This window comes from Theobroma cacao, chromosome 3 (assembly GCF_053813885.1).
Source record: "Theobroma cacao isolate CCN51 chromosome 3, ASM5381388v1, whole genome shotgun sequence".
NCBI classification, from domain to species: domain Eukaryota; kingdom Viridiplantae; phylum Streptophyta; class Magnoliopsida; order Malvales; family Malvaceae; genus Theobroma; species Theobroma cacao.
In genome coordinates, this window is record NC_142641.1 from 38,995,521 (window position 1) to 39,117,416 (window position 121,896).

The following is a 121,896-nucleotide window of genomic DNA, read 5'->3' on the forward strand; positions in this document are numbered from 1 at the left end:
TCACCCTCCGCCTTTCCTCTTTTTTTTTATATCTTTTGTATTTTTTGTTTTTTTGTTGTTGATTGTGGTTAGGTAGTTGGTTGCTAGATCTTAGGATTTCGGATTTGATTTGGGGTTTTTTTTTTGTTGTTGTTGCTATTTGAAAAATAAAAAATTTCTAGTTGGATCTAGACTTTTTTTTTTGAAACGTTTTCTCTCTGATTTTTTTTTTGGTTTGAAACTCTTTTTTTTTTTTTTGAATCTCGATTTTCTTGCCCCTCAAAATCCTCCCCCCTAATCGGTTTGAAACCCCCATTTTTAAGAACTAGATTGTCCAAAATTTTGGACAATCCAGAGGTAAAAACATGCTCTTCTGAGCATCATTTCACAAGACTCTGGCAAACAGGAAGGGTTGGTAGCCGGAGGTGACCACTCCTCCCCAAATCCAGCTACCTTTTAGGGGCATTAATGCCTTGTAATGATGAACTAGAGGAGGGGCTGAGCACACGCTCAGTCCCTTTCTATTCATTCATCATTATTTTTTTATTTTTTTATTATTTTATTATTTTTATCTATTTTTTATTAATTTTTTAATTTTTTTTAATTTTTGAGCTTTTTTTCTTTTTTCTTTTTTCTTTTTATTCTTTGGAAGTAGGTGTCTACAATTACAATCTCCTACTAAGATATATATCTAAATTACATTATCTTTTTAATAAATCTTACATTATTATTTAAAAAATATTCACATATAGATGAATCTTAAAATATCTAAAATGTGGATAATATATCTATCATTTATCAAATTTACTTTAATTTGAATTGATTTAATGTAGTGTGATATGTCTACATTTCACACCAATTTGATATTTTATTTTACTTGGAAATATGGATATTTTTGTTTAAAATAGTCAATTATACTTTTGTTTGAAGTATAGAAGAGGAGAATTTTTTTTTTACGTAGAGTATTAGCTAGAGTAGAAGAATTTGCTAGCCTAGAATCCTAGATACGCTCGGGCTAGGAACGATGTACAGAAAATCCATAATTCTAGTATTTTACTCAATTATGAGCTTAATATTTAAAATTAATGGAGTTTTTATTTTAAAAAAAGTATAAGAAAAAGAACAATAATGTCAATTAAAAAATTTAATTTATCAAATAAATGAATATTAGAAAAAAAGAAAAAAAAAACCAAAACATTTCATAAATGATTGCAGAAGAAAACAAAAATATTTAATAATTTATTTTGCAATATCATTTCAAATAATTTAGCATTGTTCTTTCCTTACATCCACACTTGTGTCAATGATTCATCCTTTGTAATGCTTTAAAATTAAATAGTTCTAATCAAAAACAGTCTCTTACCTACGGCTCCCATCTGCATTAGAAATGTTCTAGATGCTCAGAGCACATTCCTTTGCATTAGGAAAAGAAGTAGTGATTATTATAATTGCCTTTTTAGTTGCATCGGAAATGTCGTATATGCGAAGAGATAAGATGAATATCCTCTCAGCAATGTTATTATCTGTAGGCTGAATCGAAAGCATGACAATATAAGATACACTATCATATTTATCAGCCTTAATTTGTATCTAACCACATACTGACTTGCTGCTGATAATAAATGGTTTATCAAAAGCACCAAATTTGAAGCCTAAACTGAAACGCACCTTACACTAGACAACTTTATCAAATAAAAGATTCTCAATTAAACAGTAAAAGTTAATTATGGAGAGACAATTAATTAATCATCACATATTATTTGTCTGAAATTTTTGGTTACTTACATTTTAATTTGCCTTTTTACATTTATTATTTTTCATGCTTATTGCAGCGGGCACTGGGCAGGCTAATTAGCCAAGAAAAAGAATGAAGGATGGCACCATATTGTCAATCGCAATGTATATAGTATTTCTTTTGGGGACTAATTAAATTACTCACTAACTTACCAATTTTATGAAAAAGGTTTGTGGGGATCAGAGGCCTGCCGCCAGCCACCATCCTCCCTCGCTTGGCCCCTCCTATCCTATGTTTAACCTTTTTGATAGACATGGAAGGTCTTCATGGAGGGAGTAGAATTTACAGTTACACCAAAAAAATAGTATCAAGTATTTTCTATGTGAGCTAGAAATAAAGGAGAATGTGCACTGGGAGAAGGTTCGCTAAAGATTTGATAATTGCTTCATATAGCATGAGATTGTGATCAAAGATGGGATATGGTCTTAGCTCTTGATGAGGTGATATAGTCTAAAAAGGAATATATCTTTTAGGTGGTTTAACCCAATGTAGATTTATAAATTAAATAAGGCTAATAAAAATCTACAGACAAAATATTAATATTAATTAAGTTCTTAATTAATTTTTTTATAATTTTTTAAAGAATCTTACTAAATGTACTTTTGTTTTGAAAATTTTAAAATAAGTATAATTATAGAATAACAGTCAAAACAGAAAACAATTAGTGATCAAGACCACATCACACCAACATGACGTATATGAAAAAAAAATTATATTTATTTTATCATAAAATCAAGCCATAAAACATACAAACAATAGAATCATCAGGCATACCTAACAAATAATTTTTTTTAAAAAAAGATTAAAAATAATATGAAAAATAAGCAATAAAGATATTATTAATAATAAAAGAAAAGAGTATTCTATACTTCAATGAAGTCTTCTCAGCCTAAAGATAACAATAGGTTAGGCCATTCAATCTGGTGTTCATCAATAATCTACGTCCCACAAGCTCTACCAAACAAAATAAGATTTTACAAAAGAATTTCTGATTGCCGAGTTGCTCCTCGGATGTAAGCTTCTACACATATCACATCTTTAAACACGGGCGGGGAGTATCGCATCACTATGGGCCGTGGTTCTCCAAAAATTTTAAATTTTTTATATATTATATATCTTTTAATGAGTTTTTAATATAATTTATATTAAATAATTAATATAAATAAAAAATAATAAAATGATTTCACAAACTCATTTAACTTTACTCTGATTTTTAGACTTTTCCCCCAACTCTTTTAAATTTCTCCACAGCTTTTTTCCTCTCTTTATTATTCTCTTTCTCTTCTTTTTCGTTATTTCATTGTGAAATTACAAAAATATAAATTTTTTTTATCTTTTTTTAATTTATATTATTATTCTTATTTATATTTATTTATTTTTTTCAAGTTTATTATATTTGGTCATATGTTCTAAGTTTTTATAAATTTTTTTCTTTAAATGTCTACAAATCATAAATCATATTTTTTTTTGTTATGTAGATTTTATATTCAATGATTTGTCTTTAAAAAATAAAAAAATATTATATAATTTTCAAATATAAGTTGTAGCATTGCATTATTGGTTGTTATTTGAAATTTCATCATAAAATAATTTTTTATTAATCTTAATTATATAAGATATTTTTTATATATTTTACGTTTTATATTTAATTGAAAAAAAATTATCTTTGAGTATTTAGTTTTTAAATAATCTTAATTATATAAAAAAAATTATTAATATTTTATATCATATTTAATTATTTATATTTTATGCGTTATTCATCTTCTTTTATGATTTCTCAACAAAAATTAGTTAACTCCATATTTTCTTTAGAGATGTTTATGATACGAATATTGCTTATATAAAAGTGTCTTTTCACTTGAAAAAATTAGCTGACATGTTATGTTTCAATTAATTGATAATAAAAAGCAATAAAAATTATTAATTTATTATATTATTAAAAGAATTTGGATTTACCGCTTTTAATTAATAATTTTAGAGTTGACATTTGACTATCAGTGGATTGAAGTTTTTCTGATCCGAAAGGCAGATGAGGAACAACAAACTCATGTGCTTGGTATCCTACTCCCATGGTCATAGCCCATAGGCTAATTGATTCATTTCTAGGCTTAATGGGCTCTGTGATATGGGTGGGCAGTCTGCTGCATAAAGCATGTTACTACAGTCAAGCTTACTACAACTTAACCAGTTTAAACCGGGCTGAAGGCAACAATCTCTGTGAGCTGGTTTTAAAATGTTAAATAATTAATCGTACAGTATCCCTAAATCCAATTAATTTGCAACTTGAATGGACTTGGAATTTAGATTAATTTAAACTTAGAACTATTTAGACGATCTACGATAACCTAAGCAAAATCCACTTAAAATCTGAATTAACCTCATGAACTTCAAATCTCTAGCAAAATCAATCTTAAAAAATCCGAACAATTTGCTCAAATCTCACTTAAACTTCAAACAATTTCTTTTCTGATCACTTTCAGAACATTATGCTTTCCAATCATATGCGTTTCACATAGTAGCAAACACTTGATTGCCAACAAAGAAAATGAGAAGTGATTAGGAGACTTAAGGGTTAATGGCTCACAAAATATTGTTCAATGGAAGATTTGGTCAATAAATAGCATATATAATTTATATAAAATTTTTAATAGATACAAGCCTTAATTAATAGGTTTATATTTAATACACTGACAACGTATAATTTCTATACACAAGGCATAAGATCATACCATCTCATTAAAAAATAAATTCAAAATTTTAAAAAATTTAAAAATGAATATTATTAAAATTTTAAAAAAAATAGAAAAAGATATATAATTTTTTTTATCTCTCTAACTCTCTCTTATTCAATCTCTTCCTCTTCTTCCCTCAACAACAATAGATTCAAAATCGTAATTTTTTTTTTGAAAAGTAAAATTCTAAATTCTTAATTTTGATTCTTCAAAGTAATATTTATTATGTCTTCTTCTTAATTTAATTTTTAATATTTATTTCACTTTTTTATTGGAAATTACTTTCAAAAAATGATAACATAATAAGGTAAAATCTTTGATTTGTTCAGCAATGGCTGATTTGCCTTGGAGTAAGTAGAATGAAATGAATAAAGCAATTGGAAAAGGTGGAAAGCAAAACATCAACTCTAAAGGAATATAAATACAGCAGGTCTCAATCTGCATAGCAACGTGCAATCACAAAAAATCTATAGAAGCCAGGCTTTCCTCAATACCTAGTAAGTCCATATATTCTAGGTTCGTTGGAAATTAAACTGGACGAAACAAAAATCTACCAAGTACAACCTCTTTTAGATCTATGAACAGATAAATCCAAAAAACAACCCTAAACAAAAATTTGTAAACAAAAATCTTTTTTTTTCTTTGCCGCGTGAGTCCCACAACATTATCACGTTGAAACTTCAAAATGATATCTTCACAGCGTGAGTTTCAAAGGTGTTCGAGAAAAGTCTTTTTGTTCATCAAATTAAAGTGATAAATAAATGTTCACAATATATAGAAAATGGTAGACTTAGAAGATGATTGAAATAAATATTATCTTTAAAAATTAAAATTAAGATTTTAGAGTTTTGAAATTATAACAGGAGAAGAAGAACAAGAGAAGAAGAGATTGGGTGAAATGGAGTTGAATAAAAAAATTATTTTAAATTTTTTAAAAAAAATAATATTTATTTTTAAACCTCTTAAAATTTTAAATTTATTTTTTAGTGAAATGGCACCATTTGATGTTTTAATAATGTATAAAAGTTATGTACTATCAATGCATTAAATATAAATTTTAATATAATTCTTGTTGATTGTCAGCAGAAAAAGCTGTCATGAAAGTCGAGTTTTATAATTTTTTTTTCAAATTTATATTAAGAATTAGCTTCAGGTCAAAAAGGCTCGATTAAGTCTTCACCTAATCCTTCAAAAGAAAAAAACAAAATAAAGTCATTCCCAAAGGTTCACGTCTCTTTTCACCTCCCATGCAAGCAATCTCTTTGCAGTACAAATAAAGGATAGGCTTGATTAAGTCGTCACCTAATCCTTCAAAAGAAAAATATAAAAGGTCAACCCCAAAGGTTCACGTCTCTTTTCACCTCCTATGCAAGCAATCTCTTTGCAGTATAAATAAAGGAACTCAATAAACTCATATGCACAAAATTAGCTTTAGAAAAATGAAGTCTCCCCACCTTTTAGTATATCTATTTCTTTTCGCTGCTCTCTTCTCATTGTCATGGGCAACTTCGGCTCATACTCATGAGCGTTTTCTTCATTGTCTTTCCCTTCGTTCCGAGGACTCCTCTTTCATTTCTAAAATCATCTATACACAACATAATTCTTCCTATTCCTCTATTTTGGAGTTTTCTATGCATAATCTCAGGTTCTCCACGCCATCTACCGCCAAACCTCAAGTCATTATAACACCATTTCATACATCCCATATTCAAGCAACAATTTACTGTTCAAAAAAACATGAACTCCAAATTAGAACTCGAAGTGGTGGTCATGATTTTGAAGGCCTTTCTTATGTCTCTGAAGTTCCATTTGTCATAATTGATCTGATTAATTTTCGATCAGTTGACATTGATGTGGAAAACAAAATTGCATGGGTTCAATCTGGTGCAGTTCTTGGTGAGCTATATTACAGAATTGCTGAAAAAAGTAAAACTCTTGCCTTCCCAGCTGGTATTTGTCACACTGTAGGTGTTGGTGGATATTTTAGTGGAGGAGGTTATGGCTTATTATTTCGAAAATACGGTCTTGCCGTTGATAACATAATTGATGCTCAATTCATTGACGTTAATGGGCGAATTCTTGACAGAAAAGCCATGGGAGAAGATTTGTTTTGGGCCATTCGAGGAGGTGGAGGGGGTAGCTTTGGCATTGTCATCGCATGGAAATTAAAGCTGGTTCCTGTTCCAGCAACTGTGACTGTTTTCACCATTAGCAGAACATCAGAACAAAATGCGATCAAACTTGTCCACCGTTGGCAATATGTTGCACACAAGCTTCCCGACGGAACATTCTCCTTGGTTGGCTTAAGTAGTGTGAATTCTAGTCAAGATGGGAAAAAGACGATTCTAGCTTCCTTTAGGTTATTCTTTCTCGGTGGCGTTGATGAGCTTGTTCCATTGATGCAAGAGAGATTTCCAGAGCTTGGACTAGTAAAGGAAGATTGCACTGAAATGAGTTGGATTGAATCTATTCTCTACTTCGGTCGAATTCAAAATAAATCCTTGGATATTTTGCTTGATAGGACTTTCCAAAGTCCTCTCATTAGTCCAGCCTTCAAAGCAAAATCTGACTATGTAAAGGAACCTGTTCCTGAAATTGCATTAGAAGGGCTATGGTCAAAGCTTTTTGAGGAAGAAGCAAAATCTGCCGGTATAGTTTTTGTGGCTTATGGGGGGATAATGGATGAGATTCCAGAGACTGCAACTCCATTTCCGCATAGAGCTGGCAACTTATACAAAATCTTATATACCGTAGGTTGGCAAAAAGAAGACAACAAAAATTCCCAGAAGTACATAAGTTGGATTAGGAGAGTTTACAGCTATGCGAGCTCCTTTGTTTCACAATCACCACGAGAGGCATACATCAATTATAGAGATCTTGACATTGGAATTAACAGTAAAGGCAACACCAGTTATGCACAAGCAAGTATTTGGGGTTATAAATATTTTAGGAATAACTTTGATAAGTTATTGCGGGTGAAGACAATGATTGATCCAGAAAATTTCTTTAGACACGAACAAAGTATCCCTCCTCTTTTGTCCGTGCGGAAGAAGAGAGGAAATTAGAGTATATATAACCTTGGTGGACACTGTTACTCATAAAGCACACAATAAATGATTTTGATGGAAATTATAGTGCTAGACAAAATGTTTGATTAGTTCTTTGTTACCGTTTCTGGCTGGCATAATGCATGGGTGGTATGCATAGCCTAATAAATAACAGACAATTAATTACCTTTGGTTGAAACAAGGTAATGTGTGTTGACAATAATAAATTTTAGCCTTCTTTCTCCAGATTTCATTGTTGGATACAATAATTTTTAGCTTCTAACCCTTGTCTGTTCTAAAAGATTCAGAATAGTGTAATGCAGAATATTTTTTCTAATTTGTTGTGCCAAAAAATTCTCTGGCTTTTTCAAAGACTTCACGGAAAAGTTATCTAATGTTGAATCAATATCTTCCAAAGAACAGAAAGGGACATGTCTCCTCTTGTGTTCATATAGGCTATTCAATGTTCCTACACATCAAAGACCGTTGATATAGGAATTTAGAATATCCTCTTACTCACTATTCGTTTGTGCTAGAGTTCAAAATTTTAGACACAAAGCTATTTAGTCATTGAAATTAACATCAAGTTTACGAAATTAATTAATATATTTAGTTAATATATAATAAAAGTTTATACATACATTTTTGAAGCTTTTTAATGTAGCAATAGTCTTTATGTCAAATATAGTTTTTATGTCAAATACCCACATCAACAGTGCCTTGTCAATATGTCATGTACCCATGTTATTATGTCAGCAAAAATGTGCCACCTCAACGCTAACATCACCTGATTTAAGGGTTAAATTAAAATGCGGTTAAGGAAGGTATTAAATTGGAGTAATTTTCAAAATCGATGAATTAAATTACTTTAAATTAAAGTATAAATACTAAATTGAAAAAAATATATGAATACAAAAACCTTTTGGATATTTTGACCATTAATTAATCATCACATATTATTTGTCTGAAATTGTTAGTTACTTACATTTTAATTTGACTTTTTGCATTTATTATTTTGAATACTTATTGCAGTGGGCAGGCTAATTAACCAAGAAAAAAAATGGAGGCACCACATTGCCTTTCGCAATGTATTTAATATTTGTTTTGGGGAATTAAAGTACTCACTAACATACCAATTTTATGAAAAAAGTTTGTGGGGATCAGGGGCCCTTACGGCAGCCGCCATCCTCTTTGGCCTCGCCCCTCCTATCCTACGTTTAACCCTTTTGATAGACATGGAAGGTCTTCATGGAGACTGGAGGGAGTAGTATTTACAGTTACACCAAAAAAATAGTACCAAGTATTTTCTATGTGAGCTGGAAATAAAAGAGAATGTGCGCTGGAAGAAGGTTCGCTAAAGATTTGATAATTGATTCGTATAACATGAGATTGTGATCAAAGATGGGATATAATGTTAGTATTATATACTTGAAAGGAAGTGTCATCATTTTGTCACGTCTCAACTTAAATAGTGGCCACGTTTGAAGTGGCCTTTTGCAGGTTTTGCTTCTCCATGTTTTGACAGGTGGAGTCTTGAGAAAGGAGTTGGGGATTAAGTTGGGGGCTCACATGTGATGGGTTGCGATTAGAGGAGTTTTATAGTTGAGGTGTAGAGGTTAGAAAAGAGTAGGGATAAAGTGGAAAGAAAAAGAAAGATAAGATAAAAAATTTTGAAAAAAAAATTGGGTGAAAAATTCAGATTTGATAAAAAAAGGGAATGGGTAAAAAAAAAGAGATGGAGATCTATATGAGAGAAAGGTAAGTCTGGGTTGAGAGGAAGATGTGGGAGGAAAAAATAGAAAAAAAAAAGCAAAAATTGAGAAAAACGAATGGGTGGTTTTTTAATTGAGATTCAATTTTTTGTAGTTTTTCTTTCTTTTTTATTTTTTGTTATTATTTTTTTAATATTTAATTTTTTTATTGATTGCATTTATAATTTTATCTTTTTTTATAATATTTTTTCTTACAATGCAGGAAATAACAAAAAAATCCTAATAATGCATTATCTAGATCTGTTAGTAATAGTATTACTTATACATGATAGCATTGTGAAAGATCAAATAAGTTCAAATTTGATGAACAAGTTCATTTTAAATAAGTTTAATACGTCATCACAATATCTTTTAATTTTTAAAAATTTATCTTTACACATTACAATGTAATTTGTAAATGATATTTTGATTATCTTTTGTTTTTAACGATTATCCTTATTAATGTAAATTAATTTCATATCTTATTTATATATAAAAAAATTGTACCCAACGTGTAGCATGGGCTACACTCTAGTAGTCTAAAAAGGAATATATCTTTTAGGTGGTTTAACCCAATGTAAATTTATAAATTAAATAAAGCTGATAAAAATCTACACTTATTTTTAAAGACAAAATATTAGTATTAATTAAGTTTTTAATTAATTTTCTTTGATTATTGGTTCTTTTCTTTTAGAAATCCTGCTAAATATACATTTTTTTCAAAAAAATTTAAAGTAAGTAGAATCAAAGAATAATAGTCAAAACAAAAAACAACTAGTAATCGAGACAACATCACATCCAATTGATGTGTATGAAAAAAAAAATTATATTTATATTGTCATAAAATCAAGCCATAAAACATACAAGCAATAGAATCATCACCCATAAAAAGTTTAGCACCAAACTGGTGGAAGACTTCTCTTGGCATAGAAAGTTAGTTTTGGAAAAGGCATTGCCCTTGACAACAAGCAAAAGAATGTTGGGAAAAAAGCCTTTGGCAGCAATGACGAAAGAAAATATCCCCTGATAAAAATACGGGCTACAAAAGATCCTAAAAAAGTTACAAAAAACCTAATTTTAACAACTAAAACACATAAGTAATTTTGAAAGTAAAAACCCCAAAGTCGCAACATGTAGTTAGTCCCAAGCAGTCCAACCTTAACCTCATTAACTACTAAGGATCACAAGAAGCTTCACAACCCTTCTCGAACCTTCAACGTTCCACTGTATTAAAAAGAATAGAGCCTTACCAATTCCTACAAATTAGCTCAACAACAAACCAAAGCCACGATCAGGGTTTAATTGAAAAAATTGCAAAGTTGACAACAAGGAGAAAAATCCCCATTGACCTCGATAACTAATCACAAATATGAATGGAAAAGAAATCCCCCATCAACTTATCATGATTGTAGCACTCAAGGTTCATCAATTAAACACCAAGGTGCCATCGTAGCCTTGTCACCCACACCACACCTCAAAACTAGTGAAAACCCTTTCTTTACCCACCCACAAAGTCTTTCAAACAAGAGATCAAGAACGAAAACAATCCCACACCACATAAAAATTTTACAAGCAAAGTCCCTTTTCTTGAAAACCCCCACGACAATGACCCACAAACATCCAAAGTCTCAAAACCTTTTTCACTTGAAACTATCTCCACCCTCAAAAAAAGAGACAAGAAAAAAAAAACATCAACCTTATGCAAATATGTCCTAGCCACCCACCTCCCCTTTCCCTTATTAATTTATGAACCCAAAACAAAAGCATGAAAATTCCATACACAAATCAATGAAACCGGAAGATCCATCACATAGGAAAAAAAGCACACCTATATATTGATGCCTCCGAAAAAAGCAAACTTTCTAATGGAGTAATGTTTTTTCTTTTTTCGTTTCTTTCCTCTTTTTTTTTCTTTTTTTCCTTTCTCTCTCTTTTTTTAATAAAATTATTCCATTATCCTTATTTTCTAATCCAACACAAATACTCAAAGGGCTTTTATATGAAACTAGCTTTATTAAAATCCTCCACCTATCTCTAAGTACATCTTAACCCTATGAACAAGTAATGAATCAAGCTCAAAACCCTTGGTGGCTCCGTACCAAACTCAACAAGATCAGAGAGAAACAAAATACATTATGGCTAAAAGACTAAGAAAGAAAGAGCTTCCCCTATTCCTTTTCCTCCCCTCTCCCATAGTCAAGAGAACATAACAAACAAAAGGTCATTACCCTAGCAGCAAAAAGACCTTTATTTTATGCTCAATCCCTCTACATTTCAAAGCAATCCTTTCTAAGACAACCCACAAAATCATGTAGTCTCATAAACAATAAAAGCATAAATCAGTAATTTAAAAGATGAAAAACCAACCCTCTTTAAAAAAATCAAATAAGAATAAAGGTGAAGGAGAAGCAAAAAGCACAATTCTCTCACACAAGGCAAAAAACCTATCCTTCCTAAGAAAAATAAGTGAAAGAGAAAAGTACTACTCCTATGCCTCATGCGTTTCAAAATTTCTTCAATCAGGTAAAATTTTTCTAATCTTTTTTCTTTTTTTTTTCATTTTTCCTCTTTTTTTTCTCTTTTTCTCTTTTTAGTTTTCCTACTTTCCTTCATGCCTTCAACTCTTCCTGCATCTAAGATGAAAAATTATTAAAAAAGAAAGAAAAGGCATGCCATTTTTAAGACCTACACAACACTAATGGTAGGAAAGAGTTAGAACATCATTCATGAAAAACATTACTGCTAAGTTACTAAAAAGGAAAGCTCCCCCTTTTTGTCACCATTCACTCGGTACCACCCTCAAATTAGTCCAACACTAGTACCAAATCTCCCTCACTCTGAAGGCTTGACTTTGTCAAGTCATTTTCCATCTCATTTGCTCCTCTAACGATTTTTCTAACCTGCCACTCATCTAAGCTTATCTGTAAGCCCACTAGACCTAGCTAGTGCTTTACTCGAATCTAGTACACATCCAACATTTATCAAGTCACTCTTAATTATCAATGATTGGTTCTCCACCCACTTCGAGACACCAAACAATTTAAAGCATCCTTAATCGCTAGTACTTCAGCCGTGTTGACCATTATGACCCCTAATAGTTTTGAAAACATTAATTTTACTGCTCTTTTCTCATCTTTCAACACTCCACCAATGGCTATTAGGCTTGGGCTCTCCCTCACAGCCCCATCAACATTAAACTTAAGCCAACCTCTAGAGGGTGACTCCCAATTTGTAACCCTTCTTTTTTTGTTTCAGGGGCTTTGTGGTTTGTTTATTTTTGGGCATTTCATAGTCTCCGTCACTTTTTCTAAGTTTCTCGACCATCGTGCCTTCGCCTATCGTGCAACTTTTATCCTAGCGATATCTAAACATTGCTCACTATCCCACACATTGCCTTGAAAAACCACCTCATTCCTCATTAAACAAATGCACTAGGTAATGATGAAGAACGTCAGTCGCCACAATCTTCTATCTCCTTTGTGTAATAATTCATTCCAATCAAGGAAAAATTGAACTACCTTATCTTGCGCCACTCAACTAAAACCCCATTGCCTAATCCACCTCATCCAAATCTTCCAACTCTTGTACATCCAAAAAATTGATTATCACCTACTCCTTACTATCCCTACACAAAACGCACACTATTGAGTTAGTCCAGAGTAACCCCCTCTTAGCCAACTTTGCCTTAACTACAATTTTACCCCTAAAAATCCTCCAACAAAATATCTTAACCTTCATCAAAGTTATTCCTTACCACAACTTTTTTTAATGATCCCTTACACTCTTATTCCTTGCTACCATCGATCTGCAATAAGAGCTCATTAAATACACTACACTAAATCTGTATTTCTAGATAATTGTATCCTCATATTCCTCCACCATTGGGTTCTCACTTATAGCCTTTATGAAACTGTCCCACTATTCCACTTCCCATTCAAACAAGTTGCGTCTTGGCTTCACTTGCCATTTCCATTCCCCTTCTACCCACTGATAATACTCTTTAACTTTACCTGTCTTGTTCTCTACTAATGCATATATCCTAGGAAAAGCTTGCCTCAGAGTTAGTCTTTTTGACCATTCATCATTCCAAAAATCAAGCCATTCCTCTTTCCCTAAAATGAAACTAAGGCTTCCCTATAAGATTGAGCTACTTTCTCAACCCTTTCTAATAGGTTTGACTATGTTCTTCCAAATGAAAAATTGCTTATTCAACCTTCATGACCGTGGAAGCAAAGCTCGTGGGTCACTATCATTTTTATCAACAATAACCTTTCTCTATAAAATGTCCTTTTCATTCCGCGTATCTCCATATCCACTTATTGAGCAGAGTTGAATTTCTTGTTTGTAAGTCAACCTAACCTAACACTCTAAACTCGTTATACATACAAATAGACCCTTAATCCACATAATGGATTTTTCTCTCATCCGTCGTCCCATTCCACATAAATTTTTACTGATTCTGTTTTAACTCCTGGCTTACCGTTATCGACATCCTAAATAATGACATATAAAAAGTAGGCAAACTCATTATAATCGATCTAATAAGGGTAACTCTACCTCTTAATGACAGCATTATACTTTTCCACCATTTTAACCTACTCTCAAACCTTTTCACTACTGGTCTCCACATCTCTTTGAACTAGTTTTAACTCTTAATGGCAAACCTAGGTACCTAAAAGGGAACTTTTCCATCTTATAATCGATCTTGCCTACCCACTCTGCAATATCTCTTCTTCCTGGCGTATCTTAAAAAGGCTACTCTTTTGAAAATTAATCCTAAGACCTAAAATCAATTAGAAACACCTCGGTATCCTTCTCACATTCTTAATTGATTCCCACTCTAGCTTGCATATTATTGTTTTATCATCAGCGAATTGCAAAAGTGACATAATTAGCCCTCTATTGGTTATGTCAATTCCTCTGTATACTCCTAACTTAACTGCCTCACTCATTAAGACATTGAAAGTTTTCGTGGCACAATTGAATAGGAAAAGAGATAATGGACAGCCTTGTCATAATCCCTTCCTTATCCTAAACTGTCTGGTGGGAACTCCATTAACCAACACTAATATCCTAGCTGTCAATATACAAGCTCTAATCTAACTCTTTCATTTCCTTCCAAATCCCATTTTTCCATACAAAAAATCTAAAAACTCCCAACTAATTGTGTCATTGTCTTTTTTCAAATCTACTTTGAAAAATAGCCCCCCATCCTTATCCCTCCTCATGTCATCCACAACTTCATTAACTATAAAAGCACAATCCACAAGTTCTTTCTTTCATGAAAGTGAAGTGTTTGTTGCCTACCACCTCCTCTGTAACCGACCTTAACCTATTAGCTAGTATCTTAGCAATGATCTTGTAGATACTTTCTACTAGGCTTATAGGTCGGTAGTCCTTAATGCTTTTTGAGATTTTGCACTTAAGTATAAGTGTAATGAAAATGGCATACCTAACAAATAATTAAACATAAAAAGACTAAAATGAATATTAAAAAAAAGTAAGAAAGATATTATTAGTGATAAAAGAAAAGTGTATAATATACTTTAATGAATTCCTATCATCTTAAAGATAACAATAGGTTATGCCATTAAATCTAGTGTTCATCAATAATTTACGTTCCACAACCTCGACCAATCAAAATTTGATTTTATAAAAGAATTTCTGATTGCCAAGTCGCTCCTCTATTGTAAGCTTCTATACATATCACATCTTTAAAAGTGTTTCTGACACGATGATTACTTATATAAAAATGTCTTTTTACTTGAAAAATTAGCTGACATAGTTATATTTTAATACTTATCTAACAAAAAATATAATTTAATTGATAATAAAAAAGTAATAAAATTATTAATTTGTTATATTATTAAAAGTATATGGATTTATCACTTTTAATTAACAGTTTTAGACTTGACACTTGTATATAAATGGATTGAAGTTTTAGTGATCCGAAAAGCAGATGAGGGATAACTCACTCTTGTGCTTGGTATGTTTAACAAAGTAGTGTTGCCTCCTACTCCTATGGCCATAGCCCATAAGCAAATTGAATCATTTCTAGGCTTAATGGGCTCTGTGAAATGGGTGGGGAGTTTGCTGCATGAAGCCCGCTACAAAGTCATGCCTACTCAAAGTCAACCAGTTTAAACCTCGCTAAAAGTCAACAAGCTCTGTTAGCTGGTTTTAAAATGTTAATTAATTAATTATATAGTATCCCTAAATCCAATTAATTAGCAACTTGAATTGACTTGGAATTTAGATTAATTTAAACTTAGAACTATTTAGACGATCTATGATAACCCAAGCAACATCCACTTAAAATCTGAATTAGCCTTATGAACTTGAGATCTCTAGCAAAGTAAATCTTAAAAAATCTGAACAATTTGTTTAAATCACATTTGAACTTCAAACAATTTCTTTGCTGATCACTTTTAAAGCATTGTGCTTTCCAATTATATGCGTTTCACCTTGATTTGACAACGAAGAAAATAAGAAGTGGTTAAGAGAGTTTAGGGTCAATGCCTCACAAAATGATGTTCAATAGAAGATTTAGTAAATAAATAGCATAACTAATTTATATAAAACTTTAAATAAGCTCTAACAGATACAAGGCTTTGATTGATTAGCATAAACCAAAAAGAAAATGACACCCCAACACAGAAAATAAGACAATAGGAATTGGTTAAGAGAGTTTAGGGTCAATAGCTCACAAAATAATGTTCAATCGAAGAATTGGTAAATAAATAGCAAATGTATAACTTTTTTTTTTAGGGAGGTGTATGATAGTTTGTTGGTGCATGTCCTGTATCTCTCTCACTTGAGAGCTAATTGTTACAATAATTTAATTTTAATTGTAGGTAGGCCAAATGTGAAAAATATAGTTGGGAAATCGTCTTAAACATAATTAATTAAAATAACACTTATTTCAGATATTAATTAGAATATAATTAACATTGTGAAAAGAAAATCATCATTTTTTTAAAGATAAATTTTACATAAATCTTTTGTAAAATTATTTTTTTTTCAAGTAACAAATTTTACATTTTAAAGTTTAGCACCAAACTGGTGGACGACTTCTCTTGGCATAGAACGCTAGTTTTGGAGAAGGCATTGCCCTTGACAATAAGCAAAAGAATGTTGGGCAAAAAGCCTTTGGTAGCAATGACAAAAGAAAATATCCCCTGATAACAATACGAGCTACAAAAGATCATAAAAGAGTTACAAAAAACCCAATTTTAACAACTAAAACACGTAAGCAATTCTGAAAGTAAAAACCCCAAAGTCGCAACATGCAATTAGTCCCAAACTGTCCAACCTTAACCTCATTAACTACTAAGGATCACAATAAGCTTCACAACCCTTCTCGATCCTTCAACGTTCCACTGTATTAGAAAGAATAGAGCCCTACCATCTCCTACAAACTAGCTCAACAACAAACCAAAGCCACGATCAAGGTTTAATTGAAAAAATTGAAAAGTTGATAGCAAGGAGAAAAAAACCCCATTGACCTTGACAACTAATCACAAATATGAATGAAAAAGAAATCCCCCATCAACTTATCATGATTGTAGCGCTCAAGGTTCATCAGTCAAACACCAAGGTGCCATCGTAGCCTTGTCACCCACACCATACCTCAAAACTAGTGAAAACCCTTCCTTTACCCCACCCACAAAGTCCTTCAAGCAAGAGATTAAGAACGGAAACAATCCCAGACCACATGAAAATTTTACAAGCAAAGTCCTTCCTTTTGAAAACCCCCACCACAATGACCCACAAACATCCTGTTGTGGAAATTGCTCAAGAATCAACAAAGATAAAATCCAGAGAAAATAAACAAACAGAAAAACACAAAAATTTACGTGGTTCGACCTCTTGCCTACGTCCACGGAGTGAAACTGTTCTTCTATTATTGAAAATTTAAAGTACAATAAATTGACCTTTATGGTTCCCCAAAACAACCCAAGATCCCTTGCACACTCTTCCTCAATAACCTCCCAAGAACATTCACTCAAACCACTCTAGCTCCACCTAGAGCAAAAGATAGAGTTACAAGATGTTCTCTCTCTAGAGCTCTCAAAGCACTACTTGCAATTCTAAAGCCTAAAAATTCACTTTTATAGTATAAAAATCCAAAGTAGAATGTGATTAGGATTCGATGTGGAATAAGAAGTTTAAAACCATACAACTACTTAATATTGTATACAAACAAAAATCCTAATCAAATAAGATCTAGAATTCTAGTCAACCTAAAACTCAACAAATCTCCACCTTTGACTTGAATTCAAACTCCTTAAACCTCTTTCACTAGTCGCACCTAATTGCAACTTCCTAACTCCACTTACTTTCCAACACCTTGAACAACTCTCCAAGCACAAGACTTTCTAAATCATTGGCATTTATAATTACCACGACTACACATACCGAATCAAGCATGGTCCAACACTCGATTCTACAAAACGACCAATGCATCTGTGTAGCCGTCAAGTCAATGGCACTAATTGACTTCGAAAGGGGACCTTGACGACCCTTCCAATTCACTACTGGCAAGATTTTTCGTCCTTTCACCATCGTCTACACCATGGGAACCTTTCATCACCTCCTCGGCAAATGAAATCTCACTTTGGTAGCTACCATCCCCTGTGCACTGTTCCCATCCTTTCGAGGCCTCACATTCTAGACGATACAAGCCATTATGCAAATTCTCCCTCATCAGGACATGTCGCCTTGTGTGACTTTTACTACTCCATCACAAGAAGAATATCCAAACTCTTTGGAGTCTAACAGGCTCAATGATATTAGATTCTTACGCATCTTTGGGACATAGGTCACACCACCCAAAGAGCGCACAACCCCATCAAACATTTTGATTTTCACCACTCCAATACCCATGACCTTCACTATTGACTTATTACCCAAAGTCAAATTCCCAGCCACCCCTTCTTGAAGTAAATCAAAACAATCCTTTTGATAACATATGTGAGTAGCAGAAGCATAATCTAAATACCAATTAGAATTTACATCCATATTTTCTGAAATTGTAAGAACATCACAATCATCACCTTCAGCAACGAAAGCACACTCACCTTTGTTCTCGTTACTTTCATCCCCTTTTGTAGGACAATCCCTTCTAATATGCCCATACCCTTTGCATTTAAAGCATTGAACATTGTTGGATCTAGACTTGCCACCCTTAAATCCCTTACTAGTTGACTTCCTCCTATTAGTCTCAATTACTAATGCCAAGCCATTTGGATCTCTATCCCCTTCTTTACTTTTCTTTCGGGCTTCACGAGACATTAACGTTGCTTGTGCTTATTCTAACGTTATTGTATCCATCCCACATATAAGAGATTCCACAAATACCTCATAGGAGTCTGGAAGCGAAGCCAAGAACAATAGTGCCTTTTCCTCTTCCTCCACCTTGACATCAACCTTCTTCAACTGATCAATGATTCCATCGAATTCATTCATATGCTTCATGAGGTCTCCATTCTCCTCCATCTTTAAGCGATACAACTTTCGCCTAAGCTGCAACTTGTTAGAAAGACTTTTCGCCAAGTAAATTTTCTCTAACTTTGCCCATAATCTTAGAGCAGAATCCTCATCAATAACATGATTAAACACATTATCTCTAATGCAAAGTCGAATAGTGCTCACACACCTTTGCTCTAACTCTGCCCATTCAACATCCTTCATGTCATCTGGTTGCCCTTCCTCCTTTCCTAGCAAGGGGCGCATTAAACCTTGCTGCACAAGGAGATCTTTCATCCTTCTCTGCCACTGCGTGAAACTAGTCTTCCCATCAAACTTCTCAATTGAAAAATTCGTAGAACTAGTAACTTTCGACATCCTTGTTGAATCTTGAATTTACTGAACCCGAAGCTCTGATACCAGTTTGTTGTGGAAATTGCTCAAGAATCAACAAAGATAAAATTCAGAGAAAATAAGCAAACAGAAAAACACAAGAATTTACGTGGTTCGACCTCTTGCCTACGTCCACGGAGTGAAACTGTTCTTCTATTATTGAGAATTTAAAGTACAATAAATTGACCTTTATGGTTCCTCAAAACAACCCAAGATCCCTTGCACACTCTTCCTCAATAACCTCCCAAGAACATTCACTCAAACCACTCTAGCTCCACCTAGAGCAAAAGATAGAGTTACAAGATGTTCTCTCTCTAGAGCTCTCAAAGCACTACTTGCAATTCTAAAGCCTAGAAATTCACTTTTATAGTATAAAAGTCCAAAGTATAATGTGATTAGGATTCGATGTGGAATAAGAAGTTTAAAACCATACAACTACTTAATATTGTATACAAACAAAAATCCTAATCAAATAAGATCTAGAATTCTAGTCAACCTAAAACTCAACACATCCCAAGTCTCAAAACCCTTTTCACTTGAAACTATCTCCACCCTCAAAAAAAATAGACAAGAAAAAAAAATATCAACCTCATGCAACTATGTCCTAAACATTTACCTCCCTTTTTCCCTTATTAATCTATGAACCCAAAACAAAAGCATGAAAATTCCATACACAAATCAATGAAACCGCAAGATCCATCACATAGGAAAAAAAGCACACTTATATATTGATGCCTCCCAAGAAAGCAAACTTTTTAGATGGAGCAATGTTTTTTCTTTTTTCTTTTCTTCTTTTTTTTTTCTTTTTTTCCTTTCTCTCTCTTTTTTTAATAAAATTATTCCATTATCCTTATTTTCTAATACAACACAAATACTCAACGGGCTTTCATATGAAACTCGCCTTATTAAAATCCTACACCTATCTCTACGTACAACTTAACTCTATGAACAAGTCATGAATAAAGCTCAAAACCCTTGGTGGCTCCGTACCAAACTCGACAACATAAAAAAAAAAAATACATTATGGCTAAAAGACTAAGAAAGAAAAAGCTTCCCCCCCTCCCCTCTCCTCCCCTTTCCTTTAGTCAAGAGAACACAACAAGCAAAAAGTCCTTACCCTCGCAACAAAAAAACCTTTATTTTATGCACAATCCCTCTACATTCCAAAGCAATCCCTTCCAAGACAATCCACAAAATCATGCAGTCTCATAAACAATAAAATCATAAATCACTAATTTAAAAGATAAAAAACAAACCATTTTGAAAAGAATCAAATAAGAACAAAGGTGAAGAAGAAGCAAAAAGCACAATTCTCTCACCCAAGGCAAAAAACCTATCCTCTTTAAGAAAAATAGGTGAAAGAGAAAAGTGTTACTCCTATGCCTCATGCGTTTCAAAATTTCTTCAATCAGGTAAAATTTTTTTAATCTTTTTTCTTTTATTTTTCATTTTTCCCTTCTTTTTTCTCTTTCTCTCTTTTTAGTTTTCCTTCTTTCCTTCATGCCTTCAACTTTTCCTGCATCTAAAATGAAAAATTATTAAGAAAGAAAGAGAAGGCATGCCATTTTTAAGACCTACACAACACTAATGGTAGGAAAGAGTTAAAACATCATCCATGAAAAACATCACTATTAAGTTACTAAAAAGAAAAACTCCCCCTTTCTGTCACCATTCACTCGGTATCACCCTCCAATTAGTCCAACATTAGTACCAAATCTCCCTCACTATAAAGGCTTGACTTTGTTAGATCATTTGCCATCTCATTTGTTCCCCTAGGGATTTTTCTAACTTGCTGCTCACCTAACCTTATCTGTACGCCCACTAGACTTAGAAGCTCTTTCCTCAACCTCCATGGTGCTTGACTTGAATCTAGTACACATCTCACATTTATCGAGTCACTCTCAATTATCAATGACTGGTTCTCCACCCATTTCGAGACACCAAACAATTTAAAAGACTCCTTAATCACCAGTACTTCAGTCGTGTTGACCTCAATGACCCCTACTAGTTTTGAAAACATTAATTTTACTACTCTTTTCTTATCCTTCAACACTCCACCAATTGTTGCTAGGCCTAGGCTCTCCTTCACAGCCCTATCAACAATAAACTTAAGCCAACCTCTAGAAGGTGACTTCCAATTTGTAACCCTTCTTTCTTTGTTTCAGAGGCTTTGTGGTTTGTTTATTTCTGGGCATCTCATAATCTTCGTCACTTTTCCTAAGTTTCTTGACCATCGTGCCTTTGCACATTATGCAACTTTTATCCTAACGATATCTAAACATTGCTCATTATCCCACACTTTGCCTTGAAAAACCGCCTCATTCCTCATTAACCAAATGCACTAGGTAATGACGAAGAACACCAGTCGCCACAATCTTTTATCACCTTTGTGCAATAGTTCATTCCAATCAAGGAAAAATTGAACTACCTTGTCTTGCGCCGCCCAACTAATACCCCATTGCCTACTCCACCTCATCCAAATCTTCCAACTCTCTGTACATCCAAAAAATTGATGATCACCTACTCCTTACTATCCCTACACAAAACGCACACTATTGAGTTAGTCTAGAGTAACCCTTTCTTGGCCAACTTTGCCTTAACTACAATTTTACCCCTAAAAATCCTCCAACAAATTATCTCAATCTTCATCGAAGCTATTCTTTACCACAACTTCTTTTAATTATCCCTTACATTCTTGTTTCTTGCTACCATCGATCTGCAGTAAGAGCTCATTAAATACTCTACACTCAATCTCCATTTCTAGATAACTATATCCTCATATTCCTCCACCATTAGGTTCTCACTTATAACCTTTATGAAACTGTCCCATTGTTCCACTTCCCATTCAAACAAGTAGTGTTTTAGCTCTATTTGCCATTTCCATTCCCCTTCTACCCACTAACAATACTCCGTAACTTTACTTGTCTTATTCTCTATTAATGCATATATCCTAGGAAAAGCTTGCCTCAGAGTTAGTCTTTTTAACCATTCGTCATCTAAAAATCAAGCCATTCCTCTTTCCCCAAAATGAAACCAAGCCCTTCCCATAAGATTGAGCTACCTTTTCCATCCTCTCTGATAGGTTTGACTATGTTCTTCCAAATGAAAGATTGCTTATTCAACCTTCATGACCGTGGAAGCAAAGCTCGTGGGTCATTATCATTTTTATCAATAATAACCTTTCTCTATAGAATGTCCCTTTCATTCTCGTATTTCCATATCCACTTATTGAGCAAAGTTGAATTTCTTGTTTAGAAGTCAACCCAACCTAACGCTCTAAACTCTTTATACATACAAATCGACCCTTAATCCACAAAATGGATTTTTCTCTCATCCGTCGCCCTATTCCACAAAAATTTTTACTGCTTTTATTTTAACTCCTGGTTTACCGTTATCGGCTTCCTAAATAATGACATATAAAAGGTAGGCAAACTCATTATAACCGATCTTATGAGAGTAACTCTACCTCTTAATGACAGCAATCTACATTTCCACCATGTTAACCTACTTTCAAACCTTTCCACTACTGGTCTTCACATCTTTTTGAACTAGTTTTAACTCTTAATGGCAAACCCAGGTACCTAGAAGGGAACTTTTCCATCTTACAGTCGATCTTGCCTGCCCACTCTACAATATCTCCTCTTCCAGGCCTATCTTAAAAAGGCTACTCTTTTGAAAATTAATCCTAAAACCTAAAATCAATTAGAAACACCTCAGTATCTTTCTCACGTTCCTAATTGATTCCCACTTTACCTTGAATATTATTATTCTATCATAAGCAAATTGCAAAAGTGACATAACTAGCCCTCTATTGCTTCTGTCAATTCTTTTGCATACTCCCAACTTAATTACCTCACTCATTAGGACATTGAAAGTTTTCGTGGCACAATTTAAAAGGAAAAGAGATAGTGGATAGCCTTGTCGTTACCCCTTCGTTATCCTAAACTGTTTGGTGGGAACTCTATTAACCAACACTAATATCCTAGCCGTCAATATACAAGCTCTAATCCCACACCTCCATTTCCTTCCAAATCCCATTTTTCCATACACAAAATCTAAAAACTCCTAGCTAACTGTGTCATAGGTTTTCTTAAAATCTACTTTGAAAAATGGCCTCCCATTCTTATCCCTCCTCATGTCATCCACAACTTCATTAATTATAAAAGCATAGTCCACAAGTTGTCTCTTTTTTGTGAAAGTGAAGTGTTGGTTACCTACCACCTCCCCTGTAGCCAACCTTAACCTATTAGGTAACACCTTAGTAATGATCTTGTAGATACTTTCTACTAGGCTTATAGGTCGGTAGTCCTTAATGCTTTTTGAGGTTTTACACTTAAATATAAGGGTAATGAAAATGACATACTGAACAAATAATTAAAAATAAAAAGACTAAAATAAATAAGAAAGATATTATTAGTTATAAAAGAAAAGTATATAATATTCTTTAATGAATTCCTGTCATCTTAAAGATAACAATAGGTTAGGCCATTCAATCTAGTGTTCATCAATAATCTATGTTCCACAACCTCTACCCAACAAAATTTGATTTTATAAAAGAATTTCTGACTGCCAAGTCGCTCCTCTATTGTAAGCTTCTATACATATCGCATCTTTAAAAGTGTTTCTGATACGAAGATTACTTATATAAAAGTATCTTTTCACTTGAAAAATTAGCTGACGTGTTATATTTTAATACTTATCTAACAAAAAATATAATTTAATTGATAATAAAAAAGTAATAAAATTATTAATTTATTATATTATTAAAAGTATATGGATTTATCACTTTTAATTAACAATTTTAGACTGGACACTTGTATATAAATGGATTGAAGTTTTAGTGATCCGAAAGGCAGATGAGGGATAACTCACTCTTGTTCTTGGTATGTTAAACAAAGTAGTGTTGCCTCCTACTCCTGTGGCCATAGCCCATAAGCAAATTGATTCATTTCTAGGCTTAATGGGCTCTGTAAAATGGGTGGGGAGTTTGCTGCATAAAGCCCGCTACAAAAGTCATGCCTAGTAAAAGTCAACCAGTTTAAACCTGGCTAAAAGTCAACAAGCTCTGTGAGCTGGTTTTAAAATGTTAATTAATTAATTCTATAGTATCCCTAAATCCAATTAATTAGCAACTTGAATTGACTTGGAATTTAGATTAATTTAAACTTAGAACTATTTAGACGATCTACAATAACCCAAGCAATATCCACTTAAAATTTGAATTAGCCTCATGAACTTGAAATCTTTAACAAAGTAAATTTTAAAAAATCAGAACAATTTGCTCAAATCGCACTTGAACTTCAAACAATTTCTTTGCTGATCACTTTCAGAGCATTGTGCTTTCCAATTATATGCGTTTCACCTTGATTTGACAATGAAGAAAATAAGAAGTGGTTAGGAGAGTTTAGGGTCAATGCCTCACAAATGATGTTTAATAGAAGATTTAGTAAATAAATAGCATAACTAATTTGTATAAAACTTTTAAATAAGCTCTAACAGATACAAGGCTTTGATTGATTAGTATAAACCGAAAAGAAAATGACACCCCAACACAGAAAGTAAGACATGAGGAATTGGTTAAGAGAGTTTAGGGTCAATGGCTCACAAAATAATGTTCAATTGAAGAATTGGTAAATAAATAGCATATGTATAATTTTTTTTTAGGGAGGTGTATGATAGTTTGTTGCTGCAGGTCACGTATCTCTCACTTGCGAGCTAATTGTTACAATAATTCAATTTTAATTGCAGGTAGGCCAAATGTGAAAAATATAGTTGGGAAACCGTCTTATACATAAGTAGTTAAAATAAAACTTATTTCAGATATTAATTAGAATATAATTAACATTGTGAAAAGAAAATCATCATTTTTTTAAAAATAAATTTTACATAAATCTTTTGTAAAATGACATTTTCTCATGTAATATTTTAAAGATATAATTCTTTTTTTTTTTTGAGTTTTTTTAATGATAATAAAATAATGAATAACCAAGTTTTGAATTTCTGAAACAAGTTGAAGTAAGTTACGATAAGTAAAATGGAGAGGAGAGCAATATCCTGGTTTGAGAGATATAGATAATTTACTCCGGGGTGATTGAGTTACGTGTTTAGGTTGGTGGCATTGAGTGAAAACTCCGCTCAACATGGCTTTCCAAACCATAATTATTTTGGAAAGCTCTTATCCCTGACACGAATTTCCCACTCCTTCCATTTTGCCTCAATGCCACCATAAAAACTGACACAAGCATTCCCATCGGACTCTTGTGAGAAACACAATAATTGAATGGATTTTCAAAGGCAGCAAAATGGTTTGGGAATTAGAAGGCTGTTGGCTACTGGTACTGGGTGGTTAAAACTTTGTATTTGACAATAAGAAAGTGAGGAGATCTATAGAAAGTGAGAAAAATCATAAAAGAAACTCAAAAGATGTTTAGTTTTTTTTTTTTAATTAAATAAACAACTAAAAAATATTAAAAAAAGTTTTTTATTATTTTTTATAAAAAAATTAATTAAAAATTTAACGCAATTACTTTTTAAGAATTGAAGTAAAACTCAAAATTTGATGCAAAAATAAAATAATCTCAAGATATTATGTGAAAAATGTTATATTTATGTGAGAGATAAGTAAAAAGAAATAAGAAGAACACGTAACTCGTACACGAATAAAGATCATAATCACTCTCAAAAGAGAAACTACCCTTTAAACAATTATTTAAATCTAACAAAAAAAGAAAAAAAAAACTACCCTTTAAGCAATTAAGCAGCATCTTATAATTTATGATTGTTAATCTAAAATGATTTCACTGTATATGTATCTTACAATTTACACACCTCCTTTTTTTTCCTAAATAAAATCAAGCTTGTTCCTTCATTGGCAATCTAGCTATATCGTTTTTACTAGTGAACCGCAAATTATACTATGGGAATGGTTATTCCTGAGTTAATTTTTTTCTGAACGTTAATTACTTAGTTAAAGACTCTAAATTAAAATAATTTTAAAATTAAAGAACAATATATGCCATTCGATAGTATTACGATATGTGTAGAATTCAGATTACTAGGGTCCATTAAGACAGGTCAGTAGAATGCGACCTTTCTTCCAAACCAACCAATCAACCAGGTGGCATACGGAAGATTTAAAAAACCTTTTTTATCATTAAAAACATATATTAATCGACGTTTGGTGAAGGATAAATCCACAAAGATATAGTTATGCAAATAAAAACAAATAACGTAGCATTACCTTCACTGGATGACAACAATTTAATTAATTTATGATTCTGCTCCATTTTTTGAGTGCTAAATGGTCAAAGAAGAGGCTGCTAAGCAAATTGCTATTCATTAGACCTTTAAGTTTCACACATTTTTGTGTCTTGACCCGACCAAGGTTTCCCATGGATGCTATAAATAAAGGTTACTCTTAACACATTCCTATGCAAACAACCAGCTCAAGAAATGGGGGCTCCTCGCATCTCAATGCTTCCAGTTCTTTTAGTTGTTCTCTTCTCATTGTCTGGGGCAACTTTAGCTGATTCTCATGACGATTTCCTTCATTGCCTTTCTCTTCATTCAGCAGACTCTGCTTCTATTTCTAAGGTCATTTTCACACAAAGTAATTCCTCATATTTACCTATTTTAGATGTTTCTATTCAAAATCTTAGGGTCTCCACATCGGCTACCCCTAAACCCTTTGTCATTGTAACCCCACTGCAAACATCCCATATCCAAACAACAATTTATTGTTCAAAAACACACAAGCTCGAAATTAGAATTCGAAGTGGTGGTCATGATTTTGAAGGTCTTTCTTATGTTTCTGAAGTTCCATTTATCATTCTTGATCTGGTTAATTTTAGATCGATTGAGGTTGACACCAAAAATAAAGTTGCATGGGTTGAATCTGGTGCGACTATTGGTGAATTATATTACAGAATTGTTGAAAAAAGTAAAACTCTTGCCTTCCCAGCCGGTGTTTGTCACACTATCGGTGTTGGTGGGCATTTTAGTGGGGGAGGTTATGGCATATTGATGCGGAAATATGGACTTGCTGCTGATCATGTAATTGATGCTCACTTAATTGATGTTAATGGAAGAATTCTGGACCGAAAATCCATGGGTGAGGATTTATTTTGGGCCATTCGAGGAGGTGGAGGAAATACCTTCGGAGTTGTTCTCGCTTGGAAGGTAAAGTTAGTTCCCGTCCCACAAGTTGTGACTGTTTTCACAGTCAACAAGACCTTAGAACAAAACGCAACCAAAATTCTTCATCGTTGGCAACACATTGGTCACAAGCTTCCTGATGATCTATTCACGGATGTCACGATAACGAAGGTAAATTCCAGTCAAGTAGGGAAGAAAACAATTCAAGCTGCTTTCAAAGCCTTGTATCTTGGTGGGATTGATGAGCTAATTCCATTGATACAAGACAGGTTTCCTGAGCTCGGATTAGTAAAACAAGACTGCATTGAAATGAGTTGGGTTGAGTCAGTTCTCTACTTTGGTGGAGTTTCAAGAGAACGTCTGGATATTTTGCTTGACAGGAATGCTCTCCCAAAACAAACTTTCAAAGCAAAATCTGACTACGTGAAGGAACCAATTCCTGAAAGTGGATTGGAGGGGATATGGGAAAAGTTTTTTGAGAAAGAGGCAGAAATCGCTTTTATGATGATGGTAGCTTTTGGAGGGAAAATGGATGAAATTCCAGAGGCTGCACTTCCATATCCGCATAGAGCTGGCAACTTGTACCAAGCCTCGTACCTTGTGGCATGGTCAAAAGAAGAAAATGCAGAATCTCAAAAGTACATAAGTTGGATCAGGAGACTTTACAGTTATATGACCACTTATGTTTCAAAATCTCCGCGAGAAGCATATTTTAATTACAGAGATCTAGATATTGGAACCAATAACGTCGGCTACACAAGTTATGCGCAAGCTAGCATTTGGGGTTTGAAATATTTTAAGAATAACTTCAACAGATTGGTACATGTAAAGACCATGGTTGATCCTGAAAATTTCTTTAAGAATGAACAAAGTATCCCTCCTCTTTCATCTTCGCCGAAGAACAAGGGTCCCTAGAGTAAAAGCGTTCAGATTTCTGTTAAGCATGAATAAAGATGTCAATGAAAAGTATATTGCAAATAAAGAGTTTCTCTGTTCCTATTTCTTCCATGACGAGATACATGCCAAGTCTAATAAATTATAACCTTACCTTTGTTTTGCAGCAAACTTGGAGTAGTTTTTGTTTATCTTTTTTTTGGCTTTAAGTTTGACAGTATCAAACTGCCTCAGAATGTGTTAACAGAAGGCAGGGGCACAAGACCCCTGCATAATCAACAAACAGATTAAGTTTAACACAATACGCATACAACAGGCTCTGATGCATTTGGTATTTTTGGTATCTCTATCGGATAGCTTGAGGGAAAGCTTAGGAATAACAGATGATTGTGCTCAAGGGATAAAACCACACCCTTTCCTCGTAGAGTCACCACAACCTCAGAGTCCAAGTTCCTCGGTGAAATTGGCAAAGTATAATGTTTCTTTCTAATAAGGCTAAATTTAGAGCTTCAGAATCCCCAAAGCTCAGCACAAGTACTCCGAATAATCTCTGCTTTCCCAGGTTTTCATGAGGATGAGACACCTACGAATGTCTTAACCAGAAAAAGAAAATGCTCTTAGGACAGCACCAACCAATATGTTTACTAAGCTTTTTGTTAGACTCAGGATTGTTGATGATAGCATGAATTTCAGTAGCTTCAGAAACATTGATATCTAATTCTACTGTTAACAACTACTATAAATGTTCATGGCCTTGAGAAGAGATATAATATTGGGGGTTAAGAATTTGAGATGTGTGATGAAGGGTCAAGAAGTTTGCTGGTAGGCATATCTTACTCTTGCCACCTACTATAGAATTTCCAGACATGACCTAGTTGTCAGAGGCTTTTTTTTCTCCTCCCTAGAATGAGTTTGTTTGAAGAATCAAAGAAAAACATAGTAGACTTTTTTATTAAAAAAAGATCAAGATAAGATACTAGACTTAAATATCCAAAAACCTCACATGAAACAGAAATTGTTGAGTGGGGACAGACTTCCTTGGTATGATTGTGGACGGTCAGAAAGCTGAGACATCATCCAAATACAGAGTTCCACTACCAACCATACCCATAAAGAGTAGACAATTCGCTTATTAAAATTTTATAACAACAAAACTATTAACTTGAGATAATATTCAATATTCATTGACGACCTTAGTTTTATTCATTAATGGATGGTATACCGGCAGATTTTTTCTATTATAATTAACGGACGTTATGTTATAACTACTAAGTTGGACTCCACAACAATGCACGAAAGCAAGTTGGAATAATCTTGATTGACTAGGCAAGGTGTAAAACTATTAATTAATATGGTCATTCTTTCAATGGATTTATCCTTAAAAAAAAACAAAAGAAAATGAAAAACAACAACATGGACATATAACAAAAATCCATCAACAAGGACATGGACTTAAAAAAGAACTATAGCTACCCACCACAACCATTTTTCAATTTTTTAGACTTAAGCATACAAACGCGGAAAAGGTTGGAAATACAGATAAGGTACCTCCCTACCAGACTTTGAGTCACTCAAGATTGGTATGACGACCTCGGATGGCTTCAGGACTCTCTCCCAAAGCCTCACCCAACTTGTACACCACCATCTCAAACAACACGAACATGGCCCCCTCGTAAACACTCCCCATAGGCAGCAACGTCCTTGATTTCTCCCCACGCCCATCCTCCTTATCATCGGCCATTGTCTGTGCTGGTACATAAGCCACTACGTTAGCATGCTTCACACTGGATCCTGTCTCAGGCTGGGCAGTCAGCAGCAACACTCTACCACCATGGGATCGTGCCACCGAGCATATGGCATCGACGGTGGAGAATCCTCCAGGGCCAGCTGAGGCTATGAGAAGGTCTTTGGAGGTGATGGGGGGAGTGGTCATGTCGAAGACCGAGTGGGCAGACAGACCCAGATGAGCCAGGCGCATGCACAGGGCCTTTAGCATTAGACCTTCTCGGCCTACTCCATAGAGAAAGACGCGACCCTTTTGGGACGCTATGGAGGTCAACTCTGCTACCATTAGGTCTAAGACAGCTGGGTGGGCAGTGGGTTTGGAGAAGATGGAGGCAATATGATCGCATATTTGTGAGGCTAGGCTTGCCATTGGAGTGTTACCGGTGTCCATTGGAAGCACAGTTTCTGCGTTCTTCAGTGCTAAGGTTTAGACCCTCACTGGATATGTTGCCGCTTGGCCCATGACCCGTTTAATTTGTAGTACCCCATAGAAGAGACAGGACACGTGGAGCGAAGATGCTTTGGATAAGCGTCCGGTTGCAACGAATTGAGAGACAGCAAGGACTGCCCAAGTTTTAACCATACAAACTTTCGTTACCTCAGATGGAAATTTTCTTCGTCAATCCAATTTCACGTAAAATATGATAATACTCAAATTTCACGTTGAGTTGGCCCCGTCTTAATTGAAACTTATGTGCAGAATAAATCATCAAACAGATTGCTTGTCCTTCATCAGCATAATGGCAAATTCCTATTTCGAACAGTTTTTAAAGCCCTGGCAAGGTGTTTAGTAGCGACAACATAACTCGAAGTATGTGAATCAGGGTGCACAACAAAGTCGCAGTACCTTGCCATTTTGCTTATTTGTTAAAGACCAAACGTTGAGGTGCCGCGAGATTCACACAAACATGTCAAATTCGGGAAACTCTTATGTACGTGTGAACTCAAATATGGAAAAATACAGAAACTAAAGTATTGTTCTTTTCTTGCACCAAATTACCACAAATGAAAGTCAAAAGAGTCAGCTTTAGGTCTCAGATTGGTCTGATGACTTCTACACTCCGTTTGCTGGACGTGCAGAAGACTTTTGAGGCAAAGTTGAAGTACCCTCCTCTATGTCTATATCTTTGACACCAGAGCTTAATGATGAAGATGAATCACCCTCCACATCATCATCTTCATCGTCAAGGAAAGAGCCCTTACGTCGGAGTTCCTTTACCTTCAAAAACTCATCATAGTGTGCTTTTCTGTGTTCCTTAAAACTCATACCACTCCGGTCTGTTTCAGAATCTGACAAAAGTGGAATAGACTAGAACCATCAACCACAGTTTGAACACAACACAGTAAATTGTAAACAAGTGATGACCTAAAAGAGGTAAGATAGTATGGGAAGGTGGAGGCTAATGAGAGGTGTTCAACCTTCATCACTGTTTTAGAATAGGGTCATGTATGATTTTTAAGACATGTCACTACTATTTCTGATTACTTTCTCAATAATATAAAAAGCATTAGAGAACACCAAGAGAATCATACAGATGATTGGAACCAAGAGAAAATGGCACAAGAAAATGATGGAAAATTCCTAGCTCTTAGTGAAAGCAGAAGTTTAGAAGCTATAACGTTGTAATGACACAACAACAGGTAAATCATGACTGTTCAACAATCAACCTCCCACCCTTCCTCCCAAAAAGAAAAAATTAATATGTTCTTGTGATGATAAATTTCACTAGAAAAAGCAAGGGTTTTAACCATCAAAAGGCTGTCTACAAGCAAACCTTATCCATTCACATCTAAGTCTGTTCTCAAGCAACTAACAATATTTTTTGTCCTCACTTTAATTCGCATGAAAGATAAAGCAGACATTAGAAATGCTGAAAGTAAAACATTTTTCAAATATGGGTTGTGAAAAGGACAACTTAAAAGCAAGTAAAAAAAACCACCTTCTTCCTGATCCATGGGATCAGCCTCATCCTCAGAAGATGTCCAGCCACCAGATCTCCCAGTTGTTTTTCTACTCGAGGAAGCCACATCATTCAAAGCAGAGCGTAATTTCTCTGCATCCATAGCATCACCTATGCAATCGTTGAAACTACGTCTCACAGGGGACAAAGACCCTACAACCAAGATCCAGACTATAAGGTGAGAAATGTTATCCAATTTTCAAAATAAAGCTCTTACCAAAAGAAGAAATTAAGTGAAAAGGCTGTAACCAACCTTTAAGGATGAGAAACCACTAAAGCAAATGTAATTTCAGAATGTTGCAAAGCAAAAATAGAGCAACGCCATTCTCTAATATGCACACATATATTCACACATAAAACAATAGGCTTCTGCAAAAGGAAAAACACTATGTGAATGAACATACCATCATCTTCAATCATGGGGTGGTATGGCGTCTTGGGTTCAGTTATCTTCTGCCTTACAGGTTTATTTGCTTCAATTTCCCCCAGATTTGCCTCATCCCATCTTACACGCCTACTGTTACCCCAACAAAGAATTATTAGATCCAAAGCACAACAAAAGAAGGTAACTATATAAAACTAAAATTCTTTCGTCAGTAGCAAACTATATTAAAATAAAAATGGAAGCCGAAAAAAGAACAAATATAATGCAAAATGAGAATATACTATAAAAAAGCTAATACTTGACTACTTGAGTCAAGAACCTGGATTCAAACTCCAGCCATAGCCTAAATCAATACATTGATAAAAAATATTGAGGCTGATTTCTAGATGAGTTCACTATGTCCTTCCCCATTAAAGTGTTAAATCTACATAAGGCATTGTCACTTGGCACAACATATAAATAACTCAAACATGCACATTTGCCCTCATTTTTTCTGGCACAAAAGGCTCACCTACGGTTGTATCAAACCATTAACAGATACTTTTAAGTCCTTTCTAAAATGTAGAAGTACCTTATGAAATATTTAGTAATTTGAGCAATCCGTTCTTTGTTGGTCAATATACTAAAGAAAGCCACATCTAGAACTACTTCACTGAAACCTAAATAGGGAGAATGCAGGCTCAGAATTGCAGCTGAAGACATTGAGGTTGTTTAGAAATGCAAGAAATGCTTCAAATATAGCAATAACTTCTTATTGCATGCTATCATGAATAATAAAAAAAACATTATACATGCATACAGGTTGACCACCAAACAACCCTACATCCCATCTCATCTACTTCCAAAAGAAAAAGAAAAAGGAAAGAAAAGAAAAGAATATGGAAGACATTAGGAATTACTTCATCTGGAAAAACTCGCTTTCTCCTGAGTGCCAACAGCAAGCTTCAAATCAATTTGATGCACTGAAACATTATTATAATCAGTTGTTTAAACTTTAATATATGGAAAATGAAGAATATAAACTGTAACACAGATAATCAATACAGGGTCATACAACTGATTTATGCTATAAGCAGGCTTGCCTTGGCTGTTATTTATGTAAAGCCTAACAGGCCAAGGACAAATCCTGCCATAATGAGTTGAAAGGAAAACAATGATTCAGAGTAGATAACAATACAAATTGAGAAATTAAGTACTAGCAAAGAGCAGAGGCTATAAAACCAAATTGTTACAAAAGCATAAATAGTCAAACTGCTTAGAAGAACTTGTCAAACCTAATATTAGAAAAAGCTGATAGTGGCCATGACATGAAGAAATTATAGAGATTTATCCTGAAATAAACTAAAAAATCTCCAACAGCTGCTTCATCAGGAGAACTACTTGCAGCAAAAAATTTCATTATCCTAGGGCTACATTCTTCAGCAACTCTACCTAGCTTCATTGAGTCACAGAAAATTCTTAATTCCTGAATGTAAACCCTAATAAGTTCATTGATTAGAGGTCTACCGCTCTTACAATCCAACATGATAATAACAAGAACAGACAGAATATATCAACATGCAAAATGGAACACTTCTAAGCCAGTTAAGTATTCAATGAGTCAAGGGAAAAAAGGGACCAATAAGAGCATATGACACAACTAACAAACTGAAAAACCCTTATCACAACAAAATTATAGCTATAAAGTACAATTACATGCAAGTAATTAAACCTAAAATCAGACAGGGCGAAATCCCAGAATAAAAAGAACACAACAATCCACTGAATCAAATATGTAGAACTAACTAAATCAATCCATTAATTCAAGCGAAGGATCAGCCTATGAAGCTCAGATTGGTTGTTGAGAAAATGCATAAATAAGTACACAAAAAGTTTGAACTTTGGAACGTCCAAATTAACTCCAACAATCATTAATAATCCAAAAACAAAGCTTTTCCATTTCTTTCGCTTTTCATTGAACGAATTATAAGCACATGGAAAACAGAAGGAGGAATTCGTGAGAGATTTGTACCTTTCGATCGCTCCTCTTGACTTACCAAAGTTCCGCGAAAACGTTCCTTTCTATCTTCGGGGGAAGGGGCTTTTATTTTTCTCATTTTTAAGTGTAATTCCTTGACTTTTTATTATTTCTTTTTTCCAATTGTGCCCTTGTCTATTTCCAATTACCGGTTGAATCCTGCTGCAATGTAGTTACCGCCACCTTCCGATTATTTTTACTTTTACGTTGTCGTCAGTGTCTTTAAGTTTTAACGATTCTCGTAAATCTTGCCACGTAAGCGATTTGGGCCCAAGGGCAACGCTGGAATATGAATGTTGAGGAACCGAGGGACAAAAAAAGAATTGGAAGAAAACAGAGAGAAAATTTCGTTGCAAAATTATAAGCGGCAGCTCTTGTTCTTTACACGGCTTAACGGCAGGAGTAGCCAAAATCCTGCAATTAATTCTATCAAAAGTAAGGTTCATTTCTCATAATTCGAGCAAATTTTATTTGTTTACTGTGTCTTTTGTTGGATCTAAGCTTTTCGTTCTTCTTTGTTTTTGCCCAAATATGTGACAACTCTTTTCACTCTTGATCTGGCTGTTCTTGTTATGGATTTTTATCACGCTTTTTTAGTTTTGAGAAACTGCTAATTTTCCCCTATTTTTTAATGCTTCTTCTGTACTGAATTCATTAGTTTTTTTTTTTTTTTTTTGTGTTTTTGTTATTTGAGATGAGATCTCAGCCTTATCTTTTTGACTGCTCAATTGGATCTAGTCGTTCATCGTTATTGTCAATTTTCATTTTGATTTCCTTTCAAAATTAAAGTCTAAATCTTTGAAGAGATTAATTCATAGTTTATGATGCATCTTAATTGATAATTAGATTAGATTTGGCACCTTAATTTTTTGGGAGGAAACAGTGAATGTTTAATGTTAGTCGAATCTCAGAAAGTAGTAGGAGCTGTAAAAGAAGTAAATGTTGTTTTATTGCAGATAATTTGCTGAATAATGCGCTTCTGAAATGTTTTGGAGGCTTATTACTAACTTAGATTATGAGAGATGTTGCTATGACTATGAACAATTATTAGAGAACTTGACTGGACTGAATTATTTGTATTTGATTCAGCTCTCTTTGATCTTTAAATTAGTGTTTCTTGTTTGCCTTGTAGTGCTGACTCACTTCTATTGTCAGGAGTCGGGACTGTAAATGATGACAATAAGAGAGAGTTATTTTTAAATTTGAAGGCTAGAAGAAACAGATAATTGATAACAGTAAACTAGACAGAGATGTTCTCACTCTTTTATGGACTTTGGAAGTACCTATTTAGTCAGACAGAGTTTCATGTACTCATTCTTGGAATCGACAAGGCTGGAAAAACAGTAGTCTCTAAACTTATTTCTTGGGTTTCAAAATTAATCTTCTATTCATCCCCCGCAGATAATTAATAACTGTTGAAAGTTTCAGCACTGATCAATTTTGTTATTTGTGAATCAGACTTTGTTGGAGAAGTTGAAGTCTGTATACTCAAACTTGGAAGGCCTACCACCTGATCGAATTGTTCCAACTGTGGGGCTTAATATTGGTCGGATTGAAGTGTCAAATACAAAACTTGTGTTCTGGGACCTGGGTGGCCAGGTAAGTGGAATGAACATACAACACAATAGATATTTCATTAATTATTTACTATGATGATTTGAATGCAAATATAACTCATGCTTTTTGAATGCTACTTCTGAGTTTTGTCCAATCCAAAGCTTTCAGTTTATTCACTAATGTGGCTGCAATGTATTTTTAATAGAAATTCTCAAAGCACTTTGGTCCACTAATATTGGAATGTACATAAGGGAGATAAATTGTTAATATGCGGTTGCAATGTTTGTTGCTAATAGTTTATGTCATGCACAAAACATACATTCAAAGCAAGTTCAACATGTGATGCAAATATTTTTTTTTCCTATCTTTCCCAGCCTGGTCTTCGCTCAATTTGGGAGAAATACTATGAAGAGGCACATGCTGTGATATTCGTAATTGATGCTGCTTGCCCTTCACGTTTTGAAGACTCAAAATCTGCACTTGGTAAGTAATGTCAAATTGCTTAATGATATGGAGCTTATGCCATTATAGTGCCAGGGTATAGTTTTATAACTTGTGAGGTTTTGTGATGGCAATGCAATGACTTACTAATTCCTTCTATTTTATATCCAGAGAAAGTTCTTAGACATGAGGATCTGAAGGGAGCCCCTCTCCTGATATTAGCAAACAAGCAGGTACCCTTAGTCCTAATCCCAAATCCCCAAAAGTTTAGTTATTTATATTAAAAGTTGACAATGGAAATTCTTCCCTTTTTCTTTAAAGCTTTTGTGAGAAATCCCTACTGCATATCATATATCTCTCCTTATATCATTCTTTTTTATTTCTGCATTTAGCACCTTATTTGTGGCATTTTTATGCTTTTTGGACTTTGAAACATCTGGATTCATGGCAGCCTGAATGAATTTTATTCAGCATTTAGAATAGAGGGGGTAGACGAAAAGGTGTTCCACAAAATGGAAAATTCTTGACCTTAGTAACTGTTATATCTGCTTTCCTTTTATTCTTATGAGAAACAGTCAAGATTTTCTTCCATCTCTTTTGAATTTGAGTGGTCTGTTGTCACTATTTTAACACTTGTGCTATGCAGGATCTCTCTGAAGCTGTATCAGCTGAAGAACTTGCCCGATATCTAGATCTAAAAAAATTGGATGAAAGGGTTTACATGTTTGAGGCTGTTTCTGCTTTTGATGGGTAAGTTTATTCATTAAAATTGTTTCTTGAAGTTTGAGCTCCATTTGTATGCATGGATGCAGTAGGAACTTTACGATCAATATGTATCTTTGACCCTCAGTTTGTATATGGAGTCTTGAACGGTCATCATAACTATCCAATTCACCTTAAATTTAGAAAAGATATAAACATTACAGTGTTTTTTACTGCAGGATGGGGATTAAAGAAGGTGTGGAGTGGTTGGTGGAGGTAATGGAGAGAAGCAAGCGAACTGAAACGTTGAGAATTCGAGCAGGTGTAACTGGTCCTACCTAGAGATTAGAGGGAATGATACCAAGTTTCAGTTGCTTTGCCCTGCTTTTGTAGTTTCTGTAAAAAAATCAGGGCTCACAAGAGATTTTATATTGATTAAAAGGTTAATCAATTTTTTCCACCACCTGCCAAGTATGCTTTTTTTATTGTTTTGATGTGTGAAATTCAGATAAGTACTAATGCGCTGCAAGCTGTCGCCATTGAAATGGCTTCTCATTCATACCAATTGTAAAAGACGCAATTTTGTATGAGAAAAAAGTTCAATTGGAAAGGAGTTCTTATAAATTACAGACCAGCGTTCCTTCTTGGTATCCAGCTATCCAAATGGCTTCCTGTTCAAGTGGTTTTGCATGCAGTAGGGAGTGAATAGAGAGCACGTTGTGGAGAGAAGAAAGTTGTTGAGATGCCAAAGCACAAAGATATCGAGTACGAACCTAGAAAATCATGGAGCAACACTAAGGAACTAATCAATGATGAGGCCTACGCTAATTGTTAACCAACTCCGAAGAACAAACTATTCTCCTGGCAATAGCACTGTCCTTTCTCTCTCACAAAACTCTTGGGAGAATAAATTGGAACAATTTCCATTTTAAGCTTCATTTAGATTTGGAAACACCTTATTTTGCCTTTGTCGAACCAAACTCCAAACAAGAAAATCACATCCAACAAGACAAGGGGCAAAAGACAGCATTGCAGAACATAGAAGCAAGCAGCAAGGACATAATTTGACTCGAATAACCAGACACTCTGATTGTCCAAAAAACCGTCCATGGATTTCATATGGATGGCTTTTGCACAGCAGCACCTGCAGCATTAGCCTTTTCCTTAACAATGGGCTGTGGTCCTGTTAAAAAAAACAGCAAACAAAGGGAAGGGAGGGGAGGAGATGTTAGACTTCTGTCGAGGGAATTTCCCTGCGTAAGGTACAGCAAAGTTATCAGGAGTAAGGACATGTATACTAAAGACCAGCAGAAGAATACAGTACACACACAAGCACCAAAAACTGTCTTAAAACAATTTTTCTTTTTTTTCTTTTTTTTGTATCCGAAAGATCAAAACTTATCCTCCTAAGATGAATGAATAGATGTCTTCTTAAAGCTTTAAATGTTAAGCTAGGGAGAAAAAACAAGCATAATTGATGATTGATTAATATTATATTCGAGATTACAGAGCTTCACCATTCCTTAAAAATACATCATTCAATCAAGGAGGGCATTTCTCCAACTTTCTTTACACTGCAAAGCAGAAGAAGCTGCCATCAAATGTTGAAAGGAAACCCGATGTGTAAAAAAGTCCATGCTTGATTAAGTTATCTATGATCTTTCTTGGTTTTTGGTTTCCACCTATCAATTACAAAGAGTGAAAAGCTAAATACATTTCGAAATGTTTAGACAAAGTTTAAAATGAAAGCGTTCAAATAGCATACCGGAAATCAGGGCCTTAGGCCTGTTCTTGAACAAAATCTTGTGGCGAATAACTCCAACAACATCGAGCTCCACCCTAGACGAAGTAGCCTCATCACTTTGGTCCCCATCCATGCACTTGATTTTCTTGAGCACCAACATGGGCTTCTTGAGGGCCACTTTTGACCCTGTTAACTCATGGTACCCAACCGTGAAAGTGTAACTCTCCTGCAGGTTTATTTAACATGAAGGAATTTCCGATCTTGTTAATGGGATTTTTAATTATCAGTATTGCTGCGATAATCTGAAGTAAAAACAGAAAAGAACCTGGGAAGAAGGACGGCAAAGCTGTCCGATTGTGAGGTTTTGGAGAGAATCCTGGAAGGAAGGCTGCACTTCAACCACGCCTTGCAATTCGATTATTGCCCATTCAGGGCAGTTCTCTGCTCCGCAGCTACACTTTACCTGGATCTGCATTCTCGTTTCACTTTTATCTGCAACACGGCGGCGATGAGTTAATGGAACAAACTACTAGCAGTAAAAATGATCTGGAATCATCGGATTTCTCACTGTACAAGAAAAATGGGGAACATTTACTTGGACGAGTTTCAATTTGATATTTGGGGTTGGGGAATTGGCGGCAAGCAGTCGCGGGTTTTTATGGAAGTTGGTAGATGCAAAAACATGAAAAAGGAACCTGTTTTGTCTGCTGTCGGCACCGATTCTACTACTAAACGGCGTCGTTTAATTTTTCATAAATGTCGGGCCCCAAGAAGCATCTGACAAGCCGATTAAGGTGGCAAAGGAAGGATATATATTAGTGTGAGGATCACATTACATTAGGTTGTTTCAAGTCAAGTTTTAACTTATTGTTTGTTTTCTTCTAATGATTTTGGTTTGTTTACTGTGGATTTAAAAAGGTTTCTAACATATGCACTCAAACAATAAACACAGTCGGGTTCAAATCGAATCAAGATTGATTGCTGCCTAAGCATCCAAACAACACGTAGTGAAGATTAGTCATTGGCTACGTTCCCTTTTCTCTTGCTGATATACGCCTGGATTCAGCAAGATTAGCCACCTAAACCAATAGAATTGAATGACAGATCATTAATCTACCAAAAAGGACAAATGAATGATCAAGAAAGCATAGCAGCACATTGGAAACGATGCCGGCACTACAATTAGCAGTTATGTGATTACAAATTCCACAGAGTGTCACACTGCCAAGCTAACTAGTGGGCTTAATGAGGCAAACCTCATTCTAAAATTATGTGTACCCAAACAATGAACCATAGAGAGAAGGGTTACAAGGTTAGTAGTCTTTTCTAATTTCTAGCAAGTTTCCTGAACTATACAAAAATGGTGATAGCCTTCAGCATTCATGGCCTCTCTCCACTGCGATGGTGAGAATAATTAAATATAGGATTTATAAAAGCATGTTCTTTAGACATAGCCTTCTCTGTAACATCGTATTGCTGGCATATGAAATCAGTTTGGGAGAAGTTATCTATACCAACATCTGGCAGGGTCAAGTGATTACTGGATTGGGTCAGTGAAGAGCTCGGTTGCCGCCGAAAGTAATCCTGATTCTCCAGATCGTACTCAACTGGAATTGCCCCCGTGAGAGTTTTTATTGCAAACTCAATGCAAGGGTCTGCCCAGATATCTGCCAAAGGCGTATCAAGGGATGACCCAGGCTTGTCATCAGTCTTGTGGCCCATTTCAACCTTTCCAGCATGTTCTTTTGGAATAGCTGGGTCTGCCAGAGGCAGATCCATACCACATCCTTGTCTTTCAACACTGCCATTTCCATTTACTTTCCTCTCAGCATGAACTTCTGGAGTAGCCAGAATACCTGGACCTTTACTACTGTTCAACTCAGAGATCTTTGGATTATCACAGGGTATTCCAGTGAGAGTTTGAATGGCAAATGCAATGCATGGATCTGTCCATAAATCTGCAAGAGGCATATCAACAAGGGATCCTGGCACCTCACTAGCTTTAACATCACTTTCAACCTTTCCAGAATGTACTCCTGGAATAGCTGCATTCCCCAGAGGCAAAACACCATTATCTGCATCAGCCTCAGTTTCTAAATTTCCAACATGACCATTCATTGTCAACATTTCCCCAGAAGAAAGCATGTTATTCGGTGCCAGTATCAGCTCTTTACTCTTAGGAGAGTCCAGGTCACAGCTTGTTTCCAGAGCAGACTCGGGTTGATCAGGCTGTTTGGAGGCCCCATGGATACACCTACCAGGGGAAGAACTCTCAGCTGCATCTGGTATTACTTCACTTAATTGCTTAAATGAAGATCGGCGAGCTCTAGCAGTTTTTAGTTCTGGTGTTGGATCAAGTGCAACTCCAGCAAGTCGCTTTGAAGCTCGTCGAGGAATATTAAATGCCTTTTTAAGCTTGGTCTTGCCCCTTCCCTGTTGGGTTTTTTCAGTTTCATCCTTTATCATCCCATTTTCACTAGACTGTTTATCTAAAAGGACTCCAACTACGTTGCCTGAGGCATGTACACCTTCAGAATCTTTTCCTCCTATTTGTTCAGAGCCTTTAGCTTCTGACAGTTTCAAACTGCTCAATTCAGCACCTACTCCAGCTGATGCATGCAAGAGAAATTGGATTAGATGCATTGCCCTATCCAATATCATCAATATAAGCATCAGTGTAACCCAACGCCCCAACTTTTTCAGCATCAAAAAGTCCATTACCAAACATTAAACATATATCTTGTTCAGTTATATGTTCACCAAATGTTCTTTATCAATTTGTTCGGAGTCATATCTCATTAGAAAAATACCAAAGAACTCTGGATCCCCCTCCCTAAAAATGATAAGATAAAAGGTAAAGCAAAACGAAGAAAGAAGAGAAAAGATGAATTAATAGGAAAGAACAAAAATAACATTAATCATAGTTTCAAGGGACTGCAAATTTAAACCTTTATGCTGATTAGTAGCATGTTTAGAAAGGGATGTCTGTTCTCCAGTACTGGCAGAAGCAAGCATCTCTTCTTCCTTTGTTATCCCGCTCAAATTTGAGACCTGTTCTGCACTCTGTCTCTCTGTTTCATCAGTTATTCCGTTCACATCTATCTTCTGTCTCTCAACATGGGCAGGTTCCTAAGGGACAGAGGAATAAAATAACAAGAAAAGGTCAAAGTTTTGAATAATATAGTTCAACCCGAGAAGAATTTCTTGAGAATGAAAGAGATACAAATGCTGCCTCAAGGACTAATCTAGGGATAACTCCGTTCAATAAATAAGGCAAGTCTTTGAAGTGCTTGCTTATTTCAGTCTTTGAAGTACTTATATATATCTACATTAAATGTCAACTCTGGAGGTTGATCATTGCATCATGTGATGGTACCAAGAATTTGGATACATGGACTTCTGCAGAACCCTAAAAATAAAGATTAACCAGATGCATTTAATCTGATGAAAAACTTTAGTCCATTCCGTTGTAACGTGTCAGCCATTTGGATATTGTTTGATGTATCGGCCATTTGGATATTGTTTGATGTATCGGCCATTTGGAAATTGTTTGAAGTATTAGCCCCACTACTTCAACAGAAATGTTTGACAAGAAGGAGAAGCAAATGCAAATAGGCAGTCTAAGAGGCAAAAAAAAAAAAAAAAAAAACCCTTCAATTGTGAAAAACTTGTGATTTGGAATCACATCTGGTGTAGTTGCGGACCAACTTGGAGTCTAGGTGATTTCAAGATTTAGAAACCTTGCTGAATCATAACTTCTCAGAATCATATAACTTAGACTCTAAATATGTACAAGCATATTCATCCAAAGATGTACAAAAATCAAAAAGAAAAATCAACAAAAATGTATCTAAATTACACACACACACACACACACACACACACATACATATAAATCCAGACAAACAAACTGATAGAATAATCTGATCATCAACAGAAAGACAAAGGCAATGGTTCCGGAACAAGAGAATTTCAAAAGGAAAGCCTGTAATAAGATTGATCTCTACATAGTCTATGAATGGAATGCTAGTACTTGTCTCACAAATTTTTAACTGCAATTCTCCTCAGCAGGGTGTGACCGACAACATGTAAATCATTAACTGTTCACAGGAGGTAGCATCAATTACACATATACTAATTTTTTTAAAGCCAGAGTGTGCATTTCAATACCATTGTCCATCATCCAAAGACTTGGAGCGAAAGTATAGTTAAAATGACCAAAGGCAAGACAGTTCTGCTGATAAACAAATCCAATTGACTGATAAATCTAACCAGGGTGATTAAAAAGATAGATAACTTAATGATAAGTAAAGTTCGATATAGAATTAACTGAGAAATGAAAATATAGAAACTTGGAGAATCCAAACATGATTATACATACACAGATATTATCTTCTTCCAAGTCCTCATCATTGCTGCCTTTGTCCTTAGGCTTGAAAGCAAGCTTTCCAAGCTCCCCAGTTTCAACATAGCGAAGTGCATCCTTCATGGAACGAAATACATATCCACTGACAGGATCAGTGTAAAACTGCAGAAATTAAATATCAATTAAAGTAGCAGTGACCAGCAGCTAATAGCCATGGCAACAATCAACTTTAAAAAGAGAAAAAAAAAAAACCATAAGATCACAGATCAGGACTAATCAACATCCATGAACATGACTGAACAAGGATGGTCATAATAAAATACTGGTCAATATTCTTTAGAAAGCTTGTAGACAACTGTATGAAAAAAGTTTTATTACAGGATCTTTTCTGACTCTATGTGCCCTCTTTGTTATCCTGATTTCCTTAATCCATCCTGGAGGTAACCCTTCTGCCGCAGCCTTCTCAACTGTAACCTAGATTGCTTGAACAATTAAAAATTTTCTTCTTTAGTAAACAAATCTTGGAGAAATCAACATACATATAACGTTATAAACAAAAGGCAATAAGTAGATTTCATCAGCAGACATTTTTTGAAGATTGCTTGCCAGAGCCATTTTCCTTCTCTTCTGTTTTACAACCACACTTGTCTAGATAGCGAGACACCTCCGCCCTGGAAATGAATCTAAGTTCACCACAGGGTGCATAGTAACACTGCAATAAGCCCAAATGTCATGTAAGCTTTGTATGAATCATCTTGCATTCAGAGTTGTTGCCAATAAGACGTTTTATTTGTTTGATGCATCCACCATAACTCTCAACTAGTATTCAGAAATCAAAAAGAGATTCAGAAGTACTGCTATGCCAAAACAAATAAACAGCTACAAGTGATTGGAATACATAGAAGAGTATTGATGTGTGCTAGCGGATGCAATGTGTCATACTGAAGAAACCACCAATAAATGAAGATCAGTGAAAAAAAAAAAAAGCATAACAACTACAAGTGCTTCCCCCTCACTTGCATATGATATTATTTGATTTCCTTTTATTTTCCAAGAAGTAAGACAAAGGAAGAAGGTAGAAAAGCAACCTCTTCATTTGCAAATTGCATCCACTTCAGATAAAGACAAAGATAAATGGCACAAAGGGCAGTTAAATGCATTTTTGAACTCTAATAAGAATGTTCCTCACAAGACGATGCAGTCCTAATCCATTTGTTTAAGGCCCCGCCAAGAAAATAAGAAAATATATTGCTAGAATTGTCAATGGAGATCTACCATCAAGCATGCGTAATGCATAAGGGTGCTAGACCCATTTTATAGATGACCTCCGTATCTCCAAGATCTTGAATTACGGCTTTTTCCTTCTCAAAAGCTCTTGCAATTCAATTTGGCTCTAGCTACTATTTCAGCATATCAATTTAACAACCAGTATATTATGTGACTGATATGACAATGTTGAACACATTTTCTTTCAAATAATTTCATTTTCTAACAAAACAACCACAGCTTCATTTCCCACAAATTTGATTTTCAATAATTTCAAGAAGTTCACAGTCCACCTACAGCTTTAGGAAAGTTATCCAGGACCATTTGTTTCCTTAAAAAATGAACCAAGTTAACATCCACTAAACATCTACACTAACCAATGATTACTGCATCATCAACCCTCCAAAACCAAAAGCATAATGTAGCTGTTACTGTCTCCAAGCACTCAAGCAGGATGGGAAATCACCTCTTTAGCTAACCTAGGGACATAAAAAGGGGGGAAAACTGAAAAACCGCAACAAAGATTGGAGGAGCTAAATACAACAGTTACAATAGTAAAATCAGGAAGAAATTTACAGATACTTATCTTTCTCATGAAATAACCTCATAACACAAAAGATACTAGTAACTACTAACAGCGATGCAAGAAGCTCAAAATTTAAGTCCAAGAAATAAAATTAGGTATAACAAACCAAAGATCTTGCAATCCTAAAGCTAAAACCTTGATATAAAACAAGACAGCTGCAAAAAAGCAGAATACTGAAACTGGGTTTTGCTTTTGATAACTGATTTAACCAATTTACTTACCTTATCCTTTTTACCATTCCTCCTCTGTCTCACCTCCACTTTCCAGCCAGGGGGTAGCCAGTCATCAGTTGTCTGGTCCTCCATTTTTCCCAAATCTCAAGCTCACAGGTAACAACTCGCCAGCTACCAGGGGAAGAAGAAGAAGGGAAATAAAAAAAGAAAAAAAATGGGTGTTTCTCTTTTATGTTTGTGTGCCTGTGAAGGAGAGTCAAAAGCCTCAAAAATGGACGGAGTGAGTGTTTCAGACAAAAGGGATTCCTCAGAAACCACGTGTTGCCAAACTTGCTGTGCTTCAATTTGAGATACATAAACTTAAACGTGTCCCCCCTTCTACACTGGGTTTGTACAGTAACAAGCAAGTAACAGCATATTCCCCACTTCTCTTTTACTTTTGAAATGCAGTCAATGTGAACCGGTGAAGTGTAAAAATTACGTGACATGCGCTTCGTTTGGGTTGTAATTTTCGGACCCAAACTGGTCCCTTTTGTCGTCAAATACAACTTATTTATAATTATTTCCTTTTTCCTATTCTCTCTGGTAATGCACTGAATGGAGTGTCCACAATTGCAGGCATGTGATCAGGTGAACAAAATAGTATGGGATTGGTCAACTTGTGTCCAATCAGGACTGAAAAGGCTGCTGAAAAGGCACTTTGATCTATTTTTATCGTGTGGTTTGGGAGTATGGGATGATCTCTCCGCGATTTGCCACATAGATTTGGGAGCGTGGTATTTTCCCAATTCCCACTCTTATCACTTTATCTAGGGGAGTAACGTCTCCGTACTTCAGCTAGCATAAATTATTACTTTGTCTTTGGAGATGGGCCTCGTCGGCCCAATGGACTCCTTTCATTGCGGAGCAGTAAAGACTGTGGGCCAACCCGATGAGATCTTACCAATGCTTACCTATCAATGTCCTAGTTACTGACGGTATATTACTCGATTGCCCCCACACAATCCAATTGAGATTTAGTAAGATTCAACCTGAATTTATTACATTAAAAAAATATATATATCAACAATTGGAAACTCAAGAATGTCTAAAGACTTGTGGACTAAGTTTCACACTGAAAATGTAAATAAAAGCGACAAATGATCAAAAAATTGAATTCTCAATCAGATTTTAACTCACTTATATGGAATGATAACGAAAAAATAATTATTTTTAAATTTGATAAATTAAATATTTGACTTTTTTCGAATTAACATAGGATTGAATCTGTTTTATTATTAAACCCAATTTTATAAGTATGAAATTATTAAAAAAAAGTCAAAATTTTATATTTTGCTGTCTCGAATTTAGACTCATTGTTGATAAGGTTTTTTTTTTTTTTTGTAACCATTTGATACTTGTGAACAGTAATTAGATTTTACGTGAAAAGACTTTTGTTTTTAAAATGTATGAAAGCTTGAATCCAAATTAAGAAGTTGAAAGATTGATACAGCTTCAGAAACTGCCAAGATAAGAGATTTATGCTTAGTGCCATACAACTTGTTTCCATTTAGTTATGTTTCAGCGGTCTTCTAAGTTCCAACTAACAACATTTCCCGCAATGGCTCAGAATCATAGATGTGCTTTCGAGTCAACTGCACTGTCTGCGAAAGCACCTAAGCTGCTTTCTTCAAAGGATCAAGCCATGGTGACAAATTCGTTGAATGCAAGGAAACGTGTTAGGCACCCAGGAATTGAAAGGAAAATTAATCTAAAAAGAGTCAAGAAAGTTGGCGCCCAGAGAAGATTGAATTTGTTTTTATCTGTGCGTTATTGGGTGACATGACGTCCATAACTTTAGTGAATCAGATTGAGGAATTGTTCAAAAGGCCTAGAGAAACTTGCAGCAGTTCTCCATAAACTCAAGACTCCTTTATCTTTCCTGGTTCAAAAGAATAATTAACAACTCTAATCAACAAAAAACCTATACTGGTTCCTAAAAATTGTTCAGTACATGTAAGTACAAGAAGGAAGAAAGCCCCCACATAACCATACAGCTTAATGAGACCACTTAATATATGCTCTTCGACTCAATTGAAGTATACTAAATCATAATTAAAGAAACGTCTTGTTCTGTATCTCTATTATCCTGGAGCAGAAACGAAATTTTGTTACAGCCGGAGCCAATCAATTATGAAGTGGGTTTGGTCCATCAGGGACAAGTCGATGTGAAACGGCGTGCACTGAGCTGAATTTTTTGGTGCCAGCAGGCTTCCCAAGGATATGGATGGCAGAGAAGCTACTATAGAACATAGGAGAATACTTGTCTCTCAATCTTTGATCTGTTTCTTTACTGGTTGCTTGGCTGATATATCGGCAACTGGTGACTCGAATCAAGCCTAGGATGATGAAAAAGGTTAGAAACAAGAATAGAGAGTTTTGAGTTCTCATAGTGGGGGAAAGAGCTAGGAAGAAGAAGAGGATTGTATGGCAGAAAAGCAAAGGTGTTTTCTTTTGCTTGTGTATGTTGGCAGCTACCAGTCTATATATAAAGGGTTAAGCTGACTATGATGAGCAAAACATTATTAACATTCAGACCAACAATTCAGAATTATATAATACCTTTGATGCACTCACATCATCTGTATATATCTTGAAAATGTCAAAGGTTGACTTCTGGATGGAGTCGTTATCAGCAAAGAGGCTTGTTGTAGCACGCTGAGGATGAAATCTTTCCAAACAGTTATGCAAAACATATACTAAAACTTCACAATTTCCAACAAAAGAAAATTATATACCATGTGATCCTTGACATGGTTGAACAATTTCTGTTAAGCAAAGAAGACATTTTCAGGGCAGATCTCCGTATTATTCAACCAACCATTTTCATGTTGTTTCCAAAAATACAATGGTGACCACACCATCTAATATCAGAAAAATCTTTACAGGCAAATTTAAATTACTTGCAATCTTGTGCTACTACCTTATAAGATAAAACTTCTAGTAGAATTAGAGTTCAAGCCAAAAATTAAACCCAAAAGGTACATGCAGGTTATCCAAATTAGTTCCTTTCTTGTGCCAGGCTAAACTGTTGGTTGCCTGACCTACAAGCTACAACTTGTGTATTGTTTATGCTGACGAGCGGCTAAATTATATGTTGACAATAAAGCCATTTGGAGCTTTGTCATTAGATACATACATTGGCCTATGTTCATGCATCTCCAGGTACCGTTTTATGTTCTTGTTGAGAAAAACCAAGTAAGATATTATATGCCTGTATCGTTTTCTGTCAGAAGTGCCTAACCCAGTGAGGCACCATGGTCCATGGAGAATAAAATAGATGAAGACCAAAGTAAAGAAAGAGAAATTATGCGTCTAACAGTTTTCTCCATTAAAAAATGTGTTTATTGCCAAAATGATGTTTTTAGCGTGCAGACTTCTCTGTTAATAAACAATATGGAAATGACATCAGGGAAGAAAAACTAGTTCCCAGTACTAGTTTCTTGTCAAATTTTGTAGATTTGACCAGTTCCAATTGTTGTATAAACTTACTTCGTCTTGATCAGTTGATCACTTTTAAGCCACCCCGGTTACCTATGTTATCCTCTAGTAGCATGGGTTGAAGTCTAAACAAAGTATGAAGAGGACTACCTTTCCCATACTCCCGTACTTTGACTCGCTAAAGTGTCTCGAGAATTTGGAAGTATTGAGCTTGGGGTTACTCTGGAATCTTGAACAACCAAAGTGAAAGCAGGAAGTTGGTAGATGCTACCTCTTGTTAAGGACATTTATCTTTTGGTTATAAATTGCTTGAAGCAGCTCTTTTTGTTTTTTTATGCTTATCCGAAGGAAGAAAATACCTGAAGTTGACTTATTAGTTTGTGCTCTATAGTAATTCGTGGGGATCTGTTATCAACTTCCAATTGTTCATCGGTGTGAAGAAGATATGCTGATAGATCGGCAATAACTTTTCAGTCAACACTGCTGTTCTTGCCGATACAATTCAGAAACCGTACTGCTTAACATGATTTACGAAAAAGATTAATGGAATTCATGAATACATGATAAAATTCTTCAAATACATTATTCCAGGTGCAAAGTCTCTACAGACAAAAGAAACTGCTGCTGATAATGCACAGGTACAAATGATTTTATACACTTGAACATGGTGAATAGCCAATTGTAAATGCAATCTTATCATGGCAAATTCAACAGTTATTTACCTACGCTTATTGCATTTCATCAACACTGAAACATGCTTTTGATCAATACACTAACTAAAACGATAATTTGGTTCCAGGAAAGAAAGAATCTGCTTCCAGATCTAAGTGGGGAAGATACTATCTGAAAGTGTCTTCCCTCACTTTCATTCTTTCTTTCCAAGAACCAACTTTATCTCTCTCCCTTTCAAAGGGGAAGAGAATATACATTCCTGGAAAGATTGCATATGAACATAAACAGAATTCTGATCAGTTGTGCAGTGGGTTTGGTCCTCCGGGGACAAGTTGATGCGAAACACCGCGAATTGCCCCGTACTTCTGGTTTCCAGACACAGGAGGAGAGCTAGCAGAAAAATGCTCTGGAAATGAAAAAGGAAACTTGGTTCTTAACTTTTGTTGTGTTTCCTGGTAGGAAGCCCAGGTGACTTGCCGACAACTAGAAAGATGGACTGTTGCTAGCATAATTGCGAATATCAGAAGTGGAAGAAAAGGACTAAGAGTTCTCATGGTCTGAAATGACTGGAAAAGGGGTCTCAGGAAAACAGGACCTTCTGAGTTGGATTTCTAGGTTTGAAGTCTATATATAACGGTAGCAGGGTAGCAGGTTCCAATAATCACTCCTAGTCTTTAGAATGACATGAATGCCCATATTCTAATCATTGTTAGGCCTACCTTTCATAATGGATTATCAATCTCGCTTCAAATGGGATCAATTTAAAACAAAGAGCCAAGAATTTGGTGGAGTTTGATATCAGATATGAACTTCAGCTACAGATAAGTTTAAGTCGGCATGTGTAATGAATCCAGCAAGACTTCATAAGTTTCTTAGATAATTTGTTGTAAAATGCTGGAAGGCAAATAAGGATTCTTGGCATAGATGATTAAACGTGTTTCCTATCATTTTCGAAAGTGGTAATGAAAGGACAGGTTTGATAACATTTGGCTTCAACGAGAGGTTAGTCGTCTTTAAGGGACCAGGCATTGAATAAATTGTACATTTGATTGGATATGTCAATGCTCATCTCAACTGCCAGCCTCAGAAAGTGAAACTTATAGCTTAATCACCTGTCTTTTCACCTTGCTCTCCAATGAAACCACGCTGTTCCTTTGCTAGATGTACCTGAGTAACTGGAGCTTTTGAGCAGCAGATTCAGAATTTTAGATGAACTACCAAGGAGCCTATCATATAAAGCATCATATCTCGTGGGGGTTACGATCTCTATCATCAGCAGGCAGTCTTGCTGAGGTTCCAGGAGCTTTGATCCCTTCTCCAATTTGGTGATGGGGTGTGGTCCTGTTTTTAATGACCTGTTGTGATCCAAAGGCTTGAGAGACAGGTTTGGAATGTGAAAATGGTTACCACCAAGGTACCTACCATAGTGGAAGCTGCACTAAGGGAACTAGCTGGAACAGTGTGAGCCTCTTTTCGCAGCATCAGTTAACATTTGAAACATTTGCAAAATTTTCTGCGGATTGCATGAGTAGCTTGCAAATTTTCTGAGCATCCATATGCTTTGCTGTTTACGGTCCATGCCAGCTTTGGCATACGTGCTAGCATGATTGACAACTAAAACCTAATCCGTCCGTAAACGTCTACAGTCAACTCAGCCTCTACCTATCAAACTCCAGAGCAAGCTAAACGTTATAAAGAATAAAAGCATCAGTAAATCGTAGCTTTGTTCCCGATTCATTGGATTGAAAGCCAACCTATACCTACCCACTTAGGAGAAAAGTATATTGAAAATGCATCAGATCCAGTAAAGTCTACTTAAATTAATACTGGAAAATGACGGTTTAAAGGCTGATGAGATCCCATTGTTCAACATCTATAATTGGGAAAAGTAGTATTATCAAGATTTGGCATGTCTTTTTAAGACAAACAAATTCATTTTGTTTACCAGCTCTCAAGCAGTTAAATAAATGAATTGGCGGACGGTTGGCAGGTTTTCTTTCTTATCTCTCATATTCTCCACAATAGCCCACTAGGCCTGGTTGGAGCTGAGTTCGTTTGAAATTCGAAAATCTAACACTTCAACCCTTCAAGTTTAATTCGGCCCGAAGTTGTAAACAGCAGTAACATGACCGTCTCGAGCATCTTTGGAATATGGGTGATTGAATGGCTTCTCACTCTGTCAGGAGTTCTTTGCTGTCATGCTTTCCTATACATCGCGCTATCTATTTTCCACATGCCTTTATGCAATTCGTCATCAATGCCTAATCAAAAACCGCTTTTGGCCTCCTTTGTTTAAGCTAAACTCTTGATCTACCATATGAAATGCATAAACAATACGTGCAAGAAATTGGCCCCGCATGACTTACTTGACAAACTTCGAACTCAAAACACTCACCATTTATATATCGGAAAGCACTTCAAGGAAAGATTGTAAAACCTAATTTGAACAATTCAGCATGCATTGAGATTCGAGAGAAAGGGAGGACCTGTTTTAATATCTTACAATGCACCCACAGCACCTACTGATTTAGTGAACAAAGTAAGTCCGGGCCACACATCAACCAGCTCAACATCACAATTATTTGCCTGGATCCCCAAAGATTTAACATCTTGATTTATTTTTGATGAACTAAGCCAGTTCACTAAAACAGTATTCTGCACTAAGTATTAACTGTAAACAACATTACTCCATCTCTTGCAGCATCTTCGATAGAAAGAGTGATCACCCGTTAAAAACGGCAACAACTAAGCCCAAACATATCACTCCTCCTTAGCATCAGCACCAGAAGATTTTTCCCCAGTTCCAGGAACTGCGCTATCTGATGGACCATCCTCAGCAGGCTTAGCATCACTTTCTGTAGCTGCTGAGCCTTCACCACTGCCAGCCTCTTCAGTTATCGGAACAGTCTTCTTGATGGTTCCAACCTTAACATACTTGCTCATGAACTTGTACTCCCAATCCTGCAAAGCCTCCAATTCGAATGGACCAAGGCCTGAGATATCCCCAGTTAAATCCTTTTCTTCAAAAGACATCTTTGCAAGAGCTCTGCTAGCATCCTTTCCAGCAAACAGTGCATAAGGTCCACCGGGTCCGTAAAACATTCTGCAAGAGAGATTACGATCAGGTAACAGCCATGAACTTTCTAATTCAAATATGCATAATTCTTGCATATATATGATTAACCGTGCCTCTTGCAAATTTTACAATCAGACAGAATTTCTGCACAAATTATGTGCAAAGTGATACTCAAGTATTCCTGACACATTATGCATAGATCATGTGCAACAAAATAGCATCAAACCAGTATGGTATTACAATATGAAGTCTCAAGCCAGAAAATAAAGTATTACCAGTTGTACTGAACTTAGCCAGTTACAATGCAAATTACTCCAAAAATATGCTAGTTGATGACATTTTTGACATTGTAACTTAAATTTAAACAAACTATTTGACAAGAGAAGCATAAATAAGTTAATGAAATTAATGCAAATCACATCAAATAGGAATAAATGGAGAGAACTTAAGCGGCAGAAATTATTTTAGCTTTAGAAACATAAATTATTTCAGTTAAAAATGAACCAAAGCAAATTGTGCAGGAATAAAGTTCGTTGACATAATATTGACAGATAAAGCACAACCAAGTTTGAGGCTTACCTCAAACTCTCTTTATCAACTGTGTGCATATGGTGCACATGTGTGTGTGTTACTGTGTTAGAGGGAGAAGGAGGCGACAAGGAAAACGCAGGACAGGGGAGTGATCCATTAAGTACTGAAATTAATTTTCCAGCTTTTGGTTGGAGGGATACACAGTTCACAAAACAGACATATCTATCTCAACTTTTAGCTTAATTGAAATAGTGTTATATCAATTAAGGTACAAAAACATGTTCATATCTGTGACCATAGAAACAGGTTAAATCTCCGGATGACAGCAAAGGGCACCATATTATTGAAATTTCATTTTTCACTCAGTCAAAACATGTGATTTAGGGTCAAAGTCCGGAAATTTAATTTCACAAGCATTTCTTATATTCATCTCAAAACTTTAGGCACCGATCATCCATTATTAAGAAATCCAATGCAACCCATCACTGGAATTACGTAGACCAATATAGCTATTTATAATTTTATCACATGGTAGCAATATCATATCCTGCTCAATTATAACCAAAGAAAAATGAAAAGGGAAGCGTCAAATTGGATAGTCATATCCATCAACTGAAAGTTCAAAGAAACCAGGAGAGCAGCAAAAAGCTGCAACCAAGAAAGCTTACAAGTTCAACCTTTAATTAAAGCAAGTTAAAGGTATATAAAATAGAAGAAAATATAAAATTAATTCTAGATAACCTCAAAAGCAGTTCCTCATAGAAATAAATAAAAGCCCCAAAATTTCCATACCCAAAAAGCTAGTGCCATAACAAAGCTGATTTCCCAACAAAACCGTTGACCCAAAAAATTGAGAATAGGAGAAACCCAATATCTTATCCAAGAAGAAAATCCAAAAGAAAAGAAAAAGTAGCAGCGTTATACCTGCTTTGAGAAACATCATAGATCTGGCCCTTGATGGCCATGAGGAGTGGCTTCTTGGAATCCGAACCATCATACTGCTTAAGTTCCTCCTCGGTAATCTCGCCGAGCTGGACCGGAGGAGGGAGTGGCTCCATCTGCTCCTCGAAAGCCCTATTCCGTAGATGTTGATCCCCGGACGACCCAAACAGACCCGTTACGACATAGTAAATGGCCCACAACAGAGCAAGAACCGTGAAGAAAGTGGCCGGAGATAGACCAGTATACGCCGTTATGGCCTCCTTCAAAGTCTCCCATAGCTGCAAAGCCATCGCTAAGATCTTTTTTCTTTTTGTCGCCGTTTAGAGTCTTCAGCAGTTTTGGTCTCAAATTGGACTGGATGGCTTTGATGGTCCCCACCCCCAAGGAGTTTTCCGTCTACATCTTATACTCCTTTTCTCCCGCAAATACTCTTAATTTATAGTCCTAATTTAGTTTTTTTTTTAAAGAACTCCACTTTTAAAAACTTATTTCTCTTTTTATTATTATATTTCTCTTTGTTGGTATCAATAGTTTATTAAATTGATTATAGATTTATGATTATTTTAAAAAACATTTATAATGTTAAGATTAAAAGAATAATAATTATGTTTGATTTCTTTTTATTTGTTTGTATCGATTTGGAGGCCACGGATTCCACGCCAAGAGTAGATTAAATGCATTTTTCTTGAACTTTTTGTCTTTTTTAATCAATTAAATTACCTAATAGTCCTTAGAAATGGTGGGTCGTCCACATCTATCCTTAATTTATTTACTAGTATTTCTTTTATCAATTCGTATATTATATTATTATTAATTATTATCTTATGTTGAATTTACTCAGTTATCCATTTCCTTTTGGGTGAGACGATTTCGGTCACCTACATTTTACTCTATTTTATTAGTGATAATTCTTTTTCCTAAGTTGTTTCACCGTTGAATCTAAGAGGGAGGGTAATTAAGTCATTCGCGTTAGACAAGTTGGTGGATGGCAGGTCAAAAACAACGAGCGTGGTTATGTCCATGCCAAAAAACGTGCGCTCTACCAACTTCTTTCAAAGATTTTTCTTGGCATAAGTATTGAGATTTCTAACTCAATTATTTGAATAAAAATTGCGTATTTCTATCGTTAAATTAAATATTTAGATCCGTATACATATATTTTGGTCATTGCCAACTGAAACTACATCCTTTTATTACCTGTTTATTTAGTAATGAAACTGACGAAAGCCGAAAAGGTTAGGATCAAGAAGCATCTAAATTGTACCATCGGGAACGGGGGGCTGTGTAGAGCGGCCTTCAATAAATGCGTGAATGAAACTTAGGATGCTAGCTTGACAGCGCCCACGAGCCTCGACGTACTTCCTACTTCCGTTATTGGTTTGAGCTCGGAGCTACTTCTTACTTTCATGATTTCAATCATATATATGAATTTTACGTGATTGTAAAATTAAATAGTTAAATTTTATATTATCATCAATTTATAAGATATTTTTTTTTAGATAACATCATAAAATAACTTATAAATTAATATGAATTGTGACAATTGATATTAGATAAATTCTTTGAGTATTAATAATGTATCACTAAAGACAATTTATTATTGATTTGAGCCAAAAGGTACTTCTTACTTTCATGATTTCAACGAGATGTACGAACCTCTTATGATTGTGAGATTAAATATTTAAATTTAACATCATTTTTAATTTATGAAATGTTTTTTATGAGATTAAATCGTGAAATTAACTAGTCAAAGTAAATAATAACTTGTAAGTTTATATGGATATTGACAATTGATATTAGATGAATTCTATGAATATTAGTAGTGTACCACTAAGAATAGTAAATCCTTATTGGAGCGGAGACTATGTTTATGGGAAGATTTCATGATTCCAACGAAAAAGAATGAATCTCACTTTAATTGTATATTAGAATGAGATTGAATATTTAAAGTTCATACCATTTTTAACATGAAATTCTTTTTGTGAGATAAAATCGTAAAATGATCAAATCAAAACAAATGATTCCGATCAAAACAAACAATACTATACGCTTTTAGCTTTTATGCTTTTATGGATTGTGGTTTCTCTTTGGAAGAACAGAAGTGGAAAACGAGATCAGAGCTCAACCGAAAACATATGCATGCAAGGGAGGTACAAGTGGTGGAGACCGCCTCCGGATTAATTGTGCTAATCAGGGTTAGGCATAAGCTAGGGACAGGCCATTTAAGAAGCTTGGAAAGGCATGTGGCTTCCTTATCGGCCCTAGTCTGTCTTTGTAATTGTATTTATAACCCCAATAGTAATTTTGTTGTATGGATTCTGAGTTAAAGCTTAGAAAGAAAGAAGCATGAAAAGGCAAAGCAAAATTCTCTGCTGTCATATGTTGCAAATATTAGATGCTATTTCCAGGCGTGAATGTGATGTTCTCAGCACTGACTTAACAGCTTCGAAATTTGATGTTTAGCAAAGTTATGAGACATGATAAGTCAAGATTCAAAAGTTTCAAAGCTGAAAACAAATCTTAGGTTCAAATTCAAAGGATGAAAACAGCAGGATGCTATATTATCAAGATGCTAAACGACACGATCCTGGTTAGAAGGTTGAATTCATTCCCTCCCACCATTTTGTACCAGGTTCATGTTGTGTGAAATCAGCTATAGGAATGCCTTTCTACTATTTTACAATTATTTTAAGAAGATCGAGTGTTTAGATTTGAGACAGCTGATCCAGGAATGACCATCATCTTTTGTTTTTCCTGTTTCAACAGTTCAAACATTAACTACAGCACACAAATGACACAAAGTTGCCACAGAAACCCGTGAAATGTTGCGTATCAGCAGACACAGCAAGCATTGACAAAAGCCACTTGCTTGGGGATTTACATTAAGTTACCAACATGTGATTATGTTAGAAATTTGCTATTTCTATCTTCATGCACCTTTGTGGCGTCTATGGAGATTTCAAATCTTAAAACAGTAGATGCAATTCCTCAAATCTTTTGTGTCTGAACTCAACACTGAGAAAAACCATTGATGCAAGCATCATATATCACAAAGGTCCAAAAATGTTTAAGCGTATTGCAAGAACTTCCAGGTTCAAACTAGGAAATAAGAATCATACAAACCAAGGTTCTAAAAAAGATCAGTCAGCTTGCGCCGCTTAGGATAAAAATCCATGATATAAGAATGTTCATTAATGTTTTCCATGCACATTAGCTGTAGTACTCAAGTCATTTCTGAATCCACCTAAACAAGATTCTATCACCTGTAAATTAAAAAAAATGAAAAAATAAAAAATAAAAAAGAAAGAAACAAGGACAATTGACCATATATACAGTAATAATACAGATGCCTCTGCCAAAGGGGCGCAGATCATCAGAGAGACCTAAGACCTTCGTAACAAACATAATACACAATTAAGACAGTTCTCATCTATCTTCATTCAACCTCCTCTTATTTTGTTTATAGCATAAAAGGAATACATCAACCAAATAAAAAAGGGGGGAAAAAGGGTACATAAGCTAAGGTTCTAAACCAACCACAACAAGATTATGATCTTGGTGCTCTAACTAATGAGCACAAGGACTATCCATTAAGAATACTGAGAATGGCCTTATCAAGTTGTAGAGATCTCACCTCTAAAGAGCAAACTCAGAAGGCTTAAATCAAAGGGAAAGTGAGCTAACCTCGTCAGTTTTCCATAGCCCTTCTTCATACTTGTACCACCTCATAAGCCCTTCATCATTTCTTGTCCGCTGACACATGATGCATGAGTCTTTCATGCATGTGATAAATTGACGTAACTGAGATGCCTTCTCAAGGATAGACTGATCAAGCTCCTCCATAATTCTTCTTGGGGCAGGAGGAGGTGGTATTTCTATCAGAAGGCAATGAGATATGTTAAGCACTTCTAGGTTTTGTAAATTATCCAAGATGGAGATCAGGGCATCCTTCACAAGCATTGAGCAGCGGAGGCTCAAAACCTTTATCTTTGGTAGACGAGTTATTATCGTAGTGGCAAACAAAATGTCAAAAGGTCCCATCACCTTGAGTTCACTAAAATTCTTGCAATTATTGGCAATTTCTTCCATGAGATATGGAGGGTTTGCTATGCTAGGCATTGTCAGGGATTCAAGATCCCGCCAGATGCGAATAGCTTTGCATATTCCAGTTTTCTTTATTCTGTTCCAAGCTGGCATAACAAGCCGTCTCAGGCGTGGGCACCTGCAGTAAAGAAAGAAGATCACTTTCCAATGCATTCACCAAAATAGCAATAATTATGAGGAGCATTGCACCGACACATTCTTCAACACCCCTCCCCCTCCCCCAAGAAGAAAAAAAAAAGAGCAATAGTTTGATCAGCGTAATGGCAGAAAAGGACACTCATATATGCACTAGTTTCAATACCATTAGCAAATGCATTTTTAAACAAACACGATGTTAATTGACTGTTGAAACTCAAAGAAAATCATTAGATGTGCTCATTCGTAGGTAACAAATAATCCTTGTTAGCATCATCCTTCAAAGATTAATATGATATATCATAATATGTTTTTATTTCAAAGAGATAATCAAAAACTCTAAACAAGAAAAGATGTTTCACTGACAAGATTGGTAATACCATCAGAAACCTTGAGAAGATTCTAAATAAGTAAAATTCACTAAAATTACCTTTCAGCAGTATAGGTCAATTGATCGTCACTCACATATAGATTGAAGTGAAAAATCAAGGTCATTATGTTTCCCCGGCTGAGACTCAAAGATATCTTCAAGATACGGGTCAATGTCTTGTCAGAACGAGCATCAACATATACATAAGGCTCCAATGGAATTTTAATAAAATTTGACCTCATCACTGATAAATCAAGTGTTTTCCATAGCATAGGATCACAACAAGCCATACGCCATGAACTGCAGACACTAGCAATGCCTGAAGTTAACTGAACGATGTCAAAAGACTGTAAGATCTTCACCAAGACATCAGCGTCCAAGTCCTCCCATCTCCAAGCAACAGAGTCACTTTCTTCCATTCCACAAGTTTCCAATATCTCCAGGGAGTTTCACAGCATCATCAAGCCTACATAGACATGCACTATAGAAGGTTATTCTATTATATATAACTCATATTGAGGATGATATGAAACAATCAGCGCATAGAAATCTAAATCTGGTCCTCAGAAAAAAATCAAGGTAGATACATCACCTATTGTAGGCCAAGGATTATAAAAACTGTGTTCAGAAGCATTATAAACCGATTGTCTTGATGTTTTCCAAAATGAAGTCAAAGTCCAAAAAATGGAAAGATACTCCCAGCTGATTCCAGGCAATAAATTTCAAAATCATATGGAGAAGATAAAAAGGAAGCAAATATCCCAGGTCCAAAATTTCCATTTAAAGATGCCTAGCTATATAAGATAAGAAGAATCAAAATGTGATTAAACAAGTATGCACATGTGACCAACCACGAATCAAAATGTGGTCCAAGCCGCTTCCTACCATGTCAGAAAGCAGAATACATACATAAGAGAATGCATTTTATTCACACAAGTACAAGCACACATGTATAGGACAACACCAGTAAGTGAGGCCCTGACCATAATGTGCTTCAAAAACTTCATGTCCCTTGTCTTTCATCCACACTCAGGAGATTATCAATCAATTGGACTCATGTGGAAATATGGACAATAAGTTGGCAGTGTCTAAAAATTTTAAAATTACCATTTCATCCAAAAAAATCTTAAATGTCCAAATTTGGCGACACATTTGAAGGTGTTCATGAATTGATACCACATATTGGCCTTCTATAAAAGCATAAATAGATCAACTGTCATGTTAATGATAAATGTCATTTCTTAACATAAATTCAAAACAGAAGTAAAACCTCCAGGGTTATCTACATTCAATCGCCATTGTAACACCAAGAAATCCTACATAACCAAACAGCTAATATCACATCATCCCCCATGATCTCACCCAAATAATGGATCTTGGCTCTTGAGCTAAGGAATCAGGATTCTATATCCTACAAATGTCTCCCTATTATCTGTTCACATCCTAGCCCCACTCCCAACAATTAAGCACAGTACCACTTGTAAATTTACATTTTATCCCTTTTTTGCCTTTTTCTCCCACCTCTCAACTTCAACCTACATATCAGAGGCATTCCAAGATTCAAGTCTTCCAGTCTCCCACCAGCATCATATTGTATTTCCTCCAACATAATCCAGATACTCTTTAATTATAACCAACTACGACATTACCAAGAAGCCATTCCATGGAAAGTAAGACTCTGGCTACAAGGGAAACACCTAGCACACCAAATAACTCTCAATTGGTCGAAATCATGCACCAAAGATTACGCATTGAATGACATATGAATTGACTTAAAAGAATGAAATTTCCATCATCTTGCATTTCCTCTGACATAATCAAGATACTCTTCAAATTATAAAAGACTACGACATTACCAAGAAGCCATTCCATGGAAGTTAAGACTGAAAACAAGGGAAATACCTAGCACACCAAATATCTGTCAATTGGTTGACAGCATTGGCCAAAGATTACGCATTGAACTATCTTGTTCACTCTACGCAAGACAGAAAATTCCTTCCCAATAATAAAACTTTCAACTACAAGATCTAAATTCAACAATTTCAGTTCATAAGGACAGAAGCACATAAAATAGAACCAGCCTATGCAATTAAAAGGGACAACAATCGACAACATAATCAAGCTTTCATGCTTCAAGAAATCAATGTTCTCTCAATTTTAACGAGATCTTCCATCCTCTTAAAAGAAAAGATCCACGTTGATCTGACTTTCACCCCACACTCTCACAAACAACTATAATTATAAAAAAGAAAAACAAACATAGAACCAATTACCTTAAGACAAAGATAACCTTGGCGTGGGGTGGGGGGTTCGGAATAGGAAGCTTGGTTCTCTTCTGGCCCCGAAAGTGGAAAGAGAAACGTTTTATCTGAATTTCTCCGAAAGAAATGAAAGGGGTGCACTACCAGTCTAAACAGAGGATGAGAGAGAATCAGCTGCCAAAAACCCGACCAAGTGTTAAAATTACCCAAAGAGGCTTTCCCTTTGTTTTTTTGTAAGTAGTTACCATAAAAGCATCCTAAAATTCCTTTCTTTTAACCTTTTGATTGTTTGGGGTACAATCTCGTACATGTGCGCTCGGTTTTGTACAGAGGACGGATCGTTTGAGTTTGTGTCGGTGGTTCGATCACGTGCAGAACTGCCCCATCTGTAAATTTCAACAGAGATTTTATTGCGACGGTGATTTCATTGGCTCGTACAGAGTACCAACCTGGTTTTGAGAGTAGCTTGAGTCTTTAGCAATTTTCTTTTTTAACCTTTTGGCGTTTAGCGTTTAATTCCTTATCAAAATCACAGCCAAAATCTTTATTTAGATTGCTGTAATTTCAAGCCGTTTATTCGAAAATATTTCTTGAAAGAATTGGTTTAACAAATACACAAAATGTCTCAATAGTTCTTCTATTCATGTGCTTTCTTCATTTTAATCTCTTTATTCTTATATTTTCTTCACTCTAATCTCTCTATTCAAATCACCATAATTTAATTTTTTAATTTTAAAAATTATTTCAATTTAATCTTTTCAAAATTTTCCTTTCTCAACATTCTCTGTACTCACTCTGAATGCTTTCTTGCAACAATTTTAACATTTTCAACATTTTCCTTGCACAACAAGTTTTTATCACTAGCTTCAAGTCTTTATGTTTAACTGTATATTATTTTTTTTTCTTTTCTTTTTTTTCTTCTCACCTTCTCCCGTAAGGATAAATCACCAATCACCAAACATTGTCGTCGATCGTCGATCATCGAACGCTAATCTTTGGTTGATAGTCACCAATCGTGGTCATTGAATGCAAGCTGTCGATTTTCAGTCCTCGAAAGAGAAGATAAGAGAATAGAAAGAAAAAAATAAAAAAAAAAGAATAAGAGAAAAAAAAGAAAAAAAAAACAATATATCATTAAAACTAAAGGTTTTGAGTTTGTGGCAAAAAGCTTGTTATACTTGCAATCCAACAAATTAGACAGCATTTTACTTAGTAGTTAGTAGGTAAGGGAAGAGTAATAATGCACATACAAAAAAGTTTTTTTATATAAATAATTATTATAACAAGTAAAAGAAAAAAAATTAAAATCATAATTGATTGAAAATAAATAATCAATTAAGGGTTTGCTTATTTTGAAGTAAAATATTTTTTGAGAAATATTTTCAAGACTTATACTTGTTTGGAAGATAAAAAATTAATTTCAAATGTAAAATATTTTACAGGTCAACAAGGTTTATCACGTAAGTATAAATTTTTGGAAAACATAAAAAACACTTTTATATTAAGTCTATAAATATAAGTTTAATGAATATTAATATTTCATTTAAAATATTAATATTTAAATTATACAACACAATTAAAATTAAAATTTTTTTCAATGAAATCGTTCAATGCATAAATTTTTTTTTTATAAATTGAATAAATCTTACTAATAATTATAATAAAAATTATTTAAATGATCATCATTTGATAAATATACATTTATAATTGGTTTAAATCCTACTAATAATTATAACAAAAAATATTTAAATGATCATCATTTGATAAATATACATTTATAATTGGTTTAAATCCTACTAATAATTATAACAAAAAATATTTTAATGATCATCATTTAATGAATACATATTTATAAATATATATTTTAGATATCTTGCACAATTGATAAATATTTATATTTTTATAATTATGATAAAAAAGTGATGAGATGAAATTAAAAAAAAATTAAAATTTATTTTCATTACAGATATGTGGTTAAATGCTTTGAAAAATATCATTATTGATTTTATCTATTTTTATTTTCATTCTTAATTTTAATACTAAATTAGTGAAAATCAAATATCAATATTGTTTTGTAATCAACTTCTAACTCCACCATGGTGAAAAATATTTTTTATAAGATGATCCAAATAATAAAAAATATTTTCAACATTTTATTCAAATAATATAAAGAATTAAATTTTCTTATAAAATATTTTTGAAAAATTTTCTCCAACGAATCATTTTTTCGGCTATTAAAAGAACCCTAAAGTATAACATAAATTACAACATAATTAACCTATATATATATATATATATGTGTGTGTGTGTGTGAATAATCATTCTTGGGTATCTTTGTTGCTTATCATATGAATGCATTTCTTTTTTCAACTAATTTAGTGAATAATTCTAAATTCTATCTTTATTTTTTATAACGCCACAGGTGATTCGTTCAAAAGCATTTGCTGAAACATCCTTATCCATGCCTCAAAGTTGTGGAGTTAATGGGGTTCGTCGGGGTTCCAGCCGAGAAGGAGAGTCTCTTCCACTTGTTAGAGAATGCGCCATCACTGGGAAAGCTTGATCATATATGCTTTACTCGTCTTTTGGGCAGCGAAGCATATCCTAAATTTCGGGGAAACTAAAGATTATGAATTGGGGGAACTAGAAGCAGAGATACCAGGATATTAGTTTTTTAAGAATACTGTTTTCCTGTTTGTCATCTGAATATCTAAAGTACACCGGCCATCTTTTGTCATCATACACTGTCACCATGAGCTTAAAACGTTGGAGTGTCAGGACACTTGGGGATTGGTAGGGCCTGGTCCAGCTTTTCAGTTCTTTGGTAAACCGAGAAAATGAATGATTTGTTTTGGAGCAGCAACATGAATTATTTTCTCCCATTTTCTTCTCATCCAAACGTGGGTTGATCCCAACAAAGCATTACCGTCAGTCCGTCACCACGTCGCTTGGATAAATCTTTGTTTTGGCCATTGATCAGACACATCTGGATTCTCCAAACGAATGTGTGTTAGAAGCGTACATACTTAAAAACAATGTTATTTAGATATATTTAAATAAAATTTTATTTTTTATTATATTTAATTAAATTTTTAAATTTTTATTTTGAAATAAATAATTTTTTGATTAATTATTATTAATAAAAAATATCATATATTATTTTATATCCGTATGATACTAGCATGATATTAATATAAAAAGTAAAATATAACACAAGATCATTTTATCGTATTAAATTAATATATCACGTCATTATCAATTATAATATGTCAACATGTTATCATTATCAATTATGATATGTTAGTATATCACATTAACGTTACGTAATATAAATGATAAATAATATTTGAATTAAATTAATTATAAATTATAAAAAATTATTTAATTTAAAATAAAAATATAAGTGCTTATTGAATTTTTTCGAATAGCTTAAGGTCTTTTAAATAATATATTTATTATTTAATTAATGAAAAAAGAATTTTGAGTTTGGCTGGGCTTGACTTAAAAGTCAAGACCTCAGCCCAAGCCTGGCGTGAAATTGGTTGACTACGGGCCAAGTTGTTAGCCCGGCCTAATAACTCGTATATCTCCCGCTTTCACTGTCTGTTTCAGTTCTTCCAACTCCTAAACAGGAAAAGGGGAAGCAGAGGGTGAATGGGGGTGAAGAATTTGTGGGATATTTTGGAATCATGCAAGAAAACTTTGCCTCTTCATTATCTCCAGAACAAAAGGGTATGCGTAGATCTGTCTTGTTGGATGGTTCAGCTTCAAAACGTTAATAAATCTCATTGTCCCATGAACGACAAGCTGTATCTCAAGGGTCTCTTTCACCGTCTCAGGGCTCTCATTGCCTTGAATTGTAGCCTTATTTTTGTCACTGGTAAATTCCTATCCTCTTCAGACTTTGATTCTACTGAAATAGAATATATGTCTTCTTTCACAGTTGGAGACTTTTTGTAAATGGCAGCTTTCTAAAGGCTTTCTGAAGTTGGGGTTTTTACTGAGATACGGGTTTGCTGAGAATTTTGAATTTGTAATGTGAACGTTTAAATGTAGTGGCTGTTGCTTTTATTTTCTGAGGCAGTGGTCAAATGAATAATGAGACCATAAATTTTCGAACTTCTCATGCTTTATCAAAATTTATACAATTGTTTTGATTTTTTAGTTTTAGATAAATGGTGAAAGTTTAATTCATTCTTTGGCATCTGGTAGATGGTTCAATTCCTGCCATCAAATTAGCTACATACAGGCGGCGCTTAAACTCAGGAAGTGAGGTAGAGAATCTGGTATGTCAGTTTTCACCGTATTTCATATCTCTCTTCTAAACCATTTCTGTTGCTATCTTTTCTCAAGAAGGTTTTCTTTTTACCAACTTAAGTAGTCGTTTAAGGCAGGCTACTCAAGAGGGGAAAAATTCACAGAAGTTGTCTTCACTTAGAAGGAATATGGGCTCTGAATTTTCATGCATGATCAAAGAAGCAAAAGTCCTTGGATTAGCACTTGGGATTACGTGCTTAGATGGGTAATTTCCCATATTTTATGTAATTCAATATCTTTTGATAATGAACCCAGGACTAATTGATCCATCTCTTCTTCTTCCCATGAATTCAGGATTGAGGAAGCTGAAGCACAATGTGCATTATTAAACATAGAATCCTTATGTGTAAGTAGTTCTTTTTTTCTTGGTGAGTACAATTGAAACACTATGATAAGGCACTCCCTTCATTTAGTTACTTTACTATCATCAGGATGGGTGTTTCTCTTCTGATTCAGATATCTTTCTTTTTGGCGCAAGAACAGTGTACAGAGACATTTGCCTTGGTGAGTGTGTGGGTAATATTTTTCCTTCTTGAGTTGTTTTACGGTATCATTCTGTAAGTATTAATCTCTCTAACCATTTCATTTTTTGAATTAGGGGAAGGAGGTCATGTTGTTTGTTATGAAATGGCTGATATAGAGCAAAAACTTGGATTTGGAAGGAACTCCTTGGTAATTTTCATCTTGGCTTCTGTCATGCACTAATAGTTAATTCTACTAAGTTTGCTAACTCATAATTCTGGGACTTTCAGATTTCTCTGGCCCTTCTTCTTGGCAGTGATTACTCTCAGGGTGTTCATGGTCTGGGTCCGGTATGTTTCAATAACAAATGCTTCTAATCTCCTGGTCAGTTGTTTTTGCTTATTGAACATGACACCTGTCCTCCTTGCTAATATAGGGGTCAGCATGCCAGCTTGTTAAATCAGTTGGAGACCATGATATTCTTCAAAAAGTTGCATCAGAAGGACTGTCTTTTGCGAGGAACACAAAAAGTTCAAGGAAACAGGGTCAAGACAAGTGCAATGACAAGACAACCACATTGCATCATGAAGTGAGCATGAATGGTGAATAAAGAAACCTTCCACTATTACATATTAGGTTATTACTAGCTTGTGTAGATATTGTTTCCAAATTTTATCAAGTTAAGGTTCCCTGGACAAAATGATCGAGCTAAAAGGGGAAGAGCCCTTTGCGAATAGCACTAGAATCAGAAAAATGCTTATTATATTGTGAGATGACTTCTATAAAGCACCTTAGTCCTATTAGTAAATATATCCTTATTTGTGAGAAGGTTTTGATTTCGTAGGAGAAAACAGCACTTGACCTATATAGCCTGATAGTGACTCAGACTACTATTCACAAGGATGCTGGTTGAGTGCTATTTAAACTTTAAACTTGACATGGGTCGAGTAACATGTGCTCAGACTGATATAGCTAGTTATTCATAGAAGTCACCAATTTCAAATTGTTTTGACTTTTCAAATGGTTGTGATAGGAAGCAATCATAATTTACAAAGAGATAATCAGTATTTGCAAGTGGTGGAAGCATATATGAAGCCCAAGTGCCACTCAGCAGATTCTGATGTAGTCAATAGGTAAAGTTATATACAACAGTTCTTTTTGTATAATTTTTTTTAAATAGTTTCTGCTAGTGGCAAAGCTTATGCCAATACAATGCACTTGTTGCAAAAAGCAGTTTTACTATATTCTTTTATTTACAACTTTGTGTTTTCTGTATTCTATCTCTCTACTCCCTGTCTCAAAAAATTTACATGCATACGAAAAGGATGAAATGAAGTTGATATTGACATGTGTGTGCACAGGGACATCTGCATGTTTGATGTAATCATGGATGGATGGGTGGGTGAGTGGAGTTTTTCTTATATTTCCTAGGGAAGAATAAATGGATTGATGGTCCAGCATAAGCATAAACTTAACATTGCCTCTCTCTAGTGTTAAGAACGTCTGACCTTTTCCTAGAAAAGAAATGGTGTTTAATAACTATCCCTAGGGCCTTATTTTTATTTGGTTGATTCTGTGTTAGTGTACATGTAGACCTTTCCAAAATGTTGGGATAGTTAAGGATAAATCTTTAAGTGAAATATAGTTTCAGCTATTTAAGAGAACTGGGGTAATTTTGAAGCAAGGTCTGATTGTGTTTATACATGTGCTTCTGCTTATTTACTTCAATTGCTTTACTGAGAAAGGTTATCCTTGATTCTTAGTGGAAATCGAAATCTCCAAACATCTAAACTGAAAACTGAGTAGCCTACCTTAAGATGACTGATTGTTTGGATTGGGTCTAGTCAGCAGTTCTTTCGTTTTAGAAGCCAGCCTGTGAAGTTTTTTTAAACTGATTTATTCTTGTAGGGTTCTTGTGCAGCATCCATTTCAGCGCGAGCTACTTCAACAGCTATGTGCTCAATACTTTGAGTGGCCTCCTGAGAAAACAGGTACTTTGTTCAAAAATTCACCAACTACAGGTGCAAAAGCACTTTGCATACAATATTTGCTATATGTTCATGAATGCATGCATACTTAGAAGTTAATATGCAGTTTGCACCAGTCATCTCATAGTGTATCAATTGCTCAGATGAATACATCCTTCCTAAGATTGCTGAAAGAGATTTACGACGGTTTGCCAAGTTGCGGTCAGCTTCGTCTCAATTGGGTGTTAACATTCCATTGAAGGAGGTATTATTACCATTTTACATCTTTATACAAATTCATTCTTGAACTTCTGCAAACCACCATTCTTGTTTGACTTGCTGCTTTTGAAAGATTTATTGCTTCTGAAGGACCTTTATTGGTCATTCATGTTGTGAACAAGCAATTGCTAGTGTCATTTTGAAAGTGTTCTAATTAGAAGAGTGTGTTTGGAGTTACTAATGATGTCAATGGACCTTTATGCTTTCCAATTCACTTTTAAAAGCTAATGATTTTGGATTCTAGTTACTAAGGAAATGGAGTGGACAAAGTGTTGAAGTACTTAAGTTACCTGTAAGCCTCCAGCTTGTGGTGTGATAATCAGAATATGTATCATAATCTCTTCTTGCGGTTTTGTACCTTAAAGATTCTGTAGAGTACTAGAGTAGCATTTAAATCTCCATTGAGAAATCTGTATGATGTTGTTGATGGGGATCTTTAAAGTCTAGTATACCATTGGTAAACTTTCCCATTACAGATACCAGTCAAGTGTCCTGTATCAGTAATTATTAAGCACCGAAAAGTTCATGGAGAAGAATGTTTCGAGGTGTCGTGGGAAGAGCTAGATGGAATCAAAACCTCTGTAATTTCAGCAGATCTCATAAAGAGGTATGTTGCTGTTATCATTTGCTTATCAGTATGTGTTGATGTTAAGGTGGTACACAGGAAGCTAAAGTTTTTTATGTTTTTCATTCAATTTTCTTAAAATCTCTGCACAAAAAACAGTTAGAAAGGAAAAAGCCAGGGGTAAAATTAATGTTTCAGAATAATGCCTTGAAAAAATATCCACAGAAGATTACTATGAATAACTGAGTGAATTTTGAGACCCTTTACTGTTTCTCACTTTGATCACTGCATCCTGCTATCCCAACAAAATGGCCTTTTATATGTTATCTAATCTAACCTTTTAATAGCTCTCTTCCTTGATTTCTTCAAATATTTGGCAGCATTCTTACTTTTCTTCATCCTCCCTCCCGATCTGTTGTTTGGTCATTGAGGTATATTGTAAATAAATGATTTATTTCCTGTTCTCCCACAGTGCTTGTCCTGAAAAGATCACTGAGTTTGTTGACAGAAGAGCTCTAGAGAAGAAACATCACCGTAAATCAAGACCAAAGAAATCAGAACAAAAATGTTCTGTGGCAGAAATAGATCTGAAACTCCAAGATCTGTTGCTTGACATCGAGTTAGGAAGCAAGTCCATTCCCATTGCTTCAAGAGAAGTTATATCAGGCAAAATGACCATGGCAACTGAGGGTAATTTCGTAAACCTAGATCCTGAGGTTATTTTGGAGTCAGAAGGCAATGCTGATTGCAAAGCTGTAACGTTATGCCCACAAACTGGGATGACTGCTCCAAAGCATGAAGTTATTGATCTTTCGAGCCCCTCTCCGCAAGTGCAGTCCCAGAATGTTCCCAGATGCACTGACGTTAGTGTAATTGATTTGAGTGACTCAGAATCTGAGAGGTCACCTGAACATGTGAAGAAAGCAAGAGAGCTTAGATTGTTTCTGGCCAGTATTCGAGATGACATTCATTGAATGAGCCACTTAGGACTCTGTAGATAGACAACTCTGACGCATGCTTTTTGTTGTAATATGCCAGAGGTGCTTCTCTGTTGTTTAACGTTTGTCTTCTACCGTGTGTTATTAATGTGAATCTTGTTTGTCATGGAAAATATTTTATAGTTATGGACCTTGCTACGGCACAAAGTTTTATAGCCGTGGAAAATGATCACACAGTCTTGTAGTCCGTCGAATTGCCTAATCTATTTGTTTTAGGGTAATCAAGGTTTCTGAAACATTATATAAGAAAAAGAGAAGTGAGAGCTCGTAGTTCTCTTATCCATTTTGAAGGCACGAAAAGGAAAACATAAATGAGACGAGGCAATCTCATTTTTCACAATAAAACGTTGGGAAGAGTAAACGTGAAACTCAGGCAATTCAATATAAAAATTACAAAATTTCTTCCTATACAAAATAGTATTCACGAAATTCCAGCAATCCAGCATCTGGTTTGGGTCCCCGTCAACTTCACGTTGCTGTTCTCCCCATACTATATACATGCTGTCTCAACTTTAGGAACTGCCACTTATCTGGAGGAGCAAAATATTAATATGAATGTATCAAAGAAATGGGATTACAAACTACTATTTGCTGAAGCAATGCAACCTAATCAACCTTAGCAAATAGCAGAGATCCATATGAATTTGCTTTCACCATTAAATTCTCCCAAAAAGAAAGAAAATGACAGAGAAAGCATTCATATAAATTGCCTAAACATTTTACCTGTTTATCAATTCCTTTGCAATGCTTCTAGCCTCTTTCAATAACTGAAAGCTTTTGCCAAGGTCATCATCCGTTCTTGCAGATTTCAAGTTCAAAAGCAAGTCACTGAAAGCACTGGCAAATTCTTCTAAATTCTCTAGCCTTTCACTGGAGAAGCTACCAATGGATTTCAGTATGTTCTCTTGTGTTTCTAGTTCTTGATCACTCGATGATGTTTCTGGCTGCCTTTCTTCTGATTTCTTTCTCACTCTGCTGCTTTCAATTGCTTCCAGCCTTGTAGCCATGATAATTGCTTGACTGATGCATGATGAAGGCAGCTGCGTCAAAACAGAAAGTATCCAAACAACTTAAGTGACAAGCAAATGTTTAGAATGAAAAGTTCATCCATATTCATAGAAGTTAGTGGGAACAATCAGCAACATCCAAAAATGCCAGAATTGGGAGTGCAAGAGTTACCTGGGCAAGCTGTGCAACCTTGAATCCAAAACTCCTTGCAGAAACACCAGGAACAAGCTTATATAGGTACGTGACTTCATGATCAGATTTTGCATCCATAGTAACCTCATCATTATGTGCAGTCAGATATGAAACATGATATACCTCCACAGAACCAGGAAATTCAACTTTAATATCAGCAATTCTAGGGTAGTGGGTTACAAAGAGGACCATGCATTTTCTCTGCTCCAACAGATGATGTAATGTAGCATAAGCAATAGATACACCATCATGTGTACTAGTTCCTCTTCCAAGCTCATCAATTACAACCAGTGAGCGTGCTGTGCAGTTGTGGAGTATTTGAGAAGCCTCACTTAGTTCTTCTAGAAATGTACTTCTCCCTTGTTGTATACTGTCAGAAGCACCCATGCGTGTGTAGATAGCATCTAACACATGCAAAGTAGCTGATGCTGCTGGTACAAAGGAACCAACCTAGAAAGATCAGGGAGCACATTTCGCAACAGCAAGCTATTAATATTTTTATTTCAGGAAACACAATGAAAAGAGAGAGAATTGGACATCATAGAGATTATTTACTTAACAATGAGCATTGGCAGAAAAGAATTTAATAAATACACCCCTCTCATAGTACAGTATGAAATTATGCAGAAGAATATGCGAAGGGAAGAGAAAAGGATGAAGCAAGGGAGGAGAGAGAGAGAGAGAACTAATATGTGAGCTCAAATTCTACCTGAGCCATCATTGCAATTAGTGCAACCTGGCGAATGTAGCAACTCTTTCCACCCATATTAGGACCAGTAACAATCTGACAACACTCCCTGTCTGCATGCAATGTTGTGTCATTTGGAACAAAACCCTCTTGTAAGATGGTCTCCAACACCTGGTCAAGCATAGCACTCAATAAACAAACATCCCACAGCAATATATGAGCTATAATTTAACTCAAAAAACTTATCTCTGGTATTGTTACAAGTCATCAATCATGGTGATTAATTTTAGGGGCAAAAGAGTATAACAATAGTAAAAATATGAAGAAGGATAAGGCATTGATGAAGAGAAAAAATTTATGAGACGTAGTCTGATTTACATTACAACCAGGCCAAACCAAAGCGTCCCAGGTTAACTCATTAACAGAAAGTTGATTTTCCCCCACAGAGACAAATATTACACAACGGTCACATTCCTTTTGAGCTTAATTCTCATACAATAATCTGTAAAAAGAAAAAAAAAAAGCAATAGTAGTCCAGTTCTGACTAAAATGCCCTGGGGTATGAGAACTTTTAAAAATGCTAGCTTAATTTAATTAGACTATTTACTTTGAGCAAAAAAAAATAGACTGTTTATTTTCCACAACTAAGATGCTAACAAAACTTTCATAATCCCAATTCTAATTTTCCCATGGAATAATAAACTAACAGACCTAACAAGACAGATTTGAGCAACCAGCAACAAGCCAACAACCCAAAGCTCTGAAAATACAATTTAGAGATCCTTTAAATGCCATGCAAATTGAGAGAAACTTTTGGCATTGATGATAGTAAGCACTTGACAAATGAAATTTGTAGTAATAAATGTTAGCATTTAGTGAAAAAGTTCTTTCAACATGTTCCAAGTAGATTCAGTTAGTTACTAGTATAGTTACATTTAATATGCTTAATTACATATACTTCAACATACAGGGTGACGACCGGAGTGGATTTGTATCTGAACAGGTTCATTGTCATCCACAAAGATAGGCCGAACATAATTCTGCAATAAACCATCAAAAATAATAATGAATATCAATTAAGCTTAATCAAGAATAAAGTGTTAAGATGCACCCAGTAGATACCTTATTTCTTGAGAGAGTGGCAAGAGAGTGCAAACAGTCCAAAGCAGCAAGTGCTTGAACAGCAGCTTGAAACTCGGAGTAATATTCACCAAATTCCCTAAGAAAGCTGTCCCAAGCAGCTCGACAGATAATGGTGAGCTCTTCATTTGCCAGTGTTAACTGGTCTAGAGCAGTCAACACTTCAGGCGGATGATACCTTATTGTCTTTTTGGTACTATTTACCTTAACCCAGTTTGAAGGTACATTGGCATCTATGGGTAGCTGCATCAAAGCGGCAGGGATTCAGGGGCACACAAACCAAACCACAGTTGCAAGAAGAAAATGGTATGCAACAAAATTATAGTTGTCTGGAGAACTTTATTGCTTAAGGTCTCACAAATAAAAAAATAAACCTACCTCTATCAAATGTGTGGTTCCTGACACACACATAAATTCCAAATTGCCTTTCCCAAGTCGCTTTCTATACAAGAAAATCAAGTTATCCAGTTTCTCCTTCGCCAATTGAACTGCTTTCCTAGCTCTAGCAACCTGCAGGTAACCAGTTGAACCAGTAGGATCCAAAGAGATCACAAAATCAAGGCAACAATAAGCACAAGGAGATTGAAATTCAGAGATCTTCATCTAATATACAAACCTCCGGAAATTGGTTGTTAGAAATGATGATTAAGTTTGTTAAATCCCCTTTATCAGCTGCTTCTTTGTTTAGGAAAGATAGCAGTTTTGCAGCATTGCCAAGAACATTGGATGATGAAGCAGTCAAAATCAACCTTTTCAACAGAGCTGACTGCACAATCCCTACTCGCACTTTCTTACTGCAATTGTCTTCATGTTCTTCATCAATATGAAGCCGCTGAAGTTGCTTTCCAGCAGATAAAATAGCTTTAATAACTGCAATGAACTATACAATTGGATCATTAGAAATTTATTGGCACATCAAGCAGGGGATTTTAACACAAAGGCCTCACTATTAAAGCTACTGCAAAACAAGGAAAACATAGCATTCTTAACAATGGCTTCAATGCAGGAGGGGAAACAAGAAAAAATTACAGAAGATCCAGTCACTAATTGCAAATTAAATTTAATTTTCCATTCCTCCATCAGTACTTATCCCAAACAACCTGCCAATCAAAAGACTTAAGAAATCATAGTGCCAAAATACCATATTATAACATTGAAACAATTCCAGGCATATGAAATATAAAGAGCCATATGAACTTGACTACTTGAGTACCAGATACTCTAATGCTGCATGCACAATAACAAAGATAAAGAGGGTGATTATACCTCTGCTGGGGTGGCAGTTCGATGGAAGATTCTTGTTATTCCACGCTGAATATCAGGTGATCTTCCTAAAAAAGTTAAAACTGAGGAAAGCACAGAGTAGAATTCTGGTTGTGCAATGGTCACATCAGAATCTTCCCCATCTATCTCAATGATACTTTGTGAGACTTTATAACACCCCATGGACAAAGCAATTTCAGAAACAGCATCAAGTCGAGCAGATATCATGGTTCTATCACATAAAGGATGAGTCACCTGTTTAACGAAATAAATCTTAAGGTCAAATCATAGTTTAGAAAAAATATGGACAAACCACCAGAAATCAAACCAAGTTTTATCTCACCTACCCAGTGTCTAAGAAGCCTTGATCCATAAATAGTAAGAGTATGGTTCATAATTTGCAGCAAGGAGCCAGATTCAGACCCATCTGAATTATTCCTCAAAATCTGGAGATAGAAAAAGCATCCATTCAGAGTTAAATAAGGTTTAATTGAGAAGCAGAAAGTTCTTAAACACGTGTACTAGCTTCAAGAACCATTCTAGCCACCAGCAGTATTTTAAAATTGAATAATGTACAGATTACTTTTCCAAAAAGTCATTGCTAACTAACAACAAACTTCCAGAATTCCAACCAGGTACCATTGATCTAAAAATATTATACCATGCAGATTTTACCCTGTGTTATCAGTCTCTAGTACAATGCTTGCCAAGCCAAATATTTACCAAATGGTTTTAGGAGTCTAAACTTGTTCCCAACTAATCGCAAGGTAGACAAGATGTATTAATAGGCTACGCTGGTTAAACCTCACAATAACCGTGAATATCCATTAGGACACCCATGAGCTGATGACAAATTTCTGATGCCATTTTGTGACCAGATAGCCCAACAACAACTCGGATAAGAGCAACTTAGCAGTAAAGGAAACTAATATTCTGAGAAAATCTCAGTAATAGACACATACACAAAATGATAAAACAATTACCTCTAATTGTTGAAGTGTATTTGCTGAAAGATTCATCTCCAAACTGCTCGATAAGGAACGAAATGAAGCTTCAAGGCACACAATTCTTTCAAACCCAAATTGCTTGAGATGACGAATGGTTAAGGCCAAAGCTTGTAAAGCCAAATCTGGCATGTTCATAACCCCCTTAAAGAAAGCAAATTCAAGAAAAGTAAATTAATACATTAGAACAAAAACAGTAAAAAACAATGGCTTAGTGGAAGAAAGAAATCAATTTAGTAGTATTACAAGAAAAAGGTAGGCAAGAAGCAAAAATTGCTATCTAAGGAAGAGCTAAATATTGTTTAATTTCAACAGGAGAAAATATATACAAATAGTTGACCAAACAAGTTATCCAAAGGTTGACAGCTAAGAGTTAAACAGACCACAATAGAAAACTCATTCAAAATCAATGTTTCTTTCAGTGTGCAAAAATGTAGTGGTCAATGTCACACCTGAATTGAAGAGTGAGAATATTCTGTTGCCTCCAATGACTGATTCACATTACTGGCTAAATTATCTTCAACCATCTTCTCATACACAGACATCACTTCCGCAAGTGCGCCACCACCCTTGAAACAATCACAAGAGGCATGCTCCAGACGAACATTTGAAGCAGGTCCAGCATATGCCAATAACAACTGATACAAGAATTTTTATATCAGTTAAAAGACAGAGCCTTGGAAGATTATGTTGGTTCATCTATAAAAATATTCTACATGATACCCTTTTTTTGATTTCCATGGATGAATGAGCCAGACGCTTTGACCAGATTTTTAGTTAATACTCAAAATTATACAAGGTAAAGCATTTCAACCGAAAATACTAACGAGTGATAAAAGTGTACATGACTAAGTTTACCTAATTATACAATTGGTAAGTTCCAAAGACTACATTCTAATTCTATTTTCCAGTAAATGACTCCTTGCAGCTCTACTTTCCCACTCATAACCATATACCAAAAGATTCCTCTTCTTATACTGCATTTTCTCTTATAAACAGCTGTTTAGTATATAAATCTAAAAGAACAAAGTCATTTCCAACACTTTCAATACATGCCACTCTCCAACTTCCTCAACATGGTTATTCCAGCTTCTTCGTGTTTTAAAAAGGTGAGCTTAATTTTGATAATTAAATCACTTAATATTTCCTACAAGGGGCCTATCTTAATATGCCACTGCACAAACTATAACAGTAATCAAGCAAGTTTTGCAAACCAACAAATGATATACCTTTTCTGTTTGTTTCGAAAGCGGTTCTCCAACCAATAACTCAGCGGGAGCCAAGCTAAAAACCACAGCTTCAAGCCCGCTCCTCATAACTCCATCATCAAACTCCCCATAAACAACATCCCCCGTTGAAATCTCCACTCCAACAATTCCAACCCTCACATCAACCGCACCAGAACCTGAAACAGACCCCGAAAACTCCAAACCTTTCTCCACAACGCAAACCAAATAATTACTCTCTCCACCACACCCTTCCTCTTTCCCTCCAACATCCTCCGCGGCCTCCAGCGTAGCCTTCGTGTATAATGCCGACAAACCCCTGCAAAACGGTCCAACTCGGTTCGAACCATGCGCCTTAATCGCCGCCGTTTCTGTCTGTTTCACCACACCAACCTTGTATCCCGCACTGACCAGCCTCCTCACGTGGACATTCAGTCGAAAAGTAGGTACGCTAGCCGTTAAGAAGTTGCGGTCCACGTGGGCATATATTCCCAACACTTTCGCCGCGATTTCCGCATCCTTCCCGAAGAATCGGAACCTGTAACCGACTTCCACCATGAGAAGAACATCCGGGTATTTGTTTTTTAAATCCACCACTTGTTGTTCTAGTGGGGTGTACTTTTTGTGGTCGGATCCGGAAAGTTCGACGGTAGGTTCAAGCGGACGTCGTGGAGAAGGTTCCAGAAGTTTGTGGAGGAATTTTTGATGGAGGGAAGGATTAGACTGAAGAGGAACGGGGTTGTGGGTGTGAGGTGAAAGCGTGGTTTTGGGTTTCTTAGGAGTGGAAGTGAGGTGGGTTGAGAGGAGTTTGCGCTTTGAAGGGGAAAAAGAGACAGTTGCTTTTACGTTGGGTGATGGGATTGGCGGTGAAGGAGGAGACGGAGAAGATGAAGGGTTTGCTGGTGGAGTTGGGGTGGATGGGGTTTTGGGTTTGGGGGCAAAAAAACGAGAAATGACTTGTTGCTTTTGCTTCCCCATTTTTGGGCGATCAACTCATCCACCAAATTGAACGGATTTTCAGAGAGATGGCTTTCGAAAGGATGGAGCAATGGAGGGTATTGTCCATTTGGCGCGCTTTCCTTTCTGCCAATTACGCAGCTTTTACGATGAACAAGTTTCGCCAAACAAGACTGATCGGCCGAGCCCAAGAATTGAAAAAGCTTGGACATTGGGCCTTTGATAACGGTCCTTAGAATCGGGCTAGTTGTAATATCTTTTCATTCGGCGAAGCTTGAGTCAAATGCTAGGTCTATTACCAAAATTTTAGGATTATTAGTATTTTCTATTTTTGAAGTACTTTATAATGCCAGTACTGTTGGTAGTACCAAAATGTTGCACTGTCTCAGCTTCTTTTAAACCATTTCTTTTTGTCCATTTGCCTCCCTCCCAATTTTCTTCTCTCTCCCTTCCCCGTACTCTGTTAGTCTGTACCCAAAGACTATAAAGAAACAATTTGCCGCCGGAAAGAGAAACGGTTCAACGATACGATAGTTTGAAACTGTAAAGCTTATACAATTTCGGTGGGTAATTTTGGGAGAGGAGAGAGATGGTAACGTCACCGGTGGTGAACACGTATCCACTGTCGAGCTACACCTTCGGCACCAAAGAGCCGAAGATGGAGAAGGACACGTCCGTCGCGGATCGCCTTGCTCGCATGAAAGTCAAGTAATTTTATCACTTTCTCCATTTTATTTTTTTATTTAATTAGATGTTTTGCTGGATTTGAAAAACCCTAGATAAACCTCAATTCTCCTGTTTCGTTATTTGAGAAAGCCTACCTATGGTAGAAATGTTAGTTTTCGGTTAAATGCGTGTGTTGCTTTGCGCTATTCTCTTTCAGTAACGTTTAAAAAAAGAGAGAGACAGAGAACTAATCTTCAAATTTCTTATGCTGGACAATTTGAATTAGTCTGGTCAATGATCTAAGATTCGAAACCCTAGTTTCTTCACTTTTCTTAGACCATTTTGGGAACTGATGGGATCTTGTAGATCAAAACGAAATTACTGATAAAAAATAGCCAATTTAACATTTGAACTGGGATTTGGATTGTGTTTCTAATGTTTTGGATTAAGGAAAAATTGTCGCCCTCTTTTACCTTTTCCGGAACAGTGAGCTTTGTTAATTATTTGTCCCCCACCGCCAAAGTCTGCAAATTCAGGCTCTAAACTAAAAAAGTTTCCATTGAAGGATTAATTGTGGATAGAACAAGATAGTGAGAAGACCCGCATGCTGAAACTTTACTTTATAGAAGCTCAAGTTTGTAATTGCTTCTTTTGGTTGCAAGTTGCAGTTATATGAAAGAGGGTATGAGGACAAGCGTTGAAGCAATTTTACTGGTATGTTAGTATGCTTCTGTTTAGCCATTATGTGAAAATTTATGGTAATTGTTTTCGCTCCTAGTTTCCTACACACAATGGTCACAGTCATATTTTAACTGTTTTTATTCTGAATTATTTATATGATAAACCTTTGTGACCTGATTTTTGTAGATTTCATCAGAAACGAATGTTTTTTGTAATAAGATTCGTCACGTTGAAACTTCAGAAAAACTCAATGCTCTAATTGTATTTAATTTTGTGATACCAATATCTTGCATTGTTATTGGATGATAAATGTGTTTGATGCAGATTTGTGCTTTGTCATTCTCTGAGGAGGTAATCTTAGAATACCCTGTGCTATTTGTAGTTATTATGAGATAATAACTTAAACATTTCCTGTACGAAAGATTCAGAACACCCTGTAGGAATTTGAGACTAATATATTCGAAGATGTAAACTGCTAAAAGTTTAGTTGTTCCATATTTGGTTGAATAATAAAGATCCTTCAACTGTATGATAAAGCCTCAGATTCTTACTTTTCAATTTAAGGGTTAATTTATTTGTCTATAAGGTTGTTTGTTAGTTGTTTAACAAACAAGGAAAAGGCTTATTTTGGTTTATCCGCTTTTCAGTTAGATCAATGCTGGTCCAAAATCACATCTTGATACATACTTAAGCATCAGCAGTCAATATATGCTTGTCATTGCTCATTTTTTATCATATGAAGGGAGGTTGTTTTCACATCTCAGAGGTCTCTAGCTTGTGCATGTGCTTACATATGACCACAGTAGTCAACCTGGCAGAAATTTACAACTGAGTCTTACATATGTAAAGGGTAAATTGTGCATCAAGAAAAGAGGCGTAACATCCTAATACATAAAGGACTCCTTTTTTGGGCACAAAATTTTTATATGTTTGTTCCATTAAATATCTAAAGGAATTAGCATTCTTTTTGGCATTATGAGTTTGTTGTTGTACTTTTGCTACTTTCTCCTTTGTCTTCAACTTGCTAGTTGCCATTGTTGTTTATAGGATGGCCATTTTAATGCTTGCTCTCCAATTTCTTATGCCATTTTCTCATACAGGTCCAAGAACATAATCATCCTCACATTCTTCTTCTGCAAATTGGGAACACATTCTGCAAACTTCCTGGTGGGCGCCTGAAGCCTGGAGAGAATGGTATCATGTTATTTTTCACTTTTTTCCTTCTCCGTCATAACGTCTTTCTTTCTCTGTACATCTTGATTGCTGTGTTTTTTGGGAGATTTTATGTCAGTTTAACACCTATGCTCTTCACTTTTGGCTTCAGAGATTGAGGGTTTGAAAAGGAAGCTGACCAGCAAGCTTGGAGCTAATTCACCCGCTCTTGTGCCAGACTGGCAGGTAGAGATTTCTTGTACTTATTTTACTAGGATGAGGAGGGCATGTTGTCCTTACAATTTCCTTTGAACTATGCAGTGATATGGTTTGGAACAATTTCCTTATGCTTAATTGCTTGTTGTCTTGTTGCAGATTGGTGAATGTGTGGCCATCTGGTGGAGGCCCAACTTTGAGACCATAATGTATCCATATTGTCCTCCCCACATCACAAAACCCAAGGTAGCGTGCAGTTATTCTTGATCTTTGTGTACTTCATGTTGCTATTAATGGTATGCTATCCTTTCTCAACCTCCTGTACTGTTGACATGCAGGAGTGCAAGAAGCTTTTCCTTGTTCACTTGTCTGAGAAAGAGTACTTTGCAGTACCAAAAAATCTGAAACTTCTTGCTGTACCGTTGTTTGAGCTATATGATAATGTTCAGGTAGGGAGTATACCTACTCTCAATCCATTCTTCAACTAGATTTATAATTTGAGTTTTGCAACTTTCTATTCCTTTCATATTTTATTTTTATATTTGAGTTAATAAATATGTTGAGAATTCAAGATTTCAAAAGCTTTGTAAAGGGGAAATAGAGAATGAACTATGGATCTCTGGCAAATTACCCTTGGCATATCATATGTTTCTTCTCTAAAATGATGTCTGCTCTTAACAGCCAACATATTTCTTGTCTTAAATTTTTTTTTCCTTCCTTTGGATTTCTACAGCTAATTTCCTGCAATTTAATGGTTATTTAGTCCATATTGCTTCTTCCTTCTAATAAAGAACACTTGCATGTCGAACAGAGATATGGACCAGTCATATCAACCATTCCTCAGCAGCTTTCCAGATTCCAGTTCAACATGATTACTACTTGACTTTGGCATGGATGTCAAGAGTGAACCTTCCTGCTTGCATCCTGACTGCTACATCCTGAGAATATTGCTTGGGCATCAAGAGTTGATGGCCTGATGGTATTTAGTGAGAGAATTCTGGTACTTGGGTATCCTAAGTTGATTAAGGTGACTGAAACATTGACACTATGGCAAACTTTTGCACCCTAATTTGGTCACAAACCATTTTTTTAGTGTTCGCTTTTATTATAGTTTAGGTCACTGCTGATCATGGTCTGTCTTGTCTGAGTCCCTTGTCACATTGGTCTCCCAACTTAGATGGTTTATGGTTTTATACACTTTAAGAATGATTTAACCAGCTATTGTTTTGGGGTATAATGGGCTGTCATATCCTGGCTATGGAATATGTCTGCTTTGTTTTCATGTAAAGCTGATTGTGCTCCCAGTGTAATGTGTAAGGTGGATAATTGGCTTTGAATCTTGGTGGATGGTTGTTCATTAAACAAGCTTACAATGCTATCATGTCTTTGAGCATGCACCAAATCAAAATTTTAGGGTACTTGTATTATTTCTACTTTGACAGAATGAAATTATGGCCAACTGGACTGCAGCTGTGGATGGTTCGTTTGTGATGGAATGAAAAAAAACTACAAGCTCCTATTATTTGGATTCCATTTTTTATTTAATATATAAATGTACATGGAAGTGTGGGAGACAATTCACTTTGTTCAAGGGAAGGATCTTCAATGTTAGATTACTTGGCTGACTTTGCCAAATGGTTGGGGTGCGGAATGACATAGATCCACTATGAGGAAACACTTAAGCTTAGCAGAAGTGGCAATAGTCCAAATCCTAGGCACGATTGATCAAAGATCAAATAGTCATTCCAACAATAACTTGCTGAGACAAGTTTTGTTGATCGCTTACAAAGTTTAGGATTTCTATAGTTTGCTGCTCTCTGTATTGGAAACCGATTTCTTTCATGGAATTTCTGTTAGCCTTTACCATTGCTGTCCAATGTAGTTCTCAATGCCCTAAAAGCATTCTAAACAATGGTGCTGCCTCCTACCTTCTTCAAAATTTTCCTCTCTTCCATCTTTTGTCTAGCATTCAGAGCCTGAGGCCATTGACCAACTGAAGCATGGATGTTAGACGAAAGGACATGAACTCCTGATTCTTTTGATTCCAACTCAGTGGCTCTCTCTACCACCTTTTCCGCTAACTTCAAGTCACTTCTTACCCTACATCCCCCTAACAAAGCTCCCCAAATAGCAATATCGGGCTTATACGGCATATCCTTCACTAGAAGCTGCGCTTCCTCAAGCTGACCATTTCGGCTATGTAAATCTACAAAACATCCGAAGTGTTCAAGCTTTGGACTAACTCCAAAATCTCTTTCCATACTGTAGAAGATTTTCCGACCTTCCTCTACCAGGCCTCCATGGCTACAAGCAAACAAAACACTAGTAAAGGTGAAATCATTTGGCTTCAATCCATCCTTCTGCATAAGAAAGAAAATCCTAATCGCATCCTCTGTTCTTCCATGGATAGCTAGTGATTTTATCATAACATTCCAACAAAACACATCACTCTTCTTTATTTTGATAAACAACGTAAAAGCTCTGCTAATATCCCCACACTTAGCATACATGTCTATAAGGGCAGTCCTTACTATAACCCCCAATCGAGGCCAATCTTGTATCAGGAAGTGTATCCATTTGCCTATCTCCAGAGCACCTAAGTGGGAACATGCTGACAGAACAGAAACAAATGTATATTCATCCGAAACTACGCCTTCTATTTGCATTTGCTCAAAAAGATCTAATGCTTCTTGAAATCTCTCATGTTTAGTATAACTCGAAATCATTGAATTCCATGAAACCACATTCCTGCATGGCATTTTCTCAAAAATCTTTCTCGCTGTGTCAAGGTCTCCTGCATCAGCATATGCTCCAATCATCGAAGTCCATGAAACAACATTCTTCTCCGGTATCCTTTCAAACAAATGCCTTGCCTTTGAAAGTTCCCCGACTCTAGTGTAACCCAAAATCATAATATTCCACGAAATAACATCTTTTACCGGCATCGAAACAAACAAATCTATAGCGGAACTTACGTTACCATTGCAAACGCATTGGTATATCATCTGATTCCATACTTGCACAGGTTTCACTGACATATCATCGAAAACTTTACGGGCATCGCGTCGTTCGCCCTTCTTTACTTCAAGAGAAGCCTGCATTTTTAAATACATATTAAAAAGCGAATTGGAAACTTCAAAACTTGATTCAAAGCCAGATTTTAGAATCTGGCAATGCACGTTTTGGGATTTTCTAAACAACCCCAATTGAGAGCAAGAGTTTAACACATATGGATAAGTGTAATTATCAGGTCTCAACCCTCTTTGAGGCAATTCATCAAACACAGACATGCAATCTTCAAGGGGTCCATTAAAGGCGTAGCCTCTAACCATGATATTCCAAGGCATGATTCGCGAGTAGAAAGGAGTACCCATTTTAGAGAAAATGAGATCGGAGTAAACCATGGATCCGAACTCGGTGCTTCGACGAAGAAATGTGGAGAAAATGTGGAAGTTTTGGCAAAGGGCAGTGGTGATAATGAGGGCATGGATTTGTTTTAGCTGATTGAAAGTGCAATGAGGCAATAGATTTGAGATATCAGCCATACATGGTGGTTCGCGATCGAAGATTAAATGCTTTTCAAATAAACGCACCAGATAGCGCTATATTGGAAAACAGAACAGCTTCATGTCGGATATCACTGGTACATGTGTAACCTTTCCTTTCATAACCTTTTCTAATTGCTTCAAACTTTTCCTTACTTGAAATAATTTCAGGTGAACGTCTTAAACTTTATTGCAAATCTAAATATAAAATAAATATGATATTTTAAAAAGTTGTTAAATTATTTTTAAAATTTTAAATTTTTTTATTTTTTAATTAAATTTAATTAATTTTTTATATATTTATTTTGAATCAAAGATCTTCTTATTATTAATGTTTACATTAATTTAAATGATATTTATCATTTTATATCGCGTGCAATATGACATGTTGGCTTTTCACAGTGAAAAGTAAGATTGATACATGGAAAAGTGAAAGACAAAAGCATAGCATTGTTGCAACAGAAAAATCAAAACAAACAATTCTAGCAAAATCAAAAAACAAAACATAATCGGAAGCACAAATCATTTATTATAATAAGTTAACATACTACATTAATACAGATAATATAAAATTATAAGTTTCATTTTCACTAACGAAAGTAATTGATTTTTAATTATAAAAATTTATTTGATTCAAACTAAAAATAATAAATTAATTGAATGTAATAAAAATAAAATTTTATTAAATAATTTTTAAAAAATTTAAAAATATTATGCTTACAAAATACTTTAATATTGATCAGTAAAAATTTACTTACATATACAGATTGGCCCTAGGTAAACATGATATACGGACGCTTAATTTCATTTTATTGTCACTTGTCACTTACGTAACTTCTGTTATTTGCTTCTTAGTTTTTCAAGTCCTGATATATAGTGAAAGCATATAGGAATAAGAAAAAAAAATAATATTAAAAAAGTAAAAAAACAATTCAATTTTATTCTAGAAATGAAACCATATACATTATTTTGTTATTCATAAAACTACATGTTCAAACAGAAGAATGTAACTAAACAATGTTACTGTTTGAAATGGCATCACCACCATGGTGGTCAAAATATAATTCTCCATCCGAGTGAGTGAAGAAATTTAGAAACCTATCGCTAATTACTCAGGAAATTGAAAGAAGAGATGTTTTCCGATTAGATGGTAGAGATTGGGTCAACGATATGCTTATTCCAAATGTGGCAGGAAGCCTTCCAGCAGGTAAACAGCAAATCAAGAAATTAATAGTAGCAATTAGCAAATAAGACATAGTTCAAAGCTTATGATTAGTTGATGTTATCCTCAGCGTATGATTAGTTTTTTTTTTTGAAAGGCATAAGGAGATTTCATTGATAAGAATGGGAAGAGGACTTCCCCTTTACAAAACCCATGGCAGACTTCCATGTTAAAAAAAAAAAACAAAAAGAGTATTGATTAGTATGCCCATTCTCAGCGTATGATTAGTTGATCGTTAAAACTTTTTAAATAAGCATATCTTATCTTCTGTAAAGATAAGTATGCCAATTGGTCGTTTAATTAGGAATAAATGATATTACTTCCAAGTTTCATCTGATCTCTGTCATGGAGACAACTGACAAAAGTCAACATTAGGTATACGACATGTATATAAAAAAATATATAGGACATTTATATACCATTCAGCATGTTAACGTAGAGATGTAGACGTATTTGTATACACTTATAAGGCTTTGGCAGCATCTGGAATATGACAGATGGAGATACGGAGCTGTCTTCTGCACTTTTCTCATTCGTCCCAATATGAGCCATGGGCACGCAATATCTTCATTAATCTCTGTTGATTTTGATCGTTTGGCTTTAGGAAAGATTGCCGTTGACATTCGAAGCTTCCGTGCCTCTCTCTGGTTTAGGTGATGATGATGGATATATTATCTTTTTTTAAAAAAAAATTCCACAAGTCAGCCAACATGATCTTTTAGAATATCAACTGTGTACAATTTTTCTTTCATATTTTGCGTGAAGAATTGGAGGAATCTGAAATTAACTACTGTTCTTCCCTTTAATTAAGGTCATCTAATTAGAGGTGTTATCCGTTTCTCACCTAAAATCACCGTATAATTCCAACAGTTAGAGCTTTATACCTCAATTAAACTTGTAGCTCAATATCATTGGGATTCCAACATATGGTCATCATCAACATGTCACAACTTTACGGCTCCACCATCACTTTTAAACGCTTTCTTTAATCATTTATACATTTATACTTTACAAGGAAATCTGTTAAAAGAGAAATGGGAAAAGCATAGGTCAGAGAGGGACAAGTGGACACCATTGCATCAGCAGTCTAGTACAATTAACACAAGCACATGCTTAATTAACATTAGCTCCATGCTTATGATAATCTTGTTTACTAATCTCTCTTGTCACTGAAAAGCTACAGTTTAAAAAGACGACTGCTCAACGATTTTAATATATGCTATATCGCGTGTATGGTGAGTCACATTTTTTTGTCTCAATATCTTCTTTAATCATTAATTTTTCTATGGTATTAATTAAGATGACCACGAACATAATTTAGTGTCAATATCACTTGGTTAAGTAACCTAGAGTTAGTCTAATGACTTCAGAACACTTTGCAAATTCCAATTGAGTGGACGGCTCTATGATATTTTTCTGCGACCCACATTTTTAATTCTTCAGCCCTTTTTAGTTGTATTTAAAAGATCAGAGCATCAAGTCATTGCAAGAAATTGAGAATAGTTTAAAGAGAAGATAAATTAATAAACAATAATAATTAAAGGTCTATCAAATGGCAATTCTTATAGATTTATGTATTGCAGAAGGGAGGCAGTCCAGAAGACTTGAATTTATTGATCGATGCATATCTAATTAATAAAAAAATCCATATACATTAAAAAAAAAAGATGTCATCTTTAGTATGAAGTTTCTTTTTTTTTCTTATTTTGATGAATCTTTAGCATGACGTCTCAATGGAACTTGAAACTGTCTTTTCCTGTTTTTTTCTAGAGGAGAAGATGAATGTGTTGAAAAGAAATTATGTTTGTACGTATAATATCTATGGATTAAACAAATTAAGTACCAAAAGAATCAATTAAATTAATTAATTTCAGATTGTGCCGAATGATTGGAACTAATTAATTGTGTAATTCCATTAAAATAACTCATTGTTTAATGAATAGTGAGGATCAGGTGGCGTTTTAATTTTAGAAAACGCTTTATAAGATGAAATATTACCATGCATGTCTTGTTTCTAAATTAAGGGAAGCTTAAACATTCCCCCTCATAGAATGGCTTACATGTCTTTCGAAATTAATATTTTTTTTATATTTAAATATATATATATGTACACACACAAATGCGTATGTATATACATCCGCAATATGTATACACCACAATATTTTTTTTCATAGGATAATAGTGTTCTATGTACATATATCAAACTCCAAATGCAATATGCCGACACTTATTTCTTCCCTTGTGGGAATGAGAACTACTTGTCTAAAGCTCTACTTTGACTTGATCTCTCTCTTTTTTTCTTTTTTAATTTGAGAGGTAGGTTAATGTTGAAGTTTTATGAGGATTTCGTCATTTGTGATTTTTTTATAAAGTTTGGTGGGAGAAAGCTGACTTAAGCAATTATGTAATTTAGAATGACAAGAAAGTAATTGCGAAGAAAAAGTTGACCACATGACCCTGCAAGAAAAATCGGATTGATAACAGGATTTTCTACACAAGTAAACAAGATCAACCCCTATACAAATTAACATGCGCCAACCAATCCCATTTCTAATGAAGATAAAAGAGAGAGAGAGAGAAAGAGTGAAAGCTCATGTACAAGTAATTGTAATTACATTCCTTCTCGGGATGATTTTCTGGGAAAGTTATTAAATGGACTAATAACTACACTAGTTAAATATTTATGGAGCTTTTAATATGACAGCAACTTAAGCAAAAGTTTAATCAAGAATCTTAGAAAGTAATTATGAGCCTGTGGTTTTACTTAATTTCTAAGCCAAGGCAAAAGGGCCAGTCTTTCTGAATCATACACTACCAATGAATCAGCCATCTTAGACTATTGATCTCCCTCCAGTGAGTACACTTCTTCTTTAGCAAAGTGTACTTCAAATTATGACTTCCATCACATCGTTTGGTGAGACCCTTTTCTTCAATACTTTATATATATAGCATTAGACAAAATAAAACAAAAACATAAGGGAGAAATTAATTTGTCTTTTTATGTGTACGCAATTTGTACGAGATTCATCAAGGTGCATAAAACGGTAATGAATTTGTCACAAAGTGTCAGGCTTCGACACCTAATATGACAAGAAGCCGAGGTAAAAATCACGTCACATACATGATCATTGGTTGCCAACGGAATCGAACCAAACTAGTTGTTTCATTTGTTCTCTGTATTAGGAATGCACTATTATTCATTACCATTTTTTTAAGCAATTGGACCTTGGAAAGAGTAAAAGAATATCATAACACATCCGGTTAATCCCAAAATTTATTTATTAAGGAACTTTTAAGTTTATAAACCTCAACAACTATACAATAAATGAATAATTCAACAGCCTTTGTCACGTGTAAATAAAAGAAATAGCTAATGGAAAAAGAAAAAAATAGGAGAAATGTTTGATGGGGTGGAGTGGGGTTCAAGTAAAGTTCATAAAGGAGAGAAATATTGATGTGGCACCAATTGAATTTACCTTTTTGGTTTAATCTTTATTAATATCACCTATATAAGGATTAGTATCAGTAGAAACAAATTCCATTAGAAGACTTTTATAAAAAAAATAGTCATTATATATCAAAGAAAATATTCAATTTGATTGCCAGCAACAATTTCAATATTGAATCTAAGGTGGCATGTTTGTATTAATTTCATGATACAAAGGCTAGCTCTAAAGTTTGGTAACAATCGTCAATTGATTTCATCAACCTCTTCCATTTTGGCACGTGTAATAGAAAAAGCTTGTATTGGACAATGGTTTTTTGCTGAGAGATCGAGAAGTTAAAACTCTTCAAGAACATTATAAAATAATCGGAGATTAGCTAGTAGGAAGAAGCTTTAATTTGTTAATTATTCAAAGGACCAATGAGAGCTTCAAGTTGACATAACCAAATTATTTTTTTAATTTAATTATATGATATTATTTTTTTAATGTATTAATCCATGCGCGATGACAATTTTCTTACTCATTTAATTAATGTCTCTCCCAATTTGAAAACGTAGATACAATCTGTCAAAGTGCAGCAATTTCATTAGAGAAAATATTTTATTTACTAGTTTATGAATTAGTACCAACAACAGTTAACGGCAGATAATTGGCAATGATTGATTAATCATTGCATAATGTTCCTCTGACCAAGTAATCACTTATCGGGCCCTATTCATTCGATCATAATCCGGACCAACCACATATTTCCAAATAATGTGACAAAGCATATGATACGCGTTTTAATTATTTGTACAAACACTGTTTATTTAACCGAAAACCTTTTTTTAATCAAAATCACAAATTGATTAATTTGGATGGTCAAATTTATGCACCAATTGCCAAGGATTTCACCATTAAAATAAGCTTGAAACGATGCATTGGACAAAACCTCAGCCTGTCGGTCTAGAAAGAACAAAGAGATCACATTGTAAAATACTAAAACGAGTTCATTTCCCCCCCCTTTTTTTTTTTTATTAAACTAAGCAAAGAGGAGTAATTGATATGCAACAAATTAAACCACTATCCATTCCACCTATGTCAACTTGACATCAGGGCCTGTAACAATTTTATCAAAGCTTTAATATAAGTTCTAAAATGCTGCAAGAATAGGAGCATCTTTTGGTTCGAGCTGTCGCCTCTTTACACAAACCCAAGTGACTATTTAAGGGTTGAGGGGTTAAGGGGTTTAGTTCTCACTTCTCACAATAGTTAAAATTTATATATAACATCGCATTTACATAGATTTCTATAAAGTCAACTAATGTTTTTCTTTTGTAATTAGTGTCATCTCTAATATTAAATTTGCCCTTATCTCCTTAATGGATAATAGGCTCTCAAATTTTTAGATTTTGAATTAATTTTCATAGGAAGCAGATTTGCTTCAAGTTTACATCTTTTTTAATTATATGTTATATTTACTGATTTTATGTGTTAATTGACTTTCCTCTTGAGCACGTAATTATTAATATATTTATTCATATGTAAATATATTATTAAAAAAAGTCATACTAAAAATAGAAAAAATATATATCTATTGAGAAAATGGTTGTGATCATGTCTTAATGCGCACGTGGGAAGGTATAAAAACGTACAACACTTTGATTTCTGGGAAATTGACCTTGGTAATAGGTGGCCCTTTTTTTTATCCCCTTGAGAAGGAGGAAAGGGGATGAAGAGAGAACCTTCAGAGAATAAAGATTGCAGTAAGGCAAAACAGACACTTGGATTGGAATCACTCAGAAACTCAAAGGGCACCGGAGAGTGGGGTAAAACCTAAAAGTGTTATTAAATTGTTTAACGTGGGTATTTACTTATTTCTTATTCAGAAAATGATTATTAAAATTCAACTCTCTTCTTTTTTTTTTCTCTTTCCTTCTTTCGCCCAATGATTAATTACAGGTTAGTAACAAAGTCATATATAGCCATCGGTTTGTAATGGTGTGAATGTTTAATTCTATTCTTTATGATACTTTTATTCATTTTAAATTGAATACCTACAGTTTTATTTTGGAACATTCAAAAATTATAATATTAAAAATAAAAAAATGAATATAAAAACCATAATTTTTTCTTAAATTGCCAGGTGAAAACAACAAAAAATATGTATATATAATTAGAAATGTAAAAGGTAAACCAATGCGAAAAAAAATTAGCTTAGGGGACTAATATCCACCAAGTGTTGACAAAGTTATGGTTAAGAGTAATCATAAAGGCTTGCAAAAAGCTTAAGAGTTAGAACTTAGAAGCAATTTCAACGAAAGTATAAAGAAATTATGCTTACCTGGAAGATATTCCTATGTACCAAAAAAAGAAAAAGAATAAAAGTATATATTTGTAGCTACTTTTACCAGCTAAGTGTGGTCCAAAAGACTGCTTAGCGTATTTTTTTAAAAAAAATTTCCCTTAATTAAAGACATCGTAGGTTAGGTATCACGAAGTCAATTAAATGTAATTAATCAACATTGCTTTTGAAGATAGGGTAACATCGACATTTCCTCGGCTTTAAAAGAATTATTCTTTCTTCTGCAATGAAAAACTAAAAAAAAAAAAGAAAAAGAAAAAAGGATAAAGAAAAAGAAAAGGTCTCTTTATTCGACAAAGATGATAATCATAGCTCACAATTAAGTACTAATACTAGTCACAGTATTAATTTCTTTTCCTCATTAAAATAGTAAACTTACAACTAATCTTAGCTCAAAACTTCTTAAACCTTTTTGAGTCGGCTATTTATTGCTTTTGCTCCTTCTCCTGTAGACTGCCCTTAACCTCATAGCCTTTGGCCCTCTCTCTCTCTCTCTCTCCCTCCCTTTATTTTCTTTTGTCTCTCTGATAACTGATAAGCCAACTTTTTAAGCTGTAACAAGGCAGGCACGGTCTCTCAGGCAAAAAGAATGGGTTGCAAGCCATCTGACAAGCCAAAAGCCAAGCACAGGAAGGGCTTATGGTCACCTGAAGAAGACCTGAAGCTCAGAAACTATGTCCTCAAACATGGCCATGGTTGCTGGAGCTCTGTTCCCATCAATGCAGGTCAGTTCATCACTCTTCTTAATTCACTCCTTGTCAGACATTTCTACACCCTTTATTTTGTAGTCTTTAACGGAACAAGTAGCATTAGAAAGAATGAACCTTTTGTTAAATTGATATTGAGTCCCCTGCAATATTCTGGAGTTTATTTGTATCCAAGTGCATTATGGATGGCATTCTCTTAGAGGGCTGTTGATTACTGAAATGCACCTGGGCTTTCTTTGCTTTGAGAGTACTTAATCTAACTCAGGCTTATTATCACTATTTAACTTGTTGCAAATTGGTACATGGGAATTGGAGTGAGCTTGGTTTTACCGACACTGGTGTAAGATTATGCAATGTTCGAGGACCAAGTTGTTCTTTATTTTACTTTTGTTCTAACTATTGAGCAAAAAAGGGTTGTTTCTTCCAAGGTAACTCGTGTCATGGAATAAATATTTCTGTAATTTGGTTTGCCCGTCTGCCTAAAACATTCACTACAATTGTCTTCGCAATCGTCGTTCCGCTCCCACTCAAGTCAACAGCAAACAGTTCGTGGTAAAATCTTGAGTTAAAGGAAAGCGATTGATTCTTTTATTGTGTGTGAGAAAAGAAAAAGAAAGAAAGAGAAAGTGAAAGAGATTGATGATGACATCCATTTTAAAATGACTAAAATAGCCTCTCAACAGTTCACCCTGGTTTTGGTCCTGACGGTTGTAAACTTGTAACTTTACATCTCAGGTTTGCAGAGGAATGGGAAGAGCTGCAGATTAAGGTGGATTAATTACTTGAGACCAGGATTAAAGAGAGGGATGTTTACGCCACAAGAGGAGGAGACAATCCTGACCCTTCATCATATGTTAGGCAACAAGTAAGTTACAAGGCTGTTCCATTTACTAATACACCCGGCTGTATTAAATTTTTACTTTTCTAGAATGAAACCAATGAACTCACCTTAATTTATATGCCCTTGATGAAAACTTAGGTTGACTTTTAATATAATTCATACAATTCTTGGGTTAGTTAATACTCTTATTATAATCAGTAATCTATTTACTCTTAAACAATAATAATAATAATAATAAATCTTGTAACTTTTCTAGAGGATAGTATAATTTCTAATTTGGTTGTAACTGCCTCCAACAGGCCAAATTAACCACATGGCCACAATGAATACAGGTAGTTCCAAAGTCAAACTGGAACTCCAATCAATTGTTATGATCAAAACAAATTATGCTAAGCAAATGCGATTTTTTCCAGCTAAAGCCTGTTGATTCCTTTCGCTCAGCAACAATCCTGAATTGTTTTATATTCTAGTCTAGATTCTAGAATAGCAGTAGTAATTTAGTGAAAACGCAATTGTCATTAATCATGAAGGCAGACGTTTTCAGTTTTACAAAGCACTAACGAGGATGATGCATTTTTTATTGACTAGGTGGTCCCAAATTGCACAACATTTGCCCGGAAGAACAGACAATGAGATCAAGAACTACTGGCATTCCTATCTCAAGAAGAAAGTGGCAAAAGTTGAAGAATCCGAAGCTAAGACCAGAACTCACAATACCACCTCAAGCTCAGAAAACACAGAATCTACTGTGTCTCCCCAAACCGTAATAGGCCAAATGCCAAGCTATGACTCCTTGCAGCACATTGAGAAATCATCGATAGATATTGATCAAGCTTTTCCACAGCATTTTGACTTTCCTAGAGAGCCTCAAAGGAGCTTCTTGCCAAAGCTATTATTTGCAGAGTGGCTATCGCTAGATCAAGAAGGTGGGAGCTTCGCAAATTCAGGTAAGCCGGTGACTTCCTCAGATGGCTTTAATCAAGGTTCAAGTTCAAACTTCCAAGATCCCTTCATAAATGGATATTCGCTAAATGAGGGAGTATTTGGCAGTGATCTTCATGATGGACTAAGCAATTCATCAATAAATGAAATATTTGGCTCGCAATTCAAGTTCGAAGCCCAGATTTCAGGAAATGAGTTCGTCGGTTCTGTATCCGGGGAAGACATATGTAGTGATTTCAATATTAATAATGATGTAATGTACATATAAGGGCAGCTTTCCATGGCAACTTTCAAGGGAGAATAACTTCTAATTATCCTTACAATTAATATATCGGCACATGTTAGCAGAAACCTGGAATAAGCTACTTTTCCTTCCAATATAGAGACACACCAAATAGGCTACAAGGAGCCTCAGAGTTTAATTAGTTGTTATTCTTCCATGAAGTTGTTCTTGGAGTACCCCTTGGTTGTGTCTAAGTACAGAGGAGAAAAAGATTGTATCTTCATATTGCTTCTTTATTAACAGAAAAGGTTATATATTTCTCAACTTTCTGATTTCTTCTCTGTCCGCTTAATCATTTCGTTGACCTTTTGTTATCCATAAATATTTTTATGTGGAAAATATAGTTACAGGCCAGTACCATCCATCATATTACATTACTATATCATCAATGGGAAGATTAGAAACCATTGACTTTCTAAATAAATTCAATGCTTGGAAAATTCAATTTTCAGCAACACTGCCATTTCCAGGCGTAGGTATGTGGAAGGAGGCAAACGCTGCCTTAAATCATCTTCACGTTTGTTCATTACCATTAGGCCAAGGAGGTTCTGAAAATTTGTCCTTCCGATAAGCTCAGACGGTCGTACAATAATTCACCCAAAAGTCAATGAATTTAGTCCTTGAACTAGTACTTGTATAATTCATAATTTATGCAACTTAGGCCAAGGACCTTAGGCTTAGGCTTGATGATTCAATTTCTGACGTCACGAGGGAGGGTGGGGGCGGGGGGCGCCCTTGTGGAAGGGTCAGCTACAGCACATGTATTATTGCAGGATGAAAACTTGGATTTAGAAATTGATCAAGTAATCAGGAGGGGAAACCCACCAAGTTCAGAAGCAAGAACAAAGTGCCTCAAACACACTCTTTGCTGTTTCATTTCGAGTTCTATTGATTCACATCTTTTTATATGGATGTATATTAATTACATGAAACATAACATACATGACCATCATGTTTTTCATGCCATTAAAAAGCTTCCATCGCATAGATATTTTAAGTTCTTCCTTTCTTTCATGCTCTGTCACCTTGGTTTCTTGCTCACATCTCCCAAATCCTGATTTCAGGAGTTCTACAAAGTTGATGTTAAGAAGTCGTCTGTAAGGATAAGGCTAACCCATAAAAGAACCGAAGCAACAACAGCAATGATTGCAATGGGCGTCCATATCAACGTAATTGCCTGCTAACAAAGATAAGTTAGCATTTGCAACAAATTTAAACAATAATGTTTTGGAGAAATCAAATTTTTGCCTGTCTTATCGGACAAATTGAGATGTTTGATGCATTCCATTCCGATTAACATACCTCAAGCCGTGGAGAACCCCAAACTTGGGAGGAAGTCCGAGGCGTAGCTGGTGTCTCAAATATTCCTGTATAAAATCAAAAGATTAACTAATTAAACAGCAAATTCAGGCATTAATTAACTCAGGCGCATGCACAGAGGTAAACTAACCTGAATTTCGTCTTCTTTCTATAATGTCGGACACGTTTTCAGTAATTATGTCCAGTTCTTGACGACGATTAGCGTTCAGCTTTGATAGATTAGCTTGTGTTCTTGTATCAATATATTGCTTTCTAACATTAGCAATAATACCATCTGCAAGGCAAAACAGATATAGGAGACAAGAAAAAAAACAAAAAAACATCAAACTTACCCAAGTGTGTTCAATACTGCCTAATTTCCACCGTGATTAACGTTAAAAGAAACATGGAAACGTCAAAGCAATATGTTGATTCAATTAGTTCTTAAACTATATTCTCCTTTTGTTTCCTTTGGTTGTTTAACAGTCAAAGATTTAATGTAAATTATAAACCAATTTCTGGGGATATTTACCAAATCTAATAAAGCTGTATGGTCTTGTGATTTTCCCTATGAGGCTATGATCAAACTTGTCAAACTCCTTCTGCAGATCCTGCAGATAATGGAAAGCTAGTTTTCTTGGATAGGAAGAATCGCACAACGTGATGAAGCAGATTCCATTCACGACCAAATAGCTTAAGGTAAAAAAAAAAAAAAAGAACAAAAGGGGAAAAGATCAAGTAAAGTAATAAATGATTTAGAGGATGATGAGTAGCTTAATTTCTTGGTTCTGACATATATATATATTCTAGGCTTTCAATTAGTAATGAAGAGATGGTCCAAATATATGGACAATTTGAGCTGTCATGCTCTAAATCTAGCAACCTCTATTCTGATAATTAATCATCCTTGCCTCAAAAACTTAAATGAACTTGTCCAAAAAAATTAATCAAGTTTTATGCAGCAAGAAAATGAAAGTATGAACATATATATTATTTTTTACGTAATTAATTTACAGAGAGAAAAGAGAAAGGGGTACTTGAAAGAATGATGATCAACGCGGATGGTCATTTTGGAAGGTGGTAAAGCTCCTCTAGAGATTTCTTTGATTATGAATTCTCCTTGTTGCTTGTAATATGAGAAGTTGTCATTCTCTGTATTCACATACCTTGCCCCTTGAGCCAGTGGCAACCCGTCATTCACCCTTCCAACAATCGTTAGCTTAACCATTTCCTAAGGAAATTTCTCCTAATTAACTTGGTTATGAAACAAAACTTTGTCTCGCTCTCCATGGCTTATATACAGATAAGGGGTACCAAAGCCTCTTTTTGAAGGCAAAGAGAACAGTTGATAGAACTTGGACTTGAGGTTATCCCCTTTGGTTGTATGCAGAAAGCTTAAGAAACCCTGTGCGATGGTGAAAGCAAATTATAGGGGTACCAATAAAGCAAGCATGACAAAAAAAAATGTTAGTACTATATATTTGGAATAAATTAATGAATATCTCGTAAATTTTGTAAAATTTATGGCTTGCTCATGTGCTTGAAAATCCATTAGACTGCTGATAATTTTAAATCCCACATTTGATATTTATGATGATTTCTTTAGTATGCTTACTAGTCACGCCAAAGTAAAAGAACAGGGAGGATCTATTTATAAGGCTGTCTTCTGATCTCCTCCCGTTAAAACATTCCACTATCGTGTCTGTATGTATTAATTCTTCTTTCTCTCTCTCATTCCCAATTTCTTTCACTTCTCTAATTTTGGAAACTCCTAAGCATATTGTTAATTAAGAAACCAGTTATGGATTATCAACATTTTTCTAAAGTATTAAAGTTATGGTTTGCCATAGGAATGATATTTCATCTCATGAGATGTTTTGAGTTTCAAACTTAAGATAATTTCCTTTTAAGTACAATTAGACAAGATTAAGAGGTGGGAAATTAGATTGCTCAAATTTAATTTGTCATCCAAAACATGACAACTCTTATCATTGATAGTTTAAGAACAATTACGTCGCATGATTGTAGATCTCATATTGAATAGATCAAAAATCTTTTAAAAAAATATAAAAAAGATAATTTATGAATTAAATGCATGCATCACGTGTCAAGATTTTAATCCAACCTTCATGTCGTCTTAAGCTCTCCTCACATGTCATTAGGACAACTAAATTAGTTTACAAACTCTCCTTCCTTTATAGTGAAGGAATGAAACAAGATTATGTAACCAAAAATAAGCAAGAAAAGAATGAAAAAAAATTATATTCACTAAAATACAATATCTATACAAGAGAAATGTTCAAAAACCTCAAGGGATAGGGAATGAGCTCTCTCATCCTGCGCACACACACAGCACCCAACATCCCTGGCCGGGGTAAATTATGGTCAAGTTTGTTTATTAATAGTAGTAAACTAATCACTCAAATAAATTGAGAAATAGAAAATTTTCAAATATAATTTCTAAATTCATGATTTTTCTATCCTTTCATTACAAAAAAAAAAAAAAATCAATGGCATAATCTAATCTGATATCGGGTTAGAACGTATAAAGGTTAAGGGTCGGAACCTTAATTAATCCTTTTAACACGTACTCCTTTCACTTTCACAGATAGATTGACAAAACAATCATATGTGCTAGGGTGGACTTGTGAATTTCAGGTTTGATGTTGGTCAAATGGTCATGTCAACAACAAGAAGCTAGGTGATAGATAGCTGCATATGAAAGGACAATTTTGAGTTCCCACATTACCAGGTATGGCTATAATCCCTCTTGTCTTTTCAGTGTTTGACGGGAAAGAGACTGTGTTCATTACTGTGCGCATCTGCAAATGCACTTGACCCTTTCAAGAAAGAAAAAGTCGATGGAAACTGCAAAATCTCCCCCTGCAACGCTGCCTGCGTTAAAAGGTTTGTCCACACCGTCATTTGGCTTTGTTCTCGAAGTCCCAAACCCTCTAGACATGACCAGTAGTTCACTTTCTTTCTCGTTTCTCGTTGTTTCTGAAATTGAGGATTATCCTTGTTTTCTCTGCACTAATTAATTCCGTCTTTTCCTTCCTTTGCTTTCCATTAGGACAATTTTTGACTTGTTTGTCAAGAAAACTCCTGTGTTTGGAATACAAATACACAGCTTTCCTAGAAAGTCACAACTTTCTCTCTGTTCGTAGGCAGGTTATCTTTTCTCACCAGACTCAAGGCTCTTTCATTCTCTACAAAATGTCAAAATCTGTTCAAGCTGGCTCTTATTAATGATGCTCTTTCCATGGCATTTTAGGTTCTATTCACTCTATTTCCTTCATTAATTTTGATGAATCCTCTTGCAGTTGCATGCACTTTAAAGGAAAGTACAAACATAAATTAATTCAGAAGTAAGACCACTGATACGGAGTCCTTGACTGCTACATTGATCTCTTTATTGACACCAGGTTTCATTGTTCAATTTTATTTATTGATTCTTTTTTCACTTTTCTCTTTTTCTCTCTCTCATTTAATTGTTCTTGATTCCTAAAGCTGATCTGGGTACTCTTTATGTGAATGAAGAAGCGAAGAAGATGGGAAGAACACCTTCCTGTGACAAGGAAGGAATGAAGAAAGGGGCATGGACTCCTGAGGAAGACAAATTGTTGGTTCATTACATCAAGAAACATGGGCATGATTGCTGGCGTACCCTCCCAATGCTTGCAGGTTTCTTTCCATTCTTGGTTCTTCTTCTTTCTTGAGAGAGAGAGAGAGAAGCCAGTTTCGTATGATATCGCTAAGGGAGAGTGGGAAAATTGGCTGTTTTGGTCCCTGCTGATGCTTGAACGAGTCAATGACACAGTTTTCTCTGTTGGCGGTCTCATAGAAAGAGCGAGAGAAAGGGATTTCTCTCTAAGGAAACTATTTCTGTCTTTTTTCCTTAATTATCATGAACTTCCAGTTTCCTTGTTGGCTTTTTCTATTGATAATTGTTTGGCTGCATCTTCAAGCTATAAATTATGTGGGGCTTTTCTTTGAAGTTTGATCAATGCTGTCTATCAAAGCACGTGTGTTAGTGGCACACTTCTAATTAACGTCAGTAAGTGGACTCCAATTGCTCTAAACCGCCACTGGAATCCATTTTTATAAAGGCCAATGATCCAAGTATCACTGGCAAGCGCTGAAACACCTCCTTTTATGGAGTTTTATTGGACCTTTATCTTTATTTGACTAAATCAAGGCTAATATAGGTTCTTATTCCTCGTATGAGGTTTCCCAGATCCTTACTTGAAAATTTTTCATTGAATTCTTTTGAAAAGCTCTGAAATGGATTATTGAGAGCTTGGACATTTGAGTGCGATGAAATTTTAAAATCAGTTAATGGATTTGACAAGGTTTGCGTCGATGTGGAAAGAGCTGTCGCCTTCGGTGGACAAATTATCTTCGCCCTGACATCAAACGAGGTCCGTTTTCTTCTGAAGAGGAAGCTTGTATAATCAGGCTTCATGGCATGCTCGGTAACAGGTATTGCAAATGAGTCATTGCTTTTGTCTTTTTGTTATTTTCTTTATGTTGGTGTTGATTCACTTCATCGGTGACGCAAGCTTCAAGAAGATGACGAAATAGTTTCCATCCTTGTTAAGTGCAGAGTTCCTTGAGTTTTTTAGGATCTAAAAGCACAAACCGTTCTGCGATACATAATTATGAACACTGAAGTCCTTCATAAGAAAAGTATGATTTAGCATTTTGCTGTGAATAGATTAAGAAGAGCTAGTTTGATTTGTCTACAAACATGGTCGTAGTAAAGTGGTAACATTTATAGCTGGTTTCTGCTGCTTGTTGTGAACTGGAATCTTTTGAACAAGCAAGCTTGTTCTTTCTCACAAAAAACTTGTCATAATGGTAAAAGCTAAGGTGTTCCTCCCTGTTCTTGGAGACTCGGAGAGCATTTCCCCTGTCAATAGTTATGCTAATGACTGTCATTGACAAACTGACTCAGGGGAACTTTTCCTTAGCCCATACATTCCTGTTAAATAACTACCATTCTCATATAAAGAATATTGCTGAACTTCATATTTGAGATTATAACTCCCTATGAGCATAATTTCAATGCTGAACAGATATATTTTAAAACTTCTCTCAACTCAAAAGAAGACTAAAATGACTAAATGTACTGAATCTACCAAATTCCAGGTGGGCTGCTATAGCATCTCATCTGCCAGGAAGAACAGACAATGAGATCAAGAACTTCTGGAACACCCATCTTAAGAAGCGCCTCCTTTCCACCGGCAATATACTGCAGACCTCCCTGTCCCCTTCCGACTGTGAACCAAGCACTCTAAAATCTGAGTTACCTTCAACCCGCCATACCGTGCAATGTGAAAGCTTCAGGCTTGAGGGTGAGGCCCGCTTGTCAATAGAATCATCAATGCTGCGTTCCTCATCCACAAGTAAAACTGACTGTGACATCTTTCTCAAGTTATGGAATTCTGATGTCGGAGAAAAATTCCGGAACATTGCAAAGCTTCCTAAGAAAGAAGAAGCAAGTGAAACCCCTATGTCTCAAACATCTTCATGGACAAAACTTGAATCAAGTTCGTGCATTACATGTGAAGAAAGATCCAGCATTTCCTGTGGCTCTGACACAACCCCTGAACAAACTGATTGCTATAGGCCAGGTTAGACACGATAGCTTCTTCAGACTCAATCAGCTCCAATGAAATTTTAGATTCTTCAGATACAGCACTGAAGCTGCTGTTAGATATACCTCCTGGTGCTGGCATGGGATATTTACAAGACCAAACAGATAATTTTTCAACCTTTCTAGACCTTCAATGCGATTGAAAGGCCTTTTTCCAGTCTTCCCTACCACTAGAAGAGAAATTCTGAAGCTAGTGGTGCTTTCTGTTGAAGAAATAATCTTTTGTCTGGTGTTGAAGTAGCAGACAGCAATGGCGCGAGTTAACAGTATTTTGAAGGTTGAAGATGCCAGTTATGAAGGCTAAAACTAATGTAGTTTTTGCCTTTACCAAGTTCATTTGTTAAACGCCGGTTTCTTTGTCATTTCATTTAGTAGCTCATTAGTTTGGTTTTACGACATTACTTTGTGTCGTTTAGGTTGTGTCAATTTGTCCCCGTGTTGGTCTCTTTGTACGCACTGTAGTGCTGTCGTTTTGGGTTTTCTAGTAAGGCCTATCAGCCGAGTTTGTTTGTACCGTTGCTGGGTTTTCTGTGCTCAGCTGACTTTGATTTTGATTTTTGGTTTTCCAAGGCGGAATCTGAGGCCTTCACTCAATTTCTAGAAGTATAAAAACGTTAATAGAAATATAACGGTTGAGCTTTTGATGCCAATTTTCCAACTCTTTGGTCTGTTTGTATTTCACTCCCAATTTTTCCTCTGTGCTCATTGTGTTCAACAATCCCAGAAATTTTCTTGTTGAAATTCATCACTTTCTTTATTACTTCTGGATGTCTGAGCTCTTTTATATAGGCGCCATCTGTAATTCTGTTTTAGATCTTTGGGAAGATACGGCTAGGAGGAGGTTAAAACTTGGATATAGCAGGTTGCTTTATTCATAGTCTGCCTTCCCCACAACTTCTCAAAAGTCAAAAATGCCTAAATAGGAACCGCGTAGCGAATGAGAATGTCGGGTTTTTTTGTCTACCAATCAGTACTCAATCACTGAAAATGGTTTTGTTCACTAGGTTTCAGCATACAAGGAGATGGCTGTGTGCTTCAAAAATTGCTCTGTTAGGGATGCTCTGTTCAAAGAATAGAACGTAAAGCTATATGCTCTTATTTAATTCTGGCCTTGGCAGTTTCTCTCAGGCTTAGCATATTTTTTTCTATTTAACATAATAGCATCTTAGTTTCAAATATAATATGTGACTTGCACTCAAATATTTGACTCATTAATTGATTTATAATTTTTTTATTTAAAAAATAAAATTCGAATTTTTTTTCTCAATTTAAAAAAAAATATAATATGCCACTTCTACTTAGCGCCTGCAGGTTAATCTTCTTTATTCCACTAGGAGTTGCCGCGGAGCAATTTGTCTGAGCTGAACTAATCCAAAAGCTGGAATATTGCACTTTGTGGACTTTTCAGCTATGCAAGAACAATATAAAGCTTAAAATAATGCTCTAAGATTGCCCACTTCATTCTATAATCTTCATGAGTCAACATTATTACATCAAACATGGTTCCCACAAATTTAATAAGTAATTTTCACCAAATGGCATGTATACACACGCAAATACATACGGATACACACACAAAACAATGAACAATGGCCAATTCTTCACCATATAAACCAAACAAACATATCTAAAATTAACAAATAATCTCTTAAAAAAATATACACAAAATGGGAAATGACATACTTTTTCTAATCCAGAACTTTTAAAGGAGTTTTATCCTCAAAAACAACTCAGGACCTTCTTGGGAGTAGTTCCTTTGGCACGGAACTTTGCAGCTGTCTCTTCTGCCTTGAGAAGATCTTCCCCACGCTTGGCTTCAACGATTGCCTTCTTCTCTTCTGCTTCCTTGTGGATTAAGGCCACCTTGTTTTTCATTTTTTCGACATACTCGGCCTTCTGCTTCTCTAATTTTTCCTGCTCATGTAAAATTTAAGAGTCACGTTATCGATCATTATTCTTTCCTCGGATTACATCACAAACTGACTTTTGAAGAACAGAATTAATACCTCAATCTTCTTCAGCTCAGCCTCCAGAGCTGCTTTCCTGCTATTCTCCCAAGCCGCAATAGAAGAAAGCTTTTTATAAGCCCTGCTCATCCATTTCGATCAGCTCAAGCTCAGTAACATAAAATATAAAATCCTAACTAAATTAAGTAGAAGACCCAAAAATTCTAAAGCCATCGCAGCCACAAAGTCTAAACCAAAAGCAGTAAAACGCTTAGTTTTATTGCAAGTTATACACAAATTCATATGAATTTTCCTAAAACTTGCAAAGAAAATGAAAGTTAAAACGAAGAGTTGAGTGACTAGAGTTCTTACTTGTTCTCAGCTTTGCTTTTTTCACTCTCTTCCCAAGCTTTGATTAGTGAAACTCGCTTCTGTGTTTCAACTCTAGCAAGCACAGCATCTGGACAAACCGAAAAAAAAGAAAATTCAATTAAACAAATCAATTACAATTACAGGGTCCTAATTAATCAAAACTAAGAGTTAAACAAACGTAAGATTGAGAAATAACCTCGATTAACAGAACCCTCCGTGCTTTTCTCCTCAGTCGATTCCGCCGCCTCTGCCATAATTAAATTAATTAATATCAAAATTAAAAAGTACACAAATACTAATTATAAGAATTTTATATTGAGTTTAAAAAAAAAAAAAGGCTGATGAAACCAAAGAGAAACAAATAAAAAGAAGTAAAAAGCGGTAGCGCAAAAACTGAAAAGGGAAAAGAAGGGATATACTTTCGACTGCTGCTGCAACTTCTTTAGACTCAGCTGGCTTTTCTTCGGTAGGAGGAGGTGGAATTACAGTTTTCTCCTCGGCAACGTCTTGTGGGGCTTCGGCGGGTTCGGGAGCGGGCGGGGGAGGCTCCGATGGTGTTTCGGTTTCAACCTTCTTGGGTTCTTCCTCTGCCATGTGTTTTTGCTGACAAAGATACTAAAAATTAAAAACAGGGCGAGTTGAATTAAGCTTGGAAACAGAAATAGAGAGAGAGAGAATTAAGAGGAGAGAGGGTTAGTTGAAATATTATAGTTGGGGTTGGGGGAGACTGTAACTATAGCTTCGCCAATGACTGAGCTGAGCTGGATGGTGGGTACCAATGGTCTATTATGCGTTGGCTGAGAGTGACTCAGACTTTCAGATATCTTTTCCAAACACCCAAAATTAGCAAGAAAAATGTAGGCAGACAAGAAAAAAAATTCATATGTTTCTGGTTTTCTCTGTTCATTTGATTGAAATGTCAAAATTTTAGCCAAAAATAAACTTATCAAGATAACATATTTTGTTGTTGGGTTTTTAACTGAAAGATATGTGGGGTTAAAATCTCAACGGATTTCAGCCTTCAAGTTTTGAGTTTGTCAAGAACGAACCCAACATTTATCAAGTCCTAGTGGTTTAGGATTTTTATGATTTTAGTGTGTTTCCAACAATTTGTGTCGCTATCATTTTACTGGAGATGTTTGCTAAAACGTCTTAATTGACTTAAGGACACTATGAAGTTGAATTCTGCAATAATCAAGGATGCGTATTTTTTTCTATTTTTTTTTCATTGTCTAAAGAATAATGGATATCTAAGATGATTAATGTATTTTTCTTAAATATATGATTATGTATATTGAAGTTAATTTATAATTAAATTTTAATGTCTTTAAATTTGGTAATAAGATATATGAAAATTTATTAGTAAAAAATATACGTGAACAAACATGATTTTAAATTTCTTTAATAGCCTACGTGTCAACTTGATATGAAAGTAATAGATATTTTCGTTTCTTGTTAGCAATATTGAAGATTTTTTATTAGAAAATTCCATCATTGAGCCAACTTATTTGATCACTTTTACTTCAAATATTTGTGCACCTTATTCCATACATTTAAGAGGTGAAAATTTATCAATTTATGGATAAATTAAACAATCAAATCATTAAATTATTACTATTTTAACGAGACTAAACATGTTGAGATAAAAGGGATGAAATCAATAATAGTTTTTCAAAATAATTTGACATTCTCAACCAAATAAAACGTTTTGAAATTCAAATATTCCAAGAAAAGAAAAAGAATAAAGATTCTATCATTTGTAATATGTAGAATATTAAGTATTTTTGGAGCAATTTGTTGCATCTTGCCTCAACAGATTCATTCGCCAGATTACGTTTATGTCCTCAGATTCTTCTCGTGCATTCTTTCTTCGATTTTGTGGTGGAGACGGTATCTTTGTGGGCCAACCGAAACTACCAAGTGTATTCACAATAAGAGACTTAACCCCAACGAGCAAATCTTCTTGAAAACGCAGGCACGCCGAAAGATATTGGAGAAGGGAACGCCTCAGCCAACAACAAAACGGCGTAAACAGCACGCTCCTTAAAGGAGAATAAACAAAGAGGACGTATCCCACTTTAGAAAAAGGCCGCAAAGGTTTTTCTAATCTGTTGGCCTTAAAAAGGGGTTTTCCTAATCTTCTGCCAAAAACAAGCCAAGCGAAGAGATTTTCTTCCCCGTATCAATACACAAATTAATAATTACTATTTTACGAAACGTATTTAAACTTTAATACACTGTAAATTTATTTTGTGCTTCCTTTTTGTTATAACTTTTGGCATTTATTTTATCTTAAAGCAATTGAAATGTTCAACGAATTTATTTTAGCTTTGGTCCGTGGATGAAATGAGGGCCACAGCGAAAACATTCTTTTTGTGGCAGATGCCAACATAGTCACAGATGTCGTCATGATAAAGAGGGAAATTTCAGTGCATACTACAAAAAAAAATGCATTTATGGCTAATTAAAACATTTCTTTGTGCCCCAAGATACTGAAACTCTTTTTCTTGATTGAGAAAGCAACCTTCTTTTCTTGACTGTAAATATAAGTTGTGAAACATTGTAAGAGCACTAAATCTCACGGCATAAAAACCAGAAAGTGGTTGATCAAATAGTTTGATGGATATGGGTATTTGACTTTGGGTTTTTTTTTTTTCTTTTATGAAAAAACAAGATGGTTTCCAAATACTTTGCAATATCAAATTGTATTATGCTCAAAATTCCTTGCATTAAGATAGAAGCTTTGAGGTGATGAATTACTGGAAGTTTCTCTTCCGTTCACTACCAAAATTAAAAAATATAACTTGTATAGCAAGTTATTAACATGAAGCTCAACAATTCATAATGATATCTGGCTGGATATATAATATTATAATTTAAAATAAAATAATAGTATAATGTGTTTTTAAAAATCTTTGTTCATCTGACTTTTTTATGATGTTTTTATATATATATATATATATGGATGTGATAAAAACTTAAATTATTAACAAGAATTCGAGAATATCGTATTTCTTATGGATGGAATTATATAAATTACCACAACAAATTTAATTTTTCCTTTTAACTTGTCCAACTCTCAAATCAGTTGATGTACTTTTCCAAAGCTTTTGTTAATCTTCCATTTCTAGACCCTTAAAGGCAAGTTTTGAATTATAGTTAAAGTGATTTAATTTTGTCATGTAAACCTAGAATATGAAATCATTGAAACAAGCTGCCCACCTGGGTAAGTTGCTGCAGTAGTTACTTGTCAGCTGTAGGTTCTGCCTCTTATTTTTCTCAGAGTGGAATATTTCTCTGATGTTTTCTTCCTAAAATTAATAGTATCTGGAAGCTTTCGTCTACGCTACGACATGATGACAATTTCCCTTGTAGTTGTCGTGCCGAAAGAAAGTTACACAATTTTTTTTTATTGTTTGCTGGAATTTGATTAAGCGTTGCAACGAGAGAAACCGCAAATTACAATATTGTAAATCCAAGTTGCCAATTGCCAGCATACAACAATGGCATACACAAATTTAATTAATTATATTGTATAGTGTAGAATGTTGTGATAAACCGATAGAAATGGGCATAGGCACCTCTTGCTTTTAGCATCCATATGAATGATTTCTCGATGGACCTACTAGTAATATAATATGCATAATCATATTATTGAAAATTTAATTAACTGTAGATCCATTCAAAGTAAATAATTAAAGGGTTTAAAAGCTTCAAGTTTGATGAGTTCTGCAATATCTATTAGACTAAGTTTTGAGCTTACATTTGCTTTTTCTCCTATTCCTCTACCCTTCAAATATCTCCATTATGTTTGGCTTGATCACTTTTTTATAACTTGATAAGTCTAAACAGGGGCTTATATTCAGATTATAGCTTTGGTATAGCTTGTGAAATTGGATTTCCTTATCGCAAAAAAGCATGGGTTGTCATGTCAGCTACACGGCGGACTTTCCAACCAACAAGATGCCTAAGTTATCTTAAGGCTATAGCCATAGGTCTATGAGCATGAACAAGGCAAGATCGGATCCCCACAAAAAGGCAATTTCCAAGAAGTGTGTGATTGCAATGTCTTTGTGGGCAATCCACGAAAGCACCCAATGGCTATTCGTGGCCACCGTGCACTGCAATGCCTTATCTAGAGCGGCAGAAAAACTTTTGAGTATCCTTGTCAAATGTCAATTTATTAACATTGTATTTAAATTGCAAATCTTTTTGTTCCTTGTATAAAGCAATTAACGTTTTAGTTGCAATAAATTACAACTGTTATGCAACTTAGCCTAGTTGTCAGTAACATAAGACATTTTTATTTTGTAATGATTGATGAAAATGATGGTTATTATTTATCTTAGTACATGAACTAATTGAGTTAGCCTTTGAAAGAGTAAACACTAATTGAATTAAGTTTTACACTCAACTCCCCCCCCCCCCCCCCCTTAGTCCTAAAATTATTATCCTATTACACAATTGTTCTTTAATCACATCATATTCTTGATTCCTTTAAATTAAATAAATGTTCCCTATAACTCTTCAATTAATAGCTATGTTGTATCCTTTAAGAAATTTAAGGTAAAAGGTTTCATGTGTCGGGTTCCCTGTTAGGTTCATAGGCTTGATCCAACCGAGTCAAAAGTTAGACATATATTTTAGTCTTGAATCTATTTTATTAATAAAATATTTTATTTAATTTTAATTTTAGAATATATTTAAAAATACTTAATCTAATATATAGTTTTTTAGTATTTAATAATAAATTTAAATTTTTTAGTAATATCGAGTCAAAATCCGAATTTAAATTTTAAATGAATTGAGGCTGACTCAATCATAAATAACTTTAACTTAAGTAACAAACGTTAAAACAAAATAGATATGTATGATATGGAGAGGCTTTTTTTATTATTTTTTACATGAAATAGAAATTTTCAAAGGTAAAATAAAAGATTTAGGGAAAATAATTTTGGTTGGAATGAGGCTAAAGTGTCTTGGCGGTTATGAGAGGGATTTTAACAATCAAACAAACAACCGCCACGTGCCTTGTCTATTTGATAATTAATGATTCTGCAGCGTTAGATTCACAATCTGGGTTTTCACTTGGACACGTGGTCCATAGAAGGCGGAGTTTGTCCGAATCAATCGCTGTCACTGAAAATCTATTCTTGACGTTGTCATCCAATATTTTGGCACCATCTCCAGTTCTTTTTCATCGTAGCAATTCTCTTGCCACATACCAATGCGAGTTGTGAAGGGGAACTAAGATACTAGCAACGATAACCCATTTGCAATGAAGAAAAGCCCAAACTACGTTTGGGCTTTCTCATCTTGACCCACACTTTATTTATTTTTTTTGTAAATTTTGTAATAATGTAAATATGTTTTTAATATAAAAAAATTAAACAAGTTAAAAATTTTAAATATTAAAACATTTATTTGGAAGGAAAAGTGCAACTTGTAACTGCTAGATCGGAGTCCACTGTCAAGTAGTAGCGAGGAACATGTTTTAGTAAATAGAATCTGGTAATAAGGTATGGTGATTGATATAACCAAATAAATATCATGTAAATATGTTATAAGAAAACGTTTTACAATTTGTTAGTATTATCATGGGTAAAAAATCCTAATTCTTTAACTTTTAGTTATAATTTCATATAGATCTATTAATTTTTAAAATAAATAATCCGTTTCACAAAAATATTTTTCATTAAATATATAAATTCAGCCGTTAGTCAATCGTTAATATTTTCGTTAGTTTGATGACGTGAAAATGTTAAAAGAACAATTTTATCTTTTATTAATTTTCAAAATTATCACATTATATAGATTATAAATTTTCATTTTTATTTTTTTTCTATTAAAAAATAACTTATCCCCTACCTCTTCTCGCAGTTGGAGCGTCAGATTTGTGCTCCTTGGGGAGTGCGGGGGTGGGGGGTGACCGATCAGGAGCATTGCCAGCTCACATAAAAAAAATAGTTAAAAAAGGTCAAAAGAATAAAAGTATTTTTAACATTTTACATTTATCTGTTAACGTTATTTATATGTTTGAAATGAATCATTTATTTTGAAAATTAATGAATTCTTATAAAATTATAAGTAAAAGTTAAAAAAAATAAGAGTATTTTATTTTATTATCATATATGTCCAGTGATAGTCCTGTTGCCGAAACATAATATTCCAGCACATATGAATAGAATGCGACACTTCGTAGTCCATACCTTTTTTTTCCATTGATTAAAAACGTGCAAACAAGCACAAGCCAGTGCCTAATCATATGCTCTACACAATGGTATTAAGTTAAAAAGATCCAATTCATTTGATTTATTATTATTCTGTTTATTTAAATTAGTTCAATCCAGCAGGGTAATGACTCCCCCCCTGTGTCTTTGTTGAAAAGAAGTTATAATTTTTTACAAATACCAAAACAGGTCTTGGGAAGAGTATTAGTGGCACGATACTTTTCAGCCTTGTCATCAATGGCAATTTTCCCTTTCTCACGTTGAGCTTCGATGGATGCCTTTTTCTCTGCTACCGTCTTCTGAACTTGAGCTTCCTTATTTTTCAGTTGTTCTATTTTCAGTTTCTTCAGTTTCTCTGCACTTACCTGATCATCATACACAACCTTCATGTCACAAACTTTGACATATATTTATATTTACTTGGTTATGTTTTTGATGCAAACAAGTTGGGGAGAAAGAGAATTCAAATAGTTATATAAAGTAGCTTTTACCTCAATCATTTTTGATTTGGCCTCGTTACATGCTTTCATTTCCTCCTGCCAGGACTGAGTTTCAGCCATCTTTCGATCCGCTCTGTTCAATAAGTTTTGTTTAAGTTATAAAAGGCTAAATTACTTCATTCCCCCCCACAATCCTTATTACAGGGTTCAGACTAGATGTAATGAATTTACTTACTTGTGATCTACTTTTGCCTTTTCTCTTTCTCTCCAAGCGTTAATTTTCGACTCGAGTTGTTGTGTATTAATTCTTTGAAGCTCTGACATTAAAGAAGGGAAAATCCCAGAGTAAGCTTACAGATGTTAAACATCATTTGGCCAAACGAATTTCTTTGTTTAGATTTTTTAAAATTTGTATTTAAATCCAACAACAATATACTATAAAAGACAAAGAAACAAGCATTGTACCAGAATTCTACAAGCTTTAAAAAAAATCCAAACCGAGGTATACTTTTAAAGGGGAGGGAGAGGGAAGTAATTAATCCTGCATCCTCTCCTTTTTTATATTTATATTTTGGGTTTTGGAGCAAATATTGACCTAAAAAAGAAGGGTTATAATAAGTGGAACTATACCTTTGTCCATTGTAGAACCTTTGGAACTCTCCATCAGTTTTCTTTCACTTGTGTTGATTTTCTTCCGTACGATGGAATGATGGCGGAATGAAAAAGAAAAGTTGTAGGAGACTCTCCGCTCCTTTTATCAGCCTTGTTCGTGGACAGATTTAAGCTGAACAATTATTATTAGTAATCACAGGTGAAAACAGGCATGCATGCAGATTAAAATCAATTAACCCAAATTCAATTTTCTCATGATTCACGTGTAACAATAATTTCTAAATTATCATATTGAAGCAAATAAAATTTCTACCATACATTTATAGTTTGACATTTTAAGTAAGCGGTCACTGCTGATGTGTATTTCCTTTTTGTATATAGAGATTCACCTTAGGAAACAATCACAACAAAGCTTTTATTATCATAATTACACGTGTTTTTTCTATTTTAGCTCATCAAAATTTGAAAAATATACTAAATTTTAGATCATATGAACTGTTAAATAAAGAGATTTGTTTTGTAAGCGTGAAAAAATATGATTATAAATTAAATTATATCTCACGAGAAGATTCTAATTTAAATTTTCCAAATATAACATATGCAAATCTCATGCTTAGAGAATAAATCATAATAATGGTCTATTGAATTGCCACTATTATTGATCACAAATTTATGTCTAGAAATACAAACAATAGATATATCCATTCATCAATACATAGATAGGGATATAACATCAAATTATATAGCCGAATAGCTGTTGTCATCTTCGGAAGGAGCCTTGGCGAAAACTGTAAATATTACGAAGGCTCCATATAATATTGTGACAACGGCTGTGAAGTTTACAAGGTATGCCTCAGCACCATATTTAGCAAGGCCTGAGTTCTCAAGGAATGTAAGCTTCTCCAGGAACCCTATGGAGGCGTTGCCAATGGCCAAGATGTATACAAACAGTCCCAACAGTACGTGCCAAGGAAGCGATTCGCTTCTTAACCCGGCTGATCCTCCAGGGTAGAAGAAGACGAGAAAGCCATATATCCACTACAAAATTACAATTTCCCTTTCAAAATCATTTTCTAAAAGAGAACAATTGCGTTCATCATGCTTAAAAATCCATGGAGTGTAATATCCAAACGAAAACAAAAAAGAAAAATCCATTGAGTGTTATGAATGAGCAAATGGACTCACACCACATAATTCGTCAGAGCCAAGCCCAATTGCTCAATGGCAACCTAAGCTTAACCCTTCCATTTGGGCTTCAATAAGCCCAATTTAAACCCATGTGTGCTCTACCTCTGCTTGTATAGCTTATCACTATATAATAATTCCAGAAAAGAAATGACAAGCAAAACAGGTTTAAACAAGTTAATGGAATGAGGTGATTCTATTACCTGAATGCCATAAAGGACAATGATTCCCATCCCAAGCCAAGAATGCAAGCTGTAGAGATTGACTATTGAACTCTCATTATGGTACTTGAACGCCGTATAGATACCAATAATGCCCAGAATTAGTGCAATGCCATGGAGCACAAGATGTATCAACTTCTTCACATCCTTACTCAGAGGCAATGACTTGTAGCTCATAATGGCTGCATTGTGTGTTGTTTGGAGCATGGTTCAGTTTACTCAATCCGGGAAAACGAAATTCAGAAGCAATATATTTTTTTATCAACGGAAAAGGTGTGTTGGATTACCTTCACCTCCCAAGATGATGAAGCCAATCAACATCAATACAGGATGGAGCTGCAGAAAGAGTAAAATGGTTAGGCACATTTGCAGCAATAATTAAGGACTGCCCGAAATGTTGCACCTTTTTGCTTCCTTATTACGTTAAGAAGGGGTAAATCATTCTAGGATTCTTATTATGTTCATAAGGGTATTGATATTATTCAAAGAAACCGAAGAAACAAACACTTAGATGTCAAAATTCCTGGTGCATTCAACATGAAAGAGACATTGTTAAGAAGCCAGTCAAAATATTAAATGTTCAGACAATGAGAAAAATTTGGAATGCCAGTAATTATAATTGAAAATACTACTATATTGATCTTCAATTTGTTTTTTCTTCTTTTCCTCCTTCCTCTTTTGGACACTGCAAAAGAGCTAAAGCATGAGAGAGTGATAACTTAGATAAGTCCGAAACAAACAAGCCTATCCACGGAAATCATGTGACAAATAAATTTGAGGGCTCAATTAATTAGTTAAATCCAAAGCAAGTAGATGGATACCCGGATTAATGCATAATACTACTATATAATAAATATAAAAGCCTCACTAATGACATAATTAAACCCATAATCATAAATTTGTATAAGTTTTTAATTCGAATATATCAAGTCTCTCATCCTTCTTGCTCCTCTCAACATTATTTATTCTGAAAATATCAGAAACCACGTGGTAGGGTATTAATGTTCTGTAAAGTTCTCGAAAAGTTTCTGGCATTTATACAGAAAATGCCAAAAAGAGGCACAAGATAACCAAAAAAAAAAAAAAGAATTCAATTATAAAAGAAGGGTAGGTAGGTCTTCTACACGACAGACACGGGGGTAAGTATACCAATATAATACGTATGGTTTCAGCCCCTGTTCTGCATAGATGAGCATTGACGACGCAGCACCAAATTTGGCCACAACAAAGGGGAATTTAGAACTAGCCCCATGCTCCAGCCCCCATTCAATTGCCCAATAACAAACCTTCCAAGTTGTTAGGTGATACTTACGGAGCAGCCTCTTTGAATATGAATTCGAAACTTTCGAATAGCAAACAAGTTTAGGGTTGGTTACAGAAATTGAGTAGTAGTAGTATTTCTTTCTAGGGGAATCAAATGTAGCTCTATCATTCAAAGAATTGTTCACCAGGCAATAAACATATATTTAGTTGAAGACTTTAAAGCCTGGCAATGATCAAGATAATTTACAGGAAAATTGATATGCGGCCGTGTCAATTCACATTTGACAGGCATCCAGTACCCATAGCAGCAAAAAAGGGGTGATCAAATATGAAATTCTAAAGAATGAAACAACTTGCCTAGTGCCAATTTGGAAAAAGGCAAAACCAATACTCTCCTTCATTAGTTTAGGGCTTAAAGTTTAAGATTCTATGAAATAATGGAAAAGATATATGATAGGGTGAGGGCAGAGTTGTATTTCTACTGTATAAATTATTAATTCCATTCGTCAAACTCAATAACAAACAGCCAAAGGACCATGAGTTTTCTGATGGACATGAACAGGGGTTGAGTGAATGAAATCACCCAAAGTCCCAAACCAAAAGAATATCATCAATGATTTAATCCGAGAGGAGAAACAGAGACCCAGAAACCAAGCAAAATTCCACTGGAAGCCATAACTAAGTTGATAAAATCAAATAAAAATTAAAAAAGAAAAAGAAAAAATTGATAGAACACCCTCCCCTCACACACACACACAACATGAAAGAAGAAAGAGAAGAAGAAAAGAAAGGGAGACTAAAAACTTACATTAAAGATAAGATTTTTGTTTGAAGAAGCCCAAGCTAATCCGCCTCTGAAGTATATGCACCAAACCAATACCATAACAGCAGCGGCAACCGCAAGCGCGTGCGGCACAATCGTCAAATGCAATGCTCTAATCGCCATATTCTCTCTGTCTCACGCTCTGTTTTTCTTCTTCTTCTTCTCCTTAGCTGTTTTAGACGACAGAGTGAATCAAAAACTGCGCAGCAATAGGATTTTGATAAATAAATAAAAAAAGGAAAAGACCTTGTAATTATATCATTTCCAGATTTGACTAATTGGCTTATGCCTCCTGTCCTGTTGTTTCAACCAGTTGTTCCTGGAGATAAGGACCGTTGGATGGAGATCTTTGATTCTCTTGGATTGATGCCACGTGGCGTGGGTTTCAATGGATTGATGGAGTTCCGTGTAGCGTGCATTCGTAGTCGCTTCGTGTCTCATCCTCGGGCCTTGGGCTTCACTTACCTCCCCTGTCCTACGCCTTAAATATTCATTTTTCAAAAGCTGCATAAATCTAAAATGATTAGGGAACGAAGTTCAATTTCAATCATCCAATGGCAACTTTACAAAAAGTGTAGTAGTACTGATCTGCTCTGCCAGCCCTTTTGTAACCAATCCAAGTAACGTCGTATTGCCTTTGATTTGCGCACGGCCAGGCGACCACCTCGTCATCCTTTTATCCTTTTGCTCTTGGTTTGAATTTCAAGTCCTAAGATTCCATTGAAATTTAACAAATACATTTGACGGAAGGCCTGGAAACAACATCGTCTTTATACTGTTTATTGTAGGATAGCATCGTGATGGAAAATTTGCAGAGGCCCAGAGGGAATGGATAATGGATTGGAACCACGTAGAGGTGAAGTCATGTATGACATCATAATATAGGGATCAAAATCAATAGGAATCCAATTTTATTACTTGTAAAGCAAGTTCTTAGCTTAGCATCTCATACTTAATTGGTGGGGGGAATGAAAATAATGGCCAAGTTTTTGTCGGCTTAGTTGAATGTTGTGGTGAAGGACCCCACTTTATTCTTTCCAGTCTTCAATGTCTATCAGTATCCGGGTCCCACTATCATTACCCCGAGTTTCTTCTTCATGTTAATATAGTACGATTTGTTAGTGTTGGATCGCCATTGGATAAGCATGTTTATGGTGTGTTAATTACGGTTATGGTAAGAAATTGTAAAGGTGCTACGTTAATATTTTGGCCTGGTTAAAAAGGAATAAAGACTAAATAGAGAAGCAATTTTTACGATGGAAGTCGTAATAAGGTCTATGTACATACCGACGAAGCTAATTTCGAACTCAATTCCAAGACCTAACGCGGTAAAAGTTTTGATTTAAAACTGTAAATATTACGAAGGCTCCATATAATATTGTGACAACGGCTGTGAAGTTTACAAGGTATGCCTCAGCACCATGTCTAGCAAGGCCTGAGTTCTCAAGGAATGTAAGCTTCTCCAGGAACCCAAGGGAGGCGTTGCCAACGGCCAAGATGTATACAAACAGTCCCAACAGTACATGCCAAGGAAGCGATTCGCTTCTTAAGCCGGCTGATCCTTCAGGGTAGAAGAAGACGAGAAAGCCATATATCCACTGCAAATTACATTTTCCCTTTCAACATCATTTTCTAAAAGAGAACAATTGCGTTCATCATGCTCAAAAATCCATGGAGTGTGATATCCAAAAGAAAACAAAAACGAAAAATCCATTGAGTGTTATGTATGAGCAAATGGACCCACACCACATAATTCGTCAGACCAAGCCCAATTGCTCAACGGCAACCTAACTCTTCCATATGGGCTTCAATAAGCCCAATTTAAACCCATGTGTGCTCTACCCCTACTTGTATAGCTTATTACTTTACAATAATTCCAGAAAAGAAATGATCAGCAAAACAGGTTTAAAAAAGTTAATGGAATGAAGTGATTCTATTACCTGAATGCCATAAAGGACAATGATTCCCATCCCAAGCCAAGAATGCAAGCTGTAGAGATTGACTATTGAGCTCTCATTATGGTACTTGAATGCCGTATAGATACCAATAATGCCCAGAATTAGTGCAATGGCATGGAGCACAAGATGCATCAACTTCTTCACATCCTTACTCAGAGGCAATGACTTGTAGCTCATAATGGCTGCATTGTGTGTTGTTTGGAGCATGGTTCAGTTTACTCAATCCGGGAAAACGAAATTCAGAAGCAATATATTTTTTTATCAACGGAAAAGGTGTGTTGGATTACCTTCACCTCCCAAGATGATGAAGCCAATCAACATCAATACAGGATGGAGCTGCAGAAAGAGTAAAATGGTTAGGCACATTTGCAGCAATAATTAAGGACTGCCCGAAATGTTTCACCGTTTTGCTTCCTTATTACGTTAAGAAGGGGTAAATCATTCTAGGATTCTTATTATGTTCATAAGGGTATTGATATTATTCAAAGAAACCGAAGAAACAAACACTTAGATGTCAAAATTCCTGGTGCATTCAACATGAAAGAGACATTGTTAAGAAGCCAGTCAAAATATTAAATGTTCAGACAATGAGAAAAATTTGGAATGCCAGTAATTATAATTGAAAATACTACTATATTGATCTTCAATTTGTTTTTTCTTCTTTTCCTCCTCCCTCTTTTGGACACTGCAAAAGAGCTAAAGCATGAGAGAGTGATAGCTTAGATAAGTCCGAAACAAACAAACCTATCCACGGAAATCATGTGACAAATAAATTTGAGGGCTCAATTAATTAGTTAAATCCGAAGCGAGTAGGTGGATACCCGGTTTAATGTATAATACTACTATATAATAAATATAAAAACCTCACTAATGACATAATTAAACCCATAATCATAAATTTATATAAGTTTTTAATTCGAATATATCAAGTCTCCCATCGTACTTGCTCCTCTCGACATTATTTATTCTGAAAATATCAGAAACCACGTGGCAGGGTATTAATGTTTTGTAAAGTTCTCTGATATTTATACAGAAAATCCAAAAAGGAGGCAAAAGATAACCAAAATAATAATAATAATAATAATAATTTAATTTTAAAGAAGGGTAGGTAGGTCTTCCACACGATAGACACGTGGGTAAGTATACCAATACAATATGCATGGTTTTGCAGAGATGAACATTGACCACGCAGCACCAAATTTGGCCACAACAAAGGGGAATTTAGAACTACGCCCATGCTCCAGCCCCCATTCAATTGCCCAATAACAAACCTACCAAGTTGTTTAGTGATACTTACGGAGCAGCCTCTTTGAATATGAATTCGAACCTTTCAAGTAGCAAACAAGTTTAGGGTTGATTACAGAAATTGAGTTGTAGTATTTCTTTCTAGGGGAATCAAATGGAGATCTATCATTCAAAGAATTGTTCACTAGGCAATAAAGATATATTTAGTTAGACTTTAAAGCCTGGCAATGATCAAGATAATTTACAGGAAAATTGATATGCGTCCATGTCAATTTACAATTGACAGGCATCCAGTACCCATAGCAACAAAAAAGAGATGATCAAATATGAAATTCTAAAGAATGAAACAACTTGCCTAGTGCCAATTTGGAAAAAGGCAAAACCAATACTCTCCTTCATTAGTTTAGTGCTTAAAGTTTAAGATTCTATTAAATAATGGAAAAGATATATGATAGGCTGGGGGTAGAGTTGTATTCTACTGTATAAATTATTAATTCCATTCGTCAAACTCAAATATAAACAGCCAAAGGACCATGAGTTTTCTGCTGGACATGAACAGGGGTTGGGTGAATGAAATCACCCTAAGTCCCAAACCAAAAGAATATCATCAATGATTTAATCCGAGAGGAGAAACAGAGATCCAGAAACCAAGCAAAAGTCCACTGGAAGCCATAACTTAGTTGTTGAAATCAAATAAAAATTAAAAAAAAAAAGGAAAAAAATTGATAGAACACCCTCCCATCACACACACACACACACAAGAGCGGAGTTAATTAATTTTTATTGAAATGGTCAAAAGTTCAGAAAATTAAAAATTAAAAATTTTTATAATTAATATATTGAACTTAATTATTAATAATATAAAAAATTATAATATATAATAATTTTATATAATATATAAATTAAAAAAATAAAAAATATATATAATAATATTTTTAAAAAAATTGTTCGATGATAATAATATCTTTTTAATATAAATAATTAAATTATTTATAAAAAATTTATCATCTATTTTATTTCGAAATTTTTCAATATAAATAATTAAAAAATTAATATAATTAATATCTTATATTTTTATTTTATTATATTTAAATTTATAATATTAAATTATGATATATAAAATATAAATAATTCAATACGATATATAAAATTAATAATTTTTTCTTATACTCAAAATAATTTTTTTTTTAACTAAATATAAAACGTAAAACACATTAAAAATAAATATTCAAGATAATTTTTTTTTATATAATTAAGATTAATAAAAAATAATATATTAATAAAATTTTAAACAACAATCAATAATGCAACACTAAAATTTATATTTGAGAATTATATATACAATAATTTTTTAAATTTTAAAAATTAAAATTATTAAAAATAAAATTCACGTAACAAAAAAAATTATGACAAGTAAAAAATATAATCTATATATCAATAAAAATATAATTGATAATTTGTAGAAATTTAAAATATATGAGTAAATAAAATATAATTAAAAAATAAATAATAATAATATAAATAAAAATTTTATTTTTTTATAATTTTATAATATAAGATAAAAAAAATAAGTGAAATAACTTAAAAAATTAAAAATATTTTAAAATTTTGAATAAAATTAAATAAAATTTGTAAAGTTATATTATTATTTTAATTATTTAATTAAAAATTATTAAAAATATATAATATATAAAAATTTTCAAAAATTTTGGGACCATGCAAAAGGACGCTCCGCCCCTGCACACACACGCACACACACCGTAAAAGAAGAAAGAGAAGAAGAAAAGAAAGGGAGACTAAAAACTTACATTAAAGATGTGATTTTTGTTTGAAGAATCCCAAGCTAATCCGCCTCTGAAGTGTATGCACCAAACCAATACCATAACAGCAGCGGCAACCGCAAGCGCGTGCGGCACAATTGTCAAATACAATGCTGTAATCGCCATGTTCTCTCTCTCACCCTCTGTTTTTCTTCTTCTTAGCTGTTTTAGACGACAGAGTGAATCAAAAACTGCGCAGCAATAAGATTTTGATAAATAAAAAAAAGGAAAAGACCTTATAATCATATCATTTCAAGATTTGACGAATTGGCTTACGCCTCCTGTCCTGCTGTTTCAACCAGTTGTTCCTGGAGATAAGGACCGTTGGATGGAGATCTTTGATTCTCTTGGATTGATGCCACGTGGCGTGGGTTTCAATGGATTGATGGAGTTTCGTGTTGCCTGCATACGTAGTGGCTTCGTGTCTCATCCTCCTACCTTGGGCTGCACTTAGGCCCCCGGCCCTACGCCTTAAATATTCATTTTACAAAAGCTGCATAAATCTCAGATGATAAGGGAACGAAGTTCAATTTCAATCATCCAATGGCAACTTTACAAAAAGTGTAGTAGTACTGATCTCCTCTTCCAGCCCTTTTGTAACCAATCCAAGTAACGTCGTATTGCCTTTGATTTGCGCAAGGCCAGGCGACCACCTCGTGATCCTTTTTTCCCTTTGCTCTATGTTTGAATTTCAAGTCCTAAGATTCCATTGAAATTTAACAAATACATTTTAAGGAAGGCCTGGAAACAACATCGTCTTTATACTTTTTATTGTACGATAGTATTGTGATGGAAAATTTTGCAGAGGCCCAGAGGGAATGGATAATGGATTGGAACCACGTAGAGGTGAAGTCATGTATGACATCATAATATAGGGATCAAAATCAACAGCAATCCAATCTTATTTCTAGTAAAAGAAGCTCTTAGCTTAGCATCTCATACCCTAATTGGTGAGGGGAAAGAAAAGATTGGCCAAGTTGTTGTCGGTTCCGTTGGATGTTGCGGTGAAGGACCCCACTTTATTCTTTTCAGTCTTGAATGCCTATCAGTATCCGGGTCCCACTATTATTACCGCGAGTTTCTCCTTCATATTAATTAATATAGATATAGTATGATTTGTTGGTGTTGGATGGCCTTTGGATAAAGCAAGTTTATGGTGTCTTAATTACGGTTATGGTAAGAAATTGTAAAGGTGCTGCGTTAATATTTTGGCCTGGTTAAAAAGGGATAAAGATTAAAGAGAGAAGCAATTTTTACAATGGATGTCGTAATAAGGTCTATGTACATAACGACTAAGCTAATTTCGAACTCAATTATGTGATAAAAGTTTTGATTTAGAGCTTGTTTGGTTTAGTTTTGTTTAGTTTAAAAGTTATTATAAAAATTTTATAAAAAATAATAATTTTTAAAATTAAGTTAAATTTGTTTGGTAAATTTATTTTTATAAGTTTTTTTTTTTATAAATAAGTTGCTTGATAAAATAATTTATATAAGTTTTAATTTTGATTAAAATTAATATAAATAGTATTTAATAAATAATTTTTTATTAATCACAAATTCTTTCGTTCAAAATGAAAAACAGTTAATTTTATTTTTTTATTTATACAAAGTATAAAAATTATTTTTATAGAACATCAAATTTATAATTAATAATAAATCATATAAAAATGAAAACAGATAATGTTGAAATTATTTTTAATAGATAAGGATATTTTTGAAACAAAAAGAAAAATTTTCCTTAAACAGAAGCGTATTTTTTAAAAAAGAAAAGAGAAAACTCCTTTCTGGAGCTTTTTTTAAATATCTTTTTCTAAAATTTTATTCTTTGAAAAAAATTAGCTTATTTTTTTAAAAGTTTCTCTAATCTTTTGTTTAATTTAATTTTTACTTTTAAGAGATGAACAAACTGAAAAAAAGTTAGATCAAATAAATACTTAAAACTTTGGATATGTTACAAATTTCAACAAAGTTTTAAAGAAAAATCTGGCCGACAAGTTTTCTGCACGCTAAGTCATAGTGTTTGGGTCTCTTGTTGTTTGGGTTGTGGTCCATTTCTTTGTGTGCAGAAAAGAAAATTCAAGTTTTAACCTTTTATGTGGAATAGGTAGCATGTTTAGTTCGCAGAATAGATAGGAATGGAATAGAATATCTATTATGTGATAATCAAATGAGATGAGAATAAATTATAATAGGTATTACGTAGTTTGGTATGAGGAATAGAATAGAGTATGATTGATTATTATGACTTATTGCAGTGTTTGGTTGGTAACAATAACTTTGGAATAAGAAATAAATAAAAATAAAAAGATAAAAATACATTTTATTATATATATGATTATTTTATTTTATTTTATTTTTTAGATATTGATATTCTATCTATAATCTAATCATTAATATTATACAATACTAATATTTTATTTATAATTTAAATGTTATTATGATTATTTATTTTTAAACATTAATAATGTATAATTTATTTAAAATATTAAAAATTGATAGTTTAAATGTTAATATTTTATTCATACTTTAATCATTAATATTAAATTTTATTATGATTATTTATTTTTATTTTATTTATAAAGGAATGATTAATTTTTTAAATATATATATTTTATTTATAATTTGAATTTTATTATGATTATTTATTTTTAATTAATTTTATCTTTTAAATATTAATAATTTATATTTTTAAAATATTAATAGTTGATTATTTAAGTATTAATATTTTATTTATAATTTAAACATTAATATTATAAAATACTAATATTTTATTTATATTTTAAATGTTATTATGATTTTTTACTTTATTTTTTAAATATTAATAATTTATAATTGATTGAAAATATTAATAATTGGTAATTTAATTTATAATTTAAATATTATTATGATTAAAAATTAATACTTTTAATTAATTTTTAAATTCAAAAAATTTTATAATATATAATTAATAACTTAACCTTTTTATTATAATAAGATTTATTTTTCTCTATTTGTATTTTTCATTTTTTAATTTAAATATCACTTAATAATTTAAAAATTATATTTTAAAAATATAATTTTTTTATTTATAATTTAAAAATATGAAATATTAATATTTTAAAATTTATAATTTAAAAATATGAAATATTAATATTTTAAAATTTATAATTTAAAAATATGAAATATTAATATTTTAAAATTTTAATTTAAAATATTATTTTTATAAGTTTAAATTTGTAATTTTTAAAAATAAATAAGGACATTTTAATCCAAAATGTTTAAATTTTATTCCCATAGGGGTGGAATAGCTAATTCCATGGGAGAAGGTGGTATTAGCTATTCTAAGTTTTTATCCAATTTTAAAGAATAACCATTTCTTTAGAATGGCTATTCCTTCTTCAAGAGTAAACCAAACAAGGAAATAAAATTTTGTAAGGAATAGAGGTGGAATAGCTCAACCAAACTTGAAAGATTCAACAAGAGAACGTGGCCTATAGTCTCTCCAGATTAATGAACGAAATTTGGATCTAACCAAGCCCAAAACTTCCAAGGCAGTACCCAAAATTAATATTGAGCTATCAAGGTGTACTACTGTTCCGAGCTTGAATGAAAATCAAGGTTAGTGGACTATCCATTCAGTTTTAGGGCCATGTCGATTTAAAACTTGCGGCAATTCAATGGATTTGATAGAATATACCTTGTTGCTCAAGCCACTTGGTCTATAATGGTGGAAGTAGACAAAGTATTTCAATTTCACATTCAACAAATAAGAGGATTTTAAAAATTTTATAAGTGTAAGTATAGTACATCTAATAAGATTAGCTTTTTGGAAAAAGATATTGTTTCCATCATAAAGTAGAATTAGAGAGACAAGTAGAGTGGTCAACGGCGATGAGAGTGCTATCAAATTTGGATGGTGGAGAATATTATGTTAAGCACTTTAAAAGAAGTAGATAAAGTGTTTCA

The 121,896-nt window shown here is 34.5% G+C and overlaps 16 protein-coding genes and 3 pseudogenes across 43 annotated transcripts; 7 read left to right on the forward strand and 12 right to left on the reverse strand.

Moving 5' to 3' along the window:
• The first annotated feature begins 5,924 nt into the window (after positions 1-5,924).
• Positions 5,925-7,799, forward strand: LOC18605537 (tetrahydroberberine oxidase pseudogene; annotated as a pseudogene). Its single transcript, XR_016025283.1, has one exon. The product of XR_016025283.1 is annotated as a tetrahydroberberine oxidase pseudogene (transcript).
• An 18,786-nt stretch (positions 7,800-26,585) lies between these two features.
• LOC18605538 (tetrahydroberberine oxidase pseudogene) lies at positions 26,586-28,327 on the forward strand (annotated as a pseudogene).
• Positions 27,967-30,682, reverse strand: LOC18605539 (Sugar isomerase (SIS) family protein). Of its 11 annotated transcripts, none has more exons than XR_016025175.1 (4): positions 29,770-30,682; positions 28,626-28,806; positions 28,368-28,480; positions 27,967-28,253 (listed from the first exon to the last, which is right to left on the reverse strand). XR_016025175.1 is itself a non-coding variant. In XM_018117572.2 (2 exons), the coding sequence occupies exon 1, from the start codon at positions 30,387-30,389 to the stop codon at positions 29,781-29,783; it is 609 nt and encodes a 202-aa protein (XP_017973061.2). In that variant the 5' UTR covers positions 30,390-30,682; the 3' UTR covers positions 27,967-28,230; positions 29,770-29,780. The 11 variants fall into 11 exon arrangements, 5 of the variants coding, with proteins under 5 accessions (XP_017973061.2, XP_017973062.2, XP_007038649.3 ...); XR_016025173.1 differs by having other exon boundaries at positions 29,762-30,682; XR_016025176.1 differs by lacking the exon at positions 28,626-28,806 and having other exon boundaries at positions 27,967-28,230.
• A 142-nt stretch (positions 30,683-30,824) lies between these two features.
• Positions 30,825-34,438, reverse strand: I-2 (phosphoprotein phosphatase inhibitor). Of its 3 annotated transcripts, none has more exons than XM_018117579.2 (5): positions 34,356-34,438; positions 33,244-33,306; positions 32,364-32,473; positions 31,939-32,112; positions 30,825-31,288 (listed from the first exon to the last, which is right to left on the reverse strand). In XM_018117579.2, exons 2-5 carry the CDS (start codon positions 33,246-33,248, stop codon positions 31,053-31,055), a joined length of 525 nt encoding a protein of 174 aa, XP_017973068.1. In that variant the 5' UTR covers positions 33,249-33,306; positions 34,356-34,438; the 3' UTR covers positions 30,825-31,052. The 3 variants fall into 3 exon arrangements, with proteins under 3 accessions (XP_017973068.1, XP_007038652.2, XP_088660427.1); XM_007038590.3 differs by having other exon boundaries at positions 32,364-32,476; XM_088804301.1 differs by lacking the exon at positions 34,356-34,438 and adding an exon at positions 33,427-33,449 and having other exon boundaries at positions 32,364-32,476.
• Positions 34,439-34,651: 213 nt separating this feature from the next.
• Positions 34,652-37,524, forward strand: GB1 (GTP-binding protein 1). 2 transcript variants are annotated; one of them, XM_007038593.3, is made up of 7 exons: positions 34,652-34,796; positions 35,517-35,704; positions 35,820-35,960; positions 36,293-36,401; positions 36,531-36,592; positions 37,006-37,109; positions 37,301-37,524. In XM_007038593.3, the coding sequence occupies exons 2-7, from the start codon at positions 35,612-35,614 to the stop codon at positions 37,401-37,403; spliced, it is 612 nt and encodes a 203-aa protein (XP_007038655.1). In that variant the 5' UTR covers positions 34,652-34,796; positions 35,517-35,611; the 3' UTR covers positions 37,404-37,524. The 2 variants fall into 2 exon arrangements, with proteins under 2 accessions (XP_007038655.1, XP_007038654.1); XM_007038592.3 differs by having other exon boundaries at positions 34,663-34,796; positions 35,494-35,704.
• A 342-nt stretch (positions 37,525-37,866) lies between these two features.
• LOC18605543 (chromosome transmission fidelity-like protein) lies at positions 37,867-45,554 on the reverse strand. Its single transcript, XM_007038597.3, has 9 exons — positions 45,245-45,554; positions 43,758-43,883; positions 43,550-43,645; positions 43,187-43,333; positions 41,754-41,934; positions 40,320-41,414; positions 39,131-39,297; positions 38,827-39,031; positions 37,867-38,244 (listed from the first exon to the last, which is right to left on the reverse strand). Exons 1-9 carry the CDS (start codon positions 45,326-45,328, stop codon positions 38,177-38,179), a joined length of 2,169 nt encoding a protein of 722 aa, XP_007038659.3. The 5' UTR covers positions 45,329-45,554; the 3' UTR covers positions 37,867-38,176.
• A 6,235-nt stretch (positions 45,555-51,789) lies between these two features.
• LOC18605546 (membrane steroid-binding protein 2-like) lies at positions 51,790-54,283 on the reverse strand. The gene is made up of 2 exons (XM_007038601.3): positions 53,880-54,283; positions 51,790-52,451 (listed from the first exon to the last, which is right to left on the reverse strand). The coding sequence occupies exons 1-2, from the start codon at positions 54,185-54,187 to the stop codon at positions 52,109-52,111; spliced, it is 651 nt and encodes a 216-aa protein (XP_007038663.1). The 5' UTR covers positions 54,188-54,283; the 3' UTR covers positions 51,790-52,108.
• A 2,772-nt stretch (positions 54,284-57,055) lies between these two features.
• Positions 57,056-60,995, reverse strand: LOC18605547 (RNI-like superfamily protein). Of its 2 annotated transcripts, XM_088805071.1 has the most exons (4): positions 60,780-60,995; positions 59,099-59,208; positions 58,567-58,972; positions 57,056-58,119 (listed from the first exon to the last, which is right to left on the reverse strand). In XM_088805071.1, exons 3-4 carry the CDS (start codon positions 58,923-58,925, stop codon positions 57,561-57,563), a joined length of 918 nt encoding a protein of 305 aa, XP_088661197.1. In that variant the 5' UTR covers positions 58,926-58,972; positions 59,099-59,208; positions 60,780-60,995; the 3' UTR covers positions 57,056-57,560. The 2 variants fall into 2 exon arrangements, with proteins under 2 accessions (XP_088661197.1, XP_007038666.3); XM_007038604.3 differs by lacking the exon at positions 59,099-59,208 and having other exon boundaries at positions 60,780-60,993.
• A 3,392-nt stretch (positions 60,996-64,387) lies between these two features.
• On the forward strand, positions 64,388-69,527 carry LOC18605548 (single-stranded DNA endonuclease family protein). Of its 5 annotated transcripts, none has more exons than XM_018117442.2 (13): positions 64,388-64,647; positions 64,980-65,053; positions 65,162-65,289; positions 65,379-65,452; positions 65,541-65,588; positions 65,683-65,756; positions 65,837-65,896; positions 65,983-66,148; positions 66,580-66,679; positions 67,455-67,537; positions 67,678-67,778; positions 68,269-68,399; positions 68,830-69,527. In XM_018117442.2, the coding sequence occupies exons 1-13, from the start codon at positions 64,422-64,424 to the stop codon at positions 69,329-69,331; spliced, it is 1,767 nt and encodes a 588-aa protein (XP_017972931.2). In that variant the 5' UTR covers positions 64,388-64,421; the 3' UTR covers positions 69,332-69,527. The 5 variants fall into 5 exon arrangements, with proteins under 5 accessions (XP_017972931.2, XP_017972930.2, XP_017972933.2 ...); XM_018117441.2 differs by having other exon boundaries at positions 65,379-65,430; positions 65,516-65,588; XM_018117444.2 differs by lacking the exon at positions 64,388-64,647 and having other exon boundaries at positions 64,978-65,053; positions 65,158-65,289; positions 65,379-65,430; positions 65,516-65,588.
• Positions 69,528-69,656: 129 nt separating this feature from the next.
• Positions 69,657-77,017, reverse strand: MSH3 (homolog of DNA mismatch repair protein MSH3). Of its 2 annotated transcripts, XM_007038606.3 has the most exons (13): positions 75,880-77,016; positions 75,103-75,288; positions 74,630-74,794; positions 73,994-74,092; positions 73,650-73,901; positions 73,000-73,263; positions 72,762-72,893; positions 72,366-72,626; positions 72,212-72,283; positions 71,265-71,414; positions 70,535-71,005; positions 70,079-70,395; positions 69,657-69,885 (listed from the first exon to the last, which is right to left on the reverse strand). In XM_007038606.3, exons 1-13 carry the CDS (start codon positions 76,852-76,854, stop codon positions 69,882-69,884), a joined length of 3,348 nt encoding a protein of 1,115 aa, XP_007038668.3. In that variant the 5' UTR covers positions 76,855-77,016; the 3' UTR covers positions 69,657-69,881. The 2 variants fall into 2 exon arrangements, with proteins under 2 accessions (XP_007038668.3, XP_088660356.1); XM_088804230.1 differs by lacking the exon at positions 69,657-69,885 and having other exon boundaries at positions 70,075-70,395; positions 75,880-77,017.
• Positions 77,018-77,182: 165 nt separating this feature from the next.
• On the forward strand, positions 77,183-80,929 carry LOC18605550 (Cleavage/polyadenylation specificity factor, 25kDa subunit). Its single transcript, XM_007038608.3, has 7 exons — positions 77,183-77,541; positions 78,168-78,213; positions 79,281-79,374; positions 79,505-79,578; positions 79,708-79,794; positions 79,887-79,997; positions 80,360-80,929. The coding sequence occupies exons 1-7, from the start codon at positions 77,423-77,425 to the stop codon at positions 80,429-80,431; spliced, it is 603 nt and encodes a 200-aa protein (XP_007038670.3). The 5' UTR covers positions 77,183-77,422; the 3' UTR covers positions 80,432-80,929.
• Positions 80,930-81,130: 201 nt separating this feature from the next.
• LOC18605551 (pentatricopeptide repeat-containing protein At5g66520-like) lies at positions 81,131-83,245 on the reverse strand. Of its 4 annotated transcripts, none has more exons than XM_018117455.2 (2): positions 82,878-83,245; positions 81,131-82,643 (listed from the first exon to the last, which is right to left on the reverse strand). In XM_018117455.2, exons 1-2 carry the CDS (start codon positions 83,091-83,093, stop codon positions 81,453-81,455), a joined length of 1,407 nt encoding a protein of 468 aa, XP_017972944.2. In that variant the 5' UTR covers positions 83,094-83,245; the 3' UTR covers positions 81,131-81,452. The 4 variants fall into 4 exon arrangements, with proteins under 4 accessions (XP_017972944.2, XP_088660358.1, XP_088660360.1 ...); XM_088804232.1 differs by having other exon boundaries at positions 82,919-83,244; XM_088804234.1 differs by having other exon boundaries at positions 83,142-83,239.
• A 7,322-nt stretch (positions 83,246-90,567) lies between these two features.
• Positions 90,568-93,142, forward strand: LOC18605552 (transcription factor LAF1-like). Of its 2 annotated transcripts, XM_088804330.1 has the most exons (4): positions 90,568-90,830; positions 91,548-91,677; positions 92,242-92,600; positions 92,704-92,918. In XM_088804330.1, the coding sequence occupies exons 1-4, from the start codon at positions 90,695-90,697 to the stop codon at positions 92,721-92,723; spliced, it is 645 nt and encodes a 214-aa protein (XP_088660456.1). In that variant the 5' UTR covers positions 90,568-90,694; the 3' UTR covers positions 92,724-92,918. The 2 variants fall into 2 exon arrangements, with proteins under 2 accessions (XP_088660456.1, XP_007038672.2); XM_007038610.3 differs by having other exon boundaries at positions 92,242-93,142.
• A 590-nt stretch (positions 93,143-93,732) lies between these two features.
• Positions 93,733-95,555, reverse strand: LOC18605553 (SNARE-like superfamily protein). 2 transcript variants are annotated; one of them, XM_007038611.3, is made up of 5 exons: positions 95,215-95,555; positions 94,710-94,870; positions 94,329-94,472; positions 94,181-94,245; positions 93,733-94,055 (listed from the first exon to the last, which is right to left on the reverse strand). In XM_007038611.3, the coding sequence occupies exons 1-5, from the start codon at positions 95,403-95,405 to the stop codon at positions 93,948-93,950; spliced, it is 669 nt and encodes a 222-aa protein (XP_007038673.3). In that variant the 5' UTR covers positions 95,406-95,555; the 3' UTR covers positions 93,733-93,947. The 2 variants fall into 2 exon arrangements, with proteins under 2 accessions (XP_007038673.3, XP_088660457.1); XM_088804331.1 differs by having other exon boundaries at positions 93,733-94,058.
• A 1,950-nt stretch (positions 95,556-97,505) lies between these two features.
• On the forward strand, positions 97,506-100,477 carry LOC108660456 (transcription factor MYB17-like; annotated as a pseudogene). Its single transcript, XR_016025201.1, has 4 exons — positions 97,506-97,602; positions 97,718-97,861; positions 98,530-98,659; positions 99,329-100,477. The product of XR_016025201.1 is annotated as a transcription factor MYB17-like (transcript).
• Positions 100,478-101,272: 795 nt separating this feature from the next.
• On the reverse strand, positions 101,273-102,907 carry LOC18605555 (remorin 1.4-like). The gene is made up of 5 exons (XM_018117575.2): positions 102,574-102,907; positions 102,351-102,401; positions 102,155-102,242; positions 101,843-101,924; positions 101,273-101,750 (listed from the first exon to the last, which is right to left on the reverse strand). The coding sequence occupies exons 1-5, from the start codon at positions 102,746-102,748 to the stop codon at positions 101,556-101,558; spliced, it is 591 nt and encodes a 196-aa protein (XP_017973064.2). The 5' UTR covers positions 102,749-102,907; the 3' UTR covers positions 101,273-101,555.
• Positions 102,908-108,442: 5,535 nt separating this feature from the next.
• On the reverse strand, positions 108,443-109,930 carry LOC108661368 (remorin-like). The gene is made up of 4 exons (XM_018117593.2): positions 109,455-109,930; positions 109,060-109,141; positions 108,876-108,957; positions 108,443-108,749 (listed from the first exon to the last, which is right to left on the reverse strand). Exons 1-4 carry the CDS (start codon positions 109,486-109,488, stop codon positions 108,546-108,548), a joined length of 402 nt encoding a protein of 133 aa, XP_017973082.1. The 5' UTR covers positions 109,489-109,930; the 3' UTR covers positions 108,443-108,545.
• Positions 109,931-110,057: 127 nt separating this feature from the next.
• On the reverse strand, positions 110,058-113,395 carry LOC18605557 (transmembrane ascorbate ferrireductase 1). Its single transcript, XM_007038615.3, has 5 exons — positions 113,175-113,395; positions 112,914-113,098; positions 111,130-111,178; positions 110,825-111,024; positions 110,058-110,474 (listed from the first exon to the last, which is right to left on the reverse strand). The coding sequence occupies exons 2-5, from the start codon at positions 113,049-113,051 to the stop codon at positions 110,175-110,177; spliced, it is 687 nt and encodes a 228-aa protein (XP_007038677.3). The 5' UTR covers positions 113,052-113,098; positions 113,175-113,395; the 3' UTR covers positions 110,058-110,174.
• A 748-nt stretch (positions 113,396-114,143) lies between these two features.
• LOC148763810 (transmembrane ascorbate ferrireductase 1-like) lies at positions 114,144-118,168 on the reverse strand. 2 transcript variants are annotated; one of them, XM_088804151.1, is made up of 4 exons: positions 117,940-118,168; positions 115,174-115,222; positions 114,869-115,068; positions 114,144-114,526 (listed from the first exon to the last, which is right to left on the reverse strand). In XM_088804151.1, exons 1-4 carry the CDS (start codon positions 118,075-118,077, stop codon positions 114,236-114,238), a joined length of 678 nt encoding a protein of 225 aa, XP_088660277.1. In that variant the 5' UTR covers positions 118,078-118,168; the 3' UTR covers positions 114,144-114,235. The 2 variants fall into 2 exon arrangements, with proteins under 2 accessions (XP_088660277.1, XP_088660278.1); XM_088804152.1 differs by having other exon boundaries at positions 115,174-115,571; positions 117,940-118,167.
• Between the last annotated feature and the right edge of the window lie 3,728 nt (positions 118,169-121,896).

What these genes read in the sequence shown, in the direction of transcription:
- LOC18605539 (XM_018117572.2), bottom strand. Translation starts at nt 30,389, where the DNA reads ATGGACACCGGTAACACTCCAATGGCAAGCCTAGCCTCACAAATATGC.
- LOC108661368 (XM_018117593.2), bottom strand. Translation starts at nt 109,488, where the DNA reads ATGGAGAGTTCCAAAGGTTCTACAATGGACAAAG. An exon ending in AAGGCAAAAGTAGATCACAA is followed by an intron (nt 108,958 to 109,059) that starts GTAAGTAAATTC and finishes CTTATTGAACAG; the next exon opens with AGCGGATCGAAAGATGGCTG. An exon ending in CCAAATCAAAAATGATTGAG is followed by an intron (nt 108,750 to 108,875) that starts GTAAAAGCTACT and finishes TATGATGATCAG; the next exon opens with GTAAGTGCAGAGAAACTGAA.
- LOC18605555 (XM_018117575.2), bottom strand. Translation starts at nt 102,748, where the DNA reads ATGGCAGAGGAAGAACCCAAGAAGGTTGAAACCGAAACACCATCGGAG. An exon ending in AGTTGCAGCAGCAGTCGAAA is followed by an intron (nt 102,402 to 102,573) that starts GTATATCCCTTC and finishes TAATTATGGCAG; the next exon opens with AGGCGGCGGAATCGACTGAG. An exon ending in CTGAGCTGAAGAAGATTGAG is followed by an intron (nt 101,751 to 101,842) that starts GTATTAATTCTG and finishes TTACATGAGCAG; the next exon opens with GAAAAATTAGAGAAGCAGAA.
- GB1 (XM_007038593.3), top strand. Translation starts at nt 35,612, where the DNA reads ATGTTCTCACTCTTTTATGGACTTTGGAAGTACCTATTTAGTCAGACA. An exon ending in AGACTCAAAATCTGCACTTG is followed by an intron (nt 36,402 to 36,530) that starts GTAAGTAATGTC and finishes TTTTATATCCAG; the next exon opens with AGAAAGTTCTTAGACATGAG. An exon ending in TGATATTAGCAAACAAGCAG is followed by an intron (nt 36,593 to 37,005) that starts GTACCCTTAGTC and finishes TGTGCTATGCAG; the next exon opens with GATCTCTCTGAAGCTGTATC.
- LOC18605552 (XM_007038610.3), top strand. Translation starts at nt 90,695, where the DNA reads ATGGGTTGCAAGCCATCTGACAAGCCAAAAGCCAAGCACAGGAAGGGC. An exon ending in CTCTGTTCCCATCAATGCAG is followed by an intron (nt 90,831 to 91,547) that starts GTCAGTTCATCA and finishes TTTACATCTCAG; the next exon opens with GTTTGCAGAGGAATGGGAAG. An exon ending in CATCATATGTTAGGCAACAA is followed by an intron (nt 91,678 to 92,241) that starts GTAAGTTACAAG and finishes TTTATTGACTAG; the next exon opens with GTGGTCCCAAATTGCACAAC.
- LOC18605547 (XM_088805071.1), bottom strand. Translation starts at nt 58,925, where the DNA reads ATGGAAGAAAGTGACTCTGTTGCTTGGAGATGGGAGGACTTGGACGCT. An exon ending in TTGACCTATACTGCTGAAAG is followed by an intron (nt 58,120 to 58,566) that starts GTAATTTTAGTG and finishes TCTTTACTGCAG; the next exon opens with GTGCCCACGCCTGAGACGGC.
- LOC148763810 (XM_088804151.1), bottom strand. Translation starts at nt 118,077, where the DNA reads ATGGCGATTACAGCATTGTATTTGACAATTGTGCCGCACGCGCTTGCG. An exon ending in ACAAAAATCACATCTTTAAT is followed by an intron (nt 115,223 to 117,939) that starts GTAAGTTTTTAG and finishes CTCTTTCTGCAG; the next exon opens with CTCCATCCTGTATTGATGTT. An exon ending in CATCATCTTGGGAGGTGAAG is followed by an intron (nt 115,069 to 115,173) that starts GTAATCCAACAC and finishes CACACAATGCAG; the next exon opens with CCATTATGAGCTACAAGTCA.
- LOC18605546 (XM_007038601.3), bottom strand. Translation starts at nt 54,187, where the DNA reads ATGGCTTTGCAGCTATGGGAGACTTTGAAGGAGGCCATAACGGCGTAT. An exon ending in TATGATGTTTCTCAAAGCAG is followed by an intron (nt 52,452 to 53,879) that starts GTATAACGCTGC and finishes TCTCTCTTGCAG; the next exon opens with AATGTTTTACGGACCCGGTG.
- LOC18605550 (XM_007038608.3), top strand. Translation starts at nt 77,423, where the DNA reads ATGGTAACGTCACCGGTGGTGAACACGTATCCACTGTCGAGCTACACC. An exon ending in CTTGCTCGCATGAAAGTCAA is followed by an intron (nt 77,542 to 78,167) that starts GTAATTTTATCA and finishes TGCAAGTTGCAG; the next exon opens with TTATATGAAAGAGGGTATGA. An exon ending in CCCACATCACAAAACCCAAG is followed by an intron (nt 79,795 to 79,886) that starts GTAGCGTGCAGT and finishes GTTGACATGCAG; the next exon opens with GAGTGCAAGAAGCTTTTCCT.
- LOC18605548 (XM_018117441.2), top strand. Translation starts at nt 64,422, where the DNA reads ATGGGGGTGAAGAATTTGTGGGATATTTTGGAATCATGCAAGAAAACT. An exon ending in GATTTGGAAGGAACTCCTTG is followed by an intron (nt 65,757 to 65,836) that starts GTAATTTTCATC and finishes TGGGACTTTCAG; the next exon opens with ATTTCTCTGGCCCTTCTTCT. An exon ending in GTGGCCTCCTGAGAAAACAG is followed by an intron (nt 67,538 to 67,677) that starts GTACTTTGTTCA and finishes TCAATTGCTCAG; the next exon opens with ATGAATACATCCTTCCTAAG.
- I-2 (XM_007038590.3), bottom strand. An exon ending in CCCCATGATTGAAGATGATG is followed by an intron (nt 32,113 to 32,363) that starts GTATGTTCATTC and finishes TCTTGGTTGTAG; the next exon opens with GGTCTTTGTCCCCTGTGAGA. An exon ending in TCCCATGGATCAGGAAGAAG is followed by an intron (nt 31,289 to 31,938) that starts GTGGTTTTTTTT and finishes CACTTTTGTCAG; the next exon opens with ATTCTGAAACAGACCGGAGT.
- LOC18605551 (XM_018117455.2), bottom strand. Translation starts at nt 83,093, where the DNA reads ATGGCTGATATCTCAAATCTATTGCCTCATTGCACTTTCAATCAGCTA. An exon ending in TCATGCCTTGGAATATCATG is followed by an intron (nt 82,644 to 82,877) that starts GTTAGAGGCTAC and finishes TTAAAAATGCAG; the next exon opens with GCTTCTCTTGAAGTAAAGAA.
- MSH3 (XM_007038606.3), bottom strand. Translation starts at nt 76,854, where the DNA reads ATGGGGAAGCAAAAGCAACAAGTCATTTCTCGTTTTTTTGCCCCCAAA. An exon ending in ATTCTCACTCTTCAATTCAG is followed by an intron (nt 74,795 to 75,102) that starts GTGTGACATTGA and finishes GCTTTCTTTAAG; the next exon opens with GGGGTTATGAACATGCCAGA. An exon ending in TCCACTCCGGTCGTCACCCT is followed by an intron (nt 71,415 to 72,211) that starts GTATGTTGAAGT and finishes ATGCTTGACCAG; the next exon opens with GTGTTGGAGACCATCTTACA.
- LOC18605557 (XM_007038615.3), bottom strand. Translation starts at nt 113,051, where the DNA reads ATGGCGATTAGAGCATTGCATTTGACGATTGTGCCGCACGCGCTTGCG. An exon ending in ACAAAAATCTTATCTTTAAT is followed by an intron (nt 111,179 to 112,913) that starts GTAAGTTTTTAG and finishes CTCTTTCTGCAG; the next exon opens with CTCCATCCTGTATTGATGTT. An exon ending in TTGTCCTTTATGGCATTCAG is followed by an intron (nt 110,475 to 110,824) that starts GTAATAGAATCA and finishes GTAATTTTGTAG; the next exon opens with TGGATATATGGCTTTCTCGT.
- LOC18605553 (XM_088804331.1), bottom strand. Translation starts at nt 95,405, where the DNA reads ATGGTTAAGCTAACGATTGTTGGAAGGGTGAATGACGGGTTGCCACTG. An exon ending in GTTGATCATCATTCTTTCAA is followed by an intron (nt 94,871 to 95,214) that starts GTACCCCTTTCT and finishes TTTTACCTTAAG; the next exon opens with CTATTTGGTCGTGAATGGAA. An exon ending in ATACAGCTTTATTAGATTTG is followed by an intron (nt 94,473 to 94,709) that starts GTAAATATCCCC and finishes TTTGCCTTGCAG; the next exon opens with ATGGTATTATTGCTAATGTT.
- LOC18605543 (XM_007038597.3), bottom strand. Translation starts at nt 45,328, where the DNA reads ATGGAGGACCAGACAACTGATGACTGGCTACCCCCTGGCTGGAAAGTG. An exon ending in GCAAGCAATCTTCAAAAAAT is followed by an intron (nt 43,646 to 43,757) that starts GTCTGCTGATGA and finishes CAAGCAATCTAG; the next exon opens with GTTACAGTTGAGAAGGCTGC. An exon ending in GCCTAAGGCCCTGATTTCCG is followed by an intron (nt 38,245 to 38,826) that starts GTATGCTATTTG and finishes TTTTTTTAACAG; the next exon opens with GACCACAGCCCATTGTTAAG.